At 51.8% G+C, this 140865-nt stretch overlaps 1 protein-coding gene across 13 annotated transcripts; it reads left to right on the top strand.

The window, feature by feature from the left end:
• Positions 1 to 21558: 21558 nt before the first annotated feature.
• Positions 21559 to 126179, top strand: SMARCA4 (SWI/SNF related, matrix associated, actin dependent regulator of chromatin, subfamily a, member 4). Of its 13 annotated transcripts, none has more exons than XM_033199047.1 (36): positions 21559 to 21730; positions 48203 to 48455; positions 49384 to 49516; positions 50300 to 50704; positions 51024 to 51122; positions 51766 to 52024; positions 53427 to 53553; positions 55300 to 55473; positions 59150 to 59323; positions 60865 to 61032; positions 61146 to 61194; positions 67316 to 67448; positions 67629 to 67686; positions 72510 to 72631; positions 74995 to 75145; positions 78494 to 78657; positions 84389 to 84455; positions 85000 to 85110; positions 87126 to 87368; positions 88943 to 89056; positions 89759 to 89866; positions 91128 to 91214; positions 92018 to 92064; positions 93497 to 93663; positions 96005 to 96168; positions 98571 to 98798; positions 99052 to 99150; positions 99408 to 99485; positions 100198 to 100416; positions 105221 to 105316; positions 106564 to 106817; positions 122389 to 122497; positions 122924 to 123025; positions 123904 to 124036; positions 124195 to 124337; positions 125685 to 126179. In XM_033199047.1, the coding sequence occupies exons 2-36, from the start codon at positions 48234 to 48236 to the stop codon at positions 125715 to 125717; spliced, it is 5040 nt and encodes a 1679-aa protein (XP_033054938.1). In that variant the 5' UTR covers positions 21559 to 21730; positions 48203 to 48233; the 3' UTR covers positions 125718 to 126179. The 13 variants fall into 13 exon arrangements, with proteins under 13 accessions (XP_033054938.1, XP_033054937.1, XP_033054933.1 ...); XM_033199046.1 differs by having other exon boundaries at positions 106555 to 106817; positions 122392 to 122497; XM_033199042.1 differs by having other exon boundaries at positions 106555 to 106817.
• Positions 126180 to 140865: the final 14686 nt, after the last annotated feature.

The following is a 140865-nucleotide window of genomic DNA, read 5'->3' as shown; positions in this document are numbered from 1 at the left end:
TCGGCCTCCCAAAGTGCTGGGATTACAGGCTTGAGCCACCGCGCCCGGCCTTTTTTTTTTTTTTTGAGACGGAGTCTCGCTCTGTCGCCCAGGCTGGAGTGCAGTGGCCGAATCTCAGCTCACTGCAAGCTCCGCCTCCCGGGTTTACGCCATTCTCCTGCCTCAGCCTCCCGAGTAGCTGGGACTACAGGCGCCCGCCACCTCGCCCAGCTAGTTTTTTTTTTGTATTTTTTAGTAGAGATGGGGTTTCACCGTGTTAGCCAAGATGGTCTCTATCTCCTGACCTCGTGATCCGCCCGTCTTGGCCTCCCAAAGTGCTGGGATTACAGGCTTGAGCCACTGCGCCTGGCTTTTTTTTTTTTTTTTTTTTTGAGACAGAATCTCACTCTGTCGCCCAGGCTGGAGTGCGGTGGCACGATCTCAGCTCAGTACAATCTCCCCATCCTGAGTTCAAGTGATTCTCCTGCCTCAGCCTCCTGAGTAGCAGGGATTACATTACAGACACCTGCCACCACACCCGGCTAATTTTTGTATTTTTAGTAGAGACAGAGTTTCACCATGTTGGCCAGGCTGGTCTCGAACTCCTGACCTCAAGTGATCCACCTGCCTCACCCTCCCAAAGTGCTGGGATTACAGGCGTGAGCCACTGTGCCTGGCCCGATTTTATCACTTTTGATGGGTGCCCAGGTCAATCGTTCATTAATGGTTGTGCAAAGAAGCCAGTTCTTTTGTTCTTGCAATCTTTTTTTTTTTTTTTTTTTTTGAGACGGAGTCTGGCTCTGTCGCCCAGGCTGGAGTGCAGTGGCCGCATCTCAGCTCACTGCAAGCTCCGCCTCCCGAGTTTACGCCATTCTCCTGCCTCCGCCTCCCAAGTAGCTGGGACTACAGGCGCCCGCCTCGTCGCCCGGCTAGTTTTTTGTATTCTTTAGTAGAGACGGGGTTTCACCGTATTAGCCAGGGTGGTCTCGATCTCCTGACCTTGTGATCCGCCCGTCTCGGCCTCCCAAAGTGCTGGGATTACAGGCTTGAGCCACCGCGCCCTGCCTGTTCTTGCAATCTTATTTGTAGCTGGTGAGCCACAGGCATCTCACAGATGCTGTTACTGATTCACCAGGTGAACAAATATAAACCTGAAAGAGCCAGTCCTTCAAGATGGATCTGGAGTGGCAGAGTGGGCTCAATTTTAAATAGACCCAAGCAACCATTTGCTGAATAGAGGTCACACATGTATTCTGAGTTGCCCCAAAACTCACAACTCTGTTTTAACTTTTGTGGATACATCTATCCACATGTAATTCACATATTCCTACAGAAAAGGAGCAGGTAGGGGGATAGTCAATTATGTATTCAGAGGCCTCCTGGACCAATCAGTCAGAACTCAGATGTGTCGACCAATCAGAACTAGGCAAGTTTGACTCCCTCATTTGCATAAACAGACTTGATTGGGAACCTGGGCTGGAATTTTTGCTATAAAATCTAAACCCGGCCGGGCGCGGTGGCTCAAGCCTGTAATCCCAGCACTTTGGGAGGCCGAGACGGGCGGATCACGAGGTCAGGAGATCGAGACCATCCTGGCTAACACTGTGAAATCCCGTCTCTACTAAAAAAATACAGAAAACTAGCCGGGCGAGGTGGCGGGCGCCTGTAGTCCCAGCTACTCGGGAGGCTGAGGCAGGAGAATGGCGTGAACCCAGGAGGCGGAGCTTGCAGTGAGCTGAGATCCGGCCACTGCAATCCAGCCTGGGCGACAGAGCGAGACTCCGTCTCAAAAAAAAAAAAAAAAAAATCTAAACCCTCCAGAGGCTAAGGCAGGAGAATTGCTTGAACCCAGGAGGCAGAGGTTGCAGTGAGCTCAGATTGCACCACTGCACTCCAGCCTGGGTGGCAGAGCAGACTCCGTCTCACAAAAAAAAAAAAAAAAAAAAACCTGAACCCTCCCTTTGTTCTCTGGAATGCACCTTCATTTTATACCAAACGCTGTGTCTCTTCAGTTTGCAAACTGTTGACTAGAATACAATCTATTCCCTCCAAATTCCTTTTCAGAAGAACTTTGGTTCACAACCATGTCCTACCAGAAGCAGTTTCTGGGGAATTCACAGCCATCCATAGAAGACATCCTGGACTTGCCTTTTGAGGTTTCCCTCAGGGCAACCACAATGATGCTGTGTTCCTTTTCCATGTTGTGGCAGGCCACAGCGACAATTTTTTTCTTTTCTTTTTTTTTTTTTTTTGAGATGGAGCCTTGCTCTGTTGCCAGGATGGAGTGCAGTGGCACAATCTTGGCTCACTGCAAATTCCACCTCCCAGGTTCAAGCGATTCTCCTGCCTCAGCCTCCCAAGTAGCTGGGACTAGAAGTGCATGCCACCAGGCCCAGCTAATTTTTGTATTTTTAGTAGAGACAGAGTTTCAGCATGTTGGCCAGGATGGCCTCGATCTCTTGACCTCGTGATCTGCCTGCCTCAGCCTCCCAAGGTGCTGGGATTACAGGTGTGAGCCACCGCGCCTGTCCCAAAGCAATGATTATGAATAGCTATTCATTATTTGAAAATGAATAGTATCTGAAGTATCTGAGACAGGTCTCCATCAAATTAGAAATTCATTTTGCCAAGGTTTAGGACATGCCTGGAAGAAATAAACACAGGGCCAGGTACAGTAGTTTACACCTGTAATCCCAGCATATTGGGAGGCCAAGACGAGCAGATAACCCGAGGTCAGGAGTTTGAGACCAGCCTGGCCAACATGGTGAAACCCCATCTCTACTAAAAATACAAAAATTAGCCAGGCGTGGTGGCGGGTGCCTATAATCCCAGCTACTAAGGAGGCTTAGGCAGGAGAATCGCTGCGCACCACTGCACTCCAGCCTGGGCAACAGAGGGAGAGAAAGAAAGAGATCGACAGAGAGAGAGGGAGGGAGGGAGGGAGGAAGGAGTGGGGCAGGGAAGGAGGGAAAGAAAGGAAAGAAAATAAAAGAAAGAGAAAAAACACAGAATCACAGAAACAGTTCATAATCTGTCTTTCTCCACAACTTATTTTGAAGGCTTCGGTATTTAAAGGGGAAAAGTGGGCTGGAGGGCAAATGGGAGAGTAGTGTATCCATATGTAACATAATCCATATATGTAATGTATCCCCAATCTATCCACATGTAATTCACATATTCCTACAGAAAAGGAGCAGGTAGGGGGATAGTCAATTATGTATTCATCTGGTGCCCTAAGTAAATTGTCACTTTCCATAAGATAAAATGAACACAGGGTAGCTACCTGTGGAGCTTTTTTTTTTTTTTTTTTTGATACGGAGTCTCGCTCTTTTGCCCAGGCTGGAGTGCAGGGGTGCGATCTCCGCTCATTGCAAGCTCTGCCTCCTGGATTCAGGCCATTCTCCTGCCTCAGCCTCCCTAGTAGCTGGGACTACAGGCACCTGCCACCACGCTCGGCTAATATTTTGTGTTTTTAGTGGAGACGGGGTTTCACCGTGTTAGCCAGAGGTCTATATCTCCTGACCTCGTGATCCGCCCGCCTCAGCCTCCCAAAGTGCTGAAATTACAGGCGTGAGCCACCGCGCCCAGACTTTTTTTTTTTTTTTTTTTGACATGGAGTCTCACTCTGTCACCAGACTGGAGTGCAGTGGCGCAATCTCGGCTCACTGCAACCTCCGCCTGCCGGGTTCAAGCGATTCTCCTGCCTCAGCCTTCTGAATAGCTGGGACTATAGGCATGTGCCACCACTCCCAGCTAATTTTTTTTTTTCCCATAGAGATGTAGTCTCAGGCTTGTCTCAAACCCCTGGGCTCAAGTGATCCTCCAACCTCAGCCTTCTGAGCAGCTAGTTCTTTTCCAGTGTAATATATTATCTCACGGAATATATTCCATTGTCTGCATGGACCTCAGTTAGTTTATTCACCCACCTACTTAGTGACATCTTGGTCATTTCAAAGCTGACATGGTAGGTATTACTGTTCGCCTTACAGGGGAACAGCAGGACATCCGTAGTGTGTGGTGAACACTAGAGGGAGCGAGTGTTCTCCTCGCTCTATCAGGTGGGCGTTACCCATTTCCCAGCTGCACTAATCTGTGGTTACTTGCAGAGGCCTGATCGGGTGTTTGCCCCGAGTGAGAGTTGATCTGGAAACCATTTGTGGGAAAATTAAGTTAGACATTCTTCCATTGAAATAAAATGCAGAGGCTGGGCACAGTGGCTCATGCCTGTAATCCCAGCACTTTGGGAGGCCGGGGTGGGCTGATCACCTGAGGTCAGGAGTTTGAGACCAGCCTGGCCAACATAGGAAAACCTCGTCTCTACTAAAAATACAGAAAAGTTGGTTGGGTGCAGTGGCTCATGCCTGTAATCCCAGCACTTTGGGAGGCCGAGGCGGGAGGATAATGAGGTCAGGAGATCGAGACCATCCTGGCTAACACGGTAAAACCCCGTCTCTACTAAAAAAAAAAAAAAAAAAATGAGCCGGCCATGGTGGCAGGCGCTTGTAGTCCCAGCTACTCGGAGGCTGAGGCAGGAGAATGGCATGAACCTGGGAGGCGGAGCTTGCAGTGAGCCGAGATCGCGCCACTGCACTCCAGCTCCATCTCAAAAAACAAAAACAAAAAAATTAGCGGGGTATGGTGGCACACGCCTGTAATCCCAGTTACTTGGGAGGCTGAGGCAGGAGAATCACTTGAACTCAGAAGGCAGAGGTTGCAGTGAGCCGAGATTGCACTGCTACACATCCCAGCCTGGGTGACAGAGCCAGACTTCGTCTCAAAAAAAAAAAGGAATAAAGAAATAAAATGCAGGAGCTGGGCACAGTGGCTCACACCTGTAATCCCAGCACTTTGGGATGCCAGGGTGGTAGATTACCTGAGGTCAGGAGTTTGAGACCAGCCTGGCCAACATGACAAAACCCCATCTCTACTAAAAAAACACACAAACATTTAGCTGGGTGTGTTGGTGCATGCCTGTAATCCCAGCTACTTGGGAGGCTAAAGTATGAGAATAGCTTGAACCTGGGAAGCAGAGGTTGCAGTGAGATGAGATCATGCCACTGCACTCCAGCCTGAGAGTAACAGAATGAGACCCTGTCTAAAAGAAAGAGAGAGAGAGGGAAATAGGGAGGGAGGAAGACAATGTGTTTAGGATAGGGAAATTGGGTCATGTGGTATCAGTTGACCTGGAGATTGAGATCAACCTGTAGCCAATCAATCCATTATTTGTATACATGATGAGCCCCATATAACTCTGAACACCAAGGCTAAGGTGAGCATCTGTGGCTGGCAATGAGTGTGAGTATAGAGTCATGTATGTCATCACACATCATTGCCAAGAGGAGTTCATGCTTCCACAGCTCCATAGAGGGGACTACTGGAAACTGCATCTGGAATCATCCTAGATGCTACCCTGTGAGCCTCTTCCCGTGGCCGATTCCCATCTGCAGCTTTCCCTGTAGTAAACCATAACTGTGAGCACCAAGAGCTTCCAATGAATTCTATGAGTCTTTCTAGCAAGTTATCAACCCTAAATAGGGTCTTGGGAATCCCTGAACTTCAAATTCATATAAAGAGTTTGCAACCAGTCTGGCGAACATGGTGAAACCCCATTTCCACCAAAAATACAAAAATTAGCTGGGCTTGGTGGCACATGCCTGTAATCCCAGCTACTCGGGAGGCTGAGGCAGGAGAATGGCATGAACCCAGGAGGCGGAGGTTGCAGTGAGCTGAGATCGCACCACTGCACTCCAGCCTGGGTGACAGAGCGAGACTCCATCTCAAAAAAAAGAAAGGAGAGAAAAGGCCGGGCGCGGTGGCTCACGCCTGTAATCCCAGCACTTTGGGAGGCCGAGACGGGCGGATCACAAGGTCAGGAGATCAAGACCATGGTGAAACCGTCTCTACTAAAAATACAAAAAATTAGCCGGGCGCGGTGGCGGGCGCCTGTAGTCCCAGCTACTCAGGAGACTGAGGCAGGAGAATGGCGTGAACCCGGGAGGCGGAGCTTGCAGTGAGCCGAGATCGCGCCACTGCACTCCAGCCTGGGCGACAGAGCGAGACTCCGTCTCAAAAAAAAAAAAAAAAAAAAAAAAAAAGAAAGGAGAGAAAAAGAGGGAGAGATACATATCACACCCATGAGACAGGAAGGCTGGATGCTGTGGCTCATTCCTGTAATCCCAGTACTTTTGGAGGCCAAGGCAGGAGGATCCCTTGAGCCCAGGATTTTGACACCATCCTGTGCGACAGAGCAAGACTTTGTCTCAAAAAAAAAAAAAAAAAAGGAAAGAGGTAGAGGTCGGGCACAGTGGCTCATGCCTGTAATCGCAGCACTTTGGGAGGCCGAGGCGGGCAGATCACAAGGTTAGGAGATCGAGACCATCCTGGCTAACACTGTGAAACCCCGTCTCTACTAAAAATACAAAAAATTAGCCAGGTGAGGTGGCGGGCGCCTGTAGTCCCAGCTACTCGGTAGGCTGAGGCAGGAGAATGGCGTGAACCCGGGAGGCAGAGCTTGCAGTGAGCCGAGATGGCACCACTGCACTCCCGCCTGGGCAATAGAGTGAGACTCTGTCTCAAAAAATAAATAAATTAATTAATTAAATGTTTTGTGTTCTCCACTGGTTCTCAAGCAGGGGAAATTTTAACCTCCCTGGAAATATTTCATAATATCTGGAGACATTTTCTAGTTGTCAGAACTGGAAGAGGGGTGTTACTGGGATCTAATGAGCTGCTAAACATTCTACCATGTACTGGAAATCCCCCTCAACCAAGAAGCAACTAAGCCAAAATGCCTATAATGCCAAAATTAAACTTCCTGGAATAGCTCTTTTAGTTCTCAGCAGGAGGGCAGACTACCTGGTTTGCTATCAGAGATTCAATCAAACAAACAAAAATCTTCATCATTTGAAATTAAAATATTTGGCCAGCCATGGTGGCTCAGGCCTGTAATCTCAGCACTTTGAGAGTCTGAGGCAGGAGGATCACTTAAGCTGAGGAATTTGAGACCAGCCTGGACAGCATAATGAGACCCCGCTCTACAAGAAAATTAAGAAAAAAGGCTGGACACAATGACTCACGCCTCTAATCCCAGCACTTTGGGAGGCTGAGGCAGGCAGGTTACCTGAGGTCAGGAGTTTGACACCAACCTGGCCAACATGGCAAAACCCCGTCTCTACTAAAAATACAAAAATTAGCCAGGTATGGTAGGGGGGACCGCCGAATAAACCCCCCTACTTGGGAGGCCGAGGCAGGAGAACCACTTGAACCTGAGACGCAGAAGTTGCAATGAACCACTGCACTCCAGCCTGGGTGACAGAATGAGTCTCCGTCACAAAAAAGAAAAAAAGAAAATTAAAAAAAAAAAATTGTCATTAACATTCCAGTACTGGCCAGGCCTGGTGGCTCACACTTGTAATCCCACCACTTTGGAAGGCCGAGGTATAGATATAAGGATCACCTGAGGTCAGCAGTTTGAGACCAGCCTGGCCAACATAGTGACACCTTGTCTCTACTAAAAATACAAAAATTAGGCCAAGCATGGTGGCTCATGCCTGTAATCCCAGCACTTCGGGAGGCCGAGGCAGGCGGGTCACGAGGTCAGGAGATTGAGACCATCCTGGCTAACACGGTGAAACCCCATCTCTACTAAAAATACAAAAAATTAGCCAGGCGTAGTGGCACGCACCTGTAGTCCCAGCTACTCAGGAGGCTGAGGCAGGAGAATTGCTTGAACCTGGGAGATGGAGGTTGCAGTGAGCCAAGATCACACCACTGTACTCCAGTCTGGCAAGAGAGAGAGACTCCGTCTAAAAAAAAAAAAAAAAAAAAGCCGGACGCAGTGGCTCACGCCTGTAATCTCAGCACTTTGGGAGGCCAAGGCGGGCAGATCACGAGGTCAGGAGTTCGAGACCAGCCTGTTCAACATAGTGAAAACCTGTCTCTACTAAAAATACAAAAAATTAGGCCAGGTGGGGTGGCTGACGCCTGTAATCTCAGCACTTTAGGAGGTCGAAGAAGGAGGATTATCTGAGGTTGGGAGTTTGAGAGTAGCCTGACCAACATGGAGAAGCCCCATCTCTACCAAAAATACAATTTTAGCCAGGCATGGTGGTGCATGCCTGAAATCCCCGTTACTTGGGAGGCTGAGGTAGGAGAATTGCTTCATCCTGGGAGGCAGAGGTTGTGGTGAGCCAAGATCGTGCCATTGAACTCCAGCCTGGGCAATAAGAGCGAAACTCTGTCTCAAAAGAAAAAAATAAAAATAAAAATAGAAAAAATTAGCCAGGCTTAGTGGCAGGCGCCTGTAATTCCAGCTACTCGGGAGGTTTAGGCAGGAGAATTGCTTGAACCTGGGAGATGGAGATTGCAGTGAGCCGAAATTGCACCAATGCACTCCAGCCTGGGTGACAGAGCCAGACTCTACCTCAGAAAAAAAAAAAAAAGAAGAAGAAAAAAGGTGGGGTGGGGTGACTCATGCCTGTAATCCCAGTACTTTGGGAGGCCAAGGCTTGCAGATCACTTGAGGTCAGGAGTTCAAGACCAGCCTCACCAACATGGAGAAACCCTGAATCTACTAAAAATACAAAATTAGCCGGGTGTGGTGGCAGGCACCTGTAATCCCAGCTACTCGGGAGGCTGAGGCAGGAGAATCGCTTGAACCCAGGAGGTGGAGGTTGCAGTGAGCCAAGATCGTGCCACTGCACTCCAGCCTGGCAACAGAGCGAGACTCCATCAAAAAAAAAAAAGAAAAGAAAGAGAGAGAGGAGAGAGAGAGAGAGAAAGAAAAGAAGAAGAAAGAAGAAAGAAAGAAAGAAAGAAGAAAGAAAGAAAGAAAGAAAAGAAAGAAAGAAAGAAAGAAAGAAAGAAAGAAAGAAAAGAAAGAAAAGAAAGAAAGAAAGAAAGGAAAGAAGAAAGAGAGAGAGAGAAAGAAAGAAAGACGGACTAAAACTCAACAGCAGGAAGTGCCCAGGGACATGGATCCACCAGATCAGACACAGTCAGTATTACACTAGAGTCACAGGGCTGCAGAGCTACTTCCAGATAGAAACCGCATTATTTTATTTTATTTTATTTTTCTGAGATGGAGTCTCACTCTGTTGCCAGGCTGGAGTGCAGTGGCCTGATCTCGGCTCACTGCAAGCTCCGCCTCCCGGGTCCAAGTGATTCTCCTGCCTCAGCCTCCAGAGTAGCTGGGACTACAGGCGCCCGCCACCATGCCCAGTTAATTTTTTGTATTTTTAGTAGAGACAGGATTTCACTGTGTTAGCCAGGGTGGTCTCGATCTTCTGACCTCATGATCCACCCGCCTCGGACTCCCAAAGTGCTGGAATTACAGGCGTGAGCCACCATGCCTGGCACGCCCGGCTAATTTTTTTTTTTTTTGAGACGGAGTCTGGCTCTGTCGCCCAGGCTGGAGTGCAGTGGCGCGTTCTCGGCTCACTCCAAGCTCCGCCTCCTGGGTTCACGGCATTCTCCTGCCTCAGCCTCCTGAGTAGTTGGGACTACAGGCGCCCGCCACCGCGCCCGGCTAATTTTTTGTATTTTTAGTAGAGACGGGGTTTCACCGTGGTCTCGATCTCCTGACCTTGTGATCCGCCCGCCTCGGCCTCCCAAAGTGCTGGGATTACAGGCGTGAGCCACTGCGCCCGGCCCCAGCTAATTTTTTATATATTTTTAGTAGAGACAGCATTTCATCATGTTGGCCAGGATAGTCTCGATGTCTTGACCTCGTGATCCACCTGCCTCGGCCTCCCAAAGTGCTGGGATTACAGGTGTGAGCCACTGCACCTGGCCTAGAAACGGAATATTTTTGGTAGCAGCTCCTTGGTTATGAAACTTGATTCCACATGACTGTCTTTCAAATATAAAGCCTTCTTTTCCTCCTGAATTCTGGAGCAAATAAACTGGAAAATTGTGTTGAGATCAAGATTATCAACATTGACAGATAGTTTCTTAACACTCTCTGTGTTCTCGGTATTTTCCACTGCAATTCAATAAAGCCTTCAGCAGCAGCAGATTATTAGTTATCATGATCTTCCTTTTTTTTTTTAATTTTTTGAGACAGGGTCTTCCTCTGTCACCCAGGCTGGAGTGCACTAGAGCGATCATAGCTCACTGCAGCTTTGACCTCCTGGACCTAAGTGATCTTCCACCTCGGCTCCCCAGTATTTAGGATTACAGGCATGTGCCACCATGCCTAGCAAATTTGTTTTTTTTTGTTTTTTTTTTTTTGAGACGGAGTTTCACTCTTGTTGCCCAGGCTGCAGTGCAATGGCGCGATCTTGGCTCACCTCACCTCCGCTTCCCGGATTCAAGTGATTCTCCTGCCTCAGCTGCTGAGTAGCTGGGATTACAGGCATGCACCACCACCCCCAGCTAATTTTGTATTTTTAGTAGAGATGGGGTTCTCCATGTTGGTCATGCTGGTCGCGAACTCCTGACCTCAAGTGATCCACCTGCCTCGGCCTCCCAAAGTGCTGGGATTACAGGCGTGAGCCACTGCGCCCGGCCCCAGCTAATTTTTTATATATTTTTAGTAGAGACAGCATTTCATCATGTTGGCCAGGATAGTCTCGATGTCTTGACCTCGTGATCCACCTGCCTCGGCCTCCCAAAGTGCTGGGATTACAGGTGTGAGCCACTGCACCTGGCCTAGAAACGGAATATTTTTGGTAGCAGCTCCTTGGTTATGAAACTTGATTCCACATGACTGTCTTTCAAATATAAAGCCTTCTTTTCCTCTGAATTCTGGAGCAAATAAACTGGAAAATTGTGTTGAGATCAAGATTATCAACATTGACAGATAGTTTCTTAACACTCTCTGTGTTCTCGGTATTTTCCACTGCAATTCAAATAAAGCCTTCAGCAGCAGCAGATTATTAGTTATCAGTGATCTTCCTTTTTTTTTTTTAATTTTTTGAGACAGGGTCTTCCTCTGTCACCCAGGCTGGAGTGCACTAGAGCGATCATAGCTCACTGCAGCTTTGACCTCCTGGACCTAAGTGATCTTCCCACCTCGGCCTCCCCAGTATTTAGGATTACAGGCATGTGCCACCATGCCTAGCAAATTTGTTTTTTTTTGTTTTTTTTTTTTTGAGACGGAGTTTCACTCTTGTTGCCCAGGCTGCAGTGCAATGGCGCGATCTTGGCTCACCTCAACCTCCGCTTCCCGGATTCAAGTGATTCTCCTGCCTCAGCCTGCTGAGTAGCTGGGATTACAGGCATGCACCACCACCCCCAGCTAATTTTGTATTTTTAGTAGAGATGGGGTTTCTCCATGTTGGTCATGCTGGTCGCGAACTCCTGACCTCAAGTGATCCACCTGCCTCGGCCTCCCAAAGTGCTGGGATTACAGGCATGAGCCACTGTGCCTGGCGACAATTTTTTTTATTGTTTTATAGCGATGGGATATTGCCATATTGCCTAGGCTGGTCTGGAACTCCTGTACTCAAGCAGTCCTCCTGCCTCGGCTTTCCAAATTGCTGTAATTACAGATACGAGCCACCACACCTGGCTGTCTTTCTTTTTTTTTTTTTTGAGACAGAGTCTTGCTCTGTTGTGCAGGCGAGTCCATGGACGCGATCTCGGCTCACTGCAACCTCCACCTCCAGGCTCAAGCAATTCTCCTGCCTCAGCCTTCTGAGTAGCTAGAACTACAGGGACATGTCATCATGCTCAGCTAATTTTTGTATTAGTAGAGACAGGGTTTCACCACATTAGCCAATCTGGTCTCGAACTCTTGTCCTCAGGTGATCCACCTGGCTTGGCCTCCCAAAGTGCTGGAATTACAGGAGTGACCTACTGTGCCCGGCCTTTTTAAAAATTTTTATTGTATTTTTTTGGCCAGGTGCAGTGGCTCATGCCTGTAATCCCAGCACTTTGGGAGGCTGAGGTGGCTCAGTTGAGGCCAGGAGTTTGAGACCAGCCTGGCCAACATGGTGAAACCCAATCTCTACTAAAATACAAAAATTAGCCAGGCATGGTGGTGCACACCTGTAATCCCAGCTACTTGGGAGGCTAAGGCAGGAGAATTGCTTGAACCCGGGAAGCAAATGTTTCAGTGATCCAAGATTGTGCCATTGTACTCCAGCCTGGGCGACAAGAGCAAGATTCTGTCTCAAAAAATAAAAAAAAATTTAGGCCAGGCGTGGTGGCTCACACCTGTAATCCCAGCACTTTGGGAGGCCGAGGTGGGTGAATCACCTGAAGTCAGGAGTTCGAAACCAGCCTTGACCAATATGATGAAACCCCCATCTCTACCCAAAATACAAGAATTTAGCGAGACGTTGGCCGGGCGTGGTGACTCAAGCCTGTAATCCCAGCACTTTGGGAGGTCGAGGCGGGCGGATCACGCAGTCAGGAGATGGAGATCATCCTGGCTAACTCAGTGAAACCCCGTCTCTACTAAAAATACAACAAATTAGCCAGGCGAGGTGGCAGGCGCCTGTAGTCCCAGCTACTTAGGAGGCTGAGGCAGGAGAATGGAGTGAACCCGGGAGGCAGAGCTTGTAGTGACCTGAGATCGCGCCACTGCACTCCAGCCTGGGTGACAGAGGGAGACTCTGTCTCAGAAAATTAAAAAAAAAAAAAAATAATAATAATAATAATTAGCTGGGCGTGCTGGCATACACCTGTAATCCCAGCTACTCGGGAGGCTGAGATAGGAGAATCGCTTGAACCCGGCAGGTGGAGGTTGCGGTGAGCCGAGATGGCGCCATTGCACTGCGGCCTGGGCAACAAGAGCAAAACTCTGTCTCAAAAAAAAAAAAAAAAGGAAAACCAGCTTTGGCGCCGCCAAAAGAACAGCTTTTCTTCCAAGTGAGGCCTCTTGGCAGTAATTTCCCCGCCTGCTGGCTGACTCACTGCCGCCTGGTGCCTTCCTAATTCCATTCTGTCACATGGAACACGACAGTAATCTCAGAAGGTCTGACGATGGGAGTATATGGCAAGCACCTCCACATCCCCTCGCTTTGGAAATAGCCCAGAAATACAGAAGCCATACTTTTTTTGTTTTCTTTTTCTTTTTGAGACACAATCTCACTCTTGCCCAGGCTGGAGTGCCATGGTGTGATCTCAGCTCACTGCAACCTCCACCTCATGGGTTCAAGCGATTCTTGTGCCTCAGCCTCCCCAGCAGCAGGGAATACAGGCACACTAACACCATGCCTGGCTAATTTCTGTATTTTTAGCAGAGAAGGGATTTCACCATGTTGGTCAGGCTGGTCTCGCACTCCTAACCTCCAGTGATCTGCCCGCCTCGGCCTCCCAAAGTGCTGGGATTACAGGCTTGAACTCCCACACCTGGCCCAGAAGCCATGCTCTTAATCAGATGAAATCAGTCTCTTGAATTTCCCAGGGCGACTCGATCAGCAGTCAATTCTCAGTTACCTGGGGCTGATTCTTTTCATTTGAAGATTTCTCACATCTCTCAGCCTGCACCTGAAATTGATCACAAGGACCTAGGCAGGGCTCAGCGGTGGATAGTTGGGTGGCCTGGAGTATTGCTGTTTATGACTTTTTAAAAAATTGTGCAGCCCAGATGTGGTGGCTCACACCTGAAATCCCAGCACTTTGGGAGGGCGAGGCAGGTGGATCACCTGAGGTCAGGAGTTTGAGACCAGACTGACCAACATGGTGAAACCCCATCTGTAATAAAAATACAAAAATTATCTTGCTGTGGTGGCATGTGCCTATAATCCCAGCTACTCAGGAGGCTGAGGCAGGAGAATCGCTTGAACCTGAGAGGTGGAGGTTGCAGTGAGCCAAGATCTCGATATTACACTGCAGCCTGGGTGACAGAGCGAGACTCTGTCTCAAAAAACAAAAAATAGGCCGGGCGCGGTGGCTCAAGCCTGTAATCCCAGCACTTTGGGAGGCCGAGACGGGCGGATCACGAGGTCAGGAGATCGAGACCATCCTGGCTAACACGGTGAAACCCCCATCTCTACTAAAAACTACAAAAAACTAGCCGGGCGACGTGGCGGCGGCGCCTGTAGTCCCAGCTACCCGGGAGGCTGAGGCAGGAGAATGGCTTGAACCCGGGAGGCGGAGCTTGCAGTGAGCTGAGATCCGGCCACAGCACTCCAGCCTGGGTGACAGAGCGAGACTCCGTCTCAAAAAAAAAAAAAAAACAACAATATTGTGGTAAAGTCAGACATGGTGGCTCACGCCTATAATCCCAGCACTTTGGGAGGCCGAGGCAGGCGGATCACCTGAGGTCAGGAGTTGGACATCAGCCTGGCCAACATGGTGAAACCTGTTTCTTCTAAAAAAAAAAAAAAAGGCCAGGCAGGGTGGCTCAAGCTTGTAATCCCAGCATTTTGGGAGGCCGAGACAGGCGGATCATGAGGTCAGGAGGTTGAGACCATCCTGGCTAACACGGTGAAACCCCGTCTCCACTAAAAAGTACAAAAAACGGCCGGGCGCGGTGGCTCAAGCCTGTAATCCCAGCACTTTGGGAGGCCGAGACGGGCGGATCACGAGGTCAGGAGATCGAGACCATCCTGGCTAACACGGTGAAACCCCGTCTCTACTAAAAATACAAAAACTAGCCAGGCAAGGTGGCGGGCGCCTGTAGTCCCAGCTACTCGGGAGGCTGAGGCAGGAGAATGGCGTAAACCCGGGAGGTGGAGCTTGCAGTGAGCTGAGATCTGGCCACTGCACTCCAGTCCCGGCGACAGAGCGAGACTCCGCCTCAAAAAAAAAAAAAAAAAAAGTACAAAACACTAGCCAGGCGGGGTGGCGGGTGCCTGTAGTCCCAGCTACGCCGGAGGCTGCGGCAGGAGAATGGCGTAAACCCGGAGGCGGAGCTTGCAGTGAGCCAAGATCATGCCACTGCACTCCAGCCTGGGTGACAGAGTGAGACTCCATCTCAAAAAAAAAAAAAAAGAAAAGGAAAAGCTCTGGCACCATGGCATGCACCTGTAATCCCAGCTACTCAGGAGGCTGAGGCAGGAGAATCGCTTGAACCCAGGAGATGGAGGTTGCAGTGAGCCGAGCTTGTATCACTGCACTTGAGCCTGGGCAACAGAGTGAGACTCCATCTCAAAAAAAAAAAAAAAAAATGCCAGGCATGGTGGCTCACACCTGTAATCCCAGCACTTTGGGAGGCCGAGGAGGGTGGATCACGAGGTCATGAGATTGAGACTATCCTGGCTAACATGGTGAAACCCTGTCTCTACTAAAAATACAAAAAAAAGTTAGCCGGGCGTCGTGGCGGGTGTCTGTAGTCCCAGCTACTTGGGAGGCTGAGGCAGGAGAATGGCGTGAACCCAGGAGGTGGAGCTTGCAGTGAGCTGAGATCGCACCACTGCACTCCAGCCTGGGGGACAGAGCGAGACTCTGTCTCAAAAAAGAAAAAAAAAAAAAGGCTGGGTATGGTGGCTCATGTCTGTAATCCTAGCACTTTGGGAGGCCAAAGCAGGAGGACAACTTGAGCCAAGGAGTTTGAGACCAGCCTCGGCAACAGAGTGAGACCCTATCTCTCCAAAAAAAATTACAAAAATTAGCTGGGTGTGCTGGCACCAACCTGTAGTGGGAGGCTGAAGTAGGAGGATCCCTGACCCCTGGGAGGTTGAGGCTTCGGTAAGCCATGATGACACCACAACACTCCAGCTTGGGCAACAGAGTGAGAACCTATGCCAAAAAAAAAAAAGAGAGAGAAAAAAATTGTGGTAAAATACACATTACATAAAATTTCCCTTTTCTTTGAGACAGGGTGACACTCTGTTGTCCAGGCTGGAGGGCAGTGGCATGACCTTGGCTCTCTGCAACCTCTGCCACTCACGTTCAATCGATTTTGGTGCCTCAGCTTCCTGAGTAGCTGGGACTACAGGCATGCACAACCACACCTGGCTAACTTTTTGAGTTTTGTTGTTGTTGTTGTTGAGATGGGGTATTTTTGGTAGAGACGGAGTTTCACTATGTTGGCCAGCCTGGCCTCAAGTGATCTGCTCACCTTGGCCTCCCAAAGTGCTAGGATTACAGGGGTGAGCCATCGTGCCCAGACCAATTTTTTATTTTTAGTTGAGACAAGGTCTTGCTCTGTTGCCCAGGCTGGTCTTGAACTCCTAGGCTCAAGTGATCCCCTACCTGGGCCTCCCAAAGTGCTGAGATTCCAGATATGAGCCACCATGCCAGGCCTTATTTTATTTTTAATAATAGCCCTCCTAATGGTGTGAGGTGGCTGCCACTTCTGAATTTTTTTTTTTTTTTGAGACAGAGTCTTGTTCTGTCACCCAGGCTGGATGGCGTGCAGTGGCACGATCTCAGCTCACTGTAGCTTCTGCCTCCTGGGTTCAAGCAGTTCTCATACCACAGCCTCCCAAGTAGCTGGGATTACAGGCATGAGCCACCGTGCCCAGACTTCTTCTTTTTTTTTTTTTTTTAATTGAGAAGTTTTGCTCTTGTTGCCCAGGCTGGAGTGCAATGGTGCAATCTAGGCTCACTGCAATCTCTGCCTCCCAGCTAATTTATTTTTAGTAGAGACAGGGTTTCTCCATGCTGGTCAGGCTGGTCTCGAACTCCTGACCTCAGGTGATCCACCCACCTCAGCCTCCCAAAGTGCTAGGATTACACACATGGGCCACTGCACACCTGGCTGATTTTTTTTTTTTTGAGATGGAGTCTCGTTTTGTCGTCCAGGCTGGAGTGCAATGGTGTGACCTCAGCTCACTGCAACCTCTACGTCCCAGGTTCAAGTGATCCTCCTGCCTCAGCCTCCAGAGTAGCTGGGACTACAGGTGTGTGCCCCCATGCCCGGCTAAGTTTCGTATTTTTTTTTTTTTTAAGTAAAGGTGGGGTTTCCTCATATTGGCCAAGCTGGTCTCAAACTCCTGATCTTGTGATCTGCCTGCCTTGGCCTCCCAAAGTGCTGGGACTACAGGCGTGAGCCACCGTGCCTGGCCTACACTTAACGATTTTTAAGAGGCTGTTACTGTCTTCTGTTTTCAGAGCAGTGCATTTCAAGTTTACAAAATTGCCTAGCATGGTGGCTCACACCTGTAATCCCAGCACTTTGGGAGGCTGAGGTGGGAGGACTGCTTGAGCTCAGGAGATCAAGACCAGCCTGGGCAACATGGCAAGACCCCATCTCTACAAAAAATACAAAAATGAACCAGGTGTGGAGGTGCACACCAGTAGCCCCAGCTACTCAGGAGGCTGAGGCGGGAGGATGGCTTGAGCTCTAGAGGTTGATGCTGCAGTGAACCATGACTGTGCTACTGCACTCCAACCTGGGTGTGACAGAGTGAGACCTTGCCTCAAAAAGTAACTAACTGGCCGGGCGCAGTGGCTCACGCTTGTAATCCCAGCACTTTGGGGGCCGAGGCAGGCGAATCACGAGGTCAGAAGATCGAGACCATCTTGGCTAACATGGTGAAACCCCGTCTCTACTAAAAATACAAAAAAATTAGCCAGGCGTGCTGGCAGGCACCTGTAGTCCCAGCTACTTGGGAGGCTGAGGCAGGAGAATGGTGTGAACCCGGGAGGCGGAGCTTGCAGTGAGCTGAGATCACACCACTGCATTCCAGCCTGGGCGACAAAGCGAGACTCCGTCTCAAAAAAACAAAAAAGTAACTAATTAACTTAATAAATAAATGTTTATAAAGTCATTAGAAAAATTGGTGTGCAACCCCAGGGAAAACTAATAGCTGGATGAGCCCAGCACAGTGAAACGCTTTTCCTGAGAGAAGCAGAGCTGCTGAGGCCCAGACTCGGCCGGGCTCACTCTTCTCACATCTGCAGGTGATGTTCGGGAAAGCCCAGCTTGGTTTGCCTTGGGACAGCTTCCAGCAGCTCCAGTTCAGGGTTGGAAAACCTGTTCTGCCACTGTCTTGTGGATGCCACTCCCAGGTTTATATATTTATTTTTTGATGGACTCTCGCTCAGTCACCCAGGCAGGAGTGCAGTGGCGTGATCTCACTGACTGAAATCTCCGCCTCCTAGGTTGGAGAGATTCTCCTGCCTCAGCCTCCTAAGTAAAACTGGGACCACAGGTGCCTGCCACCAAGCCTGGCTAATTTTTGTATTTTTAGTAGAGACAGGGTTTTCCCATGTTGGTCAGGCTGGTTTCAGACTCCTGGCCTCAAGTGATCTGCCCCGCTCGGCCTCCCAGGATTACAGGAAAGAGCCACAACGCCCAGAGCAATCTTAGGTGGATTTTCTCCATTTTACTTGTACTCATTTGTGTGTGTGTGTGGGTATGTGTGTGAGTGTGTAGTAAATTTTATACAATTTGCTTCCTACGTAGGTTTGCATATTCACGCCCACATTCAAAATACTGGTCAGGGCTGAGGCGAGTGGCTCACTTGAGGTCAGGAGTTCCAGACCCACCTGGCCAACGTGTTGAAACCCTGTCCCTACTAGAAATACAAAAATTAGCCAGGCATGGTGGTGGGCGCCTGCAATCTTAGCTATTTGGGAGGCTGAGGCAGGAGAATTGCTTGAACCCAGGAGGTGGAGGTTGCAGTGAGCCAAGACTGTACCACTATACTCCAGCCTGGGAGACAGAGTGAGACTCCATCTCAAAACAAAACAAATTAATCAGATAGTATGTAACACTTTTGAGATTGGCTTCCCACCCCTCCCCTCCCTGCTCCCGCCCCTCCCCTCCCTGCTCCTGCCCAGAGCATAATTTCCTAGAGATTCATTCATCTCAGCTGTTGTGCATCTCAGTAGTTTATTCCTATTTAGTTTTTTGAGACTGGGTCTCTGTGGCCCTGGCTGGAGGGCAGTGATGAAATCATGACTCACGCAGCTTTGATCTCCTGGCCTCAAGTGATTCTCTCTCCTCAGCCTTCCGAGTAGCTGGGACTATAGGCATGTGCTGCCACGTCTTGCTCATTTTTAAAAGTTTTCTAGAAATACCGTCTCGTCTCCCTATGTTGGCCAGGCTGGTCTCAAACTCCTGGGCTCAGGCGATCCTCTTACCTTGGCCTCCGAAAGTGCTGGTATTATAGGCATGAGCCACCACGCCAGTTTGATTATTACTTTTTTTTTTTTTTTTTGAGGTGGAGTCTCGCTCTGTCGCCCGGACTGGAGTGCAGTGGCCAGATCTCAGCTCACTGCAAGCTCCGCCTCCCGGGTTTTCGCCATTCTCCTGCCTCAGCCTCCGGAGTAGCTGGGACTACAGGCGCGGGCCACCTCGCCGGCTAGTTTTTGTATTTTAGTAGAGACGGGGTTTCACCGTGTTAGCCAGGATGGTCTTGATCTCCTGACCTCGTGATCCGCCCGTCTCGGCCTCCCAAAGCGCTGGGATTACAGGCTTGAGCCACCGCGCCGGGCCTGATTATTACTCTTGATGGAGACCCAAAGTGCCATAGTTCAGAGCCAGAATCTTAGAAGAGCTTAATAAATTCAACTTAAGATTAAAAAAATAGCTAAAATAAAACACAAAATTTCTGACAAGTGTGGGCAGTCAGGTTTCCATATGTAGTTGGTAGAAGTGGTATGCTTAGTATAAACATAATGTGAAATGCTGGGTATTTCCTGAATTGTGTTAAAACCACAGCTACCGGCTAAAATAAAACTATTACCCTGAGTTTCTGTCTTGGAAGAATTGTTTTCTGAACTGTACATCTCACTGCTAGGTTTTGGGAAATCACCTTCTTTTTTTTTCTTCTTTTTTTTTGTGAGACAGTCTTGCTTTGTTGCCAGGCTGGAATGCAGTGGCACAATCTCGGCTCATGGCAACCTATGCCTTCCGGGTTCAAGAGATTCTCCTACCTCCGCCTCCCAAGTAGCTGGGACTACAAGGCGCATGCCACCACGCCCAGCTAATTGGAAAATCACCTTCTTTTGAGGCCCAGATTTGAGGGCAATAGGTCATCTTCCCTCCCTACCCCCCTTCTTTCTTTCTCTCTCTCTTCTTTTTTTTTGAGACGGAGTCTCCCTGTCAACTCTGTCACCAGGCTTGAGTGTAGTGGGGTGATCTCGGCTCACTGCAACCTCACCTCTGCCTCCTGAGTTCAAGCGATTCTCCTGCCTCAGCCTCCCGAGTAGCTGGGATTATAGGTGCCCACCACCACGCCCAGCTAATTTTTGTATTTTTAGTAGAGACGGGGTTTCACCATGTTGGCCAGGATGGTCTCCATCTCTTGACCTCGTGATCTGCCTGTATCGGCCTCCCAAAGTGCTGGGATTACAGGCCTGAGCCTGGCCAATTTTTTTTTTTTTTGGAGTCTTGCTCTGTCGCCCCAGCTGGAGTGCAATGGTGTGATCTCGGCTCACTGCAACCTCGCCCTCCGGGGTTTAAGCAATTCTCCTGCTTCAGCCTTCTGAGTAGCTGGGATTATAGGCGCCTGCCACCACGCCAGCTAATTTTTCTATTTTTAGTAGAAACAGGGTTTCACCATATTTGTCAGGCTGGTCTTGAACTGCTGACCTTGTGATTTGCCTGCCTTGGCCTCCCAAACTGTTGGGATTACAGGCGTGAGTCACCGCGCCTGGCCTCTTTTTTTCTTCTTTGAGACGGAGTCTCGCTCTGTTGCCCAGGCTAGAGTGCCATGGCATAATCTTGGCTCACTGCAAGCTCCGCCTCCCGGGTTCACGTCATTCTCCTGCCTCAGCCTCCTGAGTAGCTTAGGACTACAGGCGCTCGCCAACATGCCCGTCTAATTTTTTGTATTTTTAGTAGAGACCGAGTTTCACCGTGTTAGCCAGGATGGTCTCGATCTCCTGACCTCAAGATCCACCAGCCTAGGCCTCCCTAAATGCTGGGATTACAGGCGTGGCCTACCACGCCCGGTTAATTTTTGTATTTTTAGTAGAGACGGGGTTCACCGTGTTGGTCAGGCTGGTCTCTAACTCCTGACCTCAGGTGATCCGCCCACCTCGGCCTCCCAAAGTGCTGGATTACAGGTGTGAGCCACCAAGTTCAGCCTCTCACATTGCACTCTTTGGCTTAATCTTTTTGTCCTCCTCCCCCACTAGACCGTGGGCTTCACGGTGGCTGAGACACAGTAACAGATCAATAAATATTTGCTAAGCTAATTAACGGCACTCGGGAGGTTTTGCAGAGAAGGCGGCCACGGTCGGGCCCCGCCTAGCTCCCCAAACAGGCCTTGCCGCCCCAGGTCAGGGATCAAAGCGGTTCTCAAGAGCGCCCTTGGTGCGCGGAAAACCATTGCCCGGTCTTGGCCCAGACGGCCCGTCCTACGGTCCAGGGTTCCTACTTCCCAGCCTCAGGTACCTCCTTTCCCCACGGATCCCACGGCCACCGGGATCCCATCCCCCAATTGCCCCGCCGCCGCCGCTGCCGTCGCCGCCGCAGTGGCGCCCGCTCTGCGCATGCTCCGGTGCGTCAGGACGCGCGGCGTGCGGAGGGCGAAGTTGCCCGTGCGCAGGCGCGAGGCCTTCGCAGCCGAGTGGGGCGGTGCACGGGACGCGCGTGCTTCCTCCGGACCACGCCCACCCCTGTCAGCCCAGGAGCGGGCGCGCACGCGCGCGGGGAGCGGAAGGGCGGGCTGGCGCGCGCACGAGGCTGGGCAGGCGGCGGAAGCTGGAGAGGCCGCCGCGGTGCTGAGGAGGAGGGGAGCCGGCGAGCGCGCGCGTAGCGGGGGCGCGGGCGGCGCGCGTGTGTGTGAAGGGGGGGCGGTGGCCGAGGCAGTCGGGCGCGCGCGCGAGGCTTCCCCTCGCTTGGCGGCTGCGGCGGCTTCTTTGTTTCGTGAGGAGAAGCGAGACGCCCACTCTGCCCCCGGCCCCGCGCGGAGGGGCGGGGGCGGCGCCAGGAAGGCGACGGCGCCGGCGGCTCCCGGTAAGGAACGCGGGCCGCGGGGGTAGCGCGGCGCGGGGCCAGGGAGGGCGGTTTGAATGGAGCCGGGGCGCCGACGGGGGAGGGGGCCGCCGGCGCGCCCTGTGCGGGACCGGGGTACGGCGGCGCCCGAGGGTCAAGAAGCCCCGCCGGCAGCCGCGCTCGTGGGGAAGGCCACAGCGTCGCGAGGCCGCGGCAGCGGCGGTCCCCGCGGAGCGGCGGGGTGGGTGGGGGGCCCGGGCCGCGTGGAGGCCGCGCGATCCTCTCTGCGCGCGCTCTCGCCGGGGTCGCCGGACAAAGCTCGCCCCCCTCGCCCGGCACCCCTACTGTCGCCCTCCCAATTGGCAGCGGCTCCAACAATAGGCAGACGTTGGGGCTTTTCTGGCTGCGTGGTAAGGGGTCCGACCCGAATGTTGCCTTTTTGGCGAAGCTACGATCGGGGTTCAGTAGCCAAACCTCCAGATGTGTCCGGCGTCGGCCGGACACGGGCATTAGCGGCCCCCTTGGGCTAACCGACCTCAAATTGTCTTAAAAACGCGTCGTTCCAGATTTTCAAGGAAAGGTAAAGGACTTTCCCAGTGACTTTCAGTTAGTGACTTCAAAATGTTTGCCCCGAATTGGGGTTGAGGATGGGGTCGGCGGCAAGTGAGGGAGCATGGTGGAAATCCTTTGCTGTGTAAAAGCATTGCTTTTATTTGCATCTTTTTTCCTCCCCAGTTGGTTTTTCAGATTAAGGCTTTTATTTTCAACGTGGCCCTTTTAGGCGAGTGTTTTGTCCGGATCTTGAAGACACCAGTCTTGATTTTTTTTTTTTTTTTGGTCAATATCTCCTTGGGGAAAGTAGAAAGGGAGTAAGCGGAAAAGCCACCAAGTTTTCAATTTGGATTGATAGGATGCATTAAGCTTGACTCCTGGTGCTGTCAGTCACTTAGCACACTGTCACTTTAGGGAAGTGCTTAACCTCTCTGAACCTCTTAGTTTTCCTCCTTTGTGAAAGCTCCTTTGTGAAAGGGGGTAATCTCCCAAATGCAGTTGGTGAAAGCCTGTAAAATGGTTCCTGGCAAGTGGGAAGCGCTGTTGTTATTGTCTGGTTCAGTCTCCCTCACTGTTCAGCAAATAACTTCTTGAGGCCCTACTAAGTGTTGGTCGGGGGGTTAGATCCTGGAACCTCTGCAGTCTTGGAGGGGATCGGGTGGTCAACGTGGGAACAAACCCTCTTGGCCTGTCATTTAATGCTGTTAACCTGCACTGTGAGAGGGACGCAGCGAACAGGCAGGGGATGGGTGGTAGCCAGAGATCACAGGGGCTGCCTGGAAGAGGGGGCCTCAGAATCAGGGAGGATGTGCAGGATTGTATTTTGTTTTTGAGACAGAGTCTTGCCTGTCGCCCAGACTGAAGTTCAGTGTCCCGATCTCCACTCACTGTAACCTCTGCCTTCTGGGTTCAAGCGATTCTCCTGCCTTAGCCTCCTGAGTAGCTGGGACTACAGGTGCCCGCCACCACGCCTGTATTTTTAGTAGATACGGGGTTTTACCTTGTTGGCCAGGCTGGTCTCAAACTCCTGACCTCAGGTGATCCACCCACCTCGGCCTTCCAAAGTGCTGGAACTACACATGTGAGCCATCACGCCAGGATTGTATTTTGACTTTGCCTGGCCACCTGGGACTAGCCGTTGTTCCCCTCAGCTATACTCGCGCATCACCTTGGTCCTTTCCAGTGTAGTTGTCACCCCCAGCACCGTGAGAGCTGGGGTTGTGTCTGCCTGGCTGACCCCACAGTACTCTGGGCCTGACACATAGTAGGTCTTTAGAGAAATTCTGTGGATTGAATGGGGGGCGGGGTCCTGTGGAAGATCTCGTGACCATCTGTGTTAAAGGCTTGGTGCAGGGCCGGGTGCAATGGCTCACACCTGAAATCCCAGCACTTTGGAAGGCTGAGGTGGGGGAATTGCTTGAGCCCAAGAATTTGAGACTAATTTGGGCAACATAGTGGACCTCATCTCTACAAAAAATATAAAAATTAGCCAGGTGTGGTGGCAGGTACCAGTGGTCCTAGCTACTCAGGAGGCTGAGGTGGGAGGATTGCTTGAGCCAGAGAGTTGGAGGCTGCAGTGAGCCATTCTCGCGCCCCTGCATTCCAGCCTGGGTACTAGAGTAAGAATGTCTCAAAAAAAAAAAAAAAAAAAAAAGAGAACAAGGAGAAAAAAAGCTTGGTGCAGAATGGGCATGGGTTGTAAGGGATACAGGTTAGTTATTTGAACAGTTTTTGAACTTTCCAAGCCATTGTTTCCCGAACCTCAGTTGTTCTTCTCTCCCCTACAAAGTGTGGGGTGGTGGTTAGCATGGGGTGGTGGTAAGGAGTACCCATTCTGGAATCGGACCTCCTGAATTCACACCCAGCTCTTGAAATCCTAGCTTAACCTCAAACGAGGCGCTTCACAGTAGGGCCCCCACTTGTGAAACAGGTAGGACGAGGATGCCTGAAACTTCACAGGCTTTTTGTGAGGGTTGAATGAGGTCACATGGAAGCCGCTAACACACTGCAGCACCTGATGCATAGTGAACACTCAATTTTTTTTTTTTTTTTTTTGAGATAAAGTCTGGCTCTGTCACCTGGGCTGGAGTGCAATGCCCCTGTAGTCCCAGGCTCCTTGAGAGTCTGGGACAGGAGGTCCAGGCTGCAGTGAGCCATGATTGAGCTACTGCACGCCAGCCTGGGTGACGAAGCGAGACCCTGTCTAAAAAAAGAAATAAAAATGAATGCATACCTAGTTAGGAAAGTAATAAATGGTTTTGCATGGGCCACCTAAAATCATTTTGTGTCCAGCCCTTTAGGAGATGTAAATGTTGATGGTACAGGCTTTTGAGCAGGGGAGGTGATATCATCAGATGTAGGGTGATACAGGGCAATGCAGTGGTCTCCAAACTTTTTGTCAGTGAGGAGATTCCAATATATGTGTATTTATTTACAATTTATTTGCGTACCTTTGCTTCTCCTTGGGGACCCTCAAAACACCAGGAGATAACCTTAGACCAAATCCATGTCTTGGCTGTTTATGGGAGGTGGGAGCATGGGAGGGACTAGGTTTTGGGCAGATGTCTGGTGGAACTTTCTTTTTTTTTTTTTTTTTTTTTTTTGAGATAGAGTCTTACTTTTGTTGCCCAGGCTGGAGTGCAATGGCACGATCTTGTCTCACTGCAACCTCTGCCTCTTGGGTTCTGGCAATTCTTCTGACTCAGCCTCCTGAGTAGCTGAGATCACAGGTGTGTGCCACCACACCCAGCTAAGTTTTGTATTTTTAGTAGAGACGGGGTTTCACCATGTTGGCCAAGCTGGTTTTGAACTCCTGACCTCAACTGATCCACCCACCTTGGCCTCCCAAAGTACTGGGATTACAAGCATGAGCCACTGCACCCGACCTTTGTTTGTTTGTTTGTTTTTTGAGACATAGTCGTTCTGTCGCCCAGGCTGGAGTACAGTGGCGCCATCTCGACTCACTGCAACTGCCGCCTCCCTGTCTCAAGCGATTCTCATGCCTCAGCCTCTGGAGTGGCTGGGACTACAGACGTGTACTACCACGCCCAGCTAATTTTTGTATTTTTAGTAGAGACTGAGTTTCAGCATGTTGGCCAGGCTGGTCTCGAACTCCTGGCTTCCTGTGATCTTCCCACCTTAGCCTCCCAAAGTGCTGGGATTACAGGAGTGAGCCACCGTGTCCGGTCAGTCTGGTGGAACTTTCTATCAGTAAGGAAACTGAGGCCTAGGGTTATTTTCTTTCCACAAGGGCTGTCAAGTCAACTGCCTGGGTTTGACTCCTGAGTTTGTCTTTTTCCGTCCCTAGGTCATCAAGGCTGCCATGGCACAGAGGGACCCATTCATGGTGCCTATAGACCGAACACAATGTGAATGGCGCCCCCTGGAGTTGTGCAAGAAATGACCCAGTCACTCTTCCCCATTTATGTGGCGAACAAGCATGCATTTAGCGTCTGCCATGTGCCAGGCACTGCTGAGGAGCTGGGCATTCCGTGGGGAATGGACAGACAAGGGTCCTGTTCTCAGTAGCTCACATCCCACTCTTTTTTTTTTTTTTTTTTTTTTTTGAGACGGAGTCTCGCTCTGTCGCCCAGGCTGGAGTGCAGTGGCCGGATCTCAGCTCACTGCAAGCTCTGCCTCCCAGGTTCACGCCATTCTCCTGCCTCAGCCTCCTGAGTAGCTGGGATTACAGGCGCACGCCACCTCGCCCGGCTAGGTTTTTGTATTTTTTTAGTAGAGATGGGGTTTCACCACGTTCGCCAGGATGGTCTTGATCTCCTGACCTCGTGATCCGCCCGTCTCGGCCTCCCAAAGTGCTGGGATTACAGGCTTGAGCCACCGCGCCCGGCCACATCCCACTCTTGATGTGCAAAGCGGGGCAGTACTAGTACCCAGCTTGTAGGATTGCTGCAAGAGCTCAACAACCAGTGACAAATGGGAAGTGCTTAGGATGGTGCCTGGCACGTAGTGCTAAGCAGTTGTTAGCTCTCATCATTTATTGAGATTTCTGCAACAGCCTGGTGGGATGACATAGATAATATATTTTTTCCTCTCGTAATAAGTTCTATATGTTTCAAAGTGGTAGCAAAGGAATCAGCTCCTCCATTTTGTCCTTAATGGTTGCGCATTGTTCAACAGCAGGGATACATTGTGAGGAATGTGTTGTGAGATGATTTTGTGGTTGTGTGAAGATTGTAGAGTGTGCTTACACACATCTGGATGGTGGTGCCTCATCCACATGTAGGCTCTGTGCTATAGCCTGTTGCTCCCAGGCTGTAAGCCTGTACAGCATGTCCCTGTACTGCTTATTGTAGGCAATTGTGACCCGATGGTGTTTGTGTATCTAAATATATCTAAACATAGAAAACATACGGGAAAAATACAGTATTGTGATCTTTTTTTTTGTTTGTTTGTTTGTTTTTTTGTTTTTTTTTTTGAGACGGAGTCTTGCTCTGCCGCCCAGGCTGGAGTGCAGTGGCCGGCTCTCAGCTCACTGCAAGCTCCGCCTCCTGGGTTCACGCCATTCTCCTGTCTCAGCCTCCCGAGTAGCTGGGACTACAGGCGCCCGCCTCGTCGCCCGGCTCGTTTTTTGTATTTTTTAGTAGAGACGGGGTTTCACCGTATTAGCCAGGATGGTCTCGATCTCCTGACCTCGTGATCCGCCCGTCTCGGCCTCCCAAAGTGCTGGGATTACAGGCTTGAGCCACCGCGCCCGGCCCAGTATTGTGATCTTTAAAAAATTTTTCTAACTAGACAATTCAAAGAGGAAGGTATAATCTTATGGGACTATTTTATATTTGGTCTGTCATTGGCCAGAATGTTATGTGGTGAAGAAAACCATGCTTTGAAATTTCACCATAAGGCATTGGAAAGGGGAGAGTGTCTTTAATGGCATGGGGTTTTTTTTTTTTTTTTTTTTTTTTTTTTTTGAGACGGAGTCTCGCTCTGTCGCCCAGGCTGGAGTGCAGTGGCCGGATCTCAGCTCACTGCAAGCTCCGCCTCCCGGGTTTACGCCATTCTCTCGCCTCAGCCTCCCGAGTAGCTGGGACTACAGGCGCCCGCCATCTCGCCCGGCTAATTTTTTGTATTTTTTTTAGTAGAGACGGGGTTTCACCGTGTTAGCCAGGATGGTCTCGATCTCCTGACCTCGTGATCCGCCCGTCTTGGCCTCCCAAAGTGCTGGGATTACAGGCTTGAGCCACCGCGCCCGGCCGGGGTTTTTTTTTTTTTTTTTTTTTTAGATATAGTTTCCCTCTTGTTGCCCGGGCTGGAGTGCAATGGCGCGATCTCAGCTCACTGCACCATCCACTTCCTGGGTTCAAGTGATTCTCCTGCCTCAGCCTCCCGAGTAGCTGGGATTATAGGTGCTTGCCACCACATCCGGCTAATTTTTTGTATATTTAGTAGGGATGGAGTTTCATCATGTTGACCAGGCTGATCTTGAACTTCTGACCTCAGGTGATCCACCTTCCTCGGCCTCCCAAAGTGCAGGGATTACAGACGTGAGCCACCGCGCCTGGCTGGGATTTTAAAAATATCAAATGTTCAGCCGATAGTGTGGTGGCTCATGCCTGTAATCCCCACACTTTGGGAGGCCAAACAGGGCAAGTCACTTGATCCCAGGAGTCCAAGACCAGCCTGGGCAGCATGGCAAAACCCCATCTCTACCAAAAAGTTAAAAAATTAGCCAGGCGTGGTGTTACACGCCTGTAGCCCCAGCTGTTTGGGAGGTTGACGTGGGAGGATCAAGCCCAGGAGGTGGAGGCTGCAGTAAGCTGTGGTCGCACCACTGCACTCCAACCTGGGTTATGGAACAAGACCCCATCTTTAAAAAGCCGGATGGATTGGGCTGGGTGCGGTGGCTAATGCCTATAATCCTAGCACTTTGGGAGCCTGAGGCGGGTGGATTGCCTGAGCTCAGGAGTTTAAGACCAGCCTGGGCAACACGGTGAAACCCTGTCTCTACGAAAATACAAAATAAAGTAGCCGGGCGTGGTGGCATGTGCCTCTAGTCCTATCTACTTGGGAGAGTGAAGCAGGAGAATTGCTTGAACCCGGGAGGCCGAGGTTGCAGGGAGCGGAGATCGCGCCACTGCACTCCGGTCTGGGCGACAGAGCAAGACTCCGTCTCTAGAAGACTCCATCTCTAAAAAAAAAAAAAAGCCAGAGGGTGGGAAGGATAACAGCTGCTCTAATACTGGGGAAAGGTATAAGAGGGAACAGGTCAGAATGAAGCCTGAGGCTGAATGGAGGAGCTTCAGATGCTGCCACCCTCACAGGTGTCAACCCTAAGGAGACATAGCAGACTCATTAGTATGCCCAGTGATTTCTTTTTTTTTTTTTTTTTTTTTTTGAGACGGAGTCTGGCTCTGTCGCCCAGGCTGGAGTGCGGTGGCCCGATCTCAGCTCACTGCAAGCTCCGCCTCCCGGGTTCACGCCATTCTCCTGCCTCCGCCTCCCAAGTAGCTGGGACTACAGGCGCCCGCCTCGTCGCCCGGCTAGTTTTTTGTGTTCTTTAGTAGAGACGGGGTTTCACCGTATTAGCCAGGATGGTCTCGATCTCCTGACCTTGTGATCCGCCCGTCTCGGCCTCCCAAAGTGCTGGGATTACAGGCTTGAGCCACCGCGCCCGGCCCCCCAGTGATTTCTTGATTGAAGTTTTCTGTTAACTGCATCCTGAGGAGATTAATTTTTCAGGGTGTGGGATTGACGGGCGTGTGAATTGTGGCCTCAACTCTTCTTCATATATGGGAAAGGGCCTGGATGGAAGTGCCAGGTGTAGCTGGGTTTGTTGTTACAGGGCAGAGAGAAGGGGTGCATTGATTTCCCTCCAATTCCCTCAGGGAAGGGGGCTTTCTTTTTTTTTTTTTTTTTCTTTTTTTTTGAGACTGAATCTCGCTCTGTCGCCCAGGCTGGAGTGCAGTGGTGTGATCTCGGCTCACTGCAAGCTGCACCTCCTGGGTTCACACCATTCTCCTGCCTCAGCCTCCTGAGTAGCTGGGACTACAGGCGCCTGCCACCATGCCCGGCTAATTTTTTTTTTTGTATTTTTAGTAGAAACGGGGTTTCACCGTGTTAGCCAGGATGGTCTCGATCTCCTGACCTCGTGAATCACCCTCCTCGGCCTCCCAAAGTGCTGGGATTACAGGCGTGAGCCACCGCGCTCAGACGGAAGAGGGCTTTCTTTAGAAAACAGGTAAATGTTAGCAGAGTGGAAACCATCCCTGACCCCTTTCAATTTTTTTTTTTTTGAGACAGAGTTTCGCTCTTGTCACCCAGGCTGGAGTGCAATGGCGTGAGCTCGGCTCACCTCAACCTCCGCCTCCCAGGTTCAAGCGATTCTCTTGCCTCAGCCTCCTGAGTAGCTGGGATTACAGGCATGTGCCACCACGCCCGGCTAATTTTGTATTTTTAGTAGAGACAGGGTTTCTCCATGTTGGTCAGGCTAGTCTCGAACTCCCCACCTTAGGTGATCCACCTACCTTGGCCTCCCAAAGTGTTGGGATTACGGGCATGAGCCACCGCGCCCGGCCTCAAATTTTTTTTTAAGCCCCAGACTGGTTTTCAGAGCTTTGCTTCTGGGGACTCTGTTACCTCCCTAAAGGGACATAGCTTCATCTATGTATGTGGACACTTGTCACTGTGAGCCAGCTGTGAGTGTGATAGAGGAGCATGAGCCCCATTTTTAGTGGCGAACGACTTTAAAATGGTTCTTTGAGGTGCTTTTTTTCCCCCCACTTTTTATTTTTTTAGAGACGGAGACTCGCTGTGTTGCCCAGGCTGGCCTTTAACTCCTGGACTCAAGTGATCCTCCGGCCTCCACCTCCTGACTAGCTGTGATTACAGGCGTGATCCGCTGTGCTAGCTCTTGGGGGTTTTTTAAGTTTTCTCTTGGCCACTGGCAAGTCATGCCCCAGTGGCTCAGGAAGCAGGTGGCTGATGTGACAGTTGCTGCTCACCTGTTCCAGTGGGAGACTTGAGGGGGAGGGTCTGCTGTATGCTCCCAGTAAAGGGGCATAGTGGATGTCTCATTGTGCCCAGGGAGCTGAAACTGGCCCTGTGATGATCAAATGTGATTCTGGCACAGCCTGGACTGGCTGGGCACCCGAAGGCCTTGCCCTCCTCCTGGAGACATCTCCTGAGTGCTCCCGCCTGTGGGAGTGGCTCTTGGCTTGCCCTTCCTCTTGGCTCTGCCCTTCCTCGGTCTTCAAGGTTCTCATCCTATTCCTTTTGATCCTCAGCCTGAATCAGTTACTCAGGCCCTGGAGTCAGCGAGACTTGAGGGTGGGATTCTATTCTGCATGACTTAACCTCTTTGAACTCAGAATTCCGTTTTCCCCCCAGAACCTCCCTGACCCGCACCCCCCCTCAGGAACCAGGGGCTAAACCCTGGCCCTGCTTGGCTTTGCCAAGCCTTGCTCTAGGGCTTGGTCAGCCTCGAGGAAGGGGGGTCTTCTTATGTTTATTTAAAAATTCATGTTTTAGGTTTGACTTTCTTAGAAGTGGAGGTCTTGCTGTTATCTCCCAGGCTGGTCTTGAGCCCCTTGGCTCAAAGGATCTGCCTACTTCAGCCTCCCAAAGTGCTGGGATTATGGGCGTGAGCCACCACACCCGGCCCCTTTTTATATTTCTTTCTTCTTTTTTGAGGCGGAGTTTGGCTCTTGTTACCCAGGCTGGAGTGCAATGGCATGGTCTTGGCTTACCACAACCTCCGCCTCCTGGCTTCAAGTGATTCTCCTGCCTCAGCCTCCCGAGTAGCTTGGATTACAGACATGCGCCACCACGCCCAGCTAATTTTGTATTTTTAGTAGAGACAGGATTTCTCTATGTTGGTCAGGCTGGTCTCAAACTCCCAACCCCAGGTGATCCTCCTGCCCCAGCCTCCCAAAGTGCTGGGATTACAGGCGTGATCCACTGCGCCTGGCCCCTTCTACATTTTGAATAGCACTTCCCAGCCGAGACCCTGGTGTTCACCCTTGGCTATTCTCTTGCCCTCACCTGCACATCCATTCCATCAGCATGTCCAGAGAAATTAAAGTTATTATCAGACTGTGCCACTCCCGTGCCTGGAACATTCTGGCAGCTCCCCACTGCACTGGATGCTCCTGGAGCCCCTTTACTGTGGCCCTCAAGGCCTATGACTTCTCTCCTACACCCCACTCGCAGCCGCACCCACTTACCCTGAGGTATGGTATGGAATACATTTGGTCTTTGTGCCACATGTCATAGGAGTGATAGGGGTGTCTTTTAAAATTCATAATGAGCCCCTTTTGATCACAGCTGAGTTTATGCTTATGAGGTGATTTAGGGTGGGGCTCCTAGATAGCCCAGGATGGGGCTGGTCACCAGAAAGACCAAGTGGTTAGAGGGTGGCATGCGCAGAGGGAGCGTTGAAACTCTGCATCTCTTCCATCTGGTTGACTGCGAGTCGTATCCGTTATAATAAACCATTAATGGGAAGTGAAGTGCCTGCCTTAGTTCCGGGCGCTGCTTTAGCAAATCAATCAAATTGAGGAGGGGGCTGTGGGAATTCCCAGTTTATAAGTGGCTGGGCAGAAGCACTGGACCCTGGGATGTGCAAATGGCATTTATAGTGGGAGCAGTCTTGTGAGGCAGCTCTTCTTTTTCTTTTAGAGACAGAGTGTCACTCTCTCACTCAGGCTGGAGTGCAGTGGTGCAGTCATAGCCCACTGCAGCGTCCAGCTCCTGGGCTCATGTCATGCTCCTCAGTAGCTGGGACTACAGGTGTGCACCACTGCCAGGCTTAGCTAATTTTTACATTTTTTTTGTCAAGACAGAGTGTTATGCTTCCCAGGCTGGTTTCAGACTCTTGGCCTCAAGCAGTCCTCCCTAAGCGCTGTTGTTAGGTGAGCCCACTGCATCTGGCCAATAAAGTCCTTAACTTGTGGGAGATAGGGTCTGAATTGAGTTAAATTATAGGACACCCAGCTGGTGCTTGGAGAATTACTTGGAAAAGACCCATGTGTCTGGTCACAGAAGTGTTCTCTGTTGTGAGAGTATTTTCTCTGAGTTGGTTTTCTCTGAGTTGGTGTCAAAAGTGCTGTGTGAGAGTGTGGAGAAACGGAGTGTGGGCCAGGCGCCGTGGCTCACGCCTGTAATCCCAGCACTTTGGGAGGCTGAGGCGGGTGGATCACCTGAGGCCAGGAGTTTGAGACCAGCCTGACCTACATGGAGAAACCCAGTCTACTAAAAATACAAAATTAGCTGGGCGTGTTGGCTCGTGCCTGTAATCCCAGATACTTGAAGGCTGAGGCAGGAGAATCGCTTGAACCCGGGAGGTAGAGGTTGCAGTGAGCCAAGATCGCACCATTGCATTCTAGCCTGGGCAAGAAGAGTGAAACTTCATCTCAAAAAAAAAATACGTCCTTTGTAGGGACATGGATGCAGCTGGAAACCATCATTCTTAGCAAACTATCACAAGAAGAGAAAACCAAACACCGCATGTTCTCACTCATAGGTGGGAACTGAACAATGAGATCACTTGGACTCGGGAAGGGGAACATCACACACTGGGGCCTATCAGGGGAGGGGGGAGGAGGGAGGGATTGCATTGGGGAGTTATACATGATATAAACGTTATGCACATGTACCCTAGAACTTAAAGTATAATAAAAAAAAAAAAATAAAAAATAAACACAGAAAACCAAAACCAAAAATAAAGAAAGAAAGAAAGAAATGGAGTGTTTTCCCACCCTCCCTGCTCTAGCCACACTGGCTGACTTGCTGTGCTTTGAAATATGCCAAGCACAGTCCCACCCCAGGGCCTTTGCACTTGCTGCTCCTCTGTGGTAAATAACCACGTGATGCCCATGTCACTACAGATCTCTGCTCAGACATCGTCACTAAGATGTCCCAGGCCACCATAGACGGAGTACCTGTCATCTGTTAACCCTGCGAACCCTCCTTGGTTAGATTTATAGGACTTCCACCGTCTATGTGGCATTGTGTCTTTTTTTTTTTTCTCTTTGAGACAAGGTCTTGCTCTGTCACCCAGCGGGGAGTGCAGTGGTGCAGTCATAGCTTATGGCAGTCTGGACCTTCCCACCTCAGTCTCCCAGGTAGCTGGGATTACTGCTGCATGCCAGCTAATTTTTGTATTTTTAGTAGAAATGAGGTTTCACTACATTGGCCAGGCTGGCCTCAAATTCCTGGCCTCAAGTGATCTACCTGTCTCAGCCTCCCAAAGTGCTGGGATTGCAGGCGTGAGCAACCGTGCCTACTCTGAATACTTTTTTTATTTTTATTTTTTGGGGGAGGGGAGATGGAGTTTTGTTCTTGTCACCCAGGCTGGAGTGCACTGGTGCGATCTTGGCTCACTGCAACCTCCGCTTCCTGGGTTGAAGCGATTTCGATTTTCCCACCTCAGCCTCTGGAGTAGCTGGGATTACAGGTGTGCACCACCACGCTTGGCTAATTTTTGTTGTTGTTGTTGTTGTTGAGACGGAGTCTCGCTCTGTCGCCCAGGCCAGAGTGCAGTGGCACAATCTCAGCTCACTGCAACCTCCACCTCCTAGGTTCAAGCGATTCTCCTGCCCCAGCCCCCACACCAAGTAGCTGGGATTATGGGCGCCCACTACCGTGCCAGCTAATTTTTGTATTTTTACTAGAAATGAGGTTTCACCATGTTGGCCAGGCTGGTCTCAAACTCCAGACCTCCAGTTATCCATTTGCCTCGGCCTCCCAAAGTGTTGGAATTACAGGCATAAGCCACTGTGCCTGGTCCTAATTTTTTTATTATTAGTAGAGACGGGGTTTCACCATGTTGGCCAGGCTGGTCTCAAACTTCTGACCTCTGGTGATCCACCTGCCTCGGCCTCCCCAAGTACTGGGATTATAGGCATGAGCCACCGCACCTGGCCCTGAATACTTTTTTTTATAACGCTTGCACTTCCTATGTGACATTGTTTCGTGTTTGGCTGTTTCTGTCACTCTGCTGTCCACTCCGCCAGGTAGGAACTATGTTGTTCTCTGCCAGATGCCCGGTGTTTGGAACCAATTTGGTGCATTCAGCGCTGTTAGTATTTTGGGGTAGTCATCAGTAAGTCCTCTGCTGTGGTGGTGGAGAGGGCCTGTCACCAGTGACACTGGGCAGGTATGGATTCTGCATCTCCCTGCCCACTCTTGGCCTTTACGTGCCCCTGTTGTGGGGACTCCTCTTGCCCTGTCCACACAGTGTCACTCATCGTGCTCAGTGTTGCGTATATAGCTGATAACAGCAGACCCAGTGGTGGCACAGGACATCCATCCAGTGGGCCTGGGCCAGCCTAAAAGAAAGAATAGGGACTGGGCAAGTGGTTCATGCCTGTAATCCCAGCCCTTTGGAGGCCAAGGTGGACAGACCACCAGCTCAGGAGTTTGAGACTAGCCTGGCCAACATAGTGAAACCTCATCTCTACAAAAAATACGAAAATTAGCTGGGCATGGCGGCATGCGCCTGTAGTCCCAGCTACTCGGGAGGCTGAGGCAAGAGAATTGCTTGAACTTGGGAGGCGGAGGTTGCAGTGAGCTGAGATTGTGCCACTGCACTCCAGCCTGGGTGGCAGAGCCAGACTCTATCTAAACAAACAAACAAAAAAGAATGGGGTTATTGGTGTTCCATAGGGAGCGTGGGTCAGGATGGATTTGTAACACTTGATGCAGTTACTGTATGTGTGTATTTCTGCTGGGTCACATTGTCCCATGGAGACATGGTCAGAAGAGCTTGAAAAATATCCATCTAATTGGTAGATAGGATAGCATTTGCAGGCTTGCATTGTAGACACCACACGTACCTGTGGGGTTAGAGGGCACTCCCCTAAGGCAGAGAACTGTCCTGGATGCTTTTAGGTCCTCTGTGTAGGTGCCCTTAAGCGGTTTTCTTTTTTTTTTGGAGACGGATTCTTGCTCTGTAGCCAAGGCTGGAGTGCGGTGGCGCAATCTTGGCTCACTGCAAGCTCCGCCTATCGGGTTCACACCATTCTCCTGCCTAAGCCTCCCGAGTAGTTGGGACTACATGCTCCCGCCACCACGCCCGGCTAATTTTTTGTAATTTTTTTTTTTTTTTTGAGATGGAGTCTTGCTCTGTCACACAGGCTGGAGTGCAGTGGCGTGATCTTGGCTCACTGCAAGCTCCACCTCCCGGGTTCACACCGTACTCCTGCCTTAGCCTCCCGAGTAGCTGAGACTACAGGTGCCTGCCACCACTCCGGCTGAGTTTTTGTATTTTTAGTAGGTACGGGGTTTCACCTTGTTAACCAGGATGGTCTCGATCTCCTGACCTCGTGATCCGCCCGCCTCGGCCTCCCAAAGTGCTGGGATTATAGGCGTGAGCCACAGCACCAGGCCAGCGGTTTTCAAGTGAATGAAAATAAAAAGGGGGAGATTTCAGCCAATAAAATGATACGTAATTTCCAGTGCTAAGAATAATACTTGGTAACAATTTGGCTCTTGTACCTTGTAGGTAGAACTGAGAAGATATTGTAATTTATCACCATTATATGATTTAGTTTCTGAAATGTATTCCCTTTTAAATGTAGGGCAGGGCTTTGCTACTTAATTATATTGCAAGTAAAATGCCACAGAGCAGTCAGCATTGGAGAAGTGCGGTTGCCTCACGAGGAACCCATTTCCACTCATTCTCTAAGACCACAGGCACCCCACCACATAGGTAATTTTAGGATTCACAGATGAGTGCCCTGCACCATCAGGTCAGATGGGGGAGATTTTCTTATAGACCACCGAGGGGAACATTTTATTTTGTAGTTCACGCATAGTAAACGGGCTGGCTCTGCTGAAGCTATCCTGCCCATTGCTGTTGTTCCGCCTAAGCCCCTGCCATAACGTGACTCCCATGTTCGTCTGCTGCTGAAATGTGTCCATGAACAAATTTCCCCAAGCCCCAGAAAACAAAATAGCAGATATCCTGGGGCCAAACATAAATATAATGCTGGTTTCTCAGGCAAGGTGAAAACCACCACCATAATTCCAACAAACAGATTTCCAAGGGATCCGATTGCCTGTTAGCAACCTGCCGTGCCTGGGGCTGGTCACCGCAGTGCTTTAAGACAAAAGCTAGGGGTGGCGTGAAAGAAGAGACTAGACCTCTTCCTCAAGCAATCTGGTTCCACATTTGAACATCAACAGATGTTTCTATTTTAGATGATAATTTTGATGAAGTTGAAAGTAATGAGAATATGGTAGTCCTCACATCCTTTGATCTTTCTGTTTTATTTCCACAAAGATACTTCCTGGGCATCTCCTGTGGGTATTTAGTTCATGGGTATTTTTCTGATTTAGGTTTTTTTTTCTTGGAAGTTTTTCTTTAAAAATCTGAATATAAAAAGTAATAGACGGCTATTGTAAAAAATAAATAAAAAGCGCCAGACATCTGTGATATGGAAAGTGTAAGTTCCTCATCGCATGCCATCAGAGAGAGCTACTGACTGTGCTGACAGCAGCTTGTTCATGTTTTCTTTTGGGCAATCTCTATGCATGGATTAACACGCATATATGTGTGTGTGTATATATATACACATTTTTTTTTTTTTTGAGACAGAGTTTTGTTCTGTTGCCCACGCTGGAGAGCTGTGGTGTGCTCTTGGCTCACTGCAACCTCCGCCTACTGGGTTCAAGTGATTCTCCTGCTTCCGCCTCCCAAGTAGCTGTGATTACAGGCACCCACCACCATGCCCAGCTAATTTTTGCGTTTTTGTAGACATGGGGTTTCACCATGTTTGCCAGGCTGGTCTCGAACTCCTGAATCCAGGTGACCCGCTCGCCTTAGCTTCCCACAGTGCTGGGATTACAGCCGTGAGCCACTACACCCGGCCATATGCATATATAGTTATTCTTTCTTTCTTTCTTTCTTTTTTTTGAGACAGGGTCTCACTCTGTCACTCAGGTTGGAGTGCAGTGGCATGATCTCGGCTCACTGCAATCTCCATCTCCTGGTTCAAGTGATTCTCATGACTCAGTCTCCCAAGTACCTGGGACTACAGGCGCATGCCATTATGCCTGGCTAACTTTTGTATTTTTACTAGAGACGGGGTTCTGTGTTGGCCAGGCTGGTCCCGAACTCTTGGCTTCGGGTGATCTGCCTGCCTCAGCCTCCCAAAGTGCTGGAATTATAGGCATTAGCCACCACACCCAGCCCCACTTTTTTTTTTTTTTTTTTTTTTTTGAGACTGAGTCTTTCTCTGTTGCCAGGCTGGAGTGCAGTGGCACGATCTCAGCTCACTGCCCCCTCTAACTCCTGGGTTCAAGTGATCCTCTTGCCTCAGCCTCCCAAATAGCTGGGACTACAGACCAGCGTCACCACGCCCAGCTGATTTTTGTATTTTAGTAGAGGTAGGGTTTCACTGCGTTGGCCAGGATGGTCTCAAACTCCTGACCTTGTGATCTGCCCACCTCAGCCTCCCAAAGTGCTGGGATTACAGTTGTGAGCCACCATGTCCGGCCTGTGAATTCTTTTGTAATGGTGCCAGGACTTCTGCAGCATGGGTTGTATGGGGGTTCTGATTGCTGGGTAATTGGAGCTTCTCCAGAGAAACTGAGGCAGTATAGCCACACCACTTCCAGATCTTTTGGCCTAGGGAAGCTGAGAGCTTATCTCCTGTCCTCCTGGACGTTTGACTGAGTGTTTTAGATTTTTAGCTTTTAGATGTTCGTGCCTGAGTAGTTTCACTTCCGGTCATTCCTTCTGGCCGCTGGCCTGGATTCCCAGGCTCTGTTTTCTCCTTGTGGAGGCCCCTGCAGCGTCCGATCCAAGGGCCGCACATATCTAGATTTGGCTCCCACACACATGTACTAACTATTCTCGCCCTTTTGGCCCCTGAATCCCCTTGTCCTTTGCTTTTTCCGCCTGAGTAGGTGTAGCCTCCTGGTCTGCGATGAATTTCAGTGCTGCGTGAATTTCCCCTGCTAGTGACTTATCATTGAGGGCTCCATTGCAGGAGTCTAAGCGGCATTGTGTAAGACACCTTAGGGACAACCTTTGGGGACCCCAGGACTTTGCTGAAGATGCCAAATCCTTAGTTTCCCATATAGAAGGGCAGGGATGATTGGTGATGGGGGAAGAAGGGGTAGAGAGAGAGGTGTTCCTTGTCCTTAGACTTCTTTCCTGGCCGTGCTCGTTTGGCCTTCCCATGTAGACATCTCGCTGGAGCAAGGTGCACCTGGCCCCACTCTCCATCCGGCTTCTACAGGGCTGGGCTCACACCGGTCCTTCAGGGAAGGTTAGCTGGCCAGGAGGAGTTTGAGGACTGAGAACAACACCATGCTTATGGCTGTCGGAGCAAGGAGGGATGAGAGATGTTTGTGCATCAGGCACTGTGGCTTGGGCTGGGTGTGGTGGCTCATGCCTGTAATCCCAGCAGTCTGGGAGGTTGAGGTGGGCGGATCATTTGAGCCCAGGTGTTTGAGACCAGCCTGGGCAACATGGTGAGACTTCATTTCTACAAAGAAATACAAAAATTAGCTGGGCATAGTGGCACGAGCCTGTAGTCCCAGCTACTTGGGAGGTTGAGGTGGAAGGATCACTTGAGCCCAGGAGTGCGAGGCTGTGAGCTGGGATGGCGCCACTGCACTCCAGCCTGGAAGACAGAGCGAGACCTTGTCTCAAAAAAAAAAAGGGGGGTTCGGGTGTGGTGGCTCACATCTGTAATCCTAGCACTTTGGGAGGCCAAGGCAGGCAGATTGCCTGAGCTCAGGAGTTCGAGACCAGCCTGGACCACACGGCAAAACCCCGTCTCTACTAAAATACAAAAAAATTAGCCGGGTTTGGCAGCCTGCGCCTGTAATCCCAGCTACTCGGGAGGCTGAGGCAGGAGAATCGCTTGAACTCCGGAGGCGGAGGTTGCAGTGGGCCGAGATTGCGCCACTGCACTAAGCCTGGGTGACAGAGCAGGACTCTGTCTCCAAAATAAGCAAACAACCAAACAACAACAAAAGAATTGTTGGCAGCTGCCCAAATCTGTGTTCATTGATTGCCAGGGTGGGCGTGTCATGGCTGACAGCAGGTCCTGGATTGCACCTAGGGGTTTGCTGCTCTCCAGCCAGCCACTTCTGCCTGATGCGTCCCCAAAAGGGGAAGCCAGTCTGTTGTTCCTGAGCACCACTTGGCAGGAGTGTTACTCGCGGTTTGTGCTGGCAGGAGGCTGAGTTTCAGACTGGAGCTCTCAGGAGTGTCACTCATCTCATGGCTCAGGTTTTTTTTTGGTTTTGGTTTTGGTTTTTTGAGACGAAATCTTACTCTGTTGCTGAGGCTGGAGTCAGTGGTGTGATCTTGGCTCACTGCAGCCTCCATCTCTCGGGTTCAATCAGTTCTCCTGCCCCAGCCTCCTGAGTAGCTGGCATTACAGGCATGCACCACCATACCTGGCTACTTTTTTTGTTTGTTTGTTTGTTTGTTTGTTTTTGAGACGGAGTCTCGCTCTGTCACCCAGGCTGGAGTGCAGAGGCCGGATCTCAGCTCACTGCAAGCTCCGCCTCCCGGGTTTACGCCATTCTTCGGCCTCAGCCTCCGAGTAGCTGGGACTACAGGCGCCTGCCACCTCGCCCGGCTAGTTTTTTGTATTTTTAGTAGAGACGGGGTTTCACCGTGTTAGCCAGGAGGGTCTGGATCTCCTGACCTCGTGATCCACCCGCCTCGGCCTCCCAAAGTGCTGGGATTACAGGCTTGAGCCACCGCGCCCGGCCCTGTTTTTTTTTTTTTTTTTTTTTTTTTTGAGGCAGAGTCTCGCTTTGTCGCCTGGACTGGAGTGCTGTGGCCGGATCTCAGCTCACTGCAAGCTCCGCCTCCCGGGTTTACGCCATTCTCCTGCCTCAGCCTCCCAAGTAGCTGGGACTACAGGCGCCTGCCACCTCGCCCGGCTAGTTTTTGTATTTTTAGTAGAGACGGGGTTTCACCGTGTTAGCCAGGATGGTCTCGATCTCCTGACCTCGTGATCCGCCCGTCTCGGCCTCCCAAAGTGCTGGGATTACAGGCTTGAGCCACCGCGCCCGGCCTACTTTTTGTTTTTTTAAGTAGATACAGGATTTTACTGTGTTGGCCAGGATAGTGTCAAACTTCTCACCTCAAATGACCCGCCCGCCTCGGCCTCCCAAAGTGCTGGGATTACAGGCGTGGGTGACCGTCCCCGGCCCATGGCTCAGTTTTCTCATTTCTGTTCAGGGAAGGGAGCCTCTGCTTCACATTTTGATAGGAGCGTCCGAGGACCTCATCCATGTGATGCTCCTAGTGCAATACGTTTCACGTGCTAAGCAGCTGCTCAGTAAACCTGGGGAGAGATGGGCACCTTGATTTCACCAGCTGAGTAGCTGGCACTTCCTGCCGTGAGTGATCGTTTGATGTTCCAGCCTGTAGAGGAGGAGGTAGAGCCACAGGGAGGTTACCCGTGAGGCAGGTGGCACCGTGGCTTCACAGTCCATGTTCAGAGTGTGGGATGCATGGCAGTGAGTTCCACTGTGGCCTTGACCTTGTGACCTGAACTCTTCCACTGCCCTGCTGTGCAGCCTCCGAGCCTCAGGGACTCATCTGTCAGCAGGACCACTGTAGTCCCTGTACTAGTGTGGCAGGGAGGGCCCAGTGGGTGAGTCTCAGTTGTTACTGTCAGGTAGGCTGAGGCCCCTACCTCCTGGCTACATCTTCCTTCCTTGTCATTTCTTTGTGACTGAGACATCCTCAGCAGTTGTAAATCTCTGGGAGGGGAAGGCAAGCCACAGTGCCCCCTGGATTTGCAAATATCCCTTCCCTTCCTCTGTCATCATGACCTTGAGATAGACAAGAGTTTCTTAAATAGGACTGCAGAAATGTTAAACCTCAAAGACCAAACCTGATGAACTGGCCTTCGTTAGAATTAAGAGCTTCTTTCTTTCTTTTATTTTGATAATGGAGGTTTACTCTTGTTGCCTAGGCTGGAGTGCAATGGCACAGTCTTGGCTCACTGCAACTTCCACCTACCGGATTCAAGCAATTCTTCTGCCTCAGCCTACCAAGTAGCTGGGATTACAGGCATGCGCCACCACTCCTGGGTAATTTTTGTATTGTTAGTAGAGATAGGGTTTTACCATTTTGGTCAGGCTGGTCTCGAACTCCTGACCTCATGATCTGTCCACCTCGGCCTCCCAAAGTGCTGGGATTACAGGTGTGAGCCACCACACCCGGCTGATACTTTTTACTTTTTAGAAGTGGATACCGGCCACATACATGGTGGGTCACGCCGGTAATCCCAGCACTTCTGGAGGCTGAGGCGGGCAGATCACTTGAGATCAGGAGTTCAAGACCAGCCTGGCCAACATGGCAAAACCCTGTCTCTACTAAAAATACAAAAAAAAAAAAAAGCCAGTTATGGTGGTGCACGCCTGTAATCCCAGCTACTCGGGAAGCTGAGGCAGATAATTGCTTGAACCTAGGAGGTGGAGGTTGCAGTGAGCCGAGATCACGCCACTGCACTCCAGCTTGGGTGATGGAACGAGACTCTGTCTCTAAATAAATAGATAGATATCTCAATAGCCAGTAAGCATACGGAAAGGTGCTCAGTGCCATTAGTTGTGAGGAACATGCAAATGAAGACCGTAAGAAGATGCAGTTGGACATTGATGAGACTGTTAAGAGTTGTAAAGACTGACGGCAAGTTTTGGGGTTGATGAAGAGCAACTGGGATGCTGTCCCTGTTTGGGAGTTGGGACCATGTGTGTAGATGATACGACTATTTTGGAAAACTAACAAAGTGAAGTTTATGCCTCCCTTATAACCACCAGTTTCGTTCTTGTACACCCAGGAAGAACCAATGTCTGTGTCTACCAAATGACTGTCATAGCAGCTTGATTTGTGCTGACCAGAACCTGATAGAGTACAATGTTTATGAAAATGACAGTGCTCAGATAAAAGAACAGATGACTCTCCCAGCCATGGTGACCCTGTGTGATTGTCTTTTTTTTTTTTTTTTTTTTTTTTTGAGACAGATTCTTTCTGTGTTGCCCACGATCATGGCTCACTGCAGCCATGACCTCCTGGGCTCAAGCAGTTCTCCCTACTCAGCCTCCCAAGTACCAGCTAATTAAAAAAAAACAAACAAACTTGTAGAGATGGGGTCTTGCTATGTTGCCTAGGCTGGTCTTGAATTCCTGGACTCAAGTGATCCTTCTGCCTCAGCCTCCCAAAGTGCTGGGATTATAGGTATGATCCACTGCTCCCAACGTTATATTATTTATATAGTTTATAAATTATGTATTATAAGTATATACTATATATTACATAATATATATATTATAGGTGTGACCCACCACACTTGTCATTTTATTAGAAGTTCAGTAACAAGTGAAAGGAAGCTACAGTGATAGTCAAAATAGTGGTTTCCCTGGGAGAGTGGTATTGACTAGGAGGGACCCAAGAATGCCTTCTGGAACGTTGGGAGGGATATGTGACGCAGCGTTCTTGAAGCTGTTCACCTATGATTCTGCGATCAGGGCACGTACAAGTCAGTGAGAGTAAGCAGAATCACATGCTGCTCCCCTCAATACTGAGCTGAGGACATGGAGTCGCTCCACGGCTCTCCACTGGGTGCTGCAGGTCGGCCAGTGCTTGTTCAAGTGCAGGCACCAGCAGGCATCATCGCATGCTTTGGCATTGGGTGATACTGCTGGGGATGGCTTTGCATCATGCCCAGGCTGTTTCGATCCCCTTTTCTGTCACTCCGCACGTGTCTGAGCTTTCAATCCAGAAATGAATTTGTGGATGCTGGTGGCACGCGCGTTCCTGCCTCACTGCAGTCTCACTCTAGAGGCAGCGTTTTCAGGAGCAGAGGCCATGCTAACAAGCCTCTGAAACCCCGTGTTTCTAAACAGCAGACTTGCCGTATTCGGGCACAAAATGGTTTTTTGAGGCAGCACCTTCGGTGTTCTCTGTGTGTCTGTTGACGAAGTTAGCGCTGCTGTGAGTCGGAGCTGTTCCTGGAGGACTGTGATGGCATTGCATGATTTGATGGAAGGGAGAGGGAAGAAGTTCTAATGCTGAGTGTAAAGTAGGATTAGGAGGTCTGGGGGTGGTGGCATACGTCTGTAGTCCTAGCTATTCAGGAGGCTGGGGCACGAGAATCGCTTGAACCCCGGGGATGGAGGTTGCAGTGAGCAGAGATCACATCACTGTACTCCAGCCTGCGCAACAGAGTGAGACTCTGTCTCAAAAAAAAAATGTACAATGAGGAGAGCTATAATTTCAGTCACTTCCCAGTGTACACTCATTGGCTTGTCCATCGTTAGAGAGGGAAAAGATGGTTTGCCCTTAATGACCTGGATCTTTTTTTCTTTTTCTTTTTTTTTTTTTTGAGACGGAGTCTCGCTCTGCCGCCCAGGCTGGAGTGCAGTGGCCGGATCTCGACTCACTGCAAGCTCCGCCTCCCGGGTTCACGCCATTCTCCTGCCTCAGCCTCCCGAGTAGCTGGGACTACAGGCGCCCGCCACGTCGCCCGGCTAGTTTTTTGTATTTTTAGTAGAGACGGGGTTTCACCATGGTAGCCAGGATGGTCTCGATCTCCTGACCTCGTGATCCGCCCGTCTCGGCCTCCCAAAGTGCTGGGATTACAGGCTTGAGCCACCGCGCCCGGCCTTGTTTTTCTTGTGAGACAGCATCTCGCCCTTTTGCCCAGGCTAGAGTGCAGTGTGCAGTCATGGTTCACTGCAGTCTCAAGCTCCTGGACTCAGATAACCCCCCCACCTCAGCCTCCCGAGTAGCTGGAGCTATGGGCATGTGTCACCAAGCGCGGCTAATTTTTGTATTTTTTGTAGAGATGAGATTTTGCCATGTTGCCCAGGCTGATCTCGAATTTCTGGGTTCAGGCCATCCCCCTGCCTTGGCCTCCCAAAATGCTGGGATTACAGGCTTGCTCGATTGTATTTTGCTGTCAGTTTCAGTTTATTTGACTTAGAATACAGACCTTCAAGTGAGGAAGAAGCTATAGGTCCCTGAATATCACAGGATTTGTGAAGTATGTGGCAGTCCTGTTGTCCCTTTTCCTACCTCATTGCAACACTCTTTGGGCCTGCGAAGCCTGTGGGGACAAAAGGCCCACAGGGGAGCACCAAGGAGCCAGTGCCTCCCTGCTGCCCTGGCCGTGCCCACATTGCTGGGCTTCTCACCTATATATAGAGGTAGCTGCGGGCGCATCCTCTCTGCAGACACACCCGTGGACCAGAGGCACCAGGCTCCAAAATCAGCATCTTAGTAACGTAAACACAAGGTTCAGACTGTTGTCACATGGCAGAGGTGAGGGCGGCATCTCATAATCAGACAGTCCTGTTTCTGTAGCAGAATGTGTGAATATCCACATAGAGAATCAGGTCAGATTTTGCCTCCAGATGAATTTCCTCGCAGTGACACATTTAGGTTTTTTTATGTCAGGGTTCATCTTTTCAGGGTTTGCTGGAGTGCCAGTCACTGGTTCCTCCCCTGCTGAGTTTCCTGGTCCTCTCTCCTGCTGTTAGCCATGAAAGTGGAATGAGGTTGTTTTGAGCCTTTCATCTCTTGTCTAAGAATATGTCCCTATGGCTGGGTGCAGTGTCTGACACCCGTAATTCCAGCACTTTGGGAAGTCCAGGCTGGAGGATCCCTTAAGCCAGGATCAACAAGAGTTTGAGACCAGCCTGGGCAACATAGAGAGACCCCTGTCTCTACAAAAAATTAAGAAAAATTAGCCAGGCATGGAGATGCACTCCTATGGTCCCAGCTACTCTGGAGGCTGAGGCAGGAGGATGGCTTGAGCCCCTGAGGTCAAGGCTGCAGTGGGCTATGATGGCTCCCCTGCACTCCAGCTTGGGTGATAGCGTGAGACTCCGTATACAAAACAAAACAAAAACCCCTACCTTTCAAATTAAACTTTTTCCCCGAGATTACCTAATACAATGTAATTTTTGGCCAGGAACGATGGCTCACACCTGTAATCCCAGCATCTTGGGATGCCAAGGCAGGTGGATCACCTGAAGGTCAGACATTCGAGACCAGCCTGGCCAATATGGTGAAACCCCGTCTCTAGTAAAAATTAAAAAATTGGGCCGGGCGCGGTGGCTCAAGCCTGTAATCCCAGCACTTTGGGAGGCCGAGACGGGCGGATCACGAGGTCAGGAGATCGAGATCATCCTGGCTAACATGGTGAAACCCCGTCTCTACTAAAATATACAAAAAACTAGCTGGGCGAGGTGGCGGGCGCCTGTAGTCCCAGCTACTCAGGAGGCTGAGGCAGGAGAATGGCGTGAACCCAGGAGGCGGAGCTTGCAGTGAGCTGAGATCCGGCCACTGCACTCCAGTCTGGGCAACAGAGCGAGACTCCGTCTCAAAAAAATAAATAAATAAATAAATAAATAAATAAATAAATAAAAAATAAAAAAATTGGCCAGGTGCGGTGGCTCACGCCTGTAATCCCAGTACTTTGGGAGGTTGAGGTGGGTGGATCACGAGGTCAGGAGTTCAAGACCAGCCTGAATAACATGGTGAAAGCCCGTCTCTTTTAAAAATAGGAAAATTAGCCAAGCATGGTGGTGCGCGCCTGTAATCCCAGCTACTCAGGAGGCTGAGGCAGGAGAATCGCTTGAACCTGGGAGGCAGAGGTTGCAGTGAGCCAAGATCACGCCGTTGCACTCCAGCCTGGGGAACAAGAGCGAAACTTCGTCTCAAAAACATAAATAAATAAAATAAAAAATATAACTTTTTCTTTTCTTTTTTTTTTTTTTTTTTTTTTTTTTGAGTCGGAGTCTTGCTCTGTCACCCAGTCTGGAGTGCAGTGGCGCGATCTCAGCTCACCGCAAGCTCCGCCTCCTGGGTTCACGCCATTCTTCTGGTTCAGCCTCTGGAGTAGCTGGGACTACAGGTACCCACCACCACGCCCGGCTAATTTTTTTTTTTGTATTTTTAGTAGAGATAGGGTTTCACTGTGTTAGCCAGGATGATCTCGATCTCCTGACCTTGTGATCTGCCTGCCTCGGCCTCCCAAAGTGCTGGGATTACAGGCGTGAGCCACCGCGCCCGGCCAAAAAATAGAACTTTTTAAATCAAGAGAATTAAAAATGTTCCTACATGTCTTACAGAATTTATCCTTAGAACCAGAAGTATGCTGGAGAGTTCAGGGGCAAAGAGATTCATTCCAAAAGGCAACTGAAACAAAAGACAGATTTGCGACATGCTTAATCAGAGAGGTGCTATCAAAAAACCCAGGATGTCAGAGCCAGGAAATGCAGTGTTGCTGTTAGAATTTGTGTTTTAAAGACTATTAAATGATAAGAATCGCCACAGGTAAGGTTATATGAAGGAAAGCCTAGAATGTATTGAGAAATTCCACTGAGTGTGTGTGCGTCTTCAGCCAGCGAGGCAGAGAAGCCTCTTTACAGACACAAGTATCTTTCCTCTCCCACCTGTCCCTGGGTGGTTGGAGAACATCTCCTGATACATATTAGCATCTAAAGGAAAAGGTGATGTTTCTAAGTGTCAGGGACCAAAAAGTGCCATTATTTGTGTAATCCTTTAAATTATCCTTTTTATTTTTTATTTTTTATTTATTTATTTTTTTTTGAGACGGAGTCTCGCTCTGTCGCCCAGGCTGGAGTGCAGTGGCCAGATCTCAGCTCACTGCAAGCCCCGCCTCCCGGGTTTAAGCCATTCTCCTGCCTCAGCCTCCCGAGTAGCTGGGGCTACAGGCGCCCGCTGCCTCGCCCGGCTAGTTTTTTGTATTTTTTAGTAGAGATGGGGTTTCACCGTGTTAGCCAGGAGGGTCTCGATCTCCTGACCTCGTGATCCGCCCGTCCTGGCCTCCCAAAGTGCTGGGATTACAGGCTTGAGCCACCACGCCCGGCCTAAATTATCCTTTTTAAATTAAGTTCATGGCTGGGCGCGGTGGCTCAAGCCTGTAATCCCAGCACTTTGGGAGGCTGAAACGGGCGGATCACGAGGTCAGGAGATCGAGACCATCCTGGCTAACATGGTGAAACCCCGTCTCTACTAAAAAAATACAAAAAACTAGCCGGGCGAGGTGGCAGGCACCTGTAGTCCCAACTACTTGGGAGGCTGAGGCAGGAGAATGGCGTAAACCCGGGAGGTGGAGCTTGCAGTGAGCTGAGATCCGGCCACTGCACTCCGGCCTGGGCTACAGAGCGACACTCCGTCTCAAAAAAAAAATTAAATTAAGTTCATTTATTTTAAGGGAAACTTGGTCTTACTACTTTCAGCGGAAAACCAGCAGAATTTGCCATAAATATTTTTTTGGCTGAATTGATGGAATTTCAGTCAGAGGCTGTTTTTTTTTTTTTTCCTGAGACAGAATCTCGCTCTGTTGCCCAGGTAGGAGTGCAGGGGTATGATCCGGGCTCACTGCAACCTCCGCCTCCCAAGTTCAAGCGATTCTGCCTCAGCCTCCTGAGTAGCTGGGACCACAGGCGTGTGCCACCATGTCCGGCTGATTTTCGTATTTTTAGTAGAGATGGCGTTTGCCTTGTTGGCCAGACTGGTCTCGAACTCCTGACCTCAAATTGTCTGCCCGCCTTGGCCTCCCAAAGTGCTGGGATTACAGGTGTGAGCCACCGCACCCGGGCAGTCAGAGGCTGTTTGAGCCATAGTCCTGCTCTTTCTGTTAGGAAGATAAGCAAGTGGAGGGCAGTGTGAAGGGTAGACCAGCACCTGGTGAGACATTCTCTGCCATGATCAGGAATATGGCAGGAGTCCCTGAAGGTCCCTGTGGGGCAGTGCTTGTCTGTGAGCGTGGCCCACCCCTTCCTCGATAGACTGATCTTGAGTGCCTGAGATGTTGCACTTCCTCTGAGAGTGGTCATGAAGAAAAGGTTCGGGTGACTGGGGTGAAAGGTGCTGGCTTTCTGTCGGAAGGAGATTCTGATGTCACTTGCTATCCCTGTCCTGCCTCACCCTTGGTCGTGAACCCCAGACTGACTGGGACTTTCTTCCAGCAGGAGGCCACTGTCTGCAGCTCCCGTGAAGATGTCCACTCCAGACCCACCCCTGGGCGGAACTCCTCGGCCGGGTCCTTCCCCGGGCCCTGGCCCTTCCCCTGGAGCCATGCTGGGCCCTAGCCCGGGTCCCTCGCCGGGCTCCGCCCACAGCATGATGGGGCCCAGCCCAGGGCCGCCCTCAGCAGGACACCCCATCCCCACCCAGGGACCTGGAGGGTACCCTCAGGACAACATGCACCAGATGCACAAGGTAGGGAGCCCTGCGCCAGCCTCGCGCCTGCGGCCCCTGCCCCCTAGGGCTGCAAGCAGCCTCTGTACCGAGGGCCTTACTCGGAGGACGGGGGGAAGCCTTCTTGTTGGAGACGGCATGCCTTGGCTCACCCCCCTATCCCAGGGCCCATGGCCATGAACAGAGGGGTCAGCTCGTCGGACCCCAGCCTGTGCTGGCGCATGATCTGGGCCTGAGCAGCACATCCTGGCCCCTGCGGACACCCACCCCACCATTTCCCGCTCCCTTGCTTTCTGCATGGGAAATTTGGGAATGTCACTCCAAAGTTTTCTTTTGGTAATGAAGAAAAACATCCAAATTACTAAAAAGGCTTTTAGCTACGTCGTTTCCCCCATTCTGGCTGTCGAGCTCACCTGTGCCGCTAGCAGAGCCAAGCAGCGGGTTCCCTTTTCTCCAGGGCGTGCCCCTCAGCCACTCTCTTTACCACTCACCTGCGCTGTGCAGGACCTTCAGTCAGCGAGGCGGAGAAGCCTCTTTATGGTCACAAGTCTCTTTTGTGTGTCCCTGGGCATGGTTAGAGGACATATTCCCTTACACATACATCTGAAAGAAAAGGTCATATTAGCATCCGTAAGAAAAGTGATGTTTCTAAGTGGCAGGGCCACAGGAGGTCCCGGGTGGTGGAAGATGAGGATTGCCTGGCCACAGTCTCCCAGGTGCTCGTGCCCCACTGGGCGACATTTATTTTGTGTACCTGTCTTGAGGCCTAAGTAGGTGTCAGAACCCTGCCTTAGAGCCGAGCCGTGTAGTAACGCTGGGGACTGGGGAGATGCACGTTGTCGTCAGTGGCCGTTCTCGGTGGCCTCAAGCTTCTCTCGGGCAGTGCATAGCCGCGCCACCACCTCACGTTCCACATGCTCACCCTGCCTTGTCACGGTCCCTCTCGCAGCCCATGGAGTCCATGCACGAGAAGGGCATGTCGGACGACCCGCGCTACAACCAGATGAAAGGAATGGGGATGCGGTCAGGGGGCCACACTGGGATGGGGCCCCCGCCCAGCCCCATGGACCAGCACTCCCAAGGTACCAAACTGAGTTCCTTCCTGTCTTGTGTTTGTCATACACCAGAGTCCTCAGATCATTTTCTTCCCCTGGGTTCCCACAGGATGGATTCCAGGAGTACCTAGGATAATTTAGCCGTGTGGGTGGCCTGCCACAGAGGGCTGTCTGGCGTGGCATGGCTGGTGCTCTGTTCTGGCCATCTCGTCTTGGAGCAGCCCCAGAAGGGGAAGTGCTGGTTGGGGGGCAGACCGTATTCAGCATGGGTGATAGAGGACGGCTGTGCAGGGCAGCAGCCCCATGCCACCCAGGAACTTACTGAAAATACAGATTCCTAGGGCCTGGGACTCTGCTTTAATGAGCCTAGAAGGTGCCTTTTCTGTACGAGGACAATTGAGAAGTGATATGGTGGGTGACTTGCCAAGTCCTTGCTGTCATCAGGGGAGGGAAGCTCAGGGGCTCCACTGGGAATGGAAATGTTGGGGGTGGGCCTGGCCAGCCTGAGGATGTGGACCCCACTTGTGGACAGGCAGGCGGAGGCCGGGAGAGAGCCGTAATTTCATGCACAGGTTCTCAGCATTAACCAGCAGCACCTTACTGAGACGTGGGTTAAACCAAATCCACCATGCCGGCTGCTGGGCTGAGGTGCCTCCAGCATGTGCCCTCCAGGTGCCCCTGATTGACTCAAAAGAAGGATGCCATTTGGCCGTGCCCTGTCTCAGAGTAGGAGCTGGTGTAGGGGAAAGAAGTTGTAAAAATTACAGACATATGCTGCCTAGTGACCAGTGGGCTGGCCTTCTTCTGCAGGTTACCCCTCGCCCTTGGGTGGCTCTGAGCATGCCTCTAGTCCAGTTCCAGCCAGTGGCCCATCTTCAGGCCCCCAGATGTCTTCCGGACCAGGAGGGGCACCGCTGGATGGTGCTGACCCCCAGGCCTTGGGGCAGCAGAACCGGGGCCCAACCCCATTTAACCAGAACCAGCTGCATCAGCTCAGAGCTCAGATCATGGCCTACAAGATGCTGGCCAGGGGGCAGCCCCTTCCCGATCACCTGCAGATGGCGGTGCAGGGCAAGCGGCCAATGCCTGGGATGCAGCAGCAGATGTCAACGCTACCTCCACCCTCGGTGTCCGCAACAGGACCCGGCCCTGGCCCTGGCCCTGGCCCTGGCCCCGGTCCCGGCCCGGCACCTCCAAATTATAGCAGGCCTCATGGTAAGGCTGGCTGCCCTGGCCCTCAGGTGTCTCAGAGCGAATGACTGGGGTGTGGGTGGTAGAGTGGACAGACTGGACTCTGCTGCCAACTGGGTTCCCTGGTTTGGGATTGCACGGGCCCATGCTGCACTTCTGGGTGCTCGGGTGGTGGGGGCGGCTGTCCTGCTAAATGCTGCTTCCCCAGCTCCCTGCTTCCCCTGGGGGTGCTGGTTAATAGGTGTGTCTGCTGTGTCCCCTGAAGCCAGGGCTGCCCACGAGGCTGGGCACAGGCATAAACCTGGGGAGCACTATTTTCTCTTTTGTTTCTCCCTACGTGTAGGTATGGGAGGGCCCAACATGCCCCCCCCAGGACCCTCAGGCGTGCCCCCTGGGATGCCGGGCCAGCCTCCTGGAGGGCCTCCCAAGCCCTGGCCTGAAGGTGAGCTCTCTCTTCTATGGTGGTGCACCCATGCCCTGACTCCCTGTCGCAAGCTTGGGTGGCGCAGGCCTTGAGATGAGCCCTGGCAGGGAGAAAGGCCGAACTGCAGCCTGCACTTTTCTTGTGGTTGTCCCGGGGTCTCCCCTGTAGCCAGTCAGTTCCCAGTGGCTGTCGTTTTATCCCATTCCTCGTGGCCTTCACCCAGTCCCTGAGCCCTGTGTAAGTGGTTGCTCAGTAAGTGCTGCAGGCTCACATCTGGTGGGCTCAAAGAGGCAGTGGGACTCATTACCCACCCTCTTGGAGCCTCAGGTTTAGCGATGGGCATTGAAGGGCAAATTGCTTCCGTTGGATTTAGCACTGGGAGGAGACGACAGGAAATGCTGCTGTAGAGCCACAGACAGAACACAGAAGCCTCGGGGGTGTGGGGCTGACCCCAGTGGAGGGTGTGAGGGACGAGGGTGAGGCTGAGATCTGGAGGAGGTTGGAGCCCAAGGCGGGTGTGAGGGACACCCCTAGGTGAGGGGTGGGAGATGGGCGGGGTCTGCCTGTCCCCAGGGCCTTGAGCAGCCCAGCAGTTTTCTGTTTCCAGCCTGGATGGGCCCCAGAGCTCAACACGATGCCCTGGCCCCTTGCCTCCTCCCAGGACCCATGGCGAATGCTGCTGCCCCCACGAGCACCCCTCAGAAACTGATCCCCCCGCAGCCAACGGGTCGCCCTTCCCCTGCGCCCCCTGCCGTCCCACCCGCCGCCTCGCCTGTGATGCCACCCCAGACCCAGTCCCCCGGGCAGCCGGCCCAGCCCGCGCCCATGGTGCCGCTGCACCAGAAGCAGAGCCGCATCACCCCCATCCAGAAGCCGCGGGGCCTCGACCCTGTGGAGATCCTGCAGGAGCGCGAGTACAGGTGAGGGCGTGGCCCCAGTTCCCAAGGTCACTACTTTCTGTCCCCTATGTCCCCCTGGGGAAGCCACTCAACTTTCTCCCCCACCTTAGGAAACAGTGCCCTGTGCCCACTGCTGCCACTTGGCCTACATCTCCTTCCTCACCTCCCTGCTCCCACCCTGGTTGCGGTCTGTTTCCCATACAGCAGTCTGAATTCTCTTTTTTTTGAGATGGAGTGTCACTCTTGTTGCCCATGCTGGAGTGTAATGGCGCAATCTCAGCTCACCACAACCTCCATCTCTCGGTTTCAAGCGATTCTCCTGCCTCAGTCTCCCGAGTAACGGGGATTATAGGCATGTGCCACTGCGCCTGGCTGATTTTATGTTTTTTTAGTAGAGACAGAGTTTCTTCATGTTGGTCAGGCTGGTCTCAAACTCCTGACCTCAGGTTATCTGCCTGCCTCGGCCTCCCAAAGGGCTGGGATTATAGGCGTGAGCCACGTCGCCTGGCCTGAATTCTCTTTTCACGATTGATTGACGTCAGATCTACTCCCTGGATTAAAACCTGCCTGTAACTCCAATTATCTGCCCAATAATCTTTGCCTTATGTCCACTCCTGCCCAGCATCCTTCCTCACCCACCCCACTCTCTCTGTTCCTCTTTTCATTTATTTAACAAGTTAGGCTTTTTCCTGCCCCAGGAACTTTGCACAGGCCATGCATGGCTCCTTCTACTCATTCAGGCCTCATTGCTGGGATTCCCTCCTTATGGAGGCCCTTCCCGTCACTTCCAGCCACTCTCTGGAATTGCAGTGGTTATTTTATTTTTTTAAATCTCCGTTATGGCCTGTTTTTTCTATTGAGGCTGAGTTCCTTGACTTGTTGGTCTTGTTTAGTGCTAAGGCCCTGCGCTCAAAATGGTCCCTGGCATACAGTTGGTGCTCATTGAGAATGTGCGGAAAGACTGATTAAGAGGATTAGTTCATATAACCTTCCTATGTAACCTTTGTAATCTTCAGACCACACCTCTAGGGTCTCTCCAAGGGGTCGCCTCAGTTTTGAGATGAGGATGCTGAGGTGTGCAGGTGAAGTAGATTCTCACGGCCCTGCGCCTCATCCATGCCAGTGCTGCATGAAAACCCTGGCCCACCTGATGCCAGAGCCCGGCTCACACCACTGAACAGGCATGAATTGGGCGCGCCTATCAGGAATCTTGTTTGCTGCCCCCTGAGGCCCGGTCCTGAGGAGTGTCCCGGGCTGCCTCCCTCTCTGCTCTCCCTGCGGCCAGCATCCTCTTCTGAGGCATCTCTAGCCTCATGACCAGCACCTTCCTTCCTCGAGGGATGGGTCCCTTGCAGCTCCAGCTATAACTGGGTGCCCTGGCAAGCCTCTCACTACCTTTGCTCCTTCTCTTCTCTGCTCCCAGGCTGCAGGCTCGCATTGCACACCGAATTCAGGAACTTGAAAACCTTCCCGGGTCCCTGGCCGGGGATTTGCGAACCAAAGCGACCATTGAGCTCAAGGCCCTCAGGCTGCTGAACTTTCAGAGGCAGGTGGGTGCTGGCACGGCCGCAGCTTTCCAAAAAGGGCCTTTGTCACCAACACTGCTGTTAAGCCTCCAAGTATGGCTTGCTGGGCTAGTATTACACCTGCCTGGGCTGTGAAAAGCAGCTGTGACCACCCATGGGCACTCATTCACTGCAGAGCCTTCCTCTTGCGTCCTGCACAGTGCTGGAGACATGGACCTCTCTACCCTAAAGCACTTGCCTCTTGAAGCATACTTGCAAGGGCTTCTTTCTTCCTTTTCTTCCCTTCCCCCACCCCTTTTTTTTTTTGGGAAACAGTCTTGCTCTATCACCCAGGCTGCTGGAGTGCAGTGGCACAATCTCTGCTCACTGCAGCCTCCGCTTCCCGGGATCAAGCAGTTCTCCTGCCTCAGCCTCTCAAGTAGCTGGGATTACAAGCGTGTGCTACCATGCGTAATTTTTATATTTTTAGTAGAGAGAGGATTTCACCATATCGGACAGGCTGGTCTCGAACTCCTGACCTCAAATGATCTGCCTGCCTCGGCCTCCCAAAGTGCTGGGATTACAGGCATGAGCCACCATGCGCTGTCCCGCATGGGTCTATTTCTGAGGGTGCTGTTCTTAGTGAGACCCTGGAGTGCAGTGGAGAGATCACAGCTCACTGCAAACTTGACCTCCCAGGCTCATGTCATCCTCCCACTTCAGCCTCCTGAATAGCTGGGAGTATAGGCGTGCACTGTTATACCTGGCGAATTTTTCCTTTTTTTGAAACAGAGTTTCACTCTGTCGCCCAAACTGGAGTGCAGTGATGCTATCTCGCCCCACTGCAGCCTCTGGCTCTGTGGTTCAAGTGATTTTCCTGTCTCAGCCACTGAGTAGCTGGGATTACAGGTGTGCACCACCATGCCGGGCTGATTTTCTTTTTTGAGACAGAGTCTCACTCTAGCCCAGGCTGAAGTGCAGTGGCACGATCTTGGCTGACTGCAACCTCTTCCTTCCAGGTTCAAGTGATTCCCCCACCTCAGCCTCCCGAGTAGCTGGGATTACAGGCACATGCCACCACGCCTGGCTAATTTTTGTATTTTTGATAGAGACAGTGTTTCGCCACGGCCAGGCTGGTCTCGAACTCCTGATCTCAGGTGTTCCTCTTGCCTTGGCCTCTCAAAGTGCTGGGATTACAGGCGTGAGCCACCATGCTGGTTTTTGTGTTTTTAGTAGACTCAGGGTTTCTCCATGTTTCCCAGGCTGGTCTCGAACTCCTGAGCTCAAGCCATCCACCTGCCTCGGCCTCCCAAAGTGCTGGGATTACTGGCATGAGCCATTGCTCCTGGCCACCTAGTTAATTTTTCTTTTAGTTTTTGTAGAGGTAAGGTCTCCCCATGTTGCCCAGGTTGGTCTCAAACTCCTGAGCTTGAGCAGTCCTCCTACCTTGGCCTCCCAAAGTGTTGAGATTACTGATGTTAAGCCACCACACCCAGCCAAGGGTGCTGTACTTCTGAATGACTCCTAAGAAGCTGTGTGTGTGGTAGAGGGAGGCAAGCTGGAGGTCCGAGAGGACCCACTGGCTAGGTGTCCAGAAGTGATCACCTTCTGTCCTGTGCTCGCCCTCCCTGGGGGGTACCTATTAGATGTCCCCTGCACACACGGACTGGGTGTGTAAGGCACTTAAAATGCTCCTTTAGCGGTGTAGCATGTGACATCATCATGCGTGTTCATCATTGTGGATGCCACAGAGCTGTGCAGCACGTGGGCTTGTCCTCTTCCCTCCTACAGCTGCGCCAGGAGGTGGTGGTGTGCATGCGGAGGGACACAGCGCTGGAGACGGCCCTCAATGCTAAGGCCTACAAGCGCAGCAAGCGCCAGTCCCTGCGCGAGGCCCGCATCACCGAGAAGCTAGAGAAGCAGCAGAAGATCGAGCAGGAGCGCAAGCGCCGGCAGAAGCACCAGGTACACCCCGGTGGCCCCAAGGCCCTGAAGCCCACCCACCTGGCTGCCTGGCTTGTCCCAGCAGTTGTCACGGGGCTGTGTTTGCTTTGTTCCTAAACATGCTGCTTGTCTCTCTCTTTTGCTCATCGTAACAGTATTCTAGGCACTGAGAGCATATTGGTGTAAAAACCCAATGGTAGAGAGAAGATAGTGATCAAATCCCTGTGTAGCATGTCTGGAAGGTGATAGGGCACAAAGAAAAATCAAGCCGGGATAGAGAGAAAGGAAAGGGCTGTTGTAGACCTGATGTTGGGGGAGTTCTTTCTTTTGGAGGTGACATCTGGGCAGACCCCCAAGGGAGGGAGCCACACAGATCTGTGGGAAAGAGCTTTCTGTGAAAAGGAGAAGGTGCAAGGGCCCTGGGGCTGGAATGTGCCTATGTTTTCTATGGAAAGTAAGGACCTGCATGTAGCCAGAGTACAGTGAGTGGTGGGGTGAGCTGAAGGAGGGGAGGGCAGGGAGGTGACAGGCAGGTGATGCAGGACCTTGTGAGCTGCAGGGAGGATTTGGGCTGTTGCTCTGAGTGAAGTGGGAGCCATAGAGGGTTCTGGGCAGCACAGGAACTGATATGACTCAGGGTTTCCCAGGATGAATCAATAAGACGGAAATCTTCAAATCTAAGATCAAGTAAGGATTTGGGGATGATTGTGCTGATTTGGTCATTCATAGATTTTCTAGAGATTTTCTATCATTTATATCTTATTTGTGTAGTGTAAAATAATCTAGACAATCAACACAGCAATCTCTGTTAACATTTTTTTTTTTGAGATGGAGTCTCGCTCTGTCGCCCAAGCTAGAGTGCAGTGGTGCAATCTTGGCTCACTGCAACCTCCGTCTCCTGGGTTCAAGCAATTCTCCTGCCTCAGCCCACTGAGTAGCTGGGATTACAGACACCTGCCACCAGGCCTGGCTAACATTTTTTTTGTATTTTTAGTAGAGATGGGGTTTCACCATGTTGGTCAGGCTGGTTTCAAACTCCTGACCTCAAGTGATCCGTCCACCTTGGCCTCCCAAAGTGCTGAGATTGCAGGCATGATCCACCATGCCTCGCCAATTTTTTTCTTTTTTTTTTTGAGACGGAGTTTCACGCTTGTCATCTGGGCTGGAGTGCAATGGTGTGATCTTGGCTCACTGCAACCTCTGCCTCCTGGGTTCAAGGGATTCTCCTGCCTCAGCTTCCTGAGTAGTTGGGATTACAGGTGTGTGCCACCACACTTGGCTAATTTTTCTTTTCTTTGGGACAGAGTTTCACTCTTGTTGCCTAGGCTGGAGTGCAGTGGTGCGATCTCAGCTCACCGCAACCTCTGCCTCCCGGGTTCAAGCGATTTTCCTGCCTCAGCCTCCCAAGTAGCTGGGACTACAGGCACTTGCCACCATGCCTGGCTAATTTTTTGGTTTTTTTTTTTTTTTTTTGAGACGGAGTCTTGCTCTGCCACCCAGGCTGGAGTGCAGTGGCCGGATCTCAGCTCACTGCAAGCTCCGCCTCCCGGGTTTACGCCATTCTCCTGTCTCAGCCTCCGGAGTAGCTGGGACTACAGGCGCCCGCCACCTCGCCCGGCTAGTTTTTTGTATTTTTAGTAGAGACGGGGTTTCACCGTGTTAGCCAGGATGGTCTCGATCTCCTGACCTCGTGATCCGCCCGTCTCGGCCTCCCAAAGTGCTGGGATTACAGGCTTGAGCCACCGCGCCCGGCCAATTTTTTGTATTTTTAGTAGAGACGAGGTTTCACTATGTTGGCCAGGCTGCTGGTCTCAAACTGTTGACCTTGTGATCTGTCCGCCTTGGCCTCCCAAAGTGCTGGGATTACAGGTGTGAGCCACTGCTTCTGGCCGCCAACATTTTTATATATGTTATTTCAGCCTTTTTGCTTGTATATTAATACAATGTTAAATTGCTGTTTTTTTTATTTTTTCTAAAATTTTGCTTTTTTTATTTTTATTTTTTTTTTGAGATGGAGTCTCGCTCTGTTGCCCAGGCTGGAGTTCAGTGGCCGGATCTCAGCTCACTGCAAGCTCTGCCTCCCGGGTTTATGCCATTCTCCTGCCTCAGCCTCCCGAGTAGCTGGGACTACAGGCGCCCGCCACCTCTCCTGGCTAGTTTTTTGTATTTTTTAGTAGAGACAGGGTTTCACCGTGTTAGCCAGGATGGTCTCGATCTCCTGACCTCGTGATCCGCCCGTCTCGGCCTCCCAAAGTGCTGGGATTACAGGCTTGAGCCACCGCGCCCGGCCTGCTTTTTTTTTTTGAGTCAGAATCTCACTCTGTCGCCCAGGCTGGAGTGCAGTGGCGTTATCTCCACTCACTGCAGCCTCCTCCTCCTGGGATCAGGCGATTCTCCTGCCTCAGCCACCTGAGCAGCTGGGATTACAGGCGTGCGCCATCACACCTGGCTAATTTTTGTGTTTTTAGTAGAGATGGGGATTCACCCTGTTGGGCAGGCTGGTCTTGAACTCCTGACCTCAAGTGATCCGCCTGCCTTGGCCTCCCAAAGTGCTGGAATTACAGGCGTGAACTGCTGCTCCTGGCCACATTGCTTTCTTTGTTTTTAAGTATCACGGAAACATGACTTTTGATGTCTACACTGTATTCCATTTCAGTGTGTCCAGGATCTGATCATTTATGTCAACTTTTTCTTGTTTGAAGACATGCAGCATATTTCAGCTTTTGAAAATTAAAAATCATGCCAGGACAGGAATTTTTGGCTTCAACATTTTGGGACTGGTCTCTGGTATTTCCTTAAAGTAAATTTGTAGTGATGGAATAAGTTGGGGGGAGGGTTGGAAACATTTTTGAGACGTTTCATATCCATGCTATGCTGCCCTGCAAGTCGACTGCCCTGTGTGCCCACCTGCTGTGTTCGAGGGCCTTTCCCACCCACAGTTGCCATTGCTGAGTTTTATCGTCAGAGAAACCCAACCACAACAGGCAAAGGGCGTTTTTTTATGTATTTATTTTTTTTGAGATGGAGTCTCACTCTGTCACCCAGGCTGAAGTACAGTGGCACAATCTCGGCTCACTGCAACCTGTGCGTCCCGGATTCAAGCGACTCCCCTGTCTTGGCCTCCTAAGTAGCAGGGATTACAGTCATGCACCGCTACACCTGGGTGATATTTTTTATATTTGTAGTAGAGAAGGGGTTTCACCATATTGGTTGGGCTGGTCTCGAACTCCTGACCTCAGGCATTCTGCCCTCCTTGGCCTCCCAAAGTGATATTCTAGGTTGTTTTTTTTTTTCTTTTTTGAGACAGAGTCTCGTTCAGTTGCCCAGGCTGGAGCACAGTGGCACGATCTCTGCTCACTGTAAGCTCTGCCTCCCGGTTCACGCCATTCTCCTGCCTCAGCCTCCCAAGTAGCTGGGACTACAGGCGCCTGCCACCTCGCCTGGCTAATTTTTTTAAAATTATTTTTAGTAGAGACAGCCACCGTGTTAGCCACCGTGTTAGTAGGCCACCATGTTAGCCAGGATGATCTCAATCTCCTGACCTCGTGATCCACCCACCTCAGCCTCCCAAAGTGCTGGGATTACAGGCGGGAGCCACCGGGCCTGGGCAGTATTCTAGGTTTTAAACAAGCCTTGCGGGGGACGTGTCCGCCATGCTGCTGAGGGGTCAGCCTTCTCTTTTGTGCGTTCTCTACAGGAATACCTCAATAGCATTCTCCAGCATGCCAAGGATTTCAAGGAATATCACAGATCAGTCACAGGCAAAATCCAGAAGCTAACCAAGGCAGTGGCCACGTACCATGCCAACACGGAGCGGGAGCAGAAAAAAGAGAACGAGCGGATCGAGAAGGAGCGCATGCGGAGGCTCATGGTATGGTCCCACCTTCTTGACATGCACCCTTCCACACATGTGGCTGGTACTGCAGGTTCCAAGGGTTGCTCCCCAGGGTCACACCAAGGCATTTCTTTTTTTTTTTTTTTTTTTTTTTTGAGGCGGAGTCTCGCTCTGTCTCCCGGACTGGAGTGCAGTGGCCGGATCTCAGCTCACTGCAAGCTCCGCCTCCCGGGTTTACGCCATTCTCCTGCCTCAGCCTCCCGAGTAGCTGGGACTACAGGCGCCCGCCACCTCGCCCAGCTAGTTTTTGTATTTTTAGTAGAGACGGGGTTTCACCGTGTTAGCCAGGATGGTCTCGATCTCCTGACCTCGTGATCCGCCCGTCTCGGCCTCCCAAAGTGCTGGGATTACAGGCTTGAGCCACCGCGCCCGGCCACACCAAGGCATTTCAAAGCTCGGAGTTAGAAGTGGGGTGAAGGAAAGAGCAGGCTCGGGCTTGGGAGTCAGTCCTGGGCTCGGATCTTTGCTGATCCCTCTGATCATCAGAGTGACTGTGTGACCTCAGGTCACTTTGCCATCTCGTCTGCCTTCTGTGGAAAATGGAGGTGGTGCCCCCTCCCCTCATTCTGTGAGAGCCACAGGTGGTGCGATCCAGACCCCCCCACCCCTAGGATAAACATCTCTAACCATTTATTTGTGGCTGAGTCGCTGCTTGGACAGATACTGGCAGCGTGTTCTGAGCCAGGTGCTGCTCTGTGTATGGGGGACACAGAAGGGAGCACGACACGGCCCCTGTCCTCATAGGTTGTGCTTGAGGGGCAGATACACGAATGAAGCAAACAGAGTAGTGGATGGTGACAGCTGCAGTGAAGAGGGTGAAGCCGAATGGAAGGGGAGGGATAGGGTAGTAAGTGAAGGCCTTGGAACAGAGGCCCAAAGAGTGGCCCTGATGCAAAAATGCACAGACCCAGGAGAGGAGCCCCAGGCAGCACGGAACAAAGATCGAGGTGGCAGGCAGCTGTATGCCAGGGACAGCCGGTAGCCCTGGGCTCCCAGCACAGCATCGTGTGAGGCGGGAGGTGAGGTCAGAGCTCACAGGGGCAGGTGGGGCGTGGGACCTTTCAGGCCATTGGGAGGACTGTGGGTTGAATTCTGATCGTGAATGAGAGCCTCACCCGGAAGGGTTTTGGCTGTGGGTGATGTGATCTGATGTCTTCTTAGAAAGGTGAGGGGCTGCTGTAGGAATTGGTGGGAGGGATGCACCTTGGACTTTGTGGAGAGAAAGCTTTGGGTTTGGGGTGTGTTTCGTGAACAGACTGGATAGGACTGGCTCATGGCCTCTGTAAATGGCTCCTGGCGGGACCATCTGCTTAGCAGGTGCCCTTGGAACCTAGCCCTTGGTAGGTTTTGAGGAACTAGTTCCTGAACAGGGAATCGATTGCCATGTGAAGGGTCAGTGGCGCGGCACCCCCGTGAGCCACGCGCGCCCTCAGTGCGCCTCTGGGTTGGCTGGCCATGGGTGCCCACAGACGTGCACAGTGTGCCACCACATTGCAGTAACCCCCACACTTTTGTAGGCTGAAGATGAGGAGGGGTACCGCAAGCTCATCGACCAGAAGAAGGACAAGCGCCTGGCCTACCTCTTGCAACAGACAGATGAGTACGTGGCTAACCTCACAGAGCTGGTGCGGCAGCACAAGGCCGCCCAGGTCGCCAAGGAGAAAAAGAAGAAAAAGAAAAAGAAGGTGTGCTGGGCCTGGTGTGGCGCCTGCCGCGGGTGGGATGGGAGCAGCTGTCTTCACGTGTGTGGCCTCAGCCTGGCGGGTCAGAGCCTGACTATGTCTCTCTCTATTTCCAGAAGGCAGAAAATGCAGAAGGACAGACACCTGCCATCGGGCCGGATGGTGAGTGAGGAAGCAGCCCTGAGGCGCTAGTCTGTTTCAGACTTTAAGACCTATGTTCTTTTAAAATTATGAACAATGATATATGATGGTGGTGAGAATCCCAGGGTGTCCTCTGACCCCCATCCCACCCGCTCCTCCATCCCACACGTTGTGTTTTCTTCCAGACCTTTTTCTATGCATGTGCTGCAGGATTCATCTTTCAGGTTTTACTTTATTGTAACGTCTGACTTCCAGGAAAGGCGCGAGAACCGTCCAGAGATGTCCTGTGTGTTCTTTACCTAGAGTCTCCATTTTCACGTTTTGTATTTTGTTTTGTTTCTTTGAGACAGGGTCTCTCTGTCACCCAGGCTGGACTGCAGTGGCGCATGGCTCATTGCAGCCTCGACCTCCTGGGCTCAAGTGATCCTACCCTTCTGAGTAGCTGGGACTACAGGCATGCCCCACCACACCCAGCTAAGTTTTTTTTTTTTTTTTTTTGAGATGGAGTTTCGCTCTTTTGCCCAGGCTAGAGTGAAGTGGTGCGATCTTGGCTCACTGCAGCCTCCACCCCGCGAGTTCAAGCAATTCTGCCTCAGCCTCCTGAGTAGCTGGGATTATAGGCATCCACCACCATGCCCGGCCAATTTTATTTTTATCTTTATTTTTATTTAGACGGAGTCTCGTTCTGTTGCCCAGGCTGGAGTGCAGTGGCACGATCTCTGCTCACTGCAAGCTCTGCCTCCTGGGTTCATGCCATACTCCTGCCTCAGCCTCCCGAGTAGCTAACAGCGCCCACTACCACATGCGGCTAATTGTTTGGCTTTTAGTACAGACGGGGTTTCACCGTGTTAGCCAGAATGGTCTCGATCTCTTGCCCTTGTGATTCACCTGCCTTGGCCTCCGAACGTGCTGGGATTACAGGCTTGAGCCACTGTACCCAGCCAGTTTTTGTCTTTTTAGTAGAGACAGGGTTTCACCATGTTGGCCAGGCTGGTCTTGAACTCCTGACCTCAGGTGATCCACCCGCCTCGGCTTCCAAAAGTGCCAGGATTACAGGCATGAGCCACTGTGCCTGGCCTAATTTTTTAAAATTTGTTTTTTATAGAGACGGGGTTTCCCTATGTTTTTCAGGCTGGTCTCCAATTCCTGGGCTCAGGCATCCTCCTGCCTCAGCCTCCCAAAGTGTTAGGATTATGGGCCCCCGCACCTGGCCTTCACATGTGTTTTTACCTAAGCTCTTTGAGAGTCAAATTCAGACATGACAGCGCTTTACCTCTGTGTATTTCTGTATCTACTTCCTGAAGATAAGGTTGCTCCTGCCACTGTGCCGAGGTGACGGAAGCAGGAGGTGAACATTGATACAGCACTGTTACCCAGTCTACAGGCCTTTATATAAGGTTTGGCCAGTTTTTCCAGTTGTCTTCACAGCAGCAGAAAACCCTGGGTCACATTTAGTGGAGGTCCCATTAGTCAACTTTGATCTTAAAGAACTCCGTGTGTGTGTGTGTGTGTGTGTGTGTGTGTGTGTGTGTGTGTGTGTTTGCAGAGATGGGGTCTCACATTGCCCAGGCTGGTCCTGAACTCCTGGGCTGGAGTGATCCACCTCAGACTTCCAAAGGCTGTGATTGTAGGCGTGAGCCACCACACTTGGCTTCAGGCCAGCTCTGTCAGCTAGTGGCCCTGGATTCTGGTTTGTCTGATGTCCCTTGTGGTTAGAGTCAGGTTATGTGTCTCTGGCAGGCAGACCCAACATGGCCCTGGGTACCTCTCAGGGCATCACGTCGGGAGTGCATGGCAGAGGTTTGCAAATAAGCTCACTGGTGATGCTGACTTTGAACCCCTGCCAAGGGATCTCCACTGTCCAGCTTCTGTTTTTTTCTTTTGTAATCAGTAAGTACCCTGTAGGGAGATACTTGAGACTCTGTAACTATGTTGTAACTTCTCAGAATTCCAGCTACTGCTTTTAGTATCTTTTTTTTTTTTTTTGCGTGTATCAGTTTTTGCTGTGACAGCTACAGGATGGTGACTTTTAGTTCCATCATTCTTTCTGCATTGATTTATTTGTTCTTCTATACTAGGTAAAGCTTTCTCTTTGGTCTTGTTAGACCTGTGGCCATGGCCTGCCAACCCCTGGTGTAGACTTACGGATTCTTGTTTAGTTGAATGAATGGCTTCTGATCCTTTAAAATGATTTCTTTTGGCTATTTAGCTTTAGCCAGTAGAAGCCCCTTGACACTGGCTCCTGTTCGCTTTTGGCATGTGCCCACTATTCCTGGATCACTTCCTTCCTCACCAGGTTTTTCTTCTGCTTTCCCTGCCTAAGTTCCTTGTACCCAGCTCTTTCCCCAGGGAGTCCTGGTTCCTTTTTTTTTTCAAGAAAGGATCTCCCTGCATCACCTAGGCTGGAGTATGCGGTGGTACGATCATGGCTCACTGTAGTTTCAACCTCCTGGACTGAAGTAATCCTCCCACCTCAGCCTCCTGAGTATCTGGGGCTACAGGCACATGCTACCATGCTTGGCTAAGTGTTCTATATTTTTTTTGTAGAGACAGGGTTTCACCATGTTGCCCAGGCTTGTCTCAAACTCCTGAACTCAAGCAATCTACCTGCCTTGGCCTCCCAAAGTGCTAGGATTACAGATGTGAGCCACTGTGCCCGGCTATATTTCCTTTTATTACAGAAGAATATTTACATGCCAAGATCTGACTTTGGGGGTGCTCATTGCTAGTGGGCCATCACTGCTTCTAGGAGCCAGATCTGGGAAATAGATGTATGTACACTTAATCATCTGCGTTGCTGCTTGTATATGTTAAAAATCGTGGCTGGGGCCGGGCGCGGTGGCTCAAGCCTGTAATCCCAGCACTTTGGGAGGTCGAGACGGGCGGATCACGAGGTCAGGAGATCGAGACCATCCTGGCTAACACGGTGAAACCCCATCTCTACTAAAAATACAAAAAACTAGCCGGGCGAGGTGGCGGGCGCCTGTAGTCCCAGCTATTCCGGAGGCTGAGGCAGGAGAATGGCGTAAACCCGGGAGGCGGAGCTTGCAGTGAGCTGAGATCCGGCCACTGCACTCCAGCTCGGGCAACAGAGCAAGACTCCGTCTCAAAAAAAAAAAAATCGTGGCTGGGCATGGTGGCTCGTGCCTGTATTCCCAGTACTTTGGGAGGCCAAAATGGGAGGATCACTTGAGCCCAGGAGTTTGAGACCATCGTGGGCAATATGGCAAAACCTTGTCTCTGTAAAAATTTTAAAAATTAGCTGAGTGTAGTGGCATGTACCTGTTGCCCCAGCTACTTGGGAGGCTGAGGTGGGAGGATCCCTTGAGTCCAAGAGTTTGAGGCTGCGGTGAGCTGTGATCTCACCATTTCTCTCCAGCCTGGTCAAGACAGTGAGACCCTATCTCACACACACACAGAATCTCGAGGTTGTGTTGCCACCTCCAGTTCTAACCCAGCAGCACAGGGTTGATTGTCGTCCTTTCCCCCTTTCCTTAATTCTAAAATCAGGAACCTGATTTCCATTAACAATAATAAACTGACTTACCCGCTCCATTCTAGAATACACAGAAAGTACGTTCCAAAGTGCTAACGGACACCTCTCTGCAGAAGTTTCCTAGCTAGAGTTCAGTATTTATAGAGTTCCTCCATGCCAGGGTATGTGTTCCAGATAATGGTGTTCAGAAGTTACTGGGGCCAGGTGCAGTAGCTCACGCCTGTAATCCCAGCACTTTGGGAGGCCAAGGCAGGCAGATCACCTAAGGTCATGAGTTCAAGACCAGCCTGGCCAATGTAGTGAAACCTCGTCTCTGCTAAAAATACAAAAAAATTAGCCAGGTGTGGTGGCACATGCTTGTAGTCCCAGCTACTTGGGAGGCTGAGGCAGGAGAATCGGTTGAACCTGAAAGGTGGAGGTTGCAGTGAGCCAGGTTCGCAGCCACTGCACTCCAGCCTGGGTGACAGAGTGAGATTCTGTCTCAAAAAAAAAAAAAAGAATTACTTGGGGTCAGGCGTGGTGGCTCATGCCTGTAATCTCAGCAGTTTGGGATGCTGAGGTGGGTGGATCGCTTGAGCCCAGGAGTTCGAAACCAGCCTGAGCAACATAGTGAAACCTCATCTTTACAAAAAATTAGCCAGGCTCGGTGTGCACGCTTGTAGTCCCACCTACATGAGAGACTGAGGCGGGAGGATAACTTAGCCCAGGAGGTCCAGGCTATATAGTACATTCTGTTTGTACCACTGCATTCCAGCCTAGGGAGCTTTTTATTATTACTTGAGACAAAGTCTCTTTGTTGTCCAGGCTGGAGTCCGGTGGTGAGGTCATGGCTCACTGCAGCCTCGACATCCTAGGTTCAAGTGATCCTCTGGGGATGTTTTCTAAGTAGTAGCTGGGCATGAACGCATGTGCCTGGCGTTGTAGCTTCTCAGGAGGCTGAGGTGGGAAGATTGCTTTAGTCCAGGAGTTCAAGACCAGCCTGGGCAACACAGGGAGACTCTGTCTCTCCAAAAAATAAAATAATTACCTGGGCATGGTGGTGTACACTTGAGGTCCCAGCTGCTTGGGAGCCAGAGGTAGGCGGATCACTTGAGCCCAGGGCTTTGAGGCTGTGATCATACCTGTGAAAAACCATGGTACTGAGCCCATCTCCAAAAAATGAAAAGTAAATTAAAAATTTAAAAAAGCAGGCCGGGCGTGGTGGCTCACGCCTGTAATCCCAGCATTTTGGGAGGCCGAGGAGGGTGGATCACGAGGTCAGGAGATTGAGACCACGGTGAAACTCCATCTCTACTAAAAATACACAAAATTAGCCGGCACGGTGGCAGGCACCTGTAGTCCCAGCTACTCCGGAGGCTGAGGCAGGAGAATGGCGTGAACCCAGAAGGCGGAGCTTGCAGTAAGCTGAGATTGAGCCACTGCACTCCAGTCTGGGTGACAGAGCGAGACTCTGTCTCAAAAAAAAAAAAAGCAAGGATGCCCAAGCCTCACTCCAGAGCAGTTCAATCAGAATTTTGGATGTGGGGGAGGCATGCAGCAATCGGCATCTTTGACCACTCCTCCCAGTGATCCCAGAGAGGATGTGGAGTTGAAAGTCCTTGATTGAGGCAGCCTGCAGAGCCCATTATTGGGGTAAGAGGTTGCTGTGACCCTCTCTGGTGGCCGCTCTGTGGGTGAGCTTTTAGCGTGTAGAGACTGATATCCCTCCACTGTGTGGACAGCGTTGACACTATGAGGGCAGCAGTTTTGCAGGTAGTTATAAATTCCTGGAAGATGAAAACCAAAATTTAAATCAAGAACTTTATCCCCTTCTTGGGAGTTTTCTGTAGGAAATGTACAAGAATCAATGAGGGAGAAAATGTTTATCCATTGAATCTCAACAGGAAGAGTTTCATATTTGTTGCTAAGAGGAATTATTTTTGAAATATTTCAGTTAGCTTTTTAACAAAAAAGAATGAGGACCCTTGATGAAATCTACAAATAGAGCATAAGTGGGAGAAAAAAAAATCAAAGTCCAAAAAATGTAAATTAGTATAGCCATTGGTGTAAAAAACAGGGAGAAAGTGGAAACGTCTAACTCTTTGTTTCTTATGCATGGAATTCATCTGGAAGGATGGACAGGAAACTGATACCAGTGGACAACTGTGAAGAGAAAATCTTAGGCTGGAGGACAGGAGAAGGGGGAGAGCCCACATTATACTATTAACTTTTCGTTAAAAAGATAAAAACGGGCCTTGGGAGGCCGAGGTGAGCAGATCATGAGGTCAAGGAGATTGAGACCATCCTGGCTAACACAGTGAAACCCATCTCTACTAAAAATACAAAAAATTAGCCAGGCTTGGTGATGGGCTCCTGTAGTGAGCTGAGATCATGCCACTGTACTCTAGCCTGGGCGACAGAGTGACACTCTGTCTCAAAAAAAGAGAAAGAAAGGAAAGAAAAGAAACAAGTGTCACTTAGCCAAGACTGATGGGTTATATATTTTTACTGGATTACTGAGTATATAGTTTGCCCATTTTCACTACCACTGGCCATGTTTGCCTGCCCTTTTCTGTGCAGACAGTTGAGTGGGTGCTTCCCACCTTGGCCTCTGTAAGCCTTTGGTCTGGAGGCCCTGCGACCTCAATGTCGCACGGGTGACTCTTTTTCAGCCTCTGGACGAGACCAGCCAGATGAGCGACCTCCCGGTGAAGGTGATCCATGTGGAGAGCGGGAAGATCCTCACGGGCACAGATGCCCCCAAAGCCGGACAGCTGGAGGCCTGGCTCGAGATGAACCCGGGGTGAGTTGGGTCTTGCATTCCAGATGCAGTGGGGATCTAAGTCCTTGGTGGGCCTTACTCCAGGGAGGTGGCAGCTGGGGGCAGTTTTACTTCTGTTTGGATCCCTGGCAGGTTTGGTAGGGAAAGTGAATTCTGCTGGTTCTGAGCAGATTTATATGAAAGCCCTTATATTTTTTCTAGGTATGAAGTAGCTCCGAGGTCTGATAGTGAAGAAAGTGGCTCAGAAGAAGAGGAAGAGGTAAGAGTGCATTTCCTGACTTTCAAGGCTCTCAGTGTCCACTGGCAGTGACTTCCACCCTGTGTGCCATGAGACCCTGTCCTGCCCTGGCTGGGCATCTTGTGGGGCAGGGAACAGCTGGGGCCCAGGCCTGGCTGAAGTCGGTGCTTTAGAGCTGTGCTATCCAATAGGGCAACTTCTGGCGACGTGTGACCGTTTCCATTTTAAATTAAATCAATCACATTACATAAAATTTAGGACTCGGCCGGGCGCGGTGGCTCAAGCCTGTAATCCCAGCACTTTGGGAGGCCGAGACGGGCGGATCACGAGGTCAGGAGATCGAGACCATCCTGGCTAACACAGTGAAACCCCGTCTCTACTAAAAATACAAAAACTAGCCGGGCGAGGTGGCGGGCGCCTGTAGTCCCAGCTACTCGGGAGGCTGAGGCAGGAGAATGGCGTAAACCCGGGAGGCGGAGCTTGCAGTGAGCTGAGATCCGGCCACTGCACTCCAGTCCGGGCGACAGAGCGAGACTCCGCTTCAAAAAAAAAAAAAAAAAAAAAAATTTAGGACTCATTTTATCTTTCATACTGACTGCATTTCAGGTGCTTGACATCCCTTCTCCGGGAATGGTCTACCTCATTTGCCTATTTCTGTTTTTTTGAGATGGAGTCTCGCTCTGTCGCCCAGGCTGGAGTGCAGGGGTGCAATCTCACCTCACTGCCACTTTCGCCTCCCAGGTTCAACCGATTCTCCTGCCTCAGCCTCCCGAGTAGCTGGGACTACAGGCACCTGCCACCACTTCCAGCTAATTTTTTTATGTTTAGTAGAGATGGGTTTTCATCATATTGGCCAGACTGGTCTCGAACTCCCGACCTCAAGTGATCCACCTGCTTCAGCCTCCCAAAGTGCTGGGATTACAGACATGAACTTCCATATCCGACTTGTGATTTTTTTGTTGTTGTTTTAGAATGGAAACTTGCTGTGTTTCCCAGGCTGGAGTGCAGTGGTGTGATGTTGGCTCACTGCAGCCTCCACCTCCCATATTCAAGCGATTCTCCTGCCTCAGCCTCTCTGGTAGCTGGGACTTCAGGCACCTGCCACCATGCCTGGCTAATTTTTGTGTTTTTAGTAGAGACAGGGTTACACCCTGTTGGCCAGGCTGGTCTTGAACTCCTGACTGGTGTTTTTTTATTTTTTGAGACAGAGTCTCACTCTATAGCCCAGGCTAGAGTGCAGTGGCACGATCTCACTCACTGCAACCTGTACCTCCCAGGTTCAGGTGATTCTCCTACCTCAGCCTCCTGAGTAGCTGGGATTACAGGCGCACGCCACCATGCCCAGCTAATTTAAAAAATTTTTTTAGTAGAGATGGGGTTCCACCATGTTGGCCAGGCTGGTCTCAAACTGCTGACCTCAAGTGATCCACCCACCTGGGCCTCCCAAAATATTGGGATCACAGGCGTGAACCAGTGCGCCCATCTTCCAGTGGTATTTCTTGTTTTCAAGTCTGTTCTGTCTTAGAGTGGTCACTCTAGCCCTCTTATGGTTATTGTTTGCATGGCACATCTTTTTCCCTTCTTTCACTTCTGTTACTTTCAGTCTGTTTCTTTGAATCTACAACAGCATATGGGTTTTGCATTTTCAGCTAGTATGACAGTGACTGCTTTTTGACTGAGTTTCTTTTTTTTTTTTTGAGACAGAGTCTCGTTCTGTCGCCCGGGCTGGAGTGCTGTGGCCGGATCTCAGCTCACTGCAAGCTCCGCCTCCCGGGTTTACGCCATTCTCCTGCCTCAGCCTCCCGAGTAGCTGGGACTATAGGCGCCCGCCACCTCGCCCGGCTAGTTTTTTGTATTTTTCAGTAGAGACGGGGTTTCACCATGTTAGCCAGGATGGTCTCGATCTCCTGACCTCGTGATCCGCCCGTCTTGGCCTCCCAAAGTGCTGGGATTACAGGCTTGAGCCACCGCGCCCGGCCTTGACTGAGTTTCTAAGACCATTTACATTTACTGTAATTTCTGATATGATTGGACTTACACTTGCTGTTTCTTTTCTGTGCCTCCCATTTTTGTTCCTCCTTTACTGCCTTCTTTTGTGTTTAATGTTTTTTTTCCTAGATTTTTATTTTTATAATGCCTTTTTATTTTCTTTTCTAAGACAGTCTGGCTCTGTCACCCAGGCTGGAGTGCAGTGGAGCAATCTCAGCTCACTGCAATCTCCGCCTCCCGGGTTTAAGCAATTCTCCTGCCTCAGCCTCCGGGGACTACAGGCGCCTGTCACCACACCAGCTAATTTTTTTTTTTTTTTTGTAGTTTTGGTAGAGACAGGGTTTCACCATGTTGGTCAGGCTGGTCTCGAACTCCTGACTCCAGGTGATCCTGCCCACCTTGGCCTCCCAACGTGCTGGGATTACAGGTATGAGCCACCACCCCTCGCCTCTCCTGTTTTTTTGCTTACCTCTTCATGTTTAGTTGAAGGATACTTTAGCTCCTCTGGAGTCTGACTTACGTGTGGGAGATTGTGGTGGCCTGTAGTCTGTTTAATAATGTCCTTAGGCTAAGTCTGTGAAATCTGCTTCCCGCACAGTATGTGTAGCCTCTGCTCTATTTGCTCAGTTCTTTTAAACAGTTTTTGGCTTTGTCTTATTCGTGATTTTTTTTTCCTGGTTCATCAGGGGCAGACAGTGTTTCTTTGTCACTGAGTGGTCATCCGAAGATTGGACACAGTTTACACTCAGGCACGCGCCTTCTTTCTCCTACTGATGGTTCAGTTGTATGAGGAGATGCATTCCACATTTGGGCCATTGTCGGGTTCTCCCTGGCACTTTCGCTTTTCTGGGCCCTTTGGTGTCTGTGCATATGCACAGACTCAGCCTCAGCCAGTGATACGCTTTTTCCTACCGCAGCTGATCTCACCTCCATTGGCAGTGCCACTGGGCGTGAGCATTGCCTCCTTCTACAAGTGACTGAGCCCCTTCCACCTCCCTGCCAAGCCTCACAGCCTGCAACTCTCCAGCCAAAAAGACCTTCATGTGTCCGGAGCTGTGAGGCAGAAGAGGTGAAAGTAGCCCACAGTAAAAGTGCTACAAACTCCCACTCTTCCCACCTGAAGTTCAGTTTTTTTAAGGTTCAGTGATTCTAGTAGACCTTTGGTCAACTTGGTGAGCTCTGAAATGCTCACTTTGTCAATTTGTCCTACTTTATAGTTGCTTTTTGGGGAGGAAATTTGCCCACCTCCTCATTTGAGTTTAGCCAGAAGTCTCACTCCTGTTTTAATTCCGGGATGTCTGGACCAGCTCTAATTTTCTTGCCTAAAATGTTGGTGTTATTACCACCTGTTTATTCCAAGTGATCTGTAACATCATTTTTTGTGATCTAAGGGAAATCCCACTGGCTTTTCACTGGAATTATTTAACGGATTAATTATAGATCGTATTTTTAAAGCTTTGTAGCAGTTCCAGTATAGATAAGGGAACAATCCACTGTGGTGTATTTGTATGATTTAAGTGGCAAGACAAGAATAGTTTAAGATAAGGAAATGCATTCATGTCTATTTTCTCAGTATGTGTTATGCAAAATCCCAGTAAAGGCTGGAAAGCCATTAAATGACACAACATGAATGCTTAAACAAGTCCATAGAAACTTTCAGTAAACTGAGATGCCTCAGGTTGCCAGTGTTATTAGACATGTTGTAGATGGTTGAGACTTGTCAGTAAAGCTGGAAGTAAATTACAAGCAATAAATATTGAAAGTTGGCTCTAAGATATTTAAGGCCAGGTGTGGTGTCTCACGCCTGTAATCCCAGAATTTTGGGAGGGCAAGTTGGGTGGATGATCTGAGGTCAGGAGTTCGAGACCAGCCTGGCCAACATAACGAAACCCCGTCTCTACTAAAAAATACAAAAATTAGCCAGGGACGATGGTAGGGTCTAAGATACTTAATACCTAGGAAATCCAAGATAATCAATGAAAAACTGCTTTAGTAGGTTAGCAGAGAATAAACGTGTAATACTCATTTTATAACAGGGGTAGGAGGGATATGGAGTCTACTTCTAATTAGTAACAAAAGTCCAGAATACCCTGAGGTAGCCTTAGAAGAAGTGTCGGGACCAGGTGTGGTGGCTCATACCTGTAATCCCAGCACTTTGGGAGACCGAGGCAGGCGGATCATGAGGTCAGGAGTTCAAGACCAGCCTGGCCAACATAGTGAAACCCTGTTTACTAAAAATACAAAAATTATCCAGTCTTGGTGGCGTGTGCCTGTAATCCCAGCTACTTGGGAGGTTGAGGCTGGAGAATCGCTTGAACCTGGGAGTTGGAAGTTGCAGTGAGCCGAGATCACGCTACTACACTCTAGCTTGGGCAAGAGCGACACTTCGTTTCAAAAAAAAAAAAAAAAAAAAAAGATGTAGCCAGTATGGTGCCATTTGCCTGTAGTCCCAGCTACTTGGGAGGCTGAGGAGAGAGGATTGCTTGAGCCCAGGAGTTTGAGACCAGCCTGGGGAAGGTAGCGAGACCCCATATCTACAAAAATTTAAAACATTTGAGCTGGGCGTAATGGTGCATATCTGTAGTTCTAGCTGCTGGGGAGGCTGAGGCAGGATGATCTCTTGAGTTCAGGAGTTTGAAGCCTTCTGGGCAACATAGACTTCCATATATTAATAATAATAAATACATAATTTTAAAAGGAAGATGTAAATAACAAACATCACACATTCCAGGATAGGTAGAGAGGGTGAGGGCTGTAAGAAGATCACTTGCTTCTAAAACTATATTCTCCCCATGGGAGTCCCGTCCCCCCTCTCTGGGAATGAACCGAGGTGACACGGGCTTGTCTCTTGGTAGGAGGAGGAGGAAGAGCAGCCGCAGGCAGCGCAGCCTCCCACCCTGCCCGTGGAGGAGAAAAAGAAGATTCCAGATCCAGACAGCGACGACGTCTCTGAGGTGGACGCACGGCACATCATTGAGTAAGGGATCCTGACACACACTGTTCTGTGCCAGCTTCCTGTGAGATGGCGCTGGTGGGAGTGGCTAGAATCCCAGCCATCCCTAGACAACATTCAGCACTGTCCAGCCAGCTGCTACTGTGGAATCACAGAGACCAAATTTATTTACTTCACATTTCATGTATTTTATAGGGATTTAATAGAGCAAATGCATTCGCATGGTTCACCACACGCTTACGAGGTAGTCAGGTGTGTGGGAGAAGCCCTCCTCCCCCCGTCCCCTGCTCCTCAGCTCCCTCCCTTTCCACTGCCCTCCCTGGGGAAATTTTCCAGCCTCGTGTGTCATCTTCCAGAGATGCTGTCTGCATTAGCAAGCAAAATGTGCATGTTTTTGTCTTTTCATTTGCATACATATCTCCGGTGTACATTGGTGTGCACCTTGTTATTTTCACTGAACCTTCCCTCTCGGAGATGATCCTGTGTCCGTGCAGAGTGCTCCCAGTCTGGTCCTCAGTATACAGTGTCATACTGAGTCACGTTATATTCTCATTTTTGTAGGCCTGTCCTTTGGTGACAGGCATTTAGGTTATATTTCTCATCTTTTGCTCCTGTAACACATCACGGTTAACACACTAATCTCATCATTGCTTATGGTAAGGAATGAGTGGATCTTGTTAAAAAGCAAGAGAGGGCCGGGCACGGTGACTCAGGCCTATAATCCCAGCATTTTGGGAGGCCAAGGCAGGCAGATCACTTGAGGTCAAGAGTTTAAGACCAGCCTGGCCAACATGGTGAAACCGCATCCCTACTAAAAATACAAAAATTAGCTGGGCGTGGTGATGTGCGCCTGAAGTCCCAGCTACTTGGGAGACTGAGGCAGGAGAATCGCTTGAAATGGGGAGGAGGAGGCTGCAGTGAGCCGGGATAGCACCACTGCGCTCCAGCGTGGGCAACAGAGTGAGGCTCCATCTCAAAAAAAAAATATATATATATATATAGGTGGCTAAAAGTCACTTTTTTTTTTTTTGATTTCACCAGGCTGGAGTACAGTAGCACGATCTCAGCTTACTGCACCCTCCACCTCCTGGGTTCAAGCGACTCTCCTGCCTCAGCCTCCCGAGTAACTGGCACTACAGGCGCGGGCCACCATGTCCAGCTAATTTTTGTATTTTTAGTAGAGATGAGGTTTCACCATGTTGGCCAGGATGGTCTTGATCTCTTGACCTCGTGATCCACCCACCTCAGCCTCCCAAAGTCCTGGAATTACAGGCATGAGCCACCGTGCCTGGCCAAAGTCACTTTTTAAAATAAAAAGATTGAGATTATATTACAAACTGCCTAAGTTTTAATAATTCTGGTTTTGTATGAACCTGTTCAGTCTGTGTTTCTTTTCACCTTTAGGCTCATGAATTGTTATTAGAAAGAATGGGTCATATTATCAGCGTCTGGCTAAGTGCAGTGTCTCTTTATGTGCTTTGGCAAGTGACAAAGCACTTTGTCTTTTTGTTTGTTTGTTTTGAGACAGTCGCCCAGGCTGGAGTGCAGTTTGTTTGCTCAGTCGCCCAGGCTGGAGTGCAGTGGCTTGATCTCTCGGTTCCCTGCAGCCTCTGCCTCCCGGGCTCAAGTGATTCTTTTACCTTAGCCTCCTGAGTAGCTGGGGTTACAAGCATGCACCACCACCGCGCCTGGCTAATTTTTTTTTCTTTATTTTGAGATGGAGTCTTGCTCTGTCGCCCAGGCTGGAGTGCAGTGGCGCTATCTCGGCTCACTGCAGGCTCCACCTCCCAGGTTCATGCCATTCTCCTGCCTCAGCCTCTCGAGTAGCTGGGACTACAGGCGTCAGCCACCACGCCCGGCTAATTTTTGTATTTTTAGTAGAGCTGGGGTTTCACCATGTTGGTCATCCTGGTCTAGAACTCCTGACCTCGGGTCATCCGCCTGCCTCAGCCTCCCAAAGTGCTGGGATTACAGACGTGAGCCACTGCACCCAGACTAATTTTTGTTTTTTGTAGTACAGATGGGGTTTCACCATGTTGGCCAGACGGGTCTCGATCTCCTGGCCTCACGTTATCCGCTTGCTTCAGCCTCCTAAAGTGCTGAGATTACAGGCATGAGCCACCACGCCTGTCCGAGTGACAGAATTCTTGTTCTGTGGTGGTGCAGTCAGGACCCAGAGCTCCCAGGAGTCTAGTCTGGGCCCTTCAGGCTTAGTGTGCGCTGCCCTGCCTGGCCTCACACTGTCCGGCTGCACCTCTGTATGTCTTACAGTGCTGGCCACAGGTCATTCAGCAGAAAGGGCCACTCCACAGAGCTTGTGTCAGGAGCGAGCACATCATCACAGATAGGAACATGTGTCCTTACCCAGCGCTTCCATCTCACTCCAGGAACGCCAAGCAAGATGTCGATGATGAGTATGGTGTGTCCCAGGCCCTTGCACGTGGCCTGCAGTCCTACTATGCTGTGGCCCACGCTGTCACCGAGAGAGTGGACAAGCAGTCAGCGCTTATGGTCAATGGTGTCCTCAAACAGTACCAGGTGAGGTGGGGGGTGGGGAGGCCACTGCTGCATAGCTGCCTTGGTGCAGGTGTTCCCAGGTGGTGGGGGCTGCGGCTGTCGGGCAGACCTGAGTTCACTTTTTGCTCTTTGTGGGCAATGCACTTTTCCCCTCTGAGCCTCGGTTTCCCCACGTGTAAAACAGAGATGTGGTCTGGTAGGTTAGCCCCCAGGAGGAAGTGCAGCAGAAAGTCAGTGTCTACTGGGTGCCTGATGTGCGAGGCAGAGTGGGAGCGATTTGTACACCAGTGGCCTCGCGGAGGAGACGGGCCACCTGAGGAGCAGAGAGGTGCGGCAGCTCCTCAGCATCACACGGTGTGTAGGGCTGAACCAGGGCCAGAGCTCAGATCTGGGCATCTGCTTGCTCAGGACAGGTTACCTGAGCTCTGTGTGGTGTGAAACGGCAAGCATCAGGAGCTTAGATCTAGGAGCCGGCAGCCCTGGACTCTGCTCTTTCTTCTGGGGATGGGGTAGCAAGTCCTGTGTGAGGGTGAAAAGATGATGGCTCTGAAGCTTTTCACCTGGGCCTGGCTTGGGACAGTCAAGAAGCAGAGCTGCTCGTACTCTTAATGCGGCCCGAGCTCATTACAAGGCCCCACAAGACAACCAGCACAACTCCAACCAAAGAACAGGTCTCTGGTTTTCAATTTGGTTGTGATCCTTGTTCTCCAACTTTCTTTTCTTTTCTTTTCTTTTTTTTGAAATGGAGTCTCTCTGTTGCCCTGGCTGGAGTGCAGTGGCGTGATCTCAGCTCACTGCAACCTCTGCCTCCCGGGTTCAAGTGATTCTCCTGCCTCAGACTCCCGAGTAGCTTGGACTACAAGTGTGCACCATCACACCCAGCTAGTTTTTGTATTTTTAGTAGAGACAGGGTTTTACCATGTTGGCCAGGCTAGTCTCAAACTCCTGACCTCAGATGATCCACCCACCTCAGCCTCCCAAAGTGCTGGGATTACAGGCATGAGCCACTGCGCCCAGCCCCAACTTTCTTTAAGACAACTCTAGAGGCCGGGTGCGGTGGCTCCAGCCTGTAATCCCAGCACTTTGGGAGGCCGAGACGGGCGGATCACGAGGTCAGGAGATCGAGACCATCCTGGCTAACACTGTGAAACCCCGTCTCTACTAAAAACTACAAAAAACTAGCCGGGCGAGGTGGCGGCGCCTGTAGTCCCAGCTACCCAGGAGGCTGAGGCAGGAGAATGGCGTGAACCCAGGAGGCAGAGCTTGCAGTGAGCTGAGATAGCGCCACAGCACTCCAGCCTGGGTGACAGAGCGAGACTCCGTCTCAAAAAAAAAAAAAAAAAGGCCGGGCGCGGTGGCTCAAGCCTGTAATCCCAGCACTTTGGGAGGCCGAGACGGGTGGATCACGAGGTCAGGAGATCGAGACCATCCTGGCTAACACGGTGAAACCCCGTCTCTACTAAAAAAATACAAAAAACTAGCCGGGCGAGGTGGCGGGCGCCTGTAGTCCCAGCTACTCGGGAGGCTGAGGCAGGAGAATGGCGTAAACCCGGGAGGCGGAGCTTGCAGTGAGCTGATATCCGGCCACTGCACTCCAGCCTGGGCGGCAGAGCAAGACTCCGTCTCAAAAAAAAAAAAGACAACTCTTAAACTTTTTGTGTTAATGTCAGCATTCAAAACTGCACATGCAGCTATAGTCCCAGCTACTTAAGAGGCTGAGATGGGAAGATCACATGATCCCAGGAATTGAAGATGGGCTGGGCCTCTACAAAATTTTGTAGAGACACTGCCTCTACAAAAATATTTTTAAAATTAGCTGGGGGTGGTTGCACACATCTGTAGTCCCAGATACTTGGGTGGCTTAGGTGGGGGGAGAGCCCAAGCCCAGGACTTCTGAGCTGTAGTGCCCTATGTCGATTAGCTGTCTGTACTAAGTTCAGCATGAATATGATGACCTTCAGGAGTGGGGGACCACCAGGTGGCCTAAGGAGTAGGGAATCTGCCCAGGTCAGAAATGGAGCAGGTCAAAACTGATGTGCTGATCCGTAGTGAGATAGTCCCTATGAATAGCCACTGCACTCCAGCCTGGGCAGCATAGCGATACCCCATCTCTATAAAACAATAATGAAACAAAGGCAAATCTCATGATCAGTGGAATTTTCCAAGAGTCCCATGCAGTTAAAAAAATTAGAACTTGGCTAGGCGCAGTGGCTCACTGCTGTGATCCCAGCACTTTGGGAGACCAAGGCGGGTGGATCACCTGAGGTCAGGAGTTTTGAGACCAGGCTGGCCAACATGGCGAGACCCTGTCTATACCAAAAATACAAAAAATTAGCTGGGCATGGTGGTGCATGACTGTAATCCCATTTGCTTGGGAGGCTGAGGCAGGAGAATTGCTTGAACCCTGGAGACAGAGGTTGCAGTGAGTCAAGATCGGGACACTGCACTCCAGCCTGGTTAAGAGTAAGACTCGGTCTCAAAAAAAAAAAAAAGAATTAGAACTTGGCCAGAACTTACTTCCTGAATCCATTATGAAAATTTCCAAATTTTCCTTCATAACATTATCTTCAGTTTGCAAATAGTCTTCTATTTAAGGCCTGTATTTCAGAAAGCTCCCAGGCTTTGAAAATCCCTCCCTTAGGCCGGGCGCGGTGGCTCAAGCCTGTAATCCCAGCACTTTGGGAGGCCGAGACGGGCGGATCATGAGGTCAGGAGATCGAGACCATCCTGGCTAACACGGTGAAACCCTGTCTCTACTAGAAAATACAAAAAACTAGCCTGGCGACGAGGCGGGCGCCTGTAGTCCCAGCTACTCGGGAGGCTGAGACGGGAGAATGGCGTAAACCCGGGAGGCGGAGCTTGCAGTGAGCTGAGATCTGGCCACTGCACTCCAGCCTGGGCGGCAGAGCAAGACTCCGTCTCAAAAAAATAAAAAAAAATCCCTCCCTTAATCTTGAAATGATGTTCAGGTGGCGAATTCCTCACCAAGTCACCCTGAAGCCCCTCGTGGTTTCCTGAGTGCAGGTGTCCCGTGGTGTGGGCAGGTTTTTCCTGTGTGCTGTGTGGGGCATGGTCGGGCAGGGACAGGCGGACAGTGTAACAGTTGGGAATGAGCTGTTGGGATGCGCACCAGAAATGTTACACTTGTCCATCATTAGCACAGTCACCGTGCAACTTCACAGACGCTATTGTAAGGATGAGGCTCAGCAATAAAGAATCGGGTTGATTCAGAGGAAAAATCCAAGGTAAAGGCAGTCGTGGGTGGGATGTGGCTCAGGCAGAACTCGTGGCTGACTCTCTAAAGTGTGGAGAACCCTCTGGTGTCCTACCCGGCCTTCAGCCCTGGCGTGGCCGTGTCTGTCCTTGCAGATCAAAGGCTTGGAGTGGCTGGTGTCCCTGTACAACAACAACCTGAACGGCATCCTGGCTGACGAGATGGGCCTGGGGAAGACCATCCAGACCATCGCGCTCATCACGTACCTCATGGAGCACAAACGCATCAACGGGCCCTTCCTCATCATTGTGCCTCTCTCGTGAGTACCCGGTGCCAGCAACACCCCACATGCTGCTCACGCGCCCCTGTGTTCGTTTCCTAAGTTTGCCACAGTCGAATACCACAAACGAGGTGGCTTAATGACGGAAATTTATTTTCCTGGAGGCCAGAAGTCCAAGGTCAAGCTATAGTAGGTTGCTTCCTCCTGAGGCCTCTCTTCCTGGCTTGCAGGGATGTGTGCTTACATGTGTCTCCCTGTGCCTTCACGTGGTCCTTCCTCCGTGCGTGCCTGTCCTCATCTCTTCTTCTTAGAAGGACACTGGTCAGGTTGGATGAGGGTGCATCCTAATGGCCTGCTTTAACTTCATTGCCTCTGTATTGGCCCTGTCTCCAGGTACAGTCGCATCCTGAGCTACTGGGGGTTAGGACAGCTCCACCCGCCTTGGGGCTGTGCACAGCTCCACACATCACAGCCTCTGTCTCTGGGTCCCGGAGCAAGTTGGGGCATGACTGCTTATCCCCTCCACCCTTGAGGAGGCCTGGGGTCCCTCTCCTTGGTGTCCTTTTCAAGTCCCACAACCAGCAAAGTCCATGCAGGGGAGTCGCAGGAGGCAAAAACCTCCCACTAGAAAAGTAGGGTGAGGCCGTTGAGGCTCCATTGAACAGTCTCTACTTCCTTGCCATGCAGTGCCATGCTAAGGCCACCAGAGCCCTTGGGCACATCCCAGCGTGGCCCAGGTGCTTGGGCATGGTGGGATCTGGATACCTTAAGAGGCTCTTACTTGCCACTGCCTGGCTCCACTGGCCTTTTTTTTCCAGCAAACTGAGAGTCCGCCCCCCTGCCCACCTCTCTGGACATCTCTCTACCCAGCTCAGCCCCTGCACCAAAAGGGAGACCAGCCCAGGGTTTTCCTAGAAAGCCCCAGGGCTGGCTCTTACTGGTCCAGTCACGTGTCCAGCACGCAGGCAGTCACTGGCCTGGGGGTTAGTCTGCTCTGATTGGCCAAACCTCAGCATGGCACTTGGTCTGGCCCTAGAGCACAGCCCCTAACTCCAGCCAGGCAGGCTGACGAGCTGCATGTCCATGCCCCAACCCCATGGGAAAATGCCTTCCTGTCTGTAAGACAGCCAGGCCCCATGGTGGGCCTGACGTCCTGACTGTTGCAGGTAGGACTGGAGGAAAGGCGAGGACCCCAGAACCCTCCCAGGTTTACCGTGGAGCTGTTTCTTTCTTCTGGCCCCCTGCTTCCCGCATGGCGGGTAGAACAGACTGCCCTGGAGGAGCAGGGCTTCCTTGTGCACAGTGCTGCAGGCAGCCGCACCTCCCCTCGTGGTCAGACCAAGATTGCCATAGCGTTCCCGCTGCACCTTCCTGAGCTCTGTCCCCTGTCTGTGTCCGGAGGCTGTTCCTTCCAGCTCTGCCCATCTCCTGGCTCCCCTCTGCCCTTCTTCCCGCAGAGGATGATGGGTGCGGTGGCAGCCGCCCTCTGAGGTTCCTGATTTTCCCTCCTTTCACTTACAAACTTCTCAGATCACCATCTCTGCTGGAACGCCGCTCTCCGGGGTGCTGTTGTTTTGCAGCCTTGGTTCTTAGTTAATTTTTTGCTTAAAAAAATTTTTTTAAACTTCATTTTGAAATGATCTCATTATTTATTTATTTATTTATTTTTATTTTTTGAGAAGGTGTCTCACACTGTTGACTGGCCCGGAGTGCAGTGGCGCCATCTCGGTTCACTGCAACCTCCGCCTCCCGGGTTCAAGCGATTCTCGTGCCTCAGCCTCCCAAGTAGCTGGGATTACAGGCATGCACCACCACGCCCGGCTAATTTTTTATATTTTTAGTAGAGATGGGGTTTCTCCATGTTGGCCAGGCTGGTCTTGAACTCCTGACCCCGTGATCTGCCTGCCTCTGCCTCCCGAAGTGCTGGGATTAGAGGAGTGAGCCACCATGTCCAGCAACCTCATTCTTACAAAACGTTGAAGAGTTAGTGTAAAGAATTGCTATGTATCTTCACCCATCTTCCCCATTCTTTCATAACCCCAGGACAATTATGAAAACCGGGAAAATAACATGGACATAATACTAATACCAAACCAGAGGCCTTATTTACCAATCTTGTCAGTTTTCCCACAAGTGGCCTTGTTCTGGTCCAGGATCGCACACTGTCACGTCTGTGTGGCATGCCTGTGGCAGTTCCTCATTTCATCCTTCATCCTTGCCAAGCTTGACGCTATTGAATCCTGGTCGGAGCTTTGGTAGCCTCTCCTTCAGTTTGGGTTTGTCTTACGTGATTGCGTGGAGCGATGCCACGCCCTGCTTGATGTGCCTTAGCGGGGAAGGCGTGAGATGTTGAGGCTTTGGTCTCTTGGGCAAGGTGCCTGCTGGGTTTCCCACTGTAAACCTAGGAGTTACACTTTCCGTTAATAACTATCTCGTGGGAACGCACTTTGACACTATGTAAATATCCCATTTCTCTTCCTACTTTTCCCGGTCATTTCAGCATCTGTCCTACTCCATTTCTTGTTGCCATAAAGGAATACCTGAGGCCAGGTGGTAAAGAAAAGAGATTTAGCCAGGTGCCGTGGCTCACGCCTGTAATCCCAGCAGTTTGAGAGGCCAAGGTGGGCGGATCACCTGAGGTCAGGAGTTTGAGACCAGCCTGACCGACATGGTGAAACCCTGTCTCCACCAAAAATACAAAAAAAAATTAGCCAGGCGTGGTGGCGCATGCCTGTAATCCCAGCTACTCAGGAGGCTGAGGCGGGAGAATCGCTTGAACCTGGGAGGCAGAGGTTGCAGCGAGCCGACATCGCGCCGTTGCACTCCAGCCTGGGCAACAAGAATGAAACTCTTTCTCAAAAAACAAAAAAACCAGAGGTTTATTTGGCTCATGATTCTGCTGGTTGGAAGACTGGGCACCTGGTGAGGGCTTCAGGCGGATTCCACTCCTGGTGGAAGGCAAAGGGCAACCAGTGTAGAGATCCCATGGGGAGAGAGGAGGCGAGCGAGGTGGGGGTGCCGGGCTCCTTTTAACAGTAGCTCCCACGGGAGTTCAGAGAGCAAGAACTCACTCATCCCCCGTCCCCAGTACGGTACAGGCCATTCATGAGGGTTCCGCCCCTGTGACCCATTCGACTACCACCAGGCCCCACCGCCAACACTGGAAATCAGATTTCAGCATGAGGGTTGGAAGCGCCAAATACCCAAACTATAGCAGCAAACATCGGATAAGTCTTGCCTGAAAAAATACTTACAGGAGAGTTGCCAAATACATGGTGACCTGTTTCTATCCGCCCTTCTCTACAAATTAGCTGGAATTCCACTATTAAGAAGAGCTTTCCCTTCTCCCCCATGTGCTTGTTAGGGTAATTATTGTATCATTGTGGACTCACGCAAACAAATGTTATATATTTTGATGCTTCAGTTTTTTCAGATTGGGCCTGGGAGAATGCTCCCTGGATGAATTGTGTCCCTCTATTGATTCAGTCATTTCTTCATAGGAGTATGGACCCACGGATTAAATTATTTATTTTCTACTCCAGGCTATGTACCAGTGCTGGGTTTGGTTGTTTTGTGGCTCAAATCCATCCAGCTTTGGCCACTGGGAGCTCTTTAGGTTGGCTCTTCTGCCCTTTGACACGCCCCCAGCATTGGGTGAATTTTGAGGACTTTCTTGCTTTTTGGCACCAAGAGATGCCGCAGGCACACATAGTCCATTTCCCGCCCACTCCCTCGAATCAGCCATTTCTCCAAGGAGCCCTGGTTTCCCTTCTTACAGAATGGTTTTGGGAACCAAGACCTGGGTCCTGGATGGGCCCGTTGCTTTTGGGGTGTCGTTGCTCCCGGGGCCCTCACAGTGGTCAGTGCGTGGAGATTCGTGTCCGTGTGCTGATGCTATGTGCGCATATCATCTAAAAGGCCTTCTCTGCCTCTGCATCTGTTTCTGTGTTAAGCTGAACATGAATTCACGCCACTGTCTGTGGCTCTGAGTGAGGACCACAAGTTCCTTCTTGCACTTGCGCCCTGTGCGTGTTCCCATTCTCGGCTTCTGTGGACAGCAGTTTCAGAGTAGTGAGCCCGTACCTCTGAGAAGCATCTTGAGCCACTAGAGCGCAGGCCTTGAGACCAGTTCTTTGTGTCTTCAGGCATCCAGATTGCAGTCAGATTCCATTTCCAGGGTGATAGAGGTCAGCTCCGTCCCCCACTTCAGTGAGGTTGTGAGGTGGGTGCTCCTGCAGTCTTTCCACACCGCGCCCCACCTGGGCAAGTGTCCACACTGTGGAACGCCAGCTCCTGCAGGCCAGAAGAGGGCCCGCGCCCTAGGGAATGTTTACAACATACGGGCATCCAACCGTGCCGGCCCTCTCAACTGGGAATTGCTGCCTCCTTCCATGAGCTGCTTGTCCTGCCTCCGTTTGGGCTTCTGTCTCCAGAACCTGTCCCCTCAGGCCCCTCCTGACCCTTGCTCCTGGCTCTTCTCCCTCCCAGTGCAGATGCTCCCCACATCTCCGGCTTCTCCCTTGGTACCCTGACTGTCCCCCATCATTCCAGGGAGGTTTCACTGTTCCTAAGTCAGCGGAAGCGCAGGTCAGGCCCTACGGGCCACGTCCAGTGGCTCCAAGATGCCATCAGGGACCCAGCCTCCCCCAGGTTTTTGCCCAGTCATTCTTGGGTGACTCCAACCCTCAGGCTCCTTAACTCATGGTTTCAAGACAGCTCCACTGCCTCCGTCACCTCATCCAGGTTCCAGGAGAGTGGACAGGGCAAAAGGCAGCGGAAGCGCAAGGCTGCTGAGCCCCTGCTCCCCACGCTTCTTCAGAAACGGTCCCCAGCCTTCACCACTGCCATGCGTCCTTCTGTCTGTTGGCTCTGCCGCCTGGTTGGCTGTGGCTTCCAGGGGGGCTGAAGGTGGATTCAGGGTGGACACAGCACCTCCCTCGTGGAACTGCTTGGGGGTAAACCACGAGTAGTCCCTGGAACTCCAGCTTCGAGCCCTGTCTTTACGAACCACCCCGTCTAGACTTTCTGAGTGGCTTCACTCCCCCACTGAAAATTCCCTGCCCCAGTCTTCCTCCCAGAGCCCACCCCCTTGGGGGCTCAGCTTTATCACCGCCTCCACCCTCTCCTCAGTCTCTAGGCTGTTGGTCCCAGGTGACTCACCCCTCCCCACTGCATTCTGCCTGCCCCCACGTCCTCCCTCATCCCGGTCCTGGTCATCCCACAGGGGAACAGCCACGTGTTGCCACTCCCTCCCATCCCTGTCCTCCTGCCTGCCACCTGAACCAGGCCCTGCCTCGCCCCTCACTGTCCTCCTTCTCTCTCACAGTCAGGAACCTTCCATGGCTGGAGGGTGGCAGAAAGACTGTTTGGTGTCTCCCATATCCCCAGGTCTCCACAACACTGTTGATAGCCTGGCTCTGGGCATGAAGCCTGTGTTCTGCAGCTGCGTTTTCCTGGCAGCAGGTGCAGGCTCCCCAGCCCTGGCAGTGTTGTTTCTGTCCCCCATCACATCTCTGTGTCCCTACTTCTCACTCTAAAAGCCCTTGTCCTCTTTTCCCAGTGGCCTCCCTTGTGCCCTCCGAGGCAGAGCCCTTTACGTCCTCGCCAGTCTCCTTCCCTCCCTCCCTCCACCGCCCTAAACACAGTTTCTCTGCCCACTCTGGGGGCCATGACCATGTTGGCCTCGCCCCTGGCAGCCAGTGGCTGTGGGTTTGCACAGTGAGCCGTTGGTGAGAGGCCAGCACTTGACTCTCATTTCCTTGCCCATCAGAACGCTGTCCAACTGGGCGTACGAGTTTGACAAGTGGGCCCCCTCCGTGGTGAAGGTGTCCTACAAGGTAGGTCACGGCCGCTGAGGTTTCCGCTCTTGCTATGGAGATGCAGGCAGTGAGCGGGCGGGACATCCACACACATCTCTGCACGGTGAACGTGGGGAGAATGCTGGGTCTCCAGTCACACGGAGTCTCCAGGACAGCCTGGAACTCCAGTCACATGGGTCCGGGAGTTTGGACTGGGCAGGGACAGAGCAGATTAGCTCACTGGGGAGGAGGCAGGAGTGAGCATGGTGGTCAGCACTCAGAGGCCAGCTCAGGAGCCTGAGATGGGGACCCAGCCACCAGGAATGGGCAGATGGCGGTGCAGGCTGCACGATTCCCTCAGGCCCTGGCCGCCGCTGGCCCACATTGCTTCCCCTTCCCTCTGCAGCACATGTTCTGCATGGTGAGGTCTGGGGACGGGCCATGGCCCTGCCAGCCCCTTTCCCCACTCCCCTCTGTGAGGACAAGCCCTCCCACCGTGTCACTGGGCAGCTGCAGGGGGTGCCTGTGCCCCTCCTGCCACCCGGCCCCAAAAGTTGAGCTGCGTATCCTGCTTCCCTTGCAGGGATCCCCAGCAGCAAGACGGGCCTTTGTCCCCCAGCTCCGGAGTGGGAAGTTCAACGTCTTGCTGACGACATACGAGTACATCATCAAAGACAAGCACATCCTCGCCAAGGTAGTGTGTCCCCGTGGGAAATGCCAGGCCACGGGCTGAGTGCTTTGGGGCTGCTGCTGCCTGACCACGATGCTAACACATGGGTCACGCTGCCCGTCCCCTCCAAAGCCCCTGCAAGTAACTTCCCGGAGTCCCACCTGCATATGGGTGAAGACAGCTGCCCTGTGTAGGGGGAAGGCCCAGGTAGGGGCGTCCTCGGGTTTACCTCCCCAACTGTCTCCAGGCAGGCCCTGAGTCAGGCCTAGAAGCTGGGGCCATCTACACAGCATGAGCTCTGCCTCCTCTCGGGCCTTTTGCCCAGAGAGCCTCAGCACCAAGTCGTCTCCTGACCCGCCTGCAGGGTCCCCATGGGGCCTTGGCCAGACCAGTCTTGTCCTCCTGTCTCTCATTGCTTTGGCCGTCCCTCCCTGGGGCCCTGGCTTCTCACCCAGGCCATGGGCTGAGATTCAGCGTGTGGGGGAGAACTTGAGGGCCAAAAACCATGACTGCCTGCTGGCCTTGGGCAGCTGGTTTGGGCTGTTCTGTGAGGGTCCTACTGGCTTAGAAGCCTCTTCTAGGATGACACTGTGAAAGCAGTCCCAGCATGGCCATCAGTGTTGAAAATATGGCCCAGATGGAAAACAGACATAGTCCTCTGCCTCCAAAAACTCATGTTCCTCATTCGAGGAGGGGTCGCAGGTAAAGATGTACCTGGTCTCACTCCTAAACATCCAGCTGAGTGAGTGTTGAGCAGTAGAGTTTTTTGCGTTTTGGTTTTTTTTCTTTTTTTGAGACCAAGTCTTGCTTTGTTGCCCATGCTGGAGTGCAGTGATGGGATCACGGCTCACTGCAGGCCTGACCTCCTGGCCTCAAGCGATCCTCCCACCTCACCCTTCTGAGTAGCTGGGACTACAGGTGTGTGCCACCAAGCCCAGCTGATTTTTTTAAATTTATTTTTTATGGAGATGGGGTCTTGCTGTTCTGTTGATCTCAAACTCCTGGCCTCAAGGAATCCTCTCACCTTGGCCTCACAAAGCACTGGGCGACTGTGGCTGGCCTAACAGTAGAGTTCTTAACCCAGGGATGGGGGGATGGAGGAGCTGTTTATGGGTTGCCCCGCCTCTCAGTGTATGGCTGGAGTGACGATACCGGGGCTGTAGACTGGGTGCTTGCTTGCTTGCTTTTTTTTTTTTGAGACAGAGTCTCACGGCTGTCACCCAGGCTGGAGTGCAGTGGAGCGATCTCAGCTCACTGCAACAACCTCTGCCTCTTGGGTTCAAGTGATTCTCCTGCCTCAGCCTTCTGAGGACTGGGTGTTTTATCCCTGAGCCAACACGGGAGGAAACTGAGGCCTGGGGAGTTGGGTATCCTGCATGCAGGGTCTTGCCTCAGGTCTGTGCTTCACCCCTGCTGACTCTACAAAGCCAGGTCGTGTGCAGGCCCAGGAACCAGACTCCGAAACCCCATGCTCTCCTGCCAGTGACTCGGGTGATGTAATCACCCCGCAGTGGGAGTGCTCTTTGAGTGCGGCCACTGCGCTCCCTCCCGACCCGCATGGCCCTGTATGTAGTGGTGCGGCCCCTACCCCATGGGGCACATGTTCTGAATCACAGGCTGCTCATTAAAAATGTACCCATCACCAACCCAGTTCCCCTGAGACCCTCCACACCCATGGGACAGACTCCCCAGTCAGCAAGATGTATCTTCTGTCAGAATGTGCTGGGCATTTTTCTGTGCTGTAGATGGCTATGTGTGATTTTGCGGGGAAGCCAGCTTACTTTTTTGCAGTTCGCTCTGTTCACCTGACAGTAGTCCTGGGGTCACGGGCCTGTCTCTACCGGAGGCTTGCGAGAGGCTACCTTGTGTGGCTCCAACTCGGTGAGTCGGCCCCGGGGCAGGACGTCAGGACTGTGCGCTCCACCCAGCTGCGCTCTTCCACCTGGAGCCTTCCTGGTTCCTGGGCGCAGAGTGCGAGATTCTCCCCCTGTGCTGGGCCACCTGCTGCCCCCGCCCGATTGCCCACTGTGCGCCCGCAGATCCGTTGGAAGTACATGATTGTGGACGAAGGTCACCGCATGAAGAACCACCACTGCAAGCTGACGCAGGTGCTCAACACACACTACGTGGCGCCCCGCCGCTTGCTGCTGACAGGCACACCACTGCAGAACAAGCTTCCCGAGCTCTGGGCGCTGCTTAACTTCCTGCTGCCCACCATCTTCAAGAGCTGCAGCACCTTCGAGCAGTGGTTCAACGCACCCTTCGCCATGACCGGGGAAAAGGTGGGTTTGTCCAGTTGTGCCCATGCTGATGGTTCCAGGTGCGGCTGGTTCTGCTGGCTGGAGCGTGTCGAGCGCCCGCTACAGCTGGCTAGGCCTGTGCTGGGTGCCTGGCGAGATTCTGCATCTGCATGGAGCAGGGGAGCCCTGGAACCCAAGGCTGGGGCAGCCGTAAGGGCCCCAGGGGAGCAGGGCAGAGGTCATGATGGTGAATCTCGGAATGCTCGGGGCGTCTCTGACTGTGCTCCAGGTGCAGAGGGAATGGTGAGGAAGATGGCCCTGAGGCAGCTGTGGGACCGCAGGCGTGTGGAGAGCACCGCTAGAGTCTGCAGCGTGCTGTAGGCCCTTTAGATGCCCTCAGAACTCACCCTCAGGGCAGTGGGAAGGAAGCTTGGAAGATTCCAGTTAACGGGGCCGTATGGTCAGGTTCTGTCTTATGTTGTTTTCAAAAAGCTCAGTGGCCAGTGTGTCTCAGTGTCTGGGTGACAACATCAGCCAGGCTGTGGCATGGCGGCATCATCGTGGATGAGTAGCCCCACGCCAGCACTGGTCCCTGAGCCTAGAGCTCCCCTTCCTGTTGGAGGTTGAAAGTGTGGGACGGGCTGTGTTTCTTTCTGAGGGGTTTAAGTAGCCACATGCTGAAGTGTGGGCAGAACTACAGAGGTTACCTCGAAGTGCCCTGCCCAGGATGGCTGAGCCCACCCCCTTCTTCCCACCTTAGACAGGTCCAGGGCAGCTGGGGCCTTCCTGGCCTCGTCCGTGAGTTCCCTGCCCTCTCGGCTGCTGTTCAAGGCCGTGACTCTTCTGACAGAGAAACTGAGGCATTCCCCAAAGCCTCATGATAAAGGGGTCCCCAGTTTTTAGATTCCCAGGCCCCCCACACCAAGAGCCAGGATCTGATGCCATAGTTTCGGCACTTTCTGAACCAAGCAAAAGCTCTGCCAAAGGATTGCTCGGGAAGCAGTAGAAGAAAAGTTCTGGCTTCATCTCATTTTCCTTTAACTTTTTAATTAAATCATTTTAAAAGTTAGTTCTTAGTAGAGGAGTAGGCGCCGTGGGAGATCAGGGTTTCTTTCACCTGGTTCCACCCAGGCTGAATGAGAGCCCTCGCTGAGAATCACCCTCTGGAAGCCCCACGTGGTCAGGCTGGCCCCTGCAGCGCTCCTGGCGTGAGCTTGGTGTGTGGTGGGTCTGTGGGCACTCCAGTTTGTGTTACTCGTGGAAAGGCAGCATGCCCGCTGCCGGGGGTCTTTCTGGTGAGGCACACGGAGCAGGGTGAGAAGCTTCCCAACTGGATGGGGTGGGCAGGTGGTCCACACAGAGGTTTGTGCTCTGGGTACTGCGGTTCCATGTTTCAGGAATTACACGGAGGGAACCAGATCCTCACAGTTTCCTAAAGAAGAGGGTGCCCTGCTGGGCCCCCAGAAAGCATAAAGCAGTCTGAAAAGCCACGTGCCAAGGGCAAGATCACCCCAGGGGACCCCATTCCCCCGTCTCCGCATCCGCACCTTGTAGTGAGACCTCCGTTGCCCTCCTTTGGAGGTAATGCTTGCTTCTCGTGTCTTGGGGGGTTCCAGGTGGACCTGAATGAGGAGGAAACCATTCTCATCATCCGGCGTCTCCACAAAGTGCTGCGGCCCTTCTTGCTCCGACGACTCAAGAAGGAAGTCGAGGCCCAGTTGCCCGAAAAGGTGACGGAGTTTTGAGGGGAGCCGCTGGTGAAGCAGCCTCATGTGGGGGCTTTCCCCAGGGCTGGGCGTGCTCAGGGTCTCTCCCCAAAGTCCCGGGCCTGTCCTGGTCAATCCAGCTTGGGGGCGGCGATGACGCCACTGGGTCTGTAACGCTCTGTGCAGCTGTTCTGCCGTAGGGATTAAAAAGCACTCATAGACTCACATAGCTCACAATAGGTTAGAGCACAAAATCCCACTTCCTGTCGGGGGCCAGGTGCCTGTGTGGGCTCTCCTGGCCACATCAGGAGGTGCCGTGGGCTTGGGGTTGCCCCCTGGCCCCCCATCATGGCTCTGGGTTTTCAAGGCCTGCGGCAGCCACACCCCCAGACCCAGTTCCCACAGCAAGACCCGCAAACTCGGGGTCCCCAGCCATAGTTGCCCCTCTTGCTCTTTGTTTCCTGGCTGGCTGTGGAGAGGCCCCCAGGAGATGGCTGAGGGGCCCTTTCTGGCCCAGTATCCCCCTGGCATCTCTGGTTGCTACTTCCTCTCATTGCCCAGGTCTCCCCTCTTCTCTCCAGCTGTGGGGGGCTCCTCACCCACACCACAGTGTGCCCTGGTCAGAGCTCATATGACGGCCGGGGGTAGGTCAGAGCTGGGTTTGGGTGGTGGGAGTCGGGCCTCAAGCCACCTTGGGCCCTCGTGAGCTTCGTGTGCCCCCTGCAGGTGGAGTATGTCATCAAGTGCGACATGTCTGCGCTGCAGCGAGTGCTCTACCGCCACATGCAGGCCAAGGGTGTGCTGCTGACTGACGGCTCCGAGAAGGACAAGAAGGTGGGCCCCGGAGTCCCCCAACTGCATTTCCCCACTGGGTGTCAAAGGCAGGCAGCGTGGCAGGTGGGGCAGAGCACGCTCTGACCATCGGGTCATGATCTGGTCCTGATCCCCAGGGCGTCTGGCCAGCCCTGGTTGTGATGGCTGGTGGCTTGTGTCAGGACACACTAACTCAGTTGCCAGTGGCTTACCCTTTGCCTATGAAACATTGGCTCCTGCAATTGGCAGCCTGGGCCCAGCACTGACCCCAGCAGGGTTAAAGTGTCCTAGAATGCCCCCCTTCTCTCTGTTATTAAGTGAAAGGGAGGGAGCGGGCTGTCTCCTTCAAGGGCTGCTCTTGACAATCCCGTGCCCCAGGACCCACCTGCCTGGCTCTGCTCAGCAGGAGTGAAATTGTCCTCCCAGGGAATACACCAGACCCCTTGATTCTGCACCCAAGGCCTTGACCTCGGCCTGGCCTCCCCCAGATGTTGTGTCTGTGCCCCTCCTCCCCTGAGCTGAACAGCAGTATGTTCCCTAGTCCATTCCCAGCCCAGAGCACGTATCCCCCGCCCCTGCCCCCACCTCCTTCCTCATCCTGGAGCCCAGGGAGCCTCCTGAGTCATGGCTCACCCGGCTGAAACCCTCTAGGGAATCCCACAGTAACAGTGCCCAGAACAAAGGTGGCATCACAAAGCGTCAGGGACTCTGCCTCGGCCCTTTGCCAGTCTTTTTTTTTTTGAGACAGAGTCTCGCTCTGCCCCCAGGCTGGAGTGCAGTGGCGCAATCTTGGCTCACTGCAAGCTCCGCCTCCCAGGTTCCCGCCATTCTCCTGCCTCAGCCTCCTGAGTAGCTGGGACTACAGGCGCCGGCCACCTCGCCCGGCTAGTTTTTTTGTATTTTTAGTAGAGACGGGGTTTCACCGTGTTAGCCAGGATGGTCTCGATCTCCTGACCTCGTGATCCGCCCGTCTCGGCCTCCCAAAGTGCTGGGATTACAGGCTTGAGCCACCGCGCCCGGCCGCCAGTCTTGTTTCTGTCCCGTCGTGCTGGCCCTGTCCCCGCCATCTGCCCTCTGCTGTGCCAGGCAGTCGTGTTTCCCAGGGCTCGTTGGGGGCCTCCAGGCCTCCAGCCTGCCATCTCCTCCCAATTGCTGTGCCTAAAGCCACTCCTCCCCACTAGAGCGTCCCCATGGCCCTTCTCCCAGCACCCACCCATCCACCAATCCCACCCCACCCCAGGAGGGCAAGACCCCATTTGGCACCCTCTCATCTGCCTCCCAGGGCAAAGGCGGCACCAAGACCCTGATGAACACCATCATGCAGCTGCGGAAGATCTGCAACCACCCCTACATGTTCCAGCACATCGAGGTGAGCCCGCTGCGGCCAGGACAGCTCAGGGCCTGCCGTCCACTGAGCTCCTAGGCAGAGCTGGCTTGCTTCTCCTCTACAGCTCTTTAAAAATAGATTCGAATATTTTCATTAGGTAATGCCTGTACATCTGTTCCTTGTTTGATCTTCACTTCGCCAGTGCTTACGGAAAGAATCCCAGCAGTTAGGGCGCAACGTGCAATAGGAATACAGGGCCCTGAAAGCTTACCCTCAGAGAACAGGAGTATTTGGAGACGTCTCTGGGGGAACGTGTCCCTCCGCCAGTGGGGCCCTGCTGCATCTCTTTGGCACGCTGACTTTTCTCACGTTGTGGGGCTTCAAGAGTCATCACCCTCTTCAGTGAAGTGTGGGGGAGTCAGAACCCTTTTGGGTCATGGTGCCTTTGAGAATCTGGGTTCTTTTTAGAAGCATGCGTATGTTCGTGTTTCTTGATGTGAAGTGTTGGGGTCATTGGAGACCCCCTGATGCCCACCAGGAGAGCCCCTGGGGCTGTCTCAGCACCCTGAGTGTGGCTGTGGCCCCATGACGTCCTTGTGCACTCGGTGTGAAGAGTGCTGTGTGGGATGTCCTTTCCTTCATTGGAGGAGTATGAGGGAAAAGATGTCAGTGGACTAAGAAAGATGGTTTTGGCATCTGTGTCTGCTCTCAGAGCTGCCGTGGGCCCGTGCCGAGCACACAGTGCAGAGGCTTTGTCCCCTGAGCACCAGAGGTGTGTGCGGACCGCAGGGGGGCCCGGTGGCCCACACCTGCCTGTCACTGACGCCTCTGTCTTTGCCTTGCAGGAGTCCTTTTCCGAGCACTTGGGGTTCACCGGCGGCATTGTCCAAGGGTGAGAAGCTTCCCAACTGGATGGGGTGGGCAGGTGGTCCATGCAGAGGTTTTCTGTCATTTTGTTGCCTTTATGGCTGCTGTTATGTTTGTTCAATTTCAAAGGCAGAAAATTAGAAAATACAGAAAAATCCAAAACAAAGAATACAAATTTTTTTTTTTTTGAGATGGAGTTTTGCTCTTGTTGCCCAGGCTAGAGTGCAGTGATGCAATCTTGGCTCACTACAACCTCTGCCTCCTGGGTTCAAACAATTCTCTTGCCTCAGCCTCCCGAGTAGCTGGGATTACCGGCGTCCGTCACTGCCCAGCTAATTTTTTGTATTTTTAGTAGAGACAGAGTTTTACCATGTTGACCAGGCTGATCTTGAACTCCTGACCTCAAGTGATCCACCCACCTCGGCCTCCCAAAGTGCCAGGATTATGGGTGTGAGCCACTGCACCCGGCCCCATAATACATATCTTTAGTGCTCGGAGAGCTGACCACTATTAACCCCAAGAGACAGGGTTCCTGAGGCAGGATTCCTGGCTTACAGATCCCGCTCTGCTGTCTCCAAGCTCTGTGACTCTAGACAGCTTTCTTAACCTCTCTGAGCCTAAACTCTGTTCACTAGTATAGAGTACTTTTTATACCATGTGGGTGTTTTCTATAGCACCCTTTGTAAGTGTGCAGCCCCGACTCCTTTACGCCCCTAATGGATGTGGATGTTGTGTCTAGATTTTCACCATTGCAAAGAACCTTGCTAAAAGCATTCTTCCAGCTAAAGCCTCCATTCAGTTCCCCTGGGGTGTTAAGCCATTTGCAAGACGAGAGACGCCTAATGAAAACATCATAAATTCATTTTGATGTGTTTTTTTGTACTGAGTTATGGAACAGGGTCCCATACACCTGGCTTCAAGGCCTGGAGGCCTGGCTTGGCCATGTGGTCAGCCATATCACATTGTACCCCTGCCAGCCTCAGTGTCCACATCTACCACACTCAGGGGGTGTTGGCTAAAGGGAACGTGAGAAGCCGAGGTGGCCCTTCCTTCTGGGTCTGGCAAGACCATGGGTGTCTCCAGTGTGACATTTGCTCTTGGGGCTTCTTTATCAGGCAAGGGGACAAGGTCCAGCTTCCCGGAGCACCCCTGTTCCACCCCCATGTCCTGGCCACGTGACCCACAGCACCTCCTTTCATCATCATGAGTGTCTGGGTTAGACGAGAAATACATGTGCCACCCTGGTGATGTGCCTTCCAGCGAGGGTGGCTGGGCTTATTTCAGTTGGGGGAAACGGCTTTGCCGAAGCTTTGGGTGATGTCTGCTTAGGACGCATGTCTGTTCCCTTGAACCCGGTGCCCGGCCTGGAGGCAAGCGATGCACCTCCTGCCTTACGTGCCTGCAGGCTTCCGGGTTTAACATCCTGCGCCTTCTCTCCTGTCTCCTCCACACTCCAGGCTGGACCTGTACCGAGCCTCGGGTAAATTCGAGCTTCTTGATAGAATTCTTCCCAAACTCCGAGCAACCAACCACAAAGTGCTGCTGTTCTGCCAAATGACCTCCCTCATGACCATCATGGAAGATTACTTTGCATATCGTGGCTTTAAATACCTCAGGCTTGATGGTGAGTTCATATGAGCCAGTGAGGTGTTTGTTACAGGGTTGTATTGTTGCAGCTGCCACAGAAGCGTCTCACTGGCATTCCCTCCCGTGGGGCAGGGTAAGGCCCAGGCGCTCTGGGTCCAGTGGCCAGAGTGGGCCTAGGCACAGGCTGAGCATCTTGGGCACTCAGCATTGGGATGGGCCCTGGATTGGATGCTGGGTGTCCTGACTCCTGGGCTGACAGTCTTTCCACGGCAATGCTGGGTGCACTGGGGAAGGGGTGCCCTGTGCACCTTTAGCTGGAAGTGCCAGAATTCCATCCCATGTGGACACAGGGAAGAAAGCATCGATAGGCTTACCTAGCTCTAACCCCTGGAGGTTAAACATGCTTCAGGCACAGTTGGATCCAGGCATGCAGGTGATGTTGGAGAGACTTTTCTCCAGCTCTTGACTCTGCCTTCTTCCATCTTGGCTTCCCTTCTACCTGCTCAGTGTCCCCAACAAAAGCAGGTCCCAGGCTGGCTCTCATTTAGCTGCTGTGAGCCACATGCCCATTGCTGGGCCATTCGTAGCAGCCCAGTGGCTGCTACCTTGCCACAGGTCAGGCCTGGAGCTGGAATCCGACTCTGTGACGAGCACAGAGGGAGGGAAGCAAGCACTTCCAGGCAGGAGCAGCAGCTGCCAGAGAGAGGCCTTCAGCCCAACCCCCTGCCCTGTGGTCCCTGGTGGGAAAGGTTGCCGTGTGTGTTTTTGTGCCCACCTGCCCCAGCACACGGAAGCTCAGGGAGGAGAGGCTGTGAGACGCCGACAGGGCACGTGAGACATGTTGTCTGTCAGTCCCAGTGGGTCAGGGAGGCCCTGGAGTGAGTTCTCCGTGAGATTTACTAGAACGGGGCTTACGAGAGACACGAGCATGAGCTGCTAGGACAGACACAGCTCAGCCAGTTCATTGTTCCCCACCTGGGCCGACCTGCCCAGGTGCCATCGGAATGTGCTCTCTGCATCCTTCCAGCCACAGGTCCTCCCCAGGGTTCTGTCCAGGATCACTCTACAGACACGAGTCTTGCAGGGGTCTCCCCAGCTTGCCTTCTTCCTTGGGGGCTTCCCACTGCTTTGAGACTGAAAACCAAAACCCTTCAGGGTCCGCATGGCCGGGCCACCCCCCAGTCTTTGCTCTCCTTTGGTCTGTCCAGCGGCTTCTCCTGTCCTTGAGAGGGCCAAGGCTTCCTGAGGGCCGTCCTGTCTGTGTCGCGTCCCTGACTCCCCCAGGAGAGAGCCCGGTTCGCACCCATCCCAGTGCCTTTTGTGGCTACTCCATAAGGACAAGGACTTTGGTCAGTTCAACTACAGATGTGTCCTCTGCATGTGATGTGGTCATAGCCACAGGGATAGAGAATCCATTGAGAGTGGAGGAAGGGTAGGAGCTCAGTGAAGTCTCCTGAGACTGCAACTCTCATGAGTGGGCTGGCATCTGGGAGCCGGGTAGCCCCTCACCTCAGCCCCTTCTCCGAGCTGGGGTACCAGGGTCACATCTGGAGCCTGAGAGAGGGCGGGACAGCAGGCGGATGGCCAGGCTACTATGGGCTTCCACACCGTGCCTGGGCACATGTAGGCTGGTGGCAGGAAATGGCTGGTTTTTATTTCATCACCAAAATGACTTCAGTGTTCCAAGGGCACCTCCGTCCGAACTCCCAGCAGCCCAGGGAGTATAGACGTTGCCTTAATGCCCACAACGCTGAGGGCATCCTTGGTCATCACCCAGGAGACCTGCACTGGCTCCTGGACTTGGGTTTTCTGGGGCATGGGGACACCGATCCTGCCAGAAAGGATACGAGCCCCTTTATAAGGTCCCCATGCTCTTACCTGTAGAGGATTATCTTTGTGAACCATAAAACGTTTTGAGACAGGGTTGAGGGCAGGTGCACCCACAGTCACTGTCCACCCACCCCCAGGTCCCTTGTGTTGCGAGTGGCAGTATTGATGGCATTGGCCTCTGTGTCTCCTGCTCCCCATGGAGTGGCACGGGGCAGAGTAGGGGAGAGAGTCCAGGGCTGTGGTGGTGGTGGTTGTGCTGACACTGTGGCCTACTGTGAGCTGGGTGCTGGGCTCTGCACTCCAGGCCCACCTCCTTTAGTTCTTCCAGCGGGACCTGTTTTCATCTCTGGGATGTGTGGAGAGGATTTCGTGGTGAAACACTGGAAATCCGGTTACTCGCCAGTGGCCCACAGGCCTGTGTGGAGAGTGCGGAGCCGGGGATCTGGGGATGCTGGCAGGCGCTGATCCTGCGCCTGCTCTCAGAAGCAGGGTTCCCACTCTACCCCTGAGGTCACCTCGCTGACCCTGTTCTCCTCTGTGCCCATCAGGAACCACGAAGGCAGAGGACCGGGGCATGCTGCTGAAAACTTTCAACGAGCCCGGCTCCGAGTACTTCATCTTCCTGCTTAGCACCCGGGCCGGGGGACTCGGCCTGAACCTCCAGTCGGCGGACACTGTGATCATTTTCGACAGCGACTGGAATCCTCACCAGGTAAAAGCGGGCTGGGCCCCAGGTCGAGGAGAAGGAAGGGGTGCCTGCAAAACCTCAAGGGGACACCGGCCCTGGCTTGAGGGTCCTCCAGTCTCCTCCACGTTGTCTTAGACCCCGGGAGCTGGGAGGATCTGCATCCATATCTCCACAGGTCATCAGGGAGAGAAGAGGAGGGGTCCTCCTATTTCCCAAAATACAAACAGCCTTTCCCTCTGATTGGGAAAGCAGTGTATAAGCCATCCGTTGGTTTGGTTTTTCTTAAATCCTGGAATGGCACCAATGAGGAGGAGGTGGAAAGTACCCTGATCAATCTGTGCCATTACCGTGGGGTGGCCCCTGCAGTGTGCCCTGTGAGCACGCACACCGGCACTTGTTCAGGCAAAATTGGGGGTGAACTCCATGCCAGTTCGTTTACTTCCTCCTCTTGTTCCATAACCGTGTACCCCTCATGGGCCTCAGCATCGGCGGATACCAGGTCACGCTGTTACATAGCTACAAGAGATTGAAAATGCGTACAACTTTTCTCTGTTTTGTTATAAGACTAATAGGTTCTTGTTGTTTTTAATATGCAAACACCAGTGACATGGTCAGGAGTCCCTTTTCCCTTCCTCTCCAACCCTGCTCTGTTCTGAGCCTCTGCCAGCCCGTCTGCCTTCACACATGTGTGTGCTGAGATTAACACAGATGCAGCGTAGTCTAGCATGTGCCTCTTCCACCAAGCAGTGGGTGTCAACCACCGAGTGCACATCAGAAGCCACCCGGCCGTCTAATTGGCCACCAGGCGTCCCGGCAGATGGCCGCCCCAGGACATCTGCTCTCAAACTCTGGTGGTTGGCAGGCGTCCGGCTTTTCTGTTGATCAGCCTGTTCACCAGCCCTGCAGGGTCCCTCTTTCTCTCGGAGTGCTTGTGCGAACACCCTAGGTCTGCTCAGCCCTCAGACATGGGGTCGCTCCACCCAGGCACTGTCCTCTTCATGTTCTGGTTGCTTCTGCCAAAGTGGTTTCACTCCTACCCCTGGGGTGTGAACGTGCTCTGCCCTTCCCTGCAGCGTGAGGGCACCAGCGTTCTCAGTGTGTAAATTGTCACCTGTCTGATGAGTGAATGCCCTCCCTGGTGGTCACTGGTGGCCCCTCTTACGAGCAGGCTAGGATGTAGCTTCTGCCCAGACCCTGGTGACCAGCCAGTTTCCTGAGAGGTGGTTGGATTGTTCCTCCCTGTTGGCAGGCCGGCAGCAGACGGAGGCTGCACCTCAGGGCCTGGGGCACGTTGGGAAGGGCTGGCCCTGCCAGGAAGTATGCTGATAGGGCAGGAGGGCTGAGCGGCAGACACAAGGCACTCCTGGTTCCTACCAGTTGTGGCCTCTGCCACCCCATGGGTGCCAGTCTTTAGTTTCAGAGCATCACTGGTACTCAGCCTGGTCCCGCAGCTCCTGGGCCCACAGACAGGATTTCGGGGGAGCCTCCTTGTTCTGTGCTGGGGTGATGATAAAACTGACAACCCAGGCCAGGCACGGTGACTCATGCCAGTAATCCCAACATTTTGGGAGGCCGGGGTGGGCAGATCAGCTGAGGTCAGGAGTTCGAGACCAGCCTCGCTAACATGGTGAAACTCTGTTTCTACTAAAAATACAAAAATTAGCCAGGCATGGTGGTGCATGCCTGTAGCCCCAGCTACTCAGGAAGCTGAGGCAGAAAAATCGCTTGAACTTCGGGAGGCAGAGGTTGCAGTGAGCTAAGATCGCGCCACTGTACTCCAGCCTGGGCGACAGAGCGAGACTTTGTCTCAGAAAAGAAAAAAGAAAAAAAAGCCCAGGCACAGCACCTGCGTTGTCGGGAGCTGACTGCACCAGTCACCGGGCCGTGCTCCTAGTGCTTATTCACTCATTCAAGCCACGCAGTAGCCACGGGATGGGCCCCGTGTCAGCTGAGGGAGTTTTGAGGCTCACAGAGGTGAGACCTGGTTCCAGTTCTGTGTGCATTTTGAGAGTGGCAGGGCCCACAGCCAAACCAAGCACTGCCACAACGTGACCGGGCTTTGGCCACATCCTGTAAATGGTGCTTAACTGTGCAAGTCCACGCTGTGGGGAGCCATGCCGCTGCCACAGGAGCTGCTTGGGAATGTAACCCCCTGGGGGTTGGTGCTTTCTTCCCGAATATCTGTTGGGTCCCAGTAAGGTAGAAGGTGGCACTTCTGGAGGAACGTGATGAGAGCCCCCTTCCCCCCAGGGACACGGGCCCAGGATCCACCAGCTCTGTCTTCGTGCAGCAGCAGATCAGGCTGGGCAGAATTGCCAGGCTGAGAGTGATACTCACACCACAGCTGTCCAGCTAGTATCGGAGGCCGCCTTCCCTTTTATGACCTCCTGGGCTCCTTTGGGATTGACTGGCACCTCTTCCCCCAGGACCTGCAAGCGCAGGACCGAGCCCACCGCATTGGGCAGCAGAACGAGGTGCGCGTGCTCCGCCTCTGCACAGTCAACAGCGTGGAGGAGAAGATCCTAGCCGCGGCCAAGTACAAGCTCAACGTGGACCAGAAGGTGATCCAGGCCGGCATGTTCGACCAGAAGTCCTCCAGCCACGAGCGGCGTGCCTTCTTGCAGGCCATCCTGGAGCATGAGGAGCAGGATGAGGTGAGCCCAGCGCCGGCCCCGACCCCTCCCCAGCGTGAATGGTGGACGCATGAGCGGCTTTCATTTTTGTTTTTTTACCTTTTTTGCACTCTTATTTTTTTTTTTGCATCCCTTTGGAGTAAAGGGAGTGTGGGCTGAACGGAAAGAGGATGAGTACTTGCTTTTTCTTTGAAGTGGTTTTTTTTTCCTAAACTGCTGGTGAAAGATGCCGGATTGACAGCCCTGGAGACTGAAGTCCTCTATTTATCCACAGAGCAGACACTGCAGCACGGGCAGCGGCAGTGCCAGCTTCGCCCACACTGCCCCTCCGCCAGCGGGCGTCAACCCCGACTTGGAGGAGCCACCTCTAAAGGTGAGAGGGGTAGTTCAGTCTCCATGCCCATTCAATCCTCGGCTTCTCGGCTGAGACGGCCAGCAAGGGCCCTGGTCCCACGGAGCGTGCGTGTGCGTGTGCGTGTGTGTGCCTTTCGCTGCCGTGTGGGTCCCCATCCACCGCAGCCGTGCCGGGACCACCAGCTCATTCCCACGGATGCCGCCGCTCGTCTCTGAGCTCGGCCACCGCCCACCCCGGCCCCTCCACAGCGGCGCTGACAGTTTGCAATCTTGTAGGAGGAAGACGAGGTGCCCGACGACGAGACCGTCAACCAGATGATCGCCCGGCACGAGGAGGAGTTTGATCTGTTTATGGTAAGCACTGCGGGGTGGACGGGATGGTTCAGGCATCCCACTCTGCCGCCACCAGGAGCAAAGCAAAGGTCCTAGTGCCCATGGTGGTGTCCCCAGCAGGTCAGGGAGCTGGGGACAGCTCACAGTGCAGCCCACTCATGCCTCCAGACTAACCTGTCTTCCACCCCCAGTCTCCTGAGCATGGCGTCGGTGGGCGAGATGCACACCCAGCCATTCTGTGTGTGACCCTAGACCTGCCCCACCAGCTGTGTTTTCTAACGGGCTCTTCAGGGCTTCATGCACTCCCTTTCAGAGGGAGTTCGCTGCATCCAAAGCCAAGGGACTGACCAGGCCTTCAGTCGCAGAGCCCCCTCGCCCCTGGGTGGGAAACAGGAAGTAAGCCACCCAAGCAGGGGCCTCTTGGCCCGCAGGCCGTGTGCCTCCACCAGCGCTATGCCGCACGGCTGCCGCCCTTCTGCTGGGGTCTGCAGCCCTCTTGTGCAACCTTCCATCTTTTCAAGTTTCCTCTGCCTCCCGAGGCAGAGCCCCTAGTCAGGGTCGGACGTAGCCAGGCCGGGTCGGCCACTGAACAATCAAGAGCTGCTCTTTAACTCTTGCAGCGGCATCGGTCCCCACGGACAGAGAAAGGCCTTTCTGAGCCCGGTGTTCTGGCTCTAGCGTGCCCCTAGTGCCCGCATGCTGATGCCTCTCCCTTTGCCTCCCTCCCCATTAGCGCATGGACCTGGACCGCAGGCGCGAGGAGGCCCGCAACCCCAAGCGGAAGCCACGCCTCATGGAGGAGGACGAGCTCCCTTCATGGATCATCAAGGATGATGCGGAGGTGGAGCGCCTGACCTGTGAGGAGGAGGAGGAGAAGATGTTTGGTCGCGGCTCCCGCCACCGCAAGGAGGTGGACTACAGCGACTCACTGACGGAGAAGCAGTGGCTCAAGGTACATGCCGGAGAGGCCCGGCAGGCCCTGCAGGCAAGAGCCAGGCAGGGCTGGGGAGACAGAGGGCCCACCGCCAGGACTCAGGCCTGGGTCCAAAACACTCCCCTTGGGCCACTCCTGGCCAGGCTCCGCGGACAGCCGAGAGCCTTTTGATGTGGGTCAGGGATGGTTAGGTCCTTCTGGCTCCGCCTCAGAATGCAAGGAGGACCCATGGTTCCTGAGCAGCTCAAAACCTGCTGCTGGGTATGGTTGGTCTTTCAAGTACAAGGGTTTACCTCCTCCCGAGGTTAAAAATCATGTCGCTGATCTCAGTGGAGTGCTGGCTTTCCTGGTACCTGCCAGGAGGGAGGCACAAGGGTGAATCATGGACTATTGAGGCACCCTGCAAAGTAGTGCACTGCTAGCTCCAGGAAGCCTCACTTTGGGCAAGTCCCCCCATGAGCTGGGGAGACTCAGTCATGGGAAGGGAGGAGCGGGCAAGCCCCTGAGGGCCTCTGAACCTGGCAAGTGCTGCACAGGGCTGGCAGCTGCTTGTGGAGCTGACGTGAGGGCCCTTTCTCAGCAGATGGCACCTGGCCCTGCAACAGCAGCTACAGATGTCTGAGTCAGTCATGCGGTGCTCCTGGGGCCTCCCCCTGACCCACCCTTCCCAGCCTAAGGCACACTGTGACAGGTGCCTGGCACTGACGTCCTCACTGGGGTTACGGTGACAAATCAAACCCCTTCCCATCTCAGGGGCTCTGAGTTATAGAGATGATGATTCAGACTCCATCTGTGAAGTTGTGTCATAAAAATGTCCTGAAGTAACAATTCCGAGAAGGCAGGTGGTGGCTTTTGGCTATGCTGTACAAAGTGCCATACCCAGGAATGAGCCATGTGGCCCAGCGCATGGAGCCAAGCAGCCCCAGGCCCCTCCTGGGACCTCAGCAGCCCAGACTCATGAGCTTGCCTGCCAAGCTGTGCACCAGAGGGCGCTGTTAAAACACACCAGGAGCCCAGGTGACAGGCCATCCTGTTCCCCAGCCAGCCTCCCGAGCAGAGTGCTCCAGGACCCAGAAGAGAAACCCTGAAAAGATGGAGTGTGAGCCCTGCCGCAGACCTGTGTGACAGCAGAGCTGTTTGACTGCTGTATGAGTGTCACCGGCCCTGCATTTTTTTCTTTTTCAATAGAGACAAAGTCTTGCTATGTTGCCCAGGCTGGCCTCCAATTCTTGGGGGGCTCAAGTGATCCTCACACCTCAGCCTCCTGAGTAGCTGGGACGACAGGTACACACCACCACGCCTGGCTAGTTTTAAATTTTTTGTAAAGTCAGGGTTTCACTGTGTCACCCAGGCTGGTCTCAAACTCCTGGGCTCAAGCAATCCACCCGCCTCGGCCTCCAGAGTAGCTGGGATTACAGGCATAAGCCACCGCGACCACCTCAGCCTTGCATATTTGAGGCAGTGAGTGCCTTTTAAATTTAAGATCAGTTCATATGCGGATGCTCTATGTACACATTTTTCTAGGTGTAATTTACATACCATACAATTCACCTTTTCAGGGTATATGACACAGTCGTCTTCAGTGTATCCAGGAGTTGTGCATCTATCACCACAGTCCATTTTAGGACATTCTCATCGCTCCCAAAAGAAGCCCTGCCCCGATTTGCCATTTCCTGTTAATTCACTGATTCTCCCCAGCCCCAGGCAACCACTGATATACTTTATGTTCGTATGGTTTTGCCTGTTCTGGGTGTTTCCTGTCAGTGGAGTCCTACAGTGTAGGATGCTTTGGTGTCAGGCTTTTTTTCATGCAACTGAACGTACTTACGCATGATGCAGCAGATGGTCATGCTTCATTCTTTGATGGTGAAATGATCCTGCCTCGTACAGATTTGTCACATTCTCTATTAAACCTTTTGAGGGACCCCCAGCCTGGTTTCCTTGGTGACTGTGCCAGTTCACAGTCCCACCAGCTGTGTATGAGGGTTCCTCTCTGAGCATCCTCAGCAACCCTTGCTGTTCCCTCGCCCACTGATTCTAGCCATCCCAGCAGGTATGAAGTGCCATCTGAGTGTGGTTTGGATTTGCATTTCCCTGATGGCTAATGGTGTGGAGTATGTTTTCATGTGTTTATTGGCCCTTTGTGTATCCTCTGTAAAGAGATGTCTATTCACATCATCCTTTACCCAAATTTAAAATATGTTTATCTTAATATTGAATTGTAAGTTATTTACAGGTACCTTATCAGATATCATTTGTAAATATTTTGTTCCATTCAACACAGTTTTTCACTTCCTCGATATCCGTTGAAGCACAGAATTGTTTCGTTGTACTTGCAGTTGATTTTTCTTTTTCACCTGTGCCTTGGTGTTGTATCTAAGAAACCATTGCTGGCAGGGCGCTGTGGCTCAAGCCTGTAATCCCAGCACTTTGGGAGGCCGAGGCGGGCAGATCATGAGGTCAGGAGATCGAGACCATCCTGGCGAACACGGTGAAACCCCGTCTCTACTAAAAATACAAAAAAACTAGCTGGGTGTGGTGGCGGGCGCCTGTAGTCCCAGCTACTCGGGAGGCTGAGGCAGGAGAATGGTGTGAACCCGGGAGGCGGAGCTTGCAGTGAGCTGAGATCACGCCATTGCACTCCAGACTGGGTGACAGAGCAAGACTCCATCTAAAAAAAAAAGAAACCTTTGCCATATCCAAGGTCGCAAAGACTTGCCCTTGTCTTTTATTCTAGGAGGGTTATAGTTTGAGCTCTTCCATGTAGACATGTAAGATCCATTTTGAGTTAAATTTTATACATGATGTGAGGTAGGGGTCCATCTTCATCCTTTTGTATGTGGAAATCCAGTTGTACCAGCAGCATTTGTTGAAGAGACTGTTTTTTCCCGTTGAGCCCATCTTATTACACATTATATTCAAATTCACAGTTGTGAAAAATATTATACAAAACACGCTCTCCCTGCTACTGGTGGCCTTGGAATTGGCACCACTCTTCTGGCAGACATCTGTTGCCAGGTGAACTCAAAGCCTTCAAAATGCTCCTATGGCCGCCGTCGGAAATGGCCATGACTGTGGCAGCCTAAAGCAACAGAACTATTTTCTGTCCATTCTGGGTCAGAAGTCTGAATCCACGGTGTGGGCAGGGCTGTGTTCCTTTGAGGCCCTAGGGAAGGACCTTTCCTTGGCTTTTCCAGCTTCTGATGGTTCCAGAAGCCTCCTGGCTTGGGGCAGCATCACCCCATCTCTGCCTCTGTCTTCATGGGGACTTCTCTGTGTCCCCTTCTGTCTCTTTTAAGAACCTATTTTAAAACTTAATCCCAAAAGTAAAGACCTCATTTGTAAAAAAAGGTCCCATTCTGAGGTTTTAGGCAGACACGAGTCTGGGGGCACCTGCTGCTCTGCCTTGGGTCTGCAGGGGTCTTCTCCCGGTGCCTCCTGCCTGCTGTGCCCGCCATGCTGCTACTTTGGCCCGGATGCCTTCCCTCCTTCTGGGCCCCTCAGGCTTTCAGCTTCTCATCTCCTTTAAGACACATCTGCTCCATCATTGTGGTGTCTCTCTCTTCCCTCTTTCCTGGCACCTGACATGTTTGTCACCCCACTTGTGGGATGTTGCCATCTGATCACCATCTCCCTTCCAAGGGTAGGGGAAAGGGCCCCGGCTGGTTCGAGTCACTGCTGTGTCCTCAGCACCAGGCACAGTGCCCAGCTCACTGGCACAGCCTCAGCGTGAGAGGAACAGCCAGCTTTTGGGTCCAGGCCCTCCTTCCTTTTCCAATTGCGGGATTCCCTAGACATCTGGCTCCCTAGACTGCATATTTAACCATTGGGATAAGTTATTAGTTAGTACCATTGAATTAATACCTGAGGATTCTCTTAATATTGTTCATATTCTTGTTCTTCTCAGCAGTTTTACCATGAGGGAATCTGTCTTAAACAATGTCAGTTGTCAATACATTACTTAAAATAGCAACAACAATAAAAAGAAAAGGTGGTCAGACCTGGCAGCTCATGCCTGTAATCCCAGCACTTGGAGGAGCCAAAGCAGGAGGATCATTTCAGCTCGGGAGTCTGAGACCAGCCTGACCAAAATGGCAAGACCTTTGTCTCTATTTAAAAAAAAAAAAAGGCCGGGTGCGGTGGCTCAAGCCTGTAATCCCAGCACTTTGGGAGGCCGAGATGGGCGGATCACGAGGTCAGGAGATCGAGACCATCCTGGCTAACATGGTGAAACCCCGTCTCTATTAAAAAATACAAAAAACTAGCCAGGCAAGGTGGCAGGTGCCTGTAGTCCCAACTACTCGGGAGGCTGAGGCAGGAGAATGGCGCAAACCTGGGAGGCGGAGCTTGCAGTGAGCTGAGATCCGGCCACTGCATTCCAGCCTGGGCGACAGAGCGAGACTCCGTCGCAAAAAAAAAAAAAAAAAAAAAAAAAAGGCCAGGCACAGTGACACATGCCTGTAATTCCAGCACTTTGGGAGGCCAAGGTGGGCAGATCACCTGAGGTCAGGAGCTCAAGACCAACCTGGCCAACATGGTGAAAACCTGTTTCTACTAAAAATACAAAAATTAGCCAGGCGTGGTGGCGGGCGCCTGCCATCCCAGCCACTCGGGAGGCTGAGGCAGGACAGTCGCTGGAACCTAGGAGTCGGAGTTTACAGTGAGCCGAGATTGCACCACTGCACTCCAGCCTGGGCGACAGAATGAGACCCTATCTCAGAAAGAAAGGGAAATGACCTAAATGCCCAAGAACAAGGGGAGGCTAAATTAGGGCACATTGTGCACTGAAACACTAAACAGACATTAAAAAATTTTGTTGTAGAAAATTACAGGAAAAGATATCCATGACACAGCCAGCAGTGTGGCACGTGGGCTACAATTCCAGCGTGGCCTTCAGTTCTGCACACGTGCGTCAAAGGTGGGGAGAGTTCTGGAGGTGGGTGGCGCTGAGGGCTGCACAACACTGGGGACGTGCCTGATGCCCCTAAACTGTGTAATAGAACATGGCTGCCATGGTAAATTTTATGTTATATATGATTTATAATAATTTTTTTTTTATGCCCAGCTACTCAGGAGGCTAAGATGGGAGGATCACTTGAGCCCAGGAGTTCAAGTCCAACCAGGGCAATGTAGCAAGACCCCATGTTTAAGAAAATTTAAAAATAGGCTGGGTGCGGTGACTCACGCCTGTATTCCCAGCACTTTGGGAGGCTGAGGTGGGCAGATCACGAGATTAAGAGATCAAGACCGTCCTGGCCAACATTTTGAAACCCCATCTCTACTAAAAATACTGAAATTGGCTGGGTGTGGTGGCGGGCACCCGTAATCCCAGCTACTCAGGAGGGTGAGGCAGGAGAATCGCCTGAACCAGGGAGGCGGAGGTTGCAGTGAGCTGAGATTGCACCACTGCACTCTAGCTTGGTGACAGAGCGAGACTCCATCTCCAAAAAAAAAAAATAATTATTATATATATAGATATATGAAAGAAGAAATAGATGGAAGCCAGGCACAGTGGCTTACATTTGTAAACCTAGCACTTTGGGAGGCTAAGATGGGAGCATTGCTTGAGAACAGGAGTTCAAGACAAGCCTGGGCAACATAATGAGACCCCATATCTACAAAATTTTTTTTAATTAGCTGAGTGTGGTGACACGTGCCTGTAGTCCCAGCTTCTTAGGAGGCTGAAGTGAAAGGATCTCTTGAGCCCTTGGAGTTCAAGGCTCTAGTGAGCTATGATGGTGCCACTGAACTCCAGCCTAGGCAACAGAGCGAGACCCTGTCTCTAAAAACAAATGAGTAAATAAAAGAAATAGATGGGGAGAGTGTGGAACAGAGGTGTCAACATCTCCTGGGTGAAGGGATTTCAGGAGCACATTCTTCCCTGTACAGAGAAGATAGTTATTTTTTTGGTCAAGAAATTCAACCATTAGTGTTTTAAGGACATGCTTGGGTGGGGTGCCTGCTGGGGCCGTGCTGGTCTTTCACTGCAGCCCAGGGACCTCTTGAGAGTCCAGTGTGTGTTATGCCCCAAGCCAGCCACGCTGGAGGGAGAGTGGGTGCGGGGGCCCTCCTCCGTGTCCCAGCCCGGCCCCCAGGATAGCGTCATGGCCTCTGCTTGTCGACCCGGGTGCTGGCTGTCCTATTTTACTACTATTGACCCTGAAGGCCATCGAGGAGGGTACGCTGGAGGAGATCGAAGAGGAGGTCCGGCAGAAGAAATCGTCACGGAAGCGCAAGCGAGACAGTGATGCCGGCTCCTCCACCCCGACCACCAGCACCCGCAGCCGCGACAAGGACGACGAGAGCAAGAAGCAGAAGAAGCGCGGGCGGCCGCCTGCCGAGAAGCTCTCCCCGAACCCACCCAACCTCACCAAGAAGATGAAGAAGATTGTGGACGCCGTGATCAAGTACAAGGACAGGTAAGCGAGGAGGCGGGGTGGGTGGGGCCTTCATAGGTCCCTGTGGGAGCAGCCCTGGCACCTGCATTCTGACCCTGTACACTCAGGCTTGGGCCGCTCACTCTTTCACTCATCCACAAGGACTGAATGAATCTGTCTTTGAGCCTGGCCCTGAGGAACACACTTTCTGGAACAGGGAAGCACACATGTTTCCGCCGTGATGAGAGGAAATGTCACATGTGGTGGAGAGGAAAGGCAGGGGTGCGGGTCTCGGGGAAGGAGACATTGCAACAGAGCCTTGAGAGATGGGAGGTTGGGGAGAGTGCACCAGCAGAGGCCACGGCAGGCGGACAGGCTCTGCCAAAGCTGTGGCCTCGTGGCCTCAAGGGGCAAGGTGGGTTGAGGGGATATATGTCAGTAATGGGTGCTGCCCGTGTGGCCAGGAGGATGGCGACAAGAGGCTGGCATGTCTAGAGCAGAGAAAGTGGCAGCCCTTTCCTGTCCTTGGACCCTCCCAGGCTCCCCGTGCTGTCTCTGTGTTGGTGAGATGGTGGCCACATTCCTGCTCTCTGCCAGGCTCTGCTCCAAACCTGGAGGTCGCTGTCCTCACAGACATGTCCCGTATATGAGGCAGCATGTGGTTCCAGCTGTGGCCACGGCCCAGTGGTGGATCATAACATGTTGGTGGATCATGAGTGCCATTTATATATTTTTCATTTACTAATATTCTTTTCCGTGAATGACTCTATATGAGCACCATTTAAATAAGAAGAAAGGAATGTTCTCACCAGCTCCCCAGCGAGGTGTGTGCACCTTCTACCAGCCCAGGGCAGGTCACAGAGCTGGGCAGGAGCCAGCAAGGGGTGTAAGGCCCATGCCTAGCCCAGGACTCACCCAGTCTTCCACTCTCCAAGGTCTTATTTCACTTCCTGGTACACACTGGCCAGTACCGCTGTTTCCCTAATGGGAAGGTTGTACTGTTTGATTTTAAAGTAACAGTTTGCTGTTAGTCATGAAGCAGAGGGTGGGGGAATTGTATCTGTTGGAGGGGAGAGTGAAGGGAGCCCACATGCATGGTTTGGAGAGAATCTTACCAGGTGTGAGGTTTTAGAGTATGGTAACAATTGGAGTGCCTAAATTAATGGGTAAAAATTACTGCCTAAGGCCAGCTGTGGTAGCCCACACCTGTCAACCCAGCACTTTGGGAGGCTGAAGTGGGAGGATCACTTGAGGTCAGAAGTTCGAGGCCAGCCTGGACAACATGGTGAAAACCCGTCTTCATTGAAAATACAAAAAAAATTACCTGGACGTGGTGGCACACGCCTTTAATTCCAGCTGTTTAGGAGGCTGAGACAGGAAAATCACTTGAGCCCAGGAAGTGGAGGTTGCTATGGACCAAGATTGCACCATTGCACTCCAGCCTTGGGTGACAGAGCAAAACTTCGACTCCAGAAACAAATACTGCTTTAAAAGGTTCTTTTAGCCGGGCAAGGTGGCTCACGCCTGTAATCCCAGCACTTTGGGAGGCTGAGGCGGGCGGATCGCTTAGGAGTTTGAGTTTGAAACTAGCCTGAGCGGATCGCTTAGGAGGTTAGGAGTTTGAAACTAGCCTGGCCAATATAGTGAAACCCCTTCTTTACTAAAACTACAAAAATTAGCTGAGTGTAGTGGTGCACGCCTGTAATCCCAGCTACTCGGGAGGCTGAGGTAGGAGAATCTCTTGAAGCCGGGAGGCGGAGGTTGCAGTGAGCCAAGATCACATCAGTGCACTGCAGCCTGGGTGACAGAGCGAGAGTCTGTCTCAAAAAAAAAAGGTTATTTTATTATTGGAAGAGAAACAGATGATGAAGGAAAAGAGACTTTCAAATTCAATGCCAGATCTGAAAATGTCATGTGTTGTCAGTATTGAGAAAAAAAAATATTGACTCTAATTTACAAACCTAACTCCAAGGCTAAGTCCTCAAAGAGGAAAGCGAGTGGAGGACTTAACTTACTTAAAGTGTGGGATACGGCTGGGGGCAGTGGCGCATGGCTGGGGTCCCCGCTACTCGGGAGGCTGAGGTGGGAGGATCACTTGAGCACAGCAGGTCCAGGCTACTGTGAGCTATGATCACACAGCTGCACTCCAGCCTGGGTGATGAAGTGAGACCCTGTCTCTTAAAAAAAATAAAATAAATACAGAATACTTTTTTAAAATACGGGCCAGGCATGGTGGCCCATGTAATCCCAGTACTTTGGGAGGCTTAGGCGGGCGGATCACTTGAGGTTAGGAGTTTGAGACCAGCCTGGTCAACATGGTGAAACCTCATCTCTACAAAAAATACAAAAAAAGAAATGAACCAGGCATGGTGATGGGTGCTTGTGGTCCCAGCTACTCGGGAGGCAGGGCACGAGAATCACTTGAACCCAGAAGGCAGAGGGTGCAGCGAGCCAAGATTGCATCACTACACTCCAGCCTGGGTGACAGAGTGAGACAATATCTGAAAAAAAAAACAAAAAACAAAAAAACAGAATTTTCAAAAATCTAATGACAATGACAGACCCTCCCCATGTTTTATTTGGAATGATATTCTTGTGAGGGAAACTTAACATTACCAATCTGAAGAAGATCCTTGAAGTTCAGTGGGGAAAGCACGGGCGTCTCCATCACACTGGTCTCCTGGGTATCCACGTAGAGAGGGTGAGCCCTGACCCCCCGCCCCCTCCCCACACACACCCCATGCACTTGGATCCACGTGACATGGACTGTAGATGTAAGAACATGAAAGGTAAAACAAAGTTCTAGAAGAAAACACAGGAGAAAATCTTCATGAATAGGCATTGATTTCTTCCACAGAAGCCAAAAGCCACTAATCACGAACAATTGAGAAATTAGACTTCACTAAAATTAATAACATCTGTTTATTAATGGACACACTGATGGAGACAGTGAAAACTCCTCGTAGATTCAGAAACGACAACACCATTTAAAGCTGGGCAAGAGCCGAGAACAGATGCCTCTTTACACAGCACATCCCAGGACTAATCAGTGTAGGGAAAGGCGCTCACATCATTGCATTAGCATCACGACTTCAAGGAAATGCTCGTTAAAACCAGAGTGACTCGCGCCAGCACGCGCCCTAGAATGGCCGAATGCCCGTCAGTGCTGGCAGGTCTGAAGCAGTCTGACCTCACACCCTGCGTGTAGGAGTATGCAGCTCTTTGGCGGTCTCTTCTGTTTTGCTTTGCTTGTTTTTAACTATCAAACTGCAGAAGACAATATTTTCTGAGGCTCAGCCTGTACATGCCCTCTGACCCAGCAACCTACAGCCCTCATTCTACCCAGGAGAGCTGAGTACATGTCCACACAGACAGACATGGCCATAGCCACTTTGCTCATCGTCTCCCAAAACAGGAATCAGCCCAGTGTCCATCTACAGGGGCATGGACCAGTGGGGGCCTAATTGTACAGGGCCCCAAATAGCTGTGAAAACAGACTACCTGAAAACTGCTACCTGGAAGAAGCTTACATATTTATTGAGTGAAAGAAGCCAGACGCTAAAGAGGGCCTACTGCGTGCCTCCAGTTCTGTGAGGGTCAGAAGCGGATCCACACTGATGGCTGCCAAGCAGTGCTTACCTTGAGAGAGGGAATTAGCAGGAAAGCCACATGACGAGCCTTCTAGGATACTGGCGATATTCTCTCTATAGATCTGGATGTGTATATGATGTGTACATTCACCAAGGTGTACACATGAGATATGTACACTTCTCTGCATTCCATTACACCTTGGTTTGTTTGTTTGTTTTTTTGAGACGGAGTCTCGCTCTGTCGCCCAGGCTGGAGTGCAGTGGCCGGAACTCAGCTCACTGCAAGCTCTGCCTCCCGGGTTTACGCCATTCTCCTGCCTCAGGCTCCAGGCAGCTGGGACTACAGGCGCCCGCCACCGTTCCCGGCTAGTTTTTTTTTGTATTTTTTTAGTAGAGACGGGGTTTCACCATGTTAGCCAGGATGGTGTCGATCTCCTGACCTCATGATCCGCCCGTCTCGGCCTCCCAAAGTGCTGGGATTACAGGCGTGAGCCACCGCGCCCGGCCTTCCACCTTGGTTTTTAAAAAGACAGAAACAGCATGCTCAACCTATTAAGACCCTGAATATTTTCAGACAAAAAAGTATGTCCGTGTTAGTCCATTTGTTTTTTGTTTTAGACTCACAGAAAGAGCCCTCTTAGGGTCATATTTAGTTGTATATCATCTGACAAAAGAGGAAATGGCTCCCAGCTGCTACAGTCAGTCTTCTGGCCTGTGTAAGATTTGATGATAAATCATACAATAAATTAAAACTTTCGGCTGGGCACAATGGCTCATGCCTGTAATCCCAGCACTTTGGAAGGCCGAGGTGGCTGGATTTCTTGAGCCCAGGAGTTCAAGACCAATCTGGGCAATGTGGTGAAAAACCATCTCTACGAAAAATACAAAAATTAGCCACGCATGGTGGTGCCTGCCTATAGTCACAGCTACTCGGGAGGTTTAGGTGGGAGAATCACCTAAGCTCGAGAAGTCGAGGCTGCAGTGCACCATGATTGTGCCACTGCACTCCAGCCTGGACAACGAGAGTGACACCCTGTCCCAAAAAAGCCACAACAGTACAGGCTGGACGTGGTGGCTCACGCCTGGAATCCCAACACTTTGGGAGGCCGAGGCAGAGGATCACTTGAGCCTAGGGTTTCAGATGAGCCTGGACAACATAGTGAGACTCTGTCTCTATTTTAAAAAAAAAAAAAAAGGCCAGGTGCAGTGGCTCACACCTGTAATCCCAGCACTTTGGGAGGCTGAGGCGGGTGGATCATGAGGTCAGGAGATCCAGACCATCCTGGCTAACACGGTGAAACCCCGTCTCCACTAAAAATACAGAAATATTAGCTGGGCATGGTAGCGGGTGCCTGTAATCCCAGCTACTCGGGAGGCTGAGGCAGAAGAATGGCATGAGCACGGGAGACAGCTTTCAGTGAGCCGAGATTGCACCACTGCACTCCAGCCTGGGTGACAGAGCGAGACTCCATCTCAAAAAAAAAAAAAAATTAAAAAACCCAAATCCTAACTCTTATTGCTAAGTGACTGCTTTATCGAAACTATTCTGTTTCAGGACATGCAATTCTGGTAGAGATTCTGAGACCTGTTTTGAGAAGAACACTGACATTTCAGTCACACAGCAGTGCTCCTGTCTTATCTGGGACCCATGTGGGAGGGTGCCTAAGTGGGGGATTTGATTTATGTTTTCAATTTAACCTCACATCTTCCTGGAATGGATGGATTCACAGACCTGGGGGTTGCACATTAGACTGGGAGGAACTTATGTTGGAATTACAAGTAGGACAACAAAGATGACTATTAAAGAAAGCCTCCTTAGTGCTGGAAGCACAGCAAGTGTGGGTCTGTCCACTCACTGTAATGTGATTTGCACAGGAAAACGTCACATAGGGCACATCAACTCAAGCAAGATAGTCATTGAAAAGCTGCCTCAGCTGGGCGTGGCAGTTCACGCCTGTAATCCCAGAGCTTTGCAAGACTGAGGTGTGTGGATCCCTTGAGACCAGGAATACGAGACCAACCTGAACAACATAGGGAGACCCTGCCTATGCAAAAAGTACAAAAATTAGCCAGGAGTGGTGGTGCATGCCTGTTGTCTCAGCTCTTCAGGAAGCTGAGGCAGGAGGACCACAAGAGGCCGAGGCCACAGTGAGGTATAATCCCCCCACTGCACTCCAGCATGGGTGACAGAGTGAGACCCTGTTGGAAAAAAGGCTAAAGAAAAGCTGCCTCCATTTAGCAGTAATTTCAAACATGATGTTTGGATACAAAATTGGTGTAGTTAATGGATATTTCTGATATTCTTAACTAAATTTGAAGCTATGAGGGAAAACAAACTCAGGGTCCACCCTGTTGCACAGTCTGGGGAAAGTCCGCAAGATCACCCTCAAGTGCCGTCATTCTCAGCCTGTTATGCTTGCAGTTATGATTTATTACAGTGCAAGGCTACAGATGAAAATCAACCAAGACAAGAGGTGTATGAGGCCTCTTGGGGGCCAAGGTGGGCGGATCACTTGAGGTGATCCTGAGGTTCCAGACACAGGACTTTCCTTTTTCTCCTCCCTGTGGAGTTGCAGACAGCGCTCATGTTCCTGGTGACGCTGACAAAGAGCATTGCCAACCAGAGAAGCCTCCGTGTCCAGAGTTTTGTTTTGTTTTGTTTTGTTTTGTTTTAACTCTGTCACTCAGGCTGGAGTGCAATGGCGCAGTCTCGGCTCACTGCAATCTCTGCCTCCTGGATTGAAGTGATTCTCCTGTCTCAGCCTCCTAAGCAGCTGGGGTTACAGGCTTGCGCCACCACACCTGGCTAATTTTTGTATTTTTAGTAGAGATGGGGTTTCACCATGTTGGCCAGGCTGGTCTCGAACTCCTGACCTTAAGTGCTCCTCCTGCCTCAGCCTCCTGAAGTGTTGGGATTACAGGCGTGAGCCACCACACCCACCCTGTGTCAAGCATTTTTACTGGGACTTGGTCACAAAGACACAGCTGGCTACCCACATGACTGACCTCCATCTCGAGCCCCTCTGCAGGTCGAGCAGAAACTAAATAGCCCAAAGCCCCAACCTAGGACTGGTTCCAGACCCCATGTAAACAAAGACACCCATTAGGTGTGACATTCTAAGTGCCCAGAGATCACCTCCCAGTATCTCTAGGCAAAAGACCTCATTTGGGGTGAAGTTACATTCTTTATTATTATTATTATTTGCCCATCATTGGCTAGAAGTTACATTCTGTATGACACATCTCTCAGACTCCTGGAAGGTTCCACGCTACCAACTGCATGGCAGGTGGTGCTCATGTCACTTGGCCCTTCCTTGGCCCCACACAGCTGCACCAGGCTGAGAAGAGCTTGAATGGAATAAAGTCAGACACAGCTAACAGCTCACTTTTTTGTCTCTAACTTTCAATTGCTCCTTTCCAAGAAAAGAAAAGACAACTTATTTTTAATTGGATTTTTTTGTGTGTGTGAGGCAGAGTCTCACTCTGTCAGCCAGGCTGGAGTGCCATGGCGTGATCTTGGCTCCCTGCAACCTCCACCTTCCAGGTTCAAGCGATTCTCCTGCCTCAGCCATCCAAGTAGCTGGGATTACAGGTGCGCACCACCATCACGCCTGGCCGGAATTTTTGTTGTTTAGTTTGCTTTCCAGAACCCCCTAATTAGTTCAACTCTGTAATTGAGTTAAATGTGAAGCCTGAAAAGAGATTGGCGTCTGTGTAGACCTGAGTTCTGACAATTCAAAGAGTGAACACAGGACGTTGTCCTCTGGATTCGGTGTCTTGAGCCTGCCTCGCCAAGCTGGAGAATGTGCCCGTAACTGCAGGTGGGAGCCACGTGGTCCCTCTAGGTGGTGAGATCTGAGGTCAGAAGTGGTTCAGCTGAGCACCCGCTGCTGTGTTGGGGCCAGACCCTTTAGGAGAGGCAGGGACGCCCTTCCTGTCAGATGGAATCTTTCTGAATATTGTTTTTGATCGTTGGAGATACCTGCAGCCCCCTAGTTTGTATTTTATACCGGCAGAATTGTGTTTGACGTGACCTCTGTGATGACCTCATCATAACGTGTCTGGTTGTCTTGCCTGGAAAGCTTTTACATTGTTCCTCTGCAGTCAGATTTACAGCCACAAGACCCCTCCTTCCCAGGCCCCGGAGTGTGGCACTGCCGGCCTTCACAGCCACTGTCCTTTACATTGTGTACACAGAGTGCAATGACATGCTCCTCTTGCTCAGGGGCCACAGTGGGAACAGGCTGGAGTGTTCTGTGGTACCATGTGGGCAGTTCTGGCCTCTGCTGTCCAGGGACTTGTGGTGGCTCCAGTGGGGAGGGCCACATAAGCAGAACAGGAAGCATGAGCAGTGTCCACTGGGAGGAGAGGGACAAGTGTCCCAGGCAGAGAGGACACAGTGCCTGCAGAGGCTGGAGGGAGGCTAGGGGCTTGAGCGGGGCTGTGCCAGCACCAGGGGCCTCACAGGGGCCCTGGACCACACACCTGCCCTCAGCCAAGGGTGTTTCTCCTTGGTGGTTTGAAATCTCAAACCACATTGAGGAACCTGCCAGAAATCGAAACCAGAATGAAGAAATTAAGTTGCATGTAGGAGATTTTACTTTAAAATCAGAACATGCAGAAATGTTCGCTGTGACTCTGGGTCAGGTTCAGACTTGTGGGGCTGTGCACTGCCAGTTGATACCTTCTTCCCTGGGTTCTTTTTTTTTTTTTTTTTGAGACACAGTCTTGCTCTGTAGCCCAGGCTAGAGTGCAGTGGCACAATCTTGGCTCACTGCAATCTCCGCCTCCCTCCCTGGGTTCTTTATAGCAGTCGGCAGCTGGTGGCTGAGGCATTTGGGGCTCTGTGTCCAAGTGTCAAGGCCGCATGTGTGTCAGGGGGCATCCCCTTGGTGAGGTCAGGAGTTGGAGACCAGCCTGGCCAACATGGTGAAACCCCGTCTCTACTAAAAATACAAAAATCAGCCAGGCGTGGTGGCAGGCGCCTATAATTACAGCTACTTGGGAGGCTGAGGCAAGAGAATCGCTTGATCCCAGGAGGCGGAGGTTGCAGTAAGCTGAGATCTCGCCATTGCACTCCAGCCTGGGGGACAAGAGCGAGATTCTGTCTCAAAAAAGAAAAAAAGGGGAAAAAAAAAAAAAAAAATTGGGGCCTGGGCGCAGTGGCGCACGCCTATAGTCCCAGCTACTCGGAAGGCTGAGTTGGGAGAATCACTTGAACCCGGGAAGCGGAGGTAATAGTAAGCCGAGATTGCATCACTGCAGCCTGAGTGACAGAGGGAGATTCTGTCTCAAACAAACAAACAAAAAACTGAACTCATGCCAGACGCAGGGCTCATGCCTGTAATTCCAACACTTCGGTACGCTGAGGTGGGTAGATCACGTGAGCCCAGGAGTTCAACACTAGCCTGGTCAACATGGTGAATCTTCATCTCTACAGAAAATACAAAAAAAAAAAAAAAAAAGCTGGGCATGGTGGCATCCTGTAGTTCTAGCTGCTTGGGAGGCTGAAGCAGGAAGATCACCTGAGTCCAGGAGGTCAAGGCTCTGGTGAGCTGAGATTACACCACTGCACTCCAGCCTGAGCAACAGAGTGAGACCCTGTCTCAACAAATGAAACTGAACTTGGATTTCATTGTTCAACTGTATTGAACCCATAAGAAGAAGTAGGTGTCCCCGGGTGTGGTATTAGCTTGTTAGAATCTATCAGCTTATTACAAATATTGGTGCATTGGAAGCCATCAACATCATAACCTGTAGCCAGGTGACAGCCTTGATGCACAAGACCCCTCAGCAGGGCTCCTGGCACCTCTATCTTTACTGGAAGCCTATGCCTGGCCCACAGGGAGGTGCCTTCAGACCACGTTCATTGACAGATTCACTGGTGAACTTCCTTTCACTCCCTGATGCATGAGTCAGAATGTTTTCTGTGTCACAGCTGTAAGTCTAAATAATTCTCACGGTAATACTTTATAACGTGTCAAAACATTCAACCTAGGATCACGCCTATAATCCCAGCACTTTTGGAGGCCAAGGCTGGCGGATCGCTGGAACTTAAGAGTTCCAGACCAGCCTGGCCAACATGGCGAAACCCCATTTCTACTAAAAATACAAAAATTAGCCAGGCGTGGTGGTGGGTGCCACCTCCCAGCTACTCGGGAGGCGGAGGTTGCAATGAGCCAGATTGCACCACTGCACTCCAACGTGGGTGACAGAGTGAGACTCCATCTCAAAAAAAAAAAAAAAAAAAAGAAAACGAAATTCAAATCTCAGTGTTGATAAATGATGTTTTGTTGGAATGCAGCCAAATCCCACCAATTTCTGCATTGTCTATGGTTCCCTTCATGGAACAGCAGCAGAACTGAGCAGTTGCAACAGAGGCAGGCCCAACAAGCCTCAAATATTTACACTGGGCTGAGCACAGTGCCACACACCTGTGATTCCAGTGCTTTGGGAGACTGATAGGGGAGGATCCCTTGAGCCCAGGAGTTTGAGACCAGCCTGGGCAACATAGTGAGACCCCATCTCTACAAAATATTTTTAAAATTAGCCGGGCGTTGTGGCATGTGCCTGTGGTCCTAGCTACTTGGGAGGCTGAGGCAGTAGGATCTCATGAGCCCCGGAGTTGGAGGCTGCAGTGAGCTAGGATGGCACCACTGCACTCCAGCCTGGGCAACAGAACAAGACCGTGTCTGTAAAAAGAGAGAAAAGAAACAGTCAGTTCCTAGACTGGAGCAGATGTTTGCAATAATGCATCCAACAAAGGACTCCCCAGGGAGGGAAATGGGCCAAAGATGGGAACAGGCGCTGCTTGGAAGAGCCTGTGAAACGGTGCTTGACTTCTCTGCACAACAAGGAAGCGTGTTTAGGGCCACGTTGTAGAATGGCTGCAAGGACGAGCACCGCTCACGCTGGCTCAGTATCTACTAAGTAGAGCATTTCCCCACCCTGTGACCCAGAGTATCTTCTCCCAGATAAATTCCCAGGAGAACTGCAAACTAAACACTTGTACCTGAGTGTCCACAGACACTTGCTTCCTGGTTTCCAACCCTGGGCACAGCCCAGATGCCCAGAAGCGGGAACTGGGCATGGCTGGTATGTGCCTACTTCAGGACCTGTCGCTGCACTGGGCAACAGGGACAGTGGGAAGGTAGGAAGCCACTCCAGGCTTGGGGGCTCCCCTGTGTGTTTCTGCATCATCAATTTCAAGAAGCCGTCAACCTCGGCCCAGGATCACCCCTGGGGGAAGGACTGACAGGAGCACATCTTTAGCCTCATGCTAAAGATCTGAGCATTGGGCCAGGCGCGGTGGCTCAGCCTGTAATCCCAGCACTTTTGGGAAGCCAAGGTGGATGGATCAGGAGGTCAGGAGTTGGGGACTAGCCTGACCAACATGGTGAAACCCATGTCTACTAAAATAAAAAAATTAGCCAGGTGTGGCGGTGCGCCTGTAACCCCAGCTACTTGGGAGGCTGAAGCAGGAGAATCGCTTGAACCTGGGAGGCAGAGGTTGCAGCGAGCCGAGATGCGCCACTGCACTCCAGCCTGGGCGACAATGCGAGACTCTGTTTCAAAAAAAGATCTGTGCGTTGGTGTTAAGTCAGATATTAAGAGGTGTGGGCTGGGGTATGTGTGGGGGTCAGAGGAGGCGATGTTTGCCCTGAGATAAGGACAGAGCCCAAATTCCCATGGGGAGTGGAATCCCCTTTGTAGGCCCTGACACGAGCGTGACAGCTTAGCTAGGGGCACTGACATCAAAGGTGATGGCACCTGTCCGGAGGACTCCGGGTTTTATTCCAATTGAGGGGAGGCTGCGGCATGTCCCTCTTTAATATAGAGGTGAGGGAGGCTCTCGGCACCCCGCCTGCTGCAGCAAAGCCTGAGGACAGGACCTCTGGGGAACTCTGCACCAGAGCGGAATCCTCAAACCAGCCCCTGGGTGGTCTTTATTCATCCAGAACCTAATTCTCCTAGAGGTTCGGAAGGGGGTGCTCTTGTACCTTGGTTTTGTGTTTTGTTTTGTTTTTGTTTGTATTTTGAGTCTCACTCTGCCATCCAGGCTAGAGTGCAATGGTGCGATCTCAGCTCACTGCCACCTCTGCCACCCAGGTTCAAGCGATTCTCCTGTCTCAGCCTCCTGAGTAGCTGGGATTACAGCTGTCTGCTACCAGACCCGGCTCATTTTTGTATTTTTAGTAGAGACAGGTTTCACCATCTTGGCCAGGCTGGTCTTGAACTCCTGACTTCGTGATCCACCCACCTCAGCCTCCCAAAGTTCTGAGATTACAGGCGTGAGCCACCGCTCCCAGCCGCACCTTGTGTTTTTTTTCTTTTTTTTGCGGCCTGTAGCTGTTTCTCATTAGCCTGATGGAGGTGGTGTTGGGGTGGCGGGGTGCTATTATTAAGCCTTCTGCTGTCACAGTCCTGGGGTCTTACTTCCTGCGCTGCCTGCATAGGGAGCTGCCCTCCAGGACAAGGGCCACAGTGTGCAGCAAGCCCCCCATGGCCACAGGGCAGGGCATTTCAGGCCAAGAGTCTGCACTGTGCTGGCCACTAACGGCATTGAGTGGATCACAAAACTGGCTTTTTTTTTTTCCTTCAGTGAAATAGAAATGGGTTTTGCCATGTTGCCCAGGCTGGTCTCAAACTCCTGGGCTCAAGCAGTCCTCCCACTTTGGCCTCCCAAAGTGCTGGGATTACAGGCACGAGCCACTGCACCTGGCCTACAACTGGCATTTCTTTAAAAATGTAATAGAATGGGCCGGGCGCGGTGGCTCAAGCCTGTAATCCCAGCACTTTGGGAGGCCGAGACGGGCGGATCACGAGGTCAGGAGATCGAGACCATCCTGGATAACACGGTGAAACCCCGTCTCTACTAAAAAATAGAAAAAACTAGCCGGGCGAGGTGGCAGGTGCCTGTAGTCCCAGCTACTCGGAGGCTGAGGCAGGAGAATGGCGTAAACCCGGGAGGCGGAGCTTGCAGTGAGCTGAGATCCGGCCACTGCACTCCAGCCCGGGAGACAGAGCGAGACTCCGTCTCAAAAAAAAAAAAAAAAAAAAAAAGTAATAGAATGGAAAGTGGCAGAGCGCACTGCTTTTCATAGAAGAGAATATCGCATTGGGGCTCTTCTGTTGCTCCTGCCTGTGCTGCACATCCTGCTTCACAGCGTAAGGCGCAGCTCTTGATGTGCCTCGGTGTAACAGGTATAGGGTGGATGCTACCATTGTGAAGAGAGAGGAGAGCTCTTTGCTTAAAAAATTCCATAGAATGGAGAACAGGATGTGCCGGCTTAGGAGAGGGAAGAGGTACAGGCCTGCTCTGCCTGAGCTGCAGATGGGACACACGCTTCCCAATTCAAAGGGGAGTCGTGTCTTTCTCCAGGGCCACCAAGCAGCAAGTACCTCTGCTGCGTGTTCTTTTCTGAGCCTGTGGACCAGGTTTACCAACAGTTGCCTGTGGCCAAGCCGGCCACCAGCCTGTGCATAAGAAAAAGGAAGACTGTGCCTCCAAGAAGGGCCCATGATGGGAACACTGGCTTAGAAGTTTATGTGCTCCTATGCTGGACCAGCTGGTCCCACACCCAGGACCAAAAACACCTGGCAGGAGATGGGGAGATGTAATGTACTTCATGAGTACACACTGGAGAAGGACAGCCCTGGAAGGCAGAGGCTCACGGTGGGCTGTGGCCAGGCCAGGAAATTCACTCCCACCTCGACTTCCCTCCTCAACACAGCTGGCCTGACACTGCTGCCTGCTTCAGAGTTTAGTGTGTGTAAGGTGTGACTGGCCCAGCAAGGAGGGGATGATGGCGGTTGTCAAGGGGAGGTGAACGGACAGGATTCTGGCTCCTGTGTGTAACATCTGCATCTCAGGAGGCTCTCGTTTTAGAAGCCAGGTCAGGAGCTTCGTGATGCACACAAACACCAAAGAAGCAGGAGGCCTTCTGGGATCCCGCCCGCGGGCAGCCTCCTGGAGACAGGCCTGGTCCATCTGGCCCTTGGTGACATCAGGACCCCCCAGCGACAGAACCAAGGAAGCCACCATGTTGTCGCTGCCATTTTCCAGGACAGTAAACAGAAACAAGACAAGGAGCACTCAGGACACCCAGACAGACGGTGGGGCCAGCCAGTGGCATGAGCGGGCTGCCCTGCCCTCTGGGATTTTCTGGAAAAGAACAAAAGGATAGAAGTGGTGCTAATGAGGCAGCTGGAGTTATCAGAACTCAAACTCAGCTCCTTCTTCCCATCGGGCCCCGTTGGCCACTTTTTTTTTTTTTTTTTTTTTTTTTTTTGAGACGGAGTCTCACTCTGTCGCCCGGGCTGGAGTGCAGTGGCCGGATCTCAGCTCACTGCAAGCTCCGCCTCCCAGGTTCACGCCATTCTCCTGCCTCAGCCTCCCGAGTAGCTGGGACTACAGGCGCCCGCCACCTCGCCCGGCTAGTTTTTTTATATTTTTTAGTAGAGACGGGGTTTCACAGTGTTAGCCAGGATGGTCTCGATCTCCTGACCTCGTGATCCGCCCGTCTCGGCCTCCCAAAGTACTGGGATTACAGGCTTGAGCCACCGCGCCCGGCCCGTTGGCCACTTTTAGGCCTCATCCACCTGATGGCTTCCTGCTTAGGGCCGTTTCCTGGACAGGCCCTTCCTCTGGGCCAAAGCAGAGGGGAGAGCACATTTGCCATGCGTTCTCATTTTCCCAGCCTGTGGTCTGAGTTCTGTCAGAGCAAGATCAGCTCTCAGAGCTTCTGTCCCCACCCACCCCATCCTCCTGAGCCAGGCTCAGGTATGGGCAAGACCTGGTAAGAGCTGGGAGTGCTGTGCACGAGGCCTGGTAGAGTCTCATCACCGCCGCTGTGCCGAGTACACGACGGCGCTTCTGTTGGTGTTCAGGGGGTTAGATCAGTCCCCAGTGAGGATAGAGCGGAGATCCAGATGCATTCCAGGCCAGGTGCAGTGGCTTCTGACTGTAATCCCAGCACTTCGGGAGGCTGAGGAAGGATTGCTTGAGGCCAGAGGTTTGAGACCAGCCTGGGCAAAATAGTGAGACCCCTATTTCTACAAAACATTTTAGCTGTGCCTAGTGGTGCACACCTATAGTCCCAGCTACTCAGGAGGCTGTGCTGGGAGGATCGCTTGAACCCAGAAGGTTGAGACTGTAGTGAGTCATGATCACACCACTGCACTCCAGCCTGAGCAACAGAGCAAGACCCTGTCTCAAAAACAAATGTATTGGCCGGGTGCAGTGGCTCATGCCTATAATCCCAGCACTTCAGGAGGCTGAGACAGGCGGATCATGAGGTCGAGAGATCGAGACCAGCCTGGCCAACATGGTGAAACCCCGTCTACTAAAAATAAAAAAATTAACCGGGTGTGGTGGTGGGCACCTGTAATCCCAGCTACTCAGGAGGCTGAGGCAGGAGAATTGCTTGAGCCCTGGAGGCAGAGGTTGCAGTCAGCCAAGATCAGACCACTGCATTCCAGCCTGGTGACAGAATGAGACTCCGTCTCAAAAAAAAAAAAAAACACGTCACAGGCCTGTGTGTATGGTTGTCACTGGGGAATGTTCCAGAAGCTACAAGAAAGCACATGTGCGGGCCACGCATGGTGGCTCACACCTGTAATCCCAGCACTTTGGGAGGCCGAGGTGGGCTGATCACCTGAGGTCAGGAGTTTGAGACCAGTCTGATTGACATGGAGAAACCCTGTCTCTACTAAAAATACAAAATTAGGCTGGCATGGTGGCACATGCCTGTAATCCCAGTGACTCCAGAGTCTGAGGCAGGAGAATCGCCTGAACCTGGGAGATGGAGGTTGCAGTGAGCTGAGATCGCGCCATTGCACTCCAGCTTGGGCAATGAAACTCCGTCTCAAAAAAAAAAAAAAAAATGCAAGAAATAGCTCCTGAGCCAAGTTTGAATTTCTCATCCTCTCTGTCCTCAAACAACGTGGGGACCTGCTGAGGCGGGGTAGGGGCTCCCGGGTGGGCGGGCCCGGAGATGACGCCCGCCGGTTCTGCCTTGCAGCAGCAGTGGACGTCAGCTCAGCGAGGTCTTCATCCAGCTGCCCTCGCGAAAGGAGCTGCCGGAGTACTACGAGCTCATCCGCAAGCCCGTGGACTTCAAGAAGATAAAGGTAACACTGACGTTGTGCCTGTGCCGTGCATCTGCCCGGGGAGGGGAGTCTGACCCAGGGGCACCCCCATCTGAGAGCTGTGGGGTGTGGGCAGAATGACCAGAAACTGCTTGGGCAGGGCCTTGGGCTGCCTGGTTAGGGACCTGGTTGTGGGCTTTTGGGGTTCCTTGTAAGGGTTGGAGGTGTCCTGTGGGATGTCAGTGAGCAGTCGGTGTTGAGTGTTTCTTCAAGGTCCTGCTCACTCAGTGCTGGGCCTCAGTCATGCAGTTCCCATGCCTGGTGGGCCGGGTTACCAAGGCTGGGGCTTCAGCCACATCCTCATAGGTGCGAGGAATACTGGCCCGCGGGGTCCCCAGCACACAGCGAGACCTGCGGGCAGGCGAGGCGGGGTCCTGAGGTAAGACCTGCTCCTCCCGTCCATTGCAGGAGCGCATCCGCAACCACAAGTACCGCAGCCTCAACGACCTAGAGAAGGACGTCATGCTGCTGTGCCAGAACGCTCAGACCTTCAACCTGGAGGGCTCCCTGGTGAGGGCACCGCTGAGGGATGGGGATGGGCCACTCCCACAGCTGGGCTTTGAACCAACCCGCCCCTGCTTCCTTTCTGAATTGATGGGTTAAAAACATTTCCCGCTAGCTGTGGTGGTTTGTGCCTGTAATCCCAGCACTTTGGGAGGCCAAGGCGGGAGGATCACTTGGGGCCAGGAGTTCAAGACCAGCCTGGGCAACGTAACAAGACCCTGTCTTTAAAAAAAAAAAAAAAAAAAAAAAAAATTTAAATTTCCAACAACTAGGGATTTTTTAGCAATTACAAAAGCAGTACGTATTTACCAAAGAAAATAAAGATAGGCACAACAGAAGAAATAGACTCAGAGTCCTCTGTCTGTTGGAATTTTGTTTTGAATTCCCTGGGGCACACTCTCTTCAGAGGAATCCTGTGGGTGTGTTCTTTCCTGTGATAGAGTTGACACACACACAGCCTCACCTTGGCAAACTTTTCTTAAGTGTGTTTGGGATTGATGCCTCCCACAAAAAGTACTTGACTTTGATGCGTTTGGGGAAGATGCTGGCTGCAACAAGGGACATGCATTTCTAATGTTATTGCAGACCTCAGAGATTCTGCAGGAGGGAGACACCTGCAGCCATTCCCAAACCAGTGTGCCTGACCTTTCACCCTGGAGCATTTCAGAAGCCTGATGCTCTCTGGGGTACCCGTGGAGGAAGATTATGGAGAGGGCCTTTCACCCTGGGTGGGCTGAAGCCCCGACCCACTGAGCCTCGCACAGGGACAACACAGGGCTGGGGCTGGGGCTGGGGCTGGGGCTGGGGCTGGGGCTGGGGCCAGGGCCGGGCAGGCAACCCTCCAGTCAGGCCCATCCACTCAAGCCCCTGGTGTCTCCGCCCAGATCTATGAAGACTCCATCGTCTTGCAGTCGGTCTTCACCAGCGTGCGGCAGAAAATCGAGAAGGAGGATGACAGTGAAGGCGAGGAGAGTGAGGAGGAGGAAGAGGGCGAGGAGGAAGGCTCTGAATCTGAATGTGAGTCCCGGGGGGTTCAGGATGCCGGGGTTCACGCTGGCCGGAGAGCCCCCAAGGACACAGCTTTTCACAGCCCTCCTGGCTCCCAGACGCCCCTTGCTGTGAGGGTGCTGCATTCCCAGAGCTCAAGGCTGTCTTTCCCTCCTGGTCCCCTCTAGCTCGGTCTGTCAAAGTGAAGATCAAGCTTGGCCGGAAGGAGAAAGCACAGGACCGGCTGAAGGGCGGCCGGCGGCGACCGAGCCGAGGGTCCCGAGCCAAACCGGTCGTGAGTGACGACGACAGTGATGAGGAACAAGAGGAGGTGAGGTTGGGCCCCCGAGCAGGCAGGGCTGGTGGGTGGCGGGAGGCATCCCAGGGCCCTGACAGGACAGCCCTGTGGGGTGGTCCTCCCACTCCCCCATGCTGCAGGTGGGGAAACTGAGGCTTGACCTGCCATGGCTGACCCCAGGTCACACAGCCACTGTGTGGCAGGGCTGCCACTCAAACCCAAGCCTGTGTGACCCTGGAACCAACTCTTAGTACCCGTGGGTGTCTGGGGACTGGGAGGACATATGAGGTCTCAGGACAGGCAACAGGCGGTCCCACAGCACCAGGGCTCCTGGGCTGAGGCCGGGCAGGCCAGGGCTTGATTAGGGTCAAGTGGGAGGTGCTAGGATTGGGGACCCACCAGGCAGTGTCCTGTCTTCTCAGTGTGGTAGAGAATGGGCAGAAACGCCAAACCCACAGTGGATAGTTTTTGGGGGACAGTGGGGAGCCTGAGCAGATCCACTTGCTGGCTTTAAATAATCTTCACCTCTGTCTCTGGCCCTTCTGGCTGTGGGACCTGGCAGGTCACTTTGCTTCTCAAGCTTCAGTTTCCTCTTAGGCAAAGCCAGGAGGCTGCATGGATGAGGGCCGCCCCCACTCAGGCCTGGCTCCCATTGACGCCCGGTGAATGCCATTTTGCCAGCACAGAAGAAGCAAATTTCAGTGCCTAGGAAGTAGTCTGACAAAAGAGGCGCGTGACCTTTGAGGACATTCTTGAAGTCCTCACGGGGAGGGGTGGCTCCTGTGTCAGGCAGGAGGGTCTGGGCTGTGATGGTGTCTCTCTTGCCCAAGCCAGAGCAAGGTGTTTTATGGCCCATGCCAGGCCGTTTAAAAAGGTTTTATGGGCCGGGCGCGGTGGCTCACACCTGTAATCCCAGCACTTTGGGAAACTGAGGCAGGAGGCTCACTGGAGCCTGGGAGGTCGAGGCTGCAGTGAGCCGTGACAGTACCACTGCACTCCAGCCTGGGCAACAGAGCAAGACCCTGTCTTAAAAAAAAAAAAAAAAAAAAAAAAATTATATGAAAGAGCAAAGATCTTTCACAGTTAGGAAGAGCCAAGATGGTTTGGAAGCTGTAGGTCAGGGGCCAAGGGCCAGGCAGGTGACATGGGACAGAGCAGGGAAGACACATGGAGCCTCACAGGTCCCGAGACGGCCGAGTGTGGTCACAGGGACTGGTCCTTAGAGAAACATGAAGTTCAGGCGTGGCTATGGCTGCAGTAGCTTCTGTTGCCGGCATCGGTGTTTTCTTGAGCAAGTTTATTTAAAACTTGGCAGGCCCCTGGCAAAGTGCCCTAACAGGGGCGACCAACGCATACTGTCTCCTCCTGTCCCCTCTCCAGGACCGCTCAGGAAGTGGCAGCGAAGAAGACTGAGCCCCGACATTCCAGTCTCGACCCCGAGCCCTTCGTTCCAGAGCCGAGACGGCATAGGCCTTAGCAGTAACGGGTAGTGGCAGTCGTAGTTTCAGACTTGGGGTAAAACTGTATAAACAAAAGAATCTTCCATATTTATACAGCTGAGAAGCTGTAGGACTGTTTGTGACTGGCCCTGTCCTGGCATCAGTAGCATTTGTAACAGCATTAACTGTCTAAAAGAGAGAGAGAGAGAATTCCGAATTGGGGAACACGCGATACCTGTTTTTCTTTTCCTTTGCTGGCAGTACTGTTGCGCCGCAGTTTGGAGTCACTGTAGTTAAGCGTGGATGCATGTGCGTCACCGTCCACTCCTCGTACTGTATTTTATTGGACAGGTCAGACTCGCCGGGGGCCCGGCGAGGGTATGTCAGTGTCACTGGATGTCAAACAGTAATAAATTAAACCAACAACAAAACTCACAGCCTTGCCTGCAGGTGGACTCATGCCTGGCTCCCGGGGTTTCTGCCAGCAGGAGTGGTGGGGGCCACCTCATGTCCAGGTCCCTGTCCTTCTCCTGGCACCAGAGCCCAGGGGGCCTGTTTCACAGAGGAGGATACTGAGACCCTGGCAGGGGAAGAGGACTTGCCTGGCCACATATGTGGCCTTTGCCGCTGCAGGTCTCCATCATTTGTTCAGTTGAGACCTATAGTGCAGGGAGCAGGCGGCTCCGTCCCTACCCTGTCCGTGGCCAAGCCTGGGTTGGGGAGACCCTCACAGAAATGGGCAGATGCCACATAGAGCTCTCAAGGCCATGATGCAGGAAGCTCAGGGCGTAATGGAAGCCCAGGTGGTCACGGAGGGCTTTCAAATCCAGAACGTAATTTGAGTTTTTGTTTTTTTGTTTTGTTTTGTTTTTGAGACGAAGTCTCTGTCACCCAGGCTGGAGTGCAGTGGCACGATCTCGGCTCACCGTGACCTCAGCCTTCCAGGTTCGAGCGATTCTCCTGCCTCAGCCTCCTGAGTAGCTGGGATTACGGGGTGCGCCACCATGCCCAGCTAATTTTTTGTATTTTAGTAGAGATGGGGTTTCATCATGTTGGCCAGGCTGGTCTCAAACTCCTGAGCTCAGGTGATGCACCCGCCTCAACCTCCCAGAGTGCAGGGATTACAGGCATGAGCCACTGTGCCCAGCCACTAATTTTTGTATTTTTAGTAGAGGCACGGTGTCACCATGTTGGCCAGGCTGCTCTCAAATTCCTGATCTCAACCTTGATCCACCCACCTTGGCCTCCCAAAGTGCTGGGATTACAGGCATGAGCCACCGTGCTTTGAGTTTTTTACAGTAAGTCTTGGCTGGAGTGCAGTGGCTCAATCTCTGCTCATTGCAACCTCTGCTTGCTGAGCTCCAGCAATCCTCCCACCTCAGCCTCCTGAGGAGCTGGGATTATAGGTGCACACCACCACCCCCAGCTAATTTTTGTTTTTTTGTTTTTTTGTTTTGAGATAGAGTCTCGCTCTGTCGCCCGGGCTGGAGTGCAGTGGCGGGATCTCAGCTCACTGCAAGCTCCGCCTCCCGGGTTCACGCCATTCTCCTGCCTCAGCCTCCCGAGTAGCTGGGATTACAGGCGCCCACCACCTTGCCCGGCTAGTTTTTTGTTTTTTTTTAGTAGAGACGGGGTTTCACTGTGTTAGCCAGGATGGTCTCAATCTCCTGACCTCGTGATCCGCCCGTCTCGGCCCCTCAAAGTGCTGGGATTACAGGCTTGAGCCACCACGCCCAGCCTGTTTTTGTTTTTTGTTTTTTGGTTTTGGTAGAGACAGGGTTTTGTGATGTTGCCCAGGTTGGTCTCAAACTCCTGAGTTCAAGCAATCCACCCGCCTCAGCCTTTCAGAGTTCTGAGATTACAGATGTGAGCCACCGTGCCCAACTAATTTGAATTCTTATCATTTTTATCTGTTCATTAAGAGCCATTATTAGTGGGTCATTATGGTCATACTTGGCTTTAATTCTTGAAATATGGTTTCTTCTAGCTCTTTGAACCTTTTTTTTTTTCTTTAATTGAGACAAGGTCTTGCTCTGTCACCCAAGCTAGAGTGAAGTGGTGTCATCACGATTCATAACAGCCTTGACCTCCTGGGCTCAAGTGATCCTCCTGCCTCAGCCCCCTAAGTAGCTGGGACCACAGGTGCACACCAGCACACTGGGCTAATTGTTGTGTGTGTGTGTGTAGAGATAATGTTTTGCTTTGTTGCCTGGGCTGGTGGTCTGAACTTCTGAGCTCAAGTGACCGTCCTGCCTCAGTCTACTTTTTTTAATTTTTTTTTAAAATCAAGACAGGGGGCCGGGCGCGGTGGCTCAAGCCTGTAATCCCAGCACTTTGGGAGGCCGAGACGGGCGGATCACGAGGTCAGGAGATCGAGACCATCCTGACTAATACGGTGAAACCCTGTCTCTACTTAAAAATACAAAAAAAAAAAAAAATTAGCCGGGCGAGGTGGCGGGCGCCTGTAGTCCCAGCTACTCGGGAGGCTGAGGCAAGAGAATGGCATAAACCCGGGAGGCGGAGCTTGCAGTGAGCTGAGATCCGGCCACTGCACTCCAGCCTGGGTGGCAGAGCAAGACTCCGTCTCAAAAAAAAATAAAAATAAAAATAAAAATAAATAAATCAAGACAGGGTATTGCTCTGTTGCCCAGGCTGGAGTGCAGTGGTGTGATCATAACTCAACTTCCAGAGCTCAGATGATCCTCCCTCTTCAGCCTCCAGTGTATCTGGGACCACAGACATGCACAACCCAGCTTGAACCTATTTTTAGTAGCTGTTTTGAAGGCTTTAGGTCCAACGTCCGGACCCGTTCTTCCATAGAAAGGTTCTCTTGACTCCTTTTTGTCCTCAGCGTAGGTCACACTTTCCTGTTTCTTCACATGTCTGGCAAGCTTTTGTTGTCAGAAAGTAGACATTGTATTTTATTTATTTGTTTTTAATTTTTGTATGTTTTTGAGATGGAGTCTCTCACTGTCACCCAGGCTGGAGTGCAGTGGTGTGATCTTGGCTCACTGCAGCCTCCGCCTCCCGGGTTCAAGCGATTCCCCCGCCTTAGCCTCTGGAGTAGCTGGAATTACAGGCACCTGCCACCATGCGCGGCTAATTTTTGTATTTTTAGTAAAGACAAGGTTTCACTGTGTTGGCCAGGCTGGTCTCGAACTCCTGACCTCAGGTGATCTGCTCACCTCAGCCTCCCAAAGTGCTGGGATTACAGGCTTGAGCCACCACGCCCGGCCTTGTTTTGTTCTTAATTCTCATTTTTCTTTCTTTCTTTCTTTTTCTTCTTGTATGTTTCCCCTCGGAGACAAGGTCTTGTGCCGTTGCTGATGCTGGACTGCAGTGGTGCAATCTCAGCTCACTACAGCCTCCTGGGCTCAAGCCATCCTCCCACCTCAGCCTCCCGAGCAGCCAGAACTACAGACTTGTGCCACCACACCTGGCAAAAATTTTTTTTTTTTTTTTTGGTAGAGACAGGGTTTTTCCATGTTGCCCACAGTGGTCTTGAACTCCTGGGCTCAAGCAATCTGCCCACCTCGGCCTCCCAAAATGCTGGGATTACAGGCGTGAGCCACCACTCCCGGCCCAATTCTCGTTTTTCTTTAGGAGTCACCCCTGGGTCAGCCGAGCTGAGACATCAGTCGGTGGTTGGTCAGAACTTGTGCCCAAATGCTGAGTCAGTGGCTCTGCCCAGGCAGTTTGCAAGCTGGCCCTACCTTTGCTTTCTGCCTGTGGTTCCTATTAGGGCATGCACTTCAGCTCTGTTGGGCAGGGAGACGTGCATCGGGCTCTCTCCAGGGCGTATGTGTTGTCTTGGCCTGCACGTGGCCCCCCAAACCCCTATGGATACCGGGGGCCAGCTGGACCTCCTTTTCAATTTCTGGCTAGTTTACCAATCTGTTGCCCAATTGGAGTCTCAACCTTAGGCCAGCTGATGACCTTGGCCCTCCCCTCCCCGTTCACTCCGCACCGAGATCCCTGCAGCTTCTAACAGTGAGGCCCTCCAGCAGTGAGGCCACTGATTTCCATGGCCTGGCTAGAGCTGGGGGCCCAGGCCAGGAGCAGCCCCAGGCAGAAATCACCTCCTACTGCTCTTCTCTTGCCACTTGGTAGTTTTTCTGGAATAAACATGTCCTCACCGGGTGAGCACCTTTGACCAGATCTTCACAGTCCCGGGATGGTTGCTTTGGACAGTTCTCTTAAGCTTTACTGTTGCTTTTAGGGAGAGGATTTGCCAAGATCCTCACTCCACCATTTGGGAAAATCCTCATTTTGTTTGTTTCAATAGCTTTGGCTTTATTTTAATAGATTAGAATGTATTATTTATTTATTTATTTTTGAGACAGGGTCTTGCTCGGTCACCCAGGCTGGAGTACATAGTGACACGATCTCTGCTCACTACAACCTCCGCCTCCTGGGCTCAAGCAATTCTGCCACCTCAACCTTCTGAGTAGCTGGGATTACAGGCGTGTGCCACCACATCTGCCTAATTTTTTTGTATTTTTAGTAGAGACAAGATTTTGCCGGCCGGGCGTGGTGGCTCAAGCCTGTAATCCCAGCACTTTGGGAGGCCAAGACGGGCGGATCACGAGGTCAGGAGATCGAGACCATCCTGGCTAACACGGTGAAACCCCGTCTCTACTAAAAAGTACAAAAAACTAGCTGGGCGAGGTGGCGGGTGCCTGTAGTCCCAGCTACTTGGGAGGCTGAGGCAGGAGAATGGCGTGAACCCGGGAGGCGGAGCTTGCAGTGAGCTGAGATCCGGCCACTGCACTCCAGCCCGGGCGACAGAGCGAGACTCCGCCTCCAAAAAAAAAAAAAATTTAAGGAAAATAGTTTTTAGGAAAAAAATGAGGGGAGCCCACAGAAAGAACTTTGTATGTCCACCTATGCAAAACCCATGTCATGGGGACACGGGTACGTGTTAGCTGTCGTGCAGATGAGTTGTCCAGGCTGCAGGCCCATCTGACTCAGGTCTCAGACATCGGCTTTGGCCTGAGGGCCTGGAACCAGCTTGGTCCCCATGTGGACAGTGGCCTCAAGCCAGGGGCCTCCACCCGTATGACTGGTGACAGCTGCTGGCTGGCTACTCCCCTTCCTGACCTTTGCTCTCCGCACCTGCCCCTCTGGTAGGCCTTTGCTCTCTCTCTCAGTCCCACTGGCCAATACCCTTCCTCCAACAACCGCGAGGGCTAGGGGACTTCGTTCCCGTTTCCCAGATGACACAAGCGGAGCTCAGGGAGGTTGAGCCACTGGCCTAAGGCTACACAGATCTGAGCTCAGGTTTGGGGGGCATGAGACTCCTCTGGGGCTGCTACCTGCTCCGGGGTCTGGAGCAGGGACCCTGAGACTTGAAGGTTGAAATGGCCCCTGGAACCAGGTAGTGAACTAAGCAATGGCGGACAGCTCAGTGTGTCCTGAGGAGTCAGGAGAGGCTTCCACAAGACACGAGTGAGCAGGACCTTAAAGGTGAAACGCCGAATGGTCAGGGCATGATGGGACCTGACACGGCCTGGGTGAGGAGGGAGTGGGAGGAATAATGTGGGACATCATATGTGGCAGGTGGTCACACGCTTTCCCATCCAGCCATCTAGGCTGGCTCTCCTAGAGTCTTTTTTGATTTGTTTCGTTTTGTTTTGAAGCAGAGTCTCGCCCTGTCGCACAGCTGGAGTACAGTGGCACCATAGTTTCTCGAGTAGCTGGGACAACAGGCACGCACCCATGCCCAGCTAATTTTTGTATTTTTAGTAGAGACGTGGTTTTGCCATGTTGGCCAGGCTGGTCTCAAACTCTTGACCTCAGGTGATCCGCCTGCCCCATCCTCCCAAAGTGCTGGGATTACAGGCATGAGCCACCGTGCCTGGCCTCTCCTAGAGTCTTGCTTCAAGACTCTAGTCATCAAGTCATCAAGTCTCCTTTTCCTTCCCTGGAGTTTGGGTGGACTTGAGACTCAGAGTTCAATGGAAGTGACATCATGTAAACTACTAAGAGTAGGTCACAGAAAGCACCACAGCTTCCACCTTGCTTGCTCAGACACTCACTTTTGAATCACCAGCTGCCATATAACAGCCTGACTTCCTGGAGCCTGCCATTTTTTGAGGAAGCCCAACCAAGTCCATGCTATAAGGCCACCAAGACCATGGGAAGAGAAAGCACTGGCTGCCCCAGCCCTAGCCCTCAGCTTTCAGCTGCATCAGAGACCCTGAGCCCATACCGCTGAGCTGAGCCCTTCCCACATTCCTGACCCATAGAAACCACGAGAGCTAATAAACACATTGTTTTAAACCACTGTCTGTTAGGCAGCAACAGTCATTGGAACATCATAAAACAATTTTTTAAATGACTGGGATCTAATTAAACATGGAAAGATCTTGAGAACATTGTTGAGGATAGAACAACGGGCTGCACAGTGAAGCAAATGTCCAGCAAGATGCCATTTTGGACACATACTGGATCCTGGATATGTGTTCTGGACCATGTCACTTGCACATCACATTTAGAGAAAGCTATGTCAGGACACACCCCAAATACACAACAGCCTGAACTGCTGCTGTTACCCTTGGCAGTGGGGGAGGGAAGGGTGGTGTTAAGAGATTCCCCAAGCTGGTGAGGTCACCTGGCCATTTTATTTTTTTATTTTTTTATTTTTGTGTATTTTTTTTGAGATGGAGTTTTGCTCTTTCACCCAGGCTAGAATGAAGTGATGCAATCTCAACTCACTGCAACTTCTGCCCCCCAGGATCAAGTGTGATTCTCCTGCCTCAGCCTCTTAAGTAGCTGGGATTATAGGCACCCACCACCACACCCAGCTAATTTTTGTATTTTTAGTAGAGATGGGGTTTTGCCATGTTGGCCAGGCTGTTCTCCTGACCTCATGCCACCCACCTCGGCCTCCCAAAGTGCTGGGATTGCAGGCGTGAGCCACCATGCCCGTCTGCCTGGCCATTTTAAGAGTCACTTTTTGGGCTGGGTGCAGTGGCTCTTGCCTGTAATCCCAGCACTTTGGGAGACTGAGGTGGGCAGATCACTTTTTTTTTTTTTTTTTTTTTGAGGTGGAGTCTTGCTCTGTTGCCCAGGCGTGAGTGCAGGTGCAGTGGTACAATCTTGGCTCACTGCAACGTCCACCTCTCAAGTTCAAGCAATTTTCCTGCCTCAGCCTCCCATGTGACTGGGATTACAGGCACGTGCCACCATGCCCAGCTAATTTTTGTATTTTTAGTAGAGACGGGGTTTTGCCATGTTGGCCAGGCTGGTCTCGAATTCCTGACCGCAAGTGATCTGCCCGCCTCAGCCTCCCAAAGTACTGGCCCACTTTCTGTATGTTTTAATAGAGATCGTGTCTCACTATATTGCCCAGGCTGATCTTGAACTCCTGAGCTCAAGGGATCCTCCCACTTCAGTCTCCCAAAGTTCTGGGATTATAGGGTGTGAGCCACCATGTCCGGCCAGAACCACTTCTTGATTCCTCACCAATGTTTTGGTCAATAGCAGACTTGGTTTCTAGTTTCTGTCATGGTCTCAAAGATTTCTACTGCAATAAGCAAGTTCTTGGTCGGGCCTGGTGGCTCACACCTGTAATGTCAGCACTTTGGGAGGCCAAGGTGGGCGGGTCGCTTGAGGCAAGGAGTTCGAGACCAGCCTGGCAAACATGGTGAAGCCCCGTCTCTACTAAAAATACAAAAATTAGCCAGGCATGATGGCGCATGCCAGTAATCCCAGCAATCAGGAGGCTGAGGCAGGAGAATCGCTTGAACCCAGGAGGCAGAGGTTGCAGTGAGCCAAGGTCATGACACTGCACTCCATCCTGCGTGACACAGCAAGACTCTGACTCCAAAAAAAAAAAAAAAGACAATTCTTACCTGCAGGAGCGTTAATATGAATGAGGTGTCCAGAGCCCAGCTCCTCCCGATCCACCCATGTCTGATTCTGCTGTGTCCCCACCTCGCTGGCCTTGTAGGCCACTGACCTACAAGGAGTCCATGTCAGCTGCCATCCCTTTCCATCAGGCCACACCAGCCAATCCCCCCGACCCACTCATTCTCCTTCCTAAATATCACCTCAACCCACCCACCTCTCTCTCCACCCTTGACCTTCACCTCTCTCTCCACCCTTGACCTTCACCTCTCTCTCCACCCTTGACCTTCATCTGCACCAGCCTCAACCTCATGACTGGCCTAGACTAGCATGGTCAACTCCTTGGTTTCTCCGCTTCCACCCATGCTGCACTTTGTGGCCAGGGGCTTCTAAACTCTTACAGTTCCTCAATGCACAAGGAGGCCTGGTCAGCTGAGCCTGCACCTGCCCAGCCCTCTCTAAGCCTCAGCTAAAATTCTGCACCACATACTTCTAGGCACTGGCATGCGCAGGGGCCCGTTGCTGCAACCCCTCATGGCGAATCTCCCTTGGAGCCCTCAGACATCAGTTCCTGCCCGTTCTTGCCTGCCTTGGTAATTGGGGCAGGAAACACTTGGGGCCAGGCACAGTGGCTTACACGTGTTATCCCAGCACTTTGGGATGCTGAGGTAGGAGGATCGCTTGAGCCCAGAAGTTCAAGAGCAGCCTAGGCTCTACAAAAAAAAAATAAATAAAGTTCTACAAAGGTCAGTTTTCAAAGCATATTTCTGGCTGGGCGTGGTGGTGCACGCCTGTAATGCCAGCTACTTGGGAGACTGAGGCAGGAGAATTGATCGAACCCAGAAGGCAAAGAGGTTGCAGTGAGCAGAGATCGCACCACTGCACTCCAACCTGGGCAACAGAGCAAGACTTGTCTCAAAAAAACAAACAAACAAAAAAGTGAAAACAAAAGGAAATGCTAGCGTGTATGCTGAATAAATAAGCACTTTGAAAAGTTGACAGGGAGGCTGGGCATGGTAGCTCACACCTGTAATCCCAGCACATTGTGGGGCTGAGGCAGGAGGAGCACTTGAGCCCAGGAGTTTGACATCAGCCTGTACAATGTAGTGAGACACCGTGTCTACCAAAAAAAAAAAAAAAGACCCAGGCATGGTGGTGTCTGCCTGTAGTCCCAGCTACTCAGGAGGCTGAGGTGAGAAGATAACAGATTGAGCGGGGTGAGGCTGCAGTGAGCTGTGATTCCACCACTGCACTCCAGCCTGAGCGACAGAGGAAGACTTTGTCTCTACCAAAGGAAAAAAGATAAATTGACAGAAGTTCTTCCTATTTCTATTTTTTTTTTTTTTATTTTTTATTTTTTGAGATGCAGTCTCACTCCGTCGTCCAGGCTGGAGTGCGGTGGCTGGATCTAAACTCACTACAACCTCCCCTCCCAGATATAAGAGATTCTCCTGCCTCAGCCTCCCGTGTAGCTGGGATTACAGGCACCTGCCATCACAGCTGGCTTTTTTGTTTGTTTGTTTGTTTGTTTGTTTGTTTTTCAGACGGAGTCTGAAAAACACCCAGGCTGGAGTGCAGTGGCCGGATCTCAGCTCACTGCAAGCTCCGCCTCCCGGGTTCACGCCATTCTCCTGCCTCAGCCTCCCGAGTAGCTGGGACTACAGGCGCCGCCACCTCGCCCGGCTAGTTTTTTGTATTTTTAGTAGAGGCGGGGTTTCACCGTGTTAGCCAGGATGGTCTCGATCTCCTGACCTCGTGATCCGCCCGTCTCAGCCTCCCAAAGTGCTGGGATTACAGGCTTGAGCCACCGCGCCCGGCCCTTGTTTGTTTGTTTTTTAAATAGAGACGGGGTTTTGCCATGTTGATCAGGCTGGTCTTGAACTCCTGACCTCAAATGATCTGCCCACCTTGGCTACCCAAAGTGCTGGGATTACAGGCGTGAGCCACTGCAGCTGGCCTTCTATTTCTTTCTTTCTTTTTTTTTTTTCTTTTTTGAGACAGAGCCTCGCTCTCAAAAACAAAACAAAACAACAAAAAAAACCAGCATCACTGAAATGGATTGTAATACTATGTTCTTCTATTGAACAGACCACAAAAAACCTACTTTAACCTTTAAAAAAGAAAAAGGAAAGCCAGGCGCAATGGCTCACATCTGGAATCCCAGCACATTGGGAGGCCAAGGCGGGCAGATCATGAGGTCAGGAGTTCGAGACTAGACTGGCCAACATAGTGAAATCCCATCTCTACTAAAAATACAAAAATTAACCAGGCATGGTGGTGAGCACCTGTAGTCACAGCTACTGAGGAGGATGAGGCAGGAGAATCCCTTGAACCTAGGAAGTGGAGGTTGTGGTGAGCCGAGATTGAGAGTCACTGCACTCCAGCCTGGCAACAGAGGGAGACTCCATCTCAAAAAAAAAAAAAAGAAAAGAAAAAAATTGCCCGAGGTCACACAGTAAAAGGTTTGTGCTCAGACAGTGTGGTTCTAAACTGCTGTCCACAAAATCGAAGTTAAGGTAAAACACTCTCAGAAGGCCCTGTAAGGGCAGGTGGCACTTTTTCCCTGAAGCCAGTATGTCAGAATTGCAGTCAGTTACACCAACCCATTTAAATCAGTAGGATTGACCGGGAGTGGTGGCTCACACTTGCAATCCCAACACTTTGGGAGGCCGCAGAGGGCAGATCACTTGAGGTCAGGAGTTCGAGACCAGCCTGGCCAACGGGCGAAACCCCATCTCTACTAAAAATACAAAAATAGGTCGGGCATGGTGGCTCACGCCTGTAATCCCAGCACTTTGGGAGGCTGAGGTGGGCGGATCACAAGGTCAGGAGATTGAGACCATCCTGGCTAACACGGTGAAACCCCGTCCCTACTAAAAATACAACAAATTAGCTGGGTGTGGTGGTGGGCGCCTGTAGTCCCAGCTACTCGGGAGGCTGAGGCAGGAGAATGGTGTGAACTCGGGAGGTGGAGGTTGCAGTGAGCCGAGATACTGCCACTGCACTCCAGCCTGGGCGACAGAGCAAGACTCTTGTCTCAAAAAAAAAAAAAAAAAAGGAAGGAAGGAAGTTCTGACACAGGCTCCAACACAGACATCATGCTCAGTGAAATAAGCCAGACACAAAAGGAGAAATGCTATCTGATCTCACTCATAAGAGGTCCCTAGAATGGTAGAATGGTGTGTGCCACGGGCTGGGAGGGGGTGTGGCCAGAGTTGCAGTTTGCGAAATTGAGAATGTTCTGAAGATGGATGGTCGTGATGGTTGCACAACCGTGTGAATGCGCATAATGCCTAATGCCCCTAAACTGTGTAGTTAAAAGTGGCTAAGATGGGCCGGTCGCGGGGGCTCACGCCTGTAATCCCAACACTTTGTGAGACCGAGGTGGGTGATCACGAGGTCAGGAGTTCAAGACCAGCCTGACCAACATGGTGAAACCCCGTCTCTACTAAAAGTACAAAATTAGCCGGGCGTCGTGGCACGCGTCTGTAATCCCAGCTACTGGGGAGGCTGAGTTGGGAAGATCACCTGAACCCAGGGAGGTCCAGGCTGCAGTGAGCCATGATTGCACCACGGCACTCCAGCCTGGGTGAGAGATTGAGACCGTGTCTCCAAACAAACACCCATAAAAAACAGGGTTTTTTTTAATTTAAAAAGGAAAGAAAAGGAGAGTGCCATGTGGCAGGCACCTAGCCCTGTCCAGCACACCCTGAGACAGGGACGATGTCTCCTCCTTGACATAAGACCACAAGTTCTAACCAATTCAACCGAGGACGGAGCCCCAATTCCAGGCAGGGTGATTTGGTCCCCTTGTGAACTAAGATGCAGATGGAGAAGAGCAGGCACAGGCCTTGGGGCCCCTGCAGGGGTTTCTCACCGGCTTTTTCTCCCTGGATTCCTGTGGCTTCTGGGCAACAGAGTTAGGTGGGCTGGCAAGAGAGCTGCATGAGGCTGTGTCGTCCTTGACATTGAGCTGGAGGGCCAGAGTTCGTCACTGCTGACGCAGAGAAGCTGAGAGCCAAGGTTAGCCAGATGGCTTGGAGGAGCTTTAAACAATCTTTTCTTCTTTCTCTTTCCATCCATCTACCCTTCTTTCCTCCCTTCCTGCCCCCTTTCTTTTCTTCTTTCTTTCCTTTCTCTCTCCTTCCTCCCTTTCTTTTCTTCGGTTTTCTTTTTGTATTATTATTATTTTTTAGACAGGGTCTTGCTCTGTTGTCCAGGCTGGAGGGCAGTGGCATGATCACAGCTCACTACACCCTCAACCTTCTGGGTTCAAGCAATCCTCCTGCCTCAGCCTCCCAGGTAGCTGGAACCACAGGCACACACCACCACGCCTGACTGATTTTTTATTTTGATTGATTGATTTATTTTAAGACGGAGTCTCGCTCTGTCGCCCAGGCTGGAGTGCAGTGGCATGATCTCGGCTCACTGCAACCTCCACCCCCTAGGTTCAAGTGATGCTCCTGCCTCAGCCTCCCAAGTAGCTGGGATTACAGGCGCCTGCCACCATGCCTGGCAAATTTTTGTATTTTTAGTGGAGACAGGGTTTTGCCATATTGGCCATACTGGTCTCAAACTCCAGACCTTGTGATCTGTCTGCCTCAGCCTCCTAAAGTGCGGGGATTACAGGCATGAGCCACCTCACTGGGCCTAATTTTTTTATTTTTTTATTTTTTGAGATGGAGTTTCACTCTTGTTGCCCAGGCTGGAGTACAATGGCACAATCTCGGTGCAATCTTGGCTCACTGCAACCTCCGCCTCCCTGGTTCAAGCGATTCTCCTGCCTCAGCCTCCCAAGTAGCTGGGATTACAGGTGCACACCACCATGCCCTGCTTATTTTTTTTCCTTTTTTTTTTTTCGAGTTGGGGTCTTGCTTTGTTGCCCAGGCTGGAGTGCAGTGGTGTGATCTCAGCTCACTGCAACCTCTGCCTCCCAGGTTGAAGCGATTCTTGTACCTCAGCCTCTCAAGTAGCTGGGATCACAAGCGCATGTCATCATGCCTGGCTAACTTATATTTTTAGTAGAGATGGGATTTCACCATGTTGGTCAGACTGGTCTTGAACTCCTGACCTCGTGATTCGCCCACCTTGGCCTCCCAAAGGGCTGGGATTACAGGCGTGAGCCACCGTGCCTGGCCATGCCCGGCTAATTTTTTGTATTTTTAATAGAGATAGGGTTTCACCATGGCCAGGCTGGTCTTGAACTGCAGACCTCAGGTGATCTGCCCGCCTCAGCCTCCCAGAGTGCTGGGATTACAGGCGTGAGCCACCGCACCCGGCCTAATTTTTTATTTTTTGTAGAGATGGAGTCTTTCTGTGTTGCCCAGGCTGGTGTCAAACTCCTGGTCTCAAGAGATCCTCCTACTCCAGCGTCCAAAGTGCTGGCAGCGTCCAACGTGCTGGGATTACAGGCATGAGCCATGATGCCCAGCTTTTCTCTCTGTTTTTTTTTTTTTTTTTTTTCTCTCTCCCTCTCTTTCTTTCTAATTATGGCAAAACACATGTAATATAAAATTTACTGGCTGGGCATGGTGGCTCACACCTGTAATCCCAGCACTTTGGGAGGCTGAGGTGGGTGGATTGCCTAAGGTCAAGTTTGAGACCAGCCTGGCCAACATGGTGAAACCCCATCTCTACTAAATTAGCTGGGCATGGGAGCACACGCCCGTAATCCCAGCTACTCGGGAGGCTGAGACTACAGAATTCCTTGAACCCTGGAGGCAGAGGTGGCAGTGAGCCGAGATCACGCCACTGCACTTCAGCCTGAGTGACAGAGTGAGACTGTCTTAAAAAAAAAAAAAAAAGTTACCATCTTAACCATTTTTTTAAAAATAGGGCCTCACATTTTGAGGGATCTGATATTTCTTTGATAAAAGTGCTGCAATTAATCTGTATCCTCTTAACTATTTTTTTCTTTTCTTTTTTTGAGATGGAGTCTCGCTCTGTCATCCAGGCTGGAGTGCAGTGGCGTGATCTCGGCTCACTGCAACCTCCGCCTCCTGGGTTCAAGCTATTTTCCTGCCTCAGCCTCCTGAGTAGGTGGGATTACAGGTCCATGCCACCACCTCCAGCTAATTTTTGTATTTTTAGTAGAGACAGGATTTCACCACGTTGGCCAGGCTGATCTCAAACTCCTGACCTTGTGATCCGCTCACTTCAGCCTCCCAAAGTGCTGGGATTACAGGTGTTAGCCACCGTGCCTGGCCCTCTTAACCATTTTTAAGTGCACAGTTCAGCAGCATGAAGTACATTCACTGGAGTCAGACCATCAGTCCTCATCCATCTCCATCTTTCTCTTTTTTGTTGTTGTTTTGAGACAGGGTCTTACTCTGTCATCTAGTCTAGAGTGCAGTGGTGTGATCTTGGCTTACTACAGCCTCTGCCTCCCAGGTTCAAGCTATTCTCCTGCCTCAGTCTCCCTGGTAGCTGGGATTACAGGCACACACCACCATGCCCGACTAATTTTTTTGCATTTTTAGTAGAGATGGGATTTCACCATATTGGCCAGGCTGATCTTAAACTCCTGGCCTCAAGTGGTCTGCTCCAAACTGCTGAGATTACAGCCGTGAGCCACCGTGCCCGGCCATCTGCACCCTTCTCATCTTCCCAAATGTAACAATGTCCCTGTGAAACGCTCACTCCCCATTCCACCTCCCCAGTCCCTGGCAGCCACCGTTTTATTCCGGTGCTAGGGGAATTTCAAACCAGGCAAGTCTCAACACGTGCTCCAGCGTTAAGAACCAGCCCACAGCCCCGTTCCCTAATCACCGTCAAACCAAAATTTTACTTCAGGTTCTACTCTCAATCTGCTTTCTGTGAATCTGTTACTCTGGGGACTGCCTATAAGTTGAATACTACAGTGTCTCCACTTCAATGACTGGCTTATTTCACTTTTCTACTCTTAATTAGTTGATTATCTAGTTCTGAGACAGAATTTCGCCCTTGTCACTCAGGCTGGAATGCAAAACATCTTAGCTAATTTTTTGGTATTTTTAGTAGAGGCGGGGTTTCACCATGTTGGTCAGGCTAGTCTCGAACTCTTGACCTCAAATGATCCACTTTGGCTTTCCAAAGTGCTGGGATTACAGGCGCGGCCCACCTTTCTCCTCTTAATCACACAGGTAATCCATACATACGACATTCTTTTTTCTTTGAGACAGTCTTACTCTGTTGCCTAGGCTGGAGTGCAGTGGCACAATCGTGGCTCACTGCAACTTCTGCCTCCCAGGATCAAGCAATTCTCCTGCCTCAGCCTTCCTAGTAGCTGGGAT

The sequence above is a fragment of the Trachypithecus francoisi genome, unplaced genomic scaffold, assembly GCF_009764315.1.
Source record: "Trachypithecus francoisi isolate TF-2019V2 unplaced genomic scaffold, Tfra_2.0 Lachesis_group5, whole genome shotgun sequence".
Classification (NCBI taxonomy): domain Eukaryota; kingdom Metazoa; phylum Chordata; class Mammalia; order Primates; family Cercopithecidae; genus Trachypithecus; species Trachypithecus francoisi.
This window is presented reverse-complemented; position numbering and strand designations above follow the sequence as displayed.

Excerpts from the sequence above, each read along its gene's own strand:
- SMARCA4 (XM_033199042.1), top strand. The coding sequence starts at position 48,234 with ATGTCCACTCCAGACCCACCCCTGGGCGGAACTCCTCGGCCGGGTCCT. Across the intron at positions 61,195-67,315 it reads TGCCATCGGGCCGGATGGTG|AGCCTCTGGACGAGACCAGC; the intron begins AGTGAGGAAGCA and ends TGACTCTTTTTC. Across the intron at positions 98,799-99,051 it reads AGCATGAGGAGCAGGATGAG|AGCAGACACTGCAGCACGGG; the intron begins GTGAGCCCAGCG and ends ATTTATCCACAG.